This window comes from Vigna unguiculata, chromosome 2 (assembly GCF_037176805.1).
Source record: "Vigna unguiculata cultivar grain cowpea cultivar isolate G323 ecotype 2 chromosome 2, ASM3717680v1, whole genome shotgun sequence".
Taxonomy (NCBI): Eukaryota; Viridiplantae; Streptophyta; class Magnoliopsida; order Fabales; family Fabaceae; genus Vigna; species Vigna unguiculata.
Window position 1 is genome coordinate 31,573,668 of NC_140793.1, and position 108,089 is coordinate 31,681,756.

Genomic DNA, 108,089 nt, shown 5'->3' on the forward strand with positions numbered 1-108,089 from the left:
TCATGAGACTTAAATGTTATCTTACTCCAACTTGAGAATCTCTTGGATGGATACTCTTCCGCTTGATTTGAATTACATGCAGAAATGACTTCAACGATCAAGTCAGCCAGAGTTCTCAAACTCAAATCACACTTTTTAGTATTAATGAATTGTGTTCCTTTACTTTCTGACATCCATATATATTTATAGGATATTAATCACATATTATATGGTTTATGGGCTGGGTCTTTATTGGATTTGTTGGGTCTCCTTTAGACTTGTGTGAGCCTTATTAGGAACCTAGGTATCAGATCTATGACTTGAGTATGTGATTTTAGCTGTTATTTTCTAAATTTGGAGTAGACAATCTTTACTAATATATAACTTTAGAGTCGGGTATTAAGTTTTGTCGGTCCTATCTACCTAGTATAGTACTATTATTATGCTTTGACGTTTTCTTAGTATGCATTTACAATTTTTTTATTGTGAGCTTACAAATAGTAGAAACAGCTTAACCCCTTCACTTTCTCATCTCTCTCAAAACATTACTTTCTACCTTCTATCTAGTTCTCTGTTTGTTTGAAAACCTCTTCCTTTCATAATTTGATCACACCGAGAGTTAAAATCAATTTCAACCATTTATATTTTCAAATAAAGGAAGTTGATTTTACTTCTGGAGGATTTTTATCTTTTTCTTGCTACTAGAATTAGTTTTCATTTTTCTCATCTCCATCTCTAAAATATAATTATTTATACTTTCTTTCTAATTTCTTTCATCCAAACCTCATTTCTTTCATAATTTTATCACACCTCAATGTAATTGTTAGCTAGAAATCAATTTCAACTTATTAGATTTTTAAACGAAATAAGTTCTTATTATTCCAAAGATTATTTAATTTCTTTCTTTTCTTTTTTGAATTTGTCATCAATCTTGACGTGATTAGTTGAAAAAAAGTGATATTCTCAATTTGATCAAGTTTATAATGATATTTTGTTAAGTTTAAATATTTTACTTTAGGTCTATAAATGTTTAGTAATTCTTTTTTTACTTGGGCTGGAACAATTTTTAAAATAAGAAAATATAGGTTAGAAAAACTATTATGATTTTTATAATATCTTATGATAGATGATCTAAATGAAAAGGTAACATGTTAAAATTATCTTAATTTTATGTAGAGTTGTGCATTGTTTAAAAATACCTTAAATGTTTTCGTTTGAGATGAATATTAATTAACATGAAATGCAAATTTATCCAATTTGTGTTAGAATAGTGCATCAGGACAAATTGGTTTAAGTTGAAGAAAAATACAATTTAGACACAAGAGTGTTATCAAAGCTTTTGATTAATAGATTATTGTTAAATGCTCTACATGTAATACTTTTGTTACGATGTTAATAGTGGGTAGATTATGCATAGTATAATGTATAAGGTCTCTTAAATAGAGTTTTGAATATTGTTTTCATGAACAAAATTAATTTTATATAGTTTTTCACATATTATTTTGAGTTTGAAGTCCATGAAAATATATATTAAGTGAGTTTAAATGATCAAGGTTAAATTAAAATGAATGAAGATAGATATTTGAACAATCTTCTTAGTGCTTCTGTTACTCTTGATTATGTTTTCTCTTAGAGGAAGTTACCCTCTTGTTTTCTTCATTACTTAACTTCTGTAGCTTAGTCCTTCTAGACTTCTATGGTCGAATTAATCGATCAAAATATAAGAAAATGTTATATTGTTTACATCTTGTTTTTATAAACATTAATATGATATCAGATTTGTAACATTTTCCTGTCTCTTCTTTCTTTAGCCTTTTGATCAACAATGACTTCCTCTAATCAAAATAACCCACCACGGATCATATTAATTTGTATAATACTTTCATATTAATATTGTAAATTAATATTATTTAATTTACAGAATAAATTAAACAATGATTCTGTCTGAGTTTTTTAACAACCACAAGAATTTTATTAATAAACCTAACCAAATCACAAGAAGTGTCAAGCTTATATAGAATTAAAAAATAAACAATGCAAAATTATTTTATAAAGTTTTAGAGTAAATTTTTATGTATAGTGATTAAATTTATGTTTATTGTATGACTGAAAAGTTTAAATAAACAATTCATTATATATTATTGATGCAACAAAAAACAGGTAATCTGATTAATATAATTTATTATATTTTGATTAAAAATTATTAATTAAGAATATTTTAGGTAAAATAACGAATACGATAAATAGTTTTTAAAAAATCTTATAAAATAGAACAAATAATTTTGAAAAAAAGACCTTATAAATACACAGTGACGGCGATATTAAAAATGACATGCTTTAAACAATTTTTATTTGGAGAATTTTCGACGAAGTAGAGTAAACCTGATTACAAAATATTATATGAATATTATAAAAGAAAAAATTATAATAAATTATATGTGAAGTATTGGACTGGGGAGGCGGTTCTCTTTTCTTGTCCTCTTCATTTATTCATTATATTATTATTACTGATATTATTTTAATAATGATAATTGAGTTGCTTACGTAGGGAGAGGTATTATTTTTCCCGTTCAAACTTGACTTTGATTTGGTGCAGTAAAAAATAACCTCAATTATTCCCTTTGGAAAGAAAAAACAATAAATTTATAATAAAGTTAGGTCTTTCTCTTTTCAATAAGAATATTTCAAAACATTGTGGTAAACTTTATTTGAAAATTTTAGGTTAAAAATTTCATTTATAATTTACTTAGTCAAAATAAACTCTTTTGATGTACTTAATAGTTTTTCTTTGAAACATCTGCTCATTATGTTCTTAATAGTTTCAAGAAAACCATAAAAAAAAAAAAAGTATGAAATATATCATACATTGATACACGACATGTATTTGATATGACATTTACATAATACATTAATATTTTATTTTAAAAATAATAAAATATAATAAGTGATATACACATATTAAAAAATATATAATAATTTTTAAAAATATAATAAATATATAATTATTATTGTAAAAATTAAAATTATAATATATATATATATATTAAAATAATTAACATAAAAAATTATAAATTAGTGTGATCATAATATTATTACTTTATATATAAAATATTAAATACGGATTAGATAAGTGTTAGATACCTAACCTAAATTTAAATATACATTCTTTATAGGTATGATTAATGCAAAACTTTTAACCTGTCATCTTCTGATGGTTTAAAAAATTGTTGGCTCTATATTGTTGGAGTTTAACCTCTGTGTATATTGGTATAATTTTTTTTAGTCTGTTAATTAATCAGAAATAAATTTTATAATAAATTACAACTTAACAAATTCATCATGATATTCTTCTATTAGAAAACGGGTAATAATTATTTAAAATATTCAACACATAAATTATTTTCTTTGCTTATATCCTCTTCAAACTGCAAAGTTTGTAATCTATAACAACCAACAATCCCTCTCACTAATTAGTTGTATTTTTCTTTACTTTATTTCTAATGATAAAATAATTAATTATTCGAATGTAAAAAATAATAATTAATTAAGTATGTGAGATACAGGTACCCGTGAGTTACATAAGTGGACAATTATGAGTTGCTTAATTAATGAGTTTTTCTTATGTTAGAATAAATTATAGATATCAATTAACAAATTTTATTAAAAATTAGTCTGATTAAAATATTGAAATTTATCTAAAGGATTTTAATTGACTATATGATTATAAAAAGAAAAGTGACTTTATATGTAGTTATTCCATTCATATGTGGAGAAGGGAATTGTTTAATTGGGAAAGGGAGTTGGTAGAAGATGAAAGATAGATGGGTGAATTAATCCTGTATATAAAATTTTAATGAATACTTAGATGCATGACTGGTGAATTTAATAGGATGTGGTTGATGAAGAAAGTACCAGCAAAAGTTTTTTTTTTTTTGTCATAAGGGGCGCATCTTAGTTTAGTCTCAGGAATGGCCCTCCAAATTTTTTAAAAATATATCTTAAAATATTTAAAATTATAATATATATTATGGAAATTAAATTAGATAGATTTTTATTTTTTATAAAGTATAATATTTAATATTAATAAATAATAAAATATAAAATTAAATATAATAAAAAATATATTTATTGAGATAATTTTTATGTTATATATTTTTCATTCTTACGATTTTTTGTTTTTGTTTTTCTTAAAAAAATTTAGGGCACGAATTTATTTATTCTTGTTATTAATTTAAAAAAGAAAGTTACACACAGACACAATATAAAATTTGACTGAAATATTTTTTTCTTTATAGATATAACCTCTCAAGGTAAAATGGAAGTATTATTAATTTAAATGATTGATGATGTATAAAGATGTATTAATATTTTAATGTTGTTTATGGAATTACTTATGTATTAAAATGTATTAATATTTGATTTTTGTGTAATGAAGTATTAGGCCTGTGATGATGGTTCTGTTGGAAAATGGATGGCTTTGCTTATCTTTAATATGATTCTTGAAATACAAATTTTGTTCATGTTGTATAAGATCTTGTAGTTTCCTAAGCAATTTCAAAGTTTGGTTAAAAAATAGTACAATTTTAGTTTAAAAATAATGCATTTTATTTCAAATTTAGTATAATTCGATTCAAAAATAATACAGTTTGATTCAAAATTAGTATGATTTGGTTCAAAAATAATGCAATTCAGAAAACAGTTCAGTTCATATTATAGTGCAATTCAGTTTTTAGAATAGAAAACAGTTCATTCAATTCGTTTGAACTATTAACTATTTTTTTAATTCAATTTAGACGAACTAGTTTTTAGATCATTGCAATTTTTAACAGTGTAGTTGAGTCAATTATGCCCAACCCTGCTTTCTGCTCTCATTTCTTGATTGTTCTCTTTCATTCTTTGAAAAATAAAAGACAATTCTCATTTATCTCCTAATAGTGAAATATTTAGTTTAATAGTTAACATTTTTTTCATTTCATAAGTTTTTCGTATGTTTATTTTTTATGAATATATAAGAAAAATTTATATACTATATATTTTTTCATAATCATTTTTTAGTTTTGACTTGATTATCATATATATTTCTTTTAGTAATTATGTTTCTCAATTTTCGATTAAATTTTGATAAATTATTTTTAGTCTTAAACTTTTTTTTAAATAAATATATTGATGAAAAATAAAATAATAAATTCATTTATTTATTTATTTGTTTTAAAGTGATAGAATGGAAAGATGTTCTCAAATAGGAGGATATTCGATAAGGAGTAGGAGGATATTCGATAAGGAGAAGAGATAAAATTAAAAAAACTTATTTAAAATATATTATATATCAAATACAACTTCAAAACTATCATGTTTCTAACAAAGAAATTTCAATACCAAATTTTATATATTTTTGTTATATTAGTAAGAATAATTAATATAAATTTTAAATATATTATTTTGACCTTTAAAATATTTTGGTCAAGATTCATTACTAGTCATCATATTATATATATATATATATATATATATGGAATATTCTTAATATTTCCTTTGTCGTAAGGTTTGTGGGAAGGGATAGGATTAGGGATGGCAACGGGGCGGGGCGGGGACGGGTTTCGTTATCCCATACCCATTCGCGCATCAAAAATTCATCCCCATCCCCATACCCAAACCCAACGGTTATCAAACTTTTGTCTCATTCCCATCCCCACCGGGTAACGGATATAATCTCGTACCCATACCCGTACCCGTGTTCTAACTAATATTAATTTTTATAAAAGAAAAAAAATTATGGTAAAGAAAACATAATATTATCAAATATTTAATATTAGGAAAATGATTGTTTCTTCCATATCAAATAGTTTAAAATAAATTATAATTGTTTACATTTTAAATTAGAATACCAAATAAAATTTTATGAGAATCAAAACATTTATTAAATTTGTAAACTACAACATTGATGAACTTAGTTGATAAAATTAAAAAATATTTCAAAAAAATATAAAAGGAAAACCAATATTCAAATTAAAATATATTTTAAATGTTTGTTTACTTCAATTATTTAAATTCTAATGAATCTCTTTTTTATACACTAATAAAAGTTATAATTCACCACTTGATCAAAATGACACAAAGAACAAATAATAAATATAATAATAAAATTTTGACATAGATTTTGTATCTTTTGAACTTCAATATATGTTGGATAGTGACAAAAAAATATTCATAGCAATTACATTAAATTTTTATATTGTAGTAAATAAAAGTTATTTATACAATTAAAGTGAAAAAATTACAGTATGATTAATAATGAGTTATAAAATAACAAATAATTAGATAAAATATATCGAAATATTATTCTACATGATGAAAATAAACAATAAATAAAAATATTAAAAAACTAACAAATGTGTGTTTATGAAATAATTTGAGAGACTATTGAAAAAAATCGCACAAAAGAAATCAAATGTATAATTAAGATATGATAAGATGAAAAATACCTTAGAGAACTAATTATTAAATTATGTTTGAAGTGGTTAAAATTAAATAGAAATATCATTAGTGACCAAAAAAATTGTCATCAAATTACAAATAAATTAATAATTAAATTGGTCACTAAATCAAGTACCGATTCGATCATTGAATATGTCACTAATTTAATCACTAATTCAGACAATAAATCAACTACTATCACCAATGACGAAAAATAGTGACTGATATGGGTTAATGAATAAATTAGTCACTATTTCATGTTTTTCTTGTAGTGAATTGTCATATACTATTCCTAAATATCATTATATATATATACACATATATAATTTTAACCACTTCAAACATAATTTAAAGTGAAAAAATTACAGTATGATTAATAATGAGTTATAAAATAAAAATAATTATATAGAATATATCGAAATATTATTCTACATGATGAAAATAAACAATAAATAAAAACATTAAAAAACTAACAAATGTGTTTTAGAAATAATTTGAGAGACTATCGAAAGAAATCGCACAAAGGAAATCAAATGTATAATTAAGATGTGATAAGATGAAAAATACCTTAGAGAACTAATTATTAAATTATGTTTGAAGTGGTTAAAATTAAATAGAAATATCATTAGTGACAAAAAAAGTTGTCATCAAATTACAAATAAATTAGTAATTAAATTGGTTACTAAATCAAGTACCGATTCGATCATTGAATCGGTCACTAATTTAATCACTAATTCAGACAATAAATCAACTACTACCACCAATGACGAAAAATAGTGACTGATATGGGTTAATAACTAAATCAGTCACTATTTCATGTTTTTCTTATAGTGAATTATCGTATACTATTCCTAAATATCATTATATATATATATATATATATATATATATTTTTTTATTTTGTAATTTTAACCAATTCAAACATAATTTAAAGTGAAAAAATTACAGTATGATTAATAATGAGTTATAAAATAAAAAATAATTAGATAGAATATATCGAAATATTATTCTACATGATAAAAATAATAAACAATAAATAAAAATATTAAAAAACTAACAAATGTGTGTTTTAGAAATAATTTTAGAGACTATCGAAAGAAATTGCACAAAGGAAATCAAATGTATAATTAAGGTATGATAAGATGAAAAATATTTTAGAGAACTAAGAAAACTTTTCAAATATCAACATATATACTCAGTGGTTGAAAAATAACGAAAATTATTTTAATGAAACAAACGAGTTATTCAAATTAAACAAAAATTAATAATAATAATAATAGTAAGTAAAAAAAAAAATTTATATTACCTTAAATTGAGAGTATAAACATTCTCATGTGAAAGGAAAATATATAATAAATAAACATATTAAAAAAATAATAGAAATATTGTGAGCATAATTTTTTTTAATTAATATACATCATTTTAACATAATTACATAAAGGTTATGATAAGATAAAAATTATTTTGGAAATGTGAATAAGTTTCATGACAAACCAAATAATTAAAAGAAATAAAAAATAGAATATATATATATATATATATATATATATATATATATATATATATATATATGGTTACTTAATTAATTGTAGATATTTTAATAATTTAAACGAGAATAGAGATATGGCGGGGACGAATATTATGGCGGGGATATGTACATCCCCATACCCAACTGAAAAAGTCGGGGATTCCCCATACCCATACCCATACCCGGTCAATGCGGGGATTCCCGTCAAAACGGGGACGAGTTCGGACAATACCCACGGGGACGAGTTTATTTGCCATCTCTAAATAGGATAACAGTCATATTTTATTTCATATAAAACTTTAATAAGATTCTACAAATATATAATAATAGTCTTAGTACATTTAAATAAGTGATTATATAAGTCTGACAATAGCTTATACTCTGTTTCTACTAAACCCGCTAAATTTGACTTAGTGGGAGGTTACAATAGCTTGCACAAACTTCTAACCTCTACTTATTTATTTATTTATTTTTTATTTATTATTTATGTTCAGAGTGAAAAAGAAAACATAAAGCCTTAAGAGAATAAAATAAAACTAGAATAATATCAGGTTTTTTCTTCAGTTTAGTTTTATGTTTATGTTTGGAAGTTTAGGAAATTGCGTTATTAATTTTGGATTTCAAAAATACTTTTCTTTTTTGAAGTAATGTAAATCAAATAAAAACTACAGCCGTTGAGAATAGAGTTGTCATCAAATAAAAATGCAGGAACAAAATGAGATTAATTAAAGGATTGATCGATCATTGTTAAAATCTTAGACGACCAATATTAAAGAAAGAACTAACTTGATTTAATATTATGAAAAATATGTGTATATTTTTTTGTGTAAGTAAATAGTGCATATTAGTATTTTTAAATAAGGTTGTGATATTATTATGATTTTTTCTTTACATTTCAGCTATGTTATAACTTTTGATATCTCAAATAATACCTAAAAATCCATTTATTATTTATTATTAAATAAAAATTTATTTAAAAAAAAATATAAAACATAAAAAAATCAAATCAAATTCATGATAAAAATTATACTTCATAATATATAAATAAATTATATCTATTATGAAAGATTTTAATAAATATAAGAAAGTAAAACATTATACAAATACATATTAATATTTAAGCATCATTCAATTTCAATATTATAATTATATGTAATAATTATAACTATTGTAATCCTTAATCAACTCAAAATTGTGAAACTTATATTTGGATTTGTGTATAGTCATGTAGCATGAAATATATCATGTCCATGTAATTTTTAGTTAAGGAATCATCGAATTATCAATATTATTACTATCTGATAAATACGACAATTTCGTTTTCTATTTTACTAAAATTGACACGATTGATTCACTTGTTGAGAGAATTTATCACTATTCTATAAGATTTTATGCTGTATTAAGTCATATATATATATAGTTATGGAACATAAAGATAACCAAGAGACTATATACAATAACTTGGAGAAAAAATTTAGGGGTGCCAAATTAAATTTGTTATATATAATTTTTTTTATTTAGAAAAAAAGCTTTTCATTTTTTCTCCTCATTTTCTCTGCTTAAAACAAACATACATAATAGTATAATTCAAAAAAATATGACTATTCGCTATTATATCATGATATCAAACCATAAATATCATTTTAGATCAACCATTTGTACCTCGTCAATTTGATTTGGTGGGTATTGTCAAATTTGAAGACGTTTTTCTGGATTGCGTTCTATAAATTTTTAAATTCATTATATATAACTCTGAAAATTTTAGAGATTTGATTTTCATTGTCTTGAATTCTTGATTCTCATGAAAAGTTTAGTTCACATATATGCATTTTTTTCATCTTTATCACAAACCTTCTTCTTTAAATAAAGAATCAATTTTTTTAATCTTTATCATAATCTTTCTAATATAAATTTATCACATCTCACCTATTTAGAAAAAGATAAAATTTATATTCAGAAATCACAATTATCACAATGCAAGACATAACAAAACTCATATCACTTTAATTAAATAAGCAACACATTATAAATTCAAAACTTTAAAAAAGATTTACCATAGGTAGTAGAAAACACAAAATCCTTAAATTTCATAATTAAGGGTTATAATAATTTGGGAAAAAGTATAATTAGGATTTATACCAATTTCATAAAAAAATCCCTAAAATCATAATTAGGTTTATACTAATTTAGGATAAACTTACTTTGGAGAAACATCTAAAAAGAATCATAAATCTAACATACATAAATCATAATAAGATACTAATCCTTGATCTGTGAGAGATCATGCCATAATTACTTCAATCTCAATCTATGTGTTTCCAACCTCTGTTTTCCAACCTATCTCTTTTGTATTTATTTTCCTTCACACTTTCATGATAATTTATACAGTGAAAAAATCTTATAGCTAAAAAAAATCTTAATCTCTTTTATAAATCAATGTCTCTATTAAATTTTTTATTTTATCTTTAATTATAATTTCCATAATATAAATTTAACATAAATATAATTATATATATATATATATATATATAATAAATTTTAAAAAAAATTTGGGGGAGCCGTGGCTCCCCTTGGTCAATGCATAGTTCGCCTCTGCTATACAGTAATACGTATTTTTATAATTTTTTAAAATTAGTTCTACATTTTGGAATATTATATTTGTATTTGAAAATTGTCAAATTACACAATAGTCTGTCTTTTATGTTTCTAGATAAACTTTCTCAATTGTTTAAAAAGTATTTTATCATATATCCATTCAAAAGTATAATTTATTTGTAGTTGACACGATATCAAGTTTAAGGTATTATTAAATGGCCAGTGGAAAATTGTTTGTACGCAACCACTATGTGACCTATTTTTTCATAATTTTAGTAGAGTATTGTCTTCCAAGGTGTTTTTTGGGGGAAAAGTTGAGTAATGCAAATTTGTTCCTTTTTTAAAAATGAAAACGAAACTACTACCAAATCACAATATAATATTAGAAATGAAATACGTACAATGTTTATCCTTAAAAACTTATTGACAAAAAAAATGGTGACCGACGAAACCTAGTCTTGTATTGAGACCGAAACTGTCCTACAAATAGGAGGCAAATTCATCCCTAAACTCATCACATCCTCAAACTCAGTGCTTCTTATATCTATCAGAACTTTAAAGTTGAGTTATTATTTTTGAATGGCAGCGAAGAGCAAAATCCTGGTTATTGGAGGAACAGGATACATAGGAAAATTCATAATTAAGGCTAGCACAGAAGCAGGACATCCCACGTTTGTGTTGGTGAGAGAGAAGACTGTTTCAGATCCTCAAAAGTCTATACTTATTGAGACCTTCAAGACCTCTGGAGCCACTCTGCTTTATGTATGTTCTTTTCTTTTCTTTTAAGTACAAAATTAGGTTAGTGTTTCAAATTTTGATAAAAATCCCTGTGGGTGATTGTGCAGGGTGATCTAAATGATCACGAAAGCCTTGTGAAGGCATTGAAGGAAGTTGATGTTGTAATATCTACAGTAGGTGGACAACAGATAGATGATCAAGTGAAGCTGATTGCAGCAATTAAAGAAGTTGGAAACATTAAGGTACATCCATAATGTCTTGTTTTACAAAACCTTAAATCAGACATATTATTATTAATCTCTGTTTCTTCTGTCATCAGAGGTTCCTCCCATCGGAATTCGGGCTTGATGTGGACCGTCACAATGCAGTTGAGCCACTGATTAGCTTTTTTGATAAAAAAGTGAAAATCAGAAGAACAATTGAAGCTGAAGAAATCCCCTACACCTATGTCAGCTCAAATGCCTTTGCTGGTTACTTCTTGCCTACACTGGGACAACAAGATGTCACAGCCCCTCCTCGGGACAAGGTTACCATTCTGGGAGATGGAAACGTCGCAGGTCATAACAATGAGCCAAATTATCTGTTACTGTTTTTGTACAAGTAAAACACAACAGATATGCAGTGGAATTGTTTGAATTTTGTATTTGTAATGTTTGTTTCAGGTGTTTATGTGTCGGAGGAAGACGTTGGGACTTACACCATAAAAGCAGTGGACGACCAGAGAACCTTGAACAAAAGTCTATACCTCAGACCCCCTGAAAATGTTTTGACCTTCAACCAGCTGGTGTCGTTGTGGGAGAACAAGATTAAGAGTACCCTCGAGAAAGTCTACATCCCAGAAGATCAAATTCTTAAGTACATCCAGGGTCAGTTTGTTATAACTCAATCAATTTTATGTGAAGATAGTTAAATATACCAAGTTTTTGTGTTATGATTTTGTTTATTGCTCTGCAGAGTCTCCTTTCCCTACTAATTTCAACTTAGCATTGGGCCATTCACTGCTGGTAAAGGGAGATTGTACAAACTTTGAGATCGACCCTTCTTTCGGGGTGGAAGGTTCTCAACTTTATCCCGAGGTCAAATACACTACGGTGGACGATTATTTGAACGCGTTTGTCTGAAATCCAGGAAATAAAATCATAACATTCTGTGAATTGTTCAAGAGTTTGTACTTTGTCTTTCAAGTAATTAGTTACTTATGTTTGTGTTGTTGTCACAAGAGTCCCTCTGTTCTGACTCTGTTGTTGTTCGCTTAGCTTGGTGCTTTTTTGAACTTCTCATCAAGTTTTATCTATTACGATTTGTTTTTCAATGTGATCTTATTGTATCCTCTACTACTATTTCTACTAATTTTATTTACAATTTAATGCATTTTATAATTCTAAAACGTTAAATTATTTATCTTTTCATTTATAAAACGGTGGAAATTTCTATTAAAAGACATGTAGGAAGATGTATTACTCTTCCACCCACTACAGGTAAGTTAACCCAAACTGAACATATGATATATCAGTTGATTTTAAGTTGAAATATGAATAAATAATACTGTGGTTAATGTCTAATAAAAAAATATTATTATATGGAGCATATGAAGTATAGTTTTAAAAAATAATTTCATTGGCTAAAATTGTAATTAAATTACTTTAGATAGAAGAAAAAGCTATAAATTGTTAAAAAAGACAACAATTGACTGATGTATGTTAACATAATACATATGACTTTAGTTTTATTTATGTTATAACGTCGTTGAATTATGCACATTCACTTTGGACAAAAGAAACAAGTTAAAAAAAAATTATAAAGACAGATGATGGAAATTTTGACTGATTTTACTGTCATAAAAAACTTATAAGGATAAAGTATGAAAGGAAGATCTGTATTAACTCATGTCACGGTGCAAATACATATGTATTTAGTAATCTTACTTTATTCTTTTAGCAGTTAAATAAAAAAATTTTAGATGATAATGTCATTGCCTTATTATGACTTCAATATTTAGCAGTTAAATAAAACTAATTATACTATGTAAATATTTTCACAAGTCTCTATCATGTCTTCTCTAATCTGAAAAGGGTTGTGTACATAGAAAACATCTCAGCTCCAAATCCGCAAATTGCGTTAGATATTAATAAATGTTATAATGATAAACACAATTAATTTGTTTTGTGAAATGTGTTATTACTTGTATTATAATTATGGATTCTCACCTGGATGGAACTTGGTCTATCTGATTAATTATTTCATTTATTTGAGTAGTCTAATGATATTTTAAATATTTTTTAGTTCAGTTCTTTATAACAAAAAAATAATTCAGTTCAATTTGTCTGAACTATTTTTTAGTTTTGTTCAAATAAACTAGTTTTCAGTTCATTGTAGTTTTTAACAGTATAGTTCAGTAAATTATGTCTAATCCTACTTTTTGCTCTCATGTTCTCTTCCATTCTTTAAGAAAGAAAATACAACTCTCATTTATCTCTTGATAGTGAAATATTAGTTTGATAATTAATATTTTTTTCATCTTATAAGTTTATTGTATATTTATTTTTTATGAATATAGAAGAAAAATTTGTATACTAGATGTTTTTTCATAATCATTTTTTTAGTTTTGACTTGATTATCATATACATTTCTTTTAGTAATTATGTTTCTTAATTTTCGATTAAATTTTGATAAATTATTCTTAGTCTTAATTTTTTTTAAAATAGATATATTGATGAAAAATAAATTAATAGATTTATTTGTTTTAAAGTGATAGAAGGAAATATATGCTTGAATATGAAAATAAAAGAGATTTACTTCTTTACATATTATGATATTAAGAATCCAACAGTTGAATGAGAGTATTAGAAAAACCACCTTTTAAGATTGAAAAAAACACTCTTAAATATGAGGGTTGAAAAGGTAAAATTTTTAAAAAATTATTTAAAATATATTATATATCAAATACAATTTCAAAATTGTCATATTTCTAACAAAATTAGATATTTCAATATTAAATTTTATATATATATATATATTTGTTATATTAATAATAATAATTAAATATATAAATTTTAAATATATTATTTTGATCTTTCAAATATTTTGATTAAGATCCATTCCCATAAACCATTAATTATTGTTCTTGCCAAAATTGTTCCGATCGTATGCCGAACTCAATCCAGCAAGAGCCACTCAAAAAACAGTATATGCCCTTCTTCCCCCCGCTACCAGTCTTATATCGTTTTTCCCCTCACATGCCTTGAGATATGTCCACTAACCGAGTTTATTCCGCATCGTGGGGGATTTAACTGACCACATGGCCGACTTCCGTGCTGGTATCGGGGGGAGTCCTATCATTACGGCTTGACTACATCAATAGGTGAAAAGTGAGCCATTCGGTTTTGGGCCAACCTATTTCTCATTTAGGCCCACAACTCGAATCAGGTCGGACGTGCCAGGATATCACAATTATATATATATATATATATATATATATATATATATAAGGAATATTCTTAATATTTCTGTGTCGTAAGGTTTGTGGGAAAGAATAGGATAACAATCGTATTTTATTTCATATAAAATTTTAATCAGATTCTACAAATATATACTAATAGTCTTAAACAATTAATTAAGTAATTATATAAGTCTGACAATAGCTTATAATATGTTTCTATTAAAACCGCTAAATTTGACTTAGTGGGAGGTTATGATAGCTTGCACAAACTTCTAACCTCTACTCTCTTTTTTTTTTTATTATTATTTATGTTCAGGCCTTGCTTTAGTGAAAAAAAAAAAATACAAACATAAAGCCTTAAGAGAATAAAATAAAACTAGAATAATATAAGGTTTTTTCTTCAGTTTAGTTTTATGTTTATGTTTGGAAGTTTAGGAAATTGCGTTATTAATTTTGGATTTCAAATATTATTGAAAAATACTTTTCTTTTTTGAAGTAATGTAAATCAAATAAAAACTACAGCCGTTGAGAATATAGTTGTCATCAAATAAAAATGCAGGAATAAAATGAGACTAATTAAAGGACTGATCGACTATTGTTAAAATCTTAGATGACCAAGATCAAAGAATTAGCTTGATTTAATATTATGAAAAATATGTGTATATTTATTCGTGTAAGTAAATAGTGCACATTAGTATTTTTAAATAAGGTCGTGACATCGTTATGATTTGTTGACATTTTAGTTATGTTATAACTTTTGATATCTCAACGCTGATACCTAAAAATTTATTAATCATTTATTATTATATAAAAATTTATTTTAAAAACAATACAAAACATGAAAAGATTGAATCAAATTCATAATAAAAATTATGCTTCACAATATATAAATAAATTATATATTAAGAAAGAGTTTAAAATTATCACACTCCAAAATGAAAAATTAGACACCACAAAAATAAAAATAAAAAATTTAATTTATCTAATGACAAGATTTTCATGTTCCTGCAATTCGAAACAAAGGATTGGCCACAACATTTTTTAGGAGTTCTTAATCCATTTTCAAATTTCTTGACAATACGATATATGATATAAGAGATTATACTATTCGTCTCATCGCTTCCTATAAAAATAACTCCATAATTAATTCATGAATAAAATACAAACTCAAAAAACAAATAGTTAAAAATGAAAGAAACCCACCATAAAAAACTACGATTGCAAAAGTCTTGACAATTTGAACATATTCAATCAGCCAACTGTGCCACCTCTTCGACATTCTACCTATACCTAATTTTCCACAAGAAAATAATACATACATCACTTTTCAATGAATAATATATCACTGTACATCTACCTAGTTAAAAATACAACCATAATAGTAATTAAATTAAAAAAATAATTTCATTTCGTATTCCACTAAAAGAAAATACAAAAAATGTATATACAATGATCACAATAATTAAGGTCCCCTGTATCCAAAAACAAATGAGGAACGACCACCATATAGAGATATCCACCAAAATCTACAAAAAGAAGAAATGTATATCATGTTAAAAATAATGTTGGCAACATATTATTATTAGATAAATTTACAAGAGTCTCATAGATACAATACCATGATGCAGTGAGTGTTTTGGCAAGCGTCATGCTATTAAGCGTCCTACAAACTTGTTTGAGAGCTCTTACATCTGCAACCAAGGTATAAAGGAAGCATGCAATTCAATAGTTGTGGCTTAGTCTACAAATATAATGTACCAAAATGTAACATCCGACATTACAAATTCACCATCATGTTCATTGACATAATATAAAAAATGCAAACTTTCAAATATCATGTAAAATATCTGAAACCACAATAACAATCCACTTAACTTTAAGAAAATAACTCACCTTGAAGAAATATATTTATCAACTTCATCCTTCTTTACAGGACTATAAACGAACCAACTTTCTTCAGGAGATGTAACAACTTCATCTTGTATTTTTATATCCTTCTCATTCTGCAACCTCTGCACAAGACACTTTACCTGTATATATCATGCACAATAATTTGTTATGAACACACTATAACAGCAAGGATAATCCATGTACAAAGAGCAACATAACACCTTGCTTTATATTACCTTTTCCTTAGCTGCAACAATCATAAGTTTTGCTTCTTTTATTGCTTTTGCTTGTCTTGAATTTTACTCCTTCCAACCACTTTAGATTATATTAAGAAAACAAAAAGTAAGAATTTATTTAGTTTCCAACCGTGGAAAACCAATAAAACAAAAGTGTTATCATCCAAATACATCACAACATCACAACATCAAGAAACAAACTGAACACACTCCAAAATGTAAAATTAGACATCACACAAGTAAAAACAAAAAAGAAATTAATAAACTACCTGATGACAAGATTTTCCAATTCCTCCATTCGAATTGGAGGACTGGCCTTAACATCTTTGGAGTTCTTATTTTGATCCAAAATTCCTTGACAATACAATATGTGAGATTGATACGGTTCACCTTGTTGCTTCCTATAAACATAACAAATTCATGACTACAATACAAACTCAAAAAACAAATTGATAAAAATGAAAAGAAACCTACTAGAAGAAACTATGGTTGCAAAAGTCTCGACACTTCGAACATGTTCAATCAGCCAACTGTGCCACCTCTTCGACATTCTCCCCATACCTATTTTTCCACAGGAAAATCCTCTTTAGACAAAACATGTACACACACACACACACACACACACACACACACACACACACACACACACACACACACACACACACACACACACACACACACACACACACACACACACACACACACACACACACACACACACACACATATATATATATATATATATACTTTTTAGGCAAATCCAATTTATAGTATTTAATTCTTTCTTAAAGCTAATACAAAGAAAAAATATTTAGAATATGATGTGATTGCATCATTAAACTCTCCAAATATTTCAATTATAGCACTTACAAATACAAAAGTGAATGCTTAAACCATAAAATAAATAAAAATAACGTCTTTACAAATTTATAATTGCCATGCATTAGACCAAAACTAATTTTCTGTCAAACTTTCTTCCACTTGTTACTGTGATTTCTCAAATTTTCTCCAAGGAAAAGGAGGAGAAAAAAAAGGAAGAAACAAGAGAAAAAGAAAAGTGAAACATATTATGCAATAACTAATTAATAAGATAAGTTATTAAGAAGAACACGCGCGGCAAACTATTGTTTCTGCTCTTCTTCTTCTCCTTTCTAGCTAGGTTAGAAATTTCTTTTTCTTCCTCTGAATAAATTAGGTATCTTAAAGGAACAAACTTAATCTATGAAGAAGTGAAGAAATGAGTTAAGTCTTTTAAAGGGAAGAAAACCAACTTTCTCATTTTGGGACTTTGAAAGAAAAAAAATAATACACTATTGTCACGACCAATATGAATGCTTTGGCTTTGAAAGAAAAAAACAATGCACTGTTGCCACTATCCATGCAAATACTTGCATCACAGGTTTCAAAGAACAATCTCACATGAATTATTTTTGTTTTATTTATTATTTTTTTTATATTTTATGTTATTGTTGAATTTTAAAATTCAATTTTTTTTATCTCATTATTTTATTTTCATTCTTTTCTAAATTGCATGTTTTAGTTTGTTTATATTTTACTGTTTATAGAGAAAGTTTATGAATAAATATCTTATATTTTATTTTCTTATATAATTGATTAATTTAATTTAAATTATTTTTATCTAGCTGTTAAATTTAATTTAACTTCTTTCTAATGTTTTAGATTTTTTTTTTAAAAAACTCATGAAATAGATAAATTCTAATATAATTGTAAACATAATTTATATTTTAAGACTTTATTTTTAAAATTCTTTAAATATTAAAGTTTGCTTAACTAACATATTCTAGTAAAAAAGAAAATATGAGGAGACTTATCGTGTAATTTATAACAATATGTCTAAATACTGTAATGAAAATAAATACGATAGAGAATAAGACATTTAAGTTAAATTTTAAATATGAATTTTCAAAAATTTGAAATCTTCATTATAAGTTTATGTGATGATGCGTTCTTCAATATCTCTATTTTTCAATCTTCATTCGAAATTTATCTCATTACTTTCTTTTTACTCTCATATTTTCTTAATGATTTATTGGAGGTTGAAAAATAATCTTAAACAAAACTATGATTCCTTCTATTAACCAACATCTATCAAATTACTTTTTATTTTATTTTATAAACAATAAATATATAAATAAAATTACAATTTTTTTCTAAATTTAATATAAATAGTTTAATAATATATAAAAAAAAATTAAAAAATATATAAAAAGTAAAATTAAAATATTTTGGGGGAGTCGTGACTCACAGAAGACTCCCCAAAAGGACCGTCACTACTTCCCACTCCAACTCTTGTATAGCTTTTTTACACATAAAAGATACATTATGTATTATTCGTTGAATGAATTGAGATATTTAATTTGGAGTCCACAACCAAAACTAGATTGTTAATTTTGATTCTAAACACGTTACCACTTAGTCGACCATTTGCCCAATAAAATTATAAGTGGTTCAATATTTTAATTTATCTCAATAAACGCGAGATCATTCAAGATGTAACAATCACGATATTAAAAAATAAAAGAAAATAAAATAAACATGAGGTTCGTATCTTTAATTATTATTCACACTTCACTTAGATAAGAAACCTATATTGAGACCGAAACTGTCCTAAAAATAGGAGGCAAATTCATCCCTAAACTCATCACGTCCTCAAACTCAGTGCTTCTTATATTTATCAGAACTTTAAAGTTGAGTTATTATTTTTGAATGGCAGCGAAGAGCAAAATCCTGGTTATTGGAGGAACAGGATACATAGGAAAATTCATAGTTAAGGCTAGCACAGAAGCAGGACATCCCACGTTTGTGTTGGTGAGAGAGAAGACTGTTTCAGATCCTCAAAAGTCTATACTTATTGAGACCTTCAAGACCTCTGGAGCCACTCTGCTTTATGTATGTTCTTTTCTTTTCATTTAAGTAGAAAATTAGGTCAGTGTTTCAAATTTTGATAAAAATCCCTGTGGGTGATTTTGCAGGGTGATCTAAATGATCACGAAAGCCTTGTGAAGGCATTGAAGGAAGTTGATGTTGTAATATCTGCAGTTGGTGGACAACAGACAGATGATCAAGTGAAGCTGATTGCAGCAATTAAGGAAGCCGGAAACATCAAGGTACATCCATAATGTCTTGTTTTACAAAACTTGTATTGAGCCCCTGGTGACATGAGAGAGAGTGCGAGAAACATGAGAGAGAGAGCGTGAGAGAAAAGCTCTTCCTTCTCTCTTCGAACCGAGCAACCCTAGCAGTAGGATTTGGGGTCAAAAATGATGGAAAAGATGAAGATGGATGAGCGTGGAAGAAGGGAAGAAAGCGTAGACGAAAGGTAAGGAAAAAACACTCTTTTGATAACAGTGAATCTGTTTTTCTACATCTGAATACAGAGGATTCTATCTTATATAAATCCCAATACTTCATATAACAGAAAGGGAAAAACTAACTTTAACAGACTAGGAAAACGGAAACCCTCAGTAGTAGGGTTTCAATATCCTTCCCTCAAGCTGGATGCTGTATATTCATCATACTGAGCTGAGCTTAGGAAGAAGAGTTTTGAACGACGTGCGATGAAGCCCTTTGGTGAAGATGTCAACTGGTTGCTCGGAGGAACGAATCGGAAGCAAGTGGAAGAGTTTGCTTTGAAGTTTTTCGCGAACAATATGGCAGTCCAGATCGATGTGTTTCGTGTGCTTGTGGAAAGTTGGATTACGGGCAATCTGACGTGCCGACTGGCTATCGCAGTAAAGGGTGGCTTGATCAATGGTTTGAACTTGTAAATCACGAAGGAGGTGACTTAGCCATTGTAGCTCGTAGGTGGTAGTGGCAAGGGCCCTATATTCGGCTTGTGAGGAAGATCTAGATACTGTGTTTTGCTTCTTTGATTTCCAGGAAATCAAAGATGTGCCTAGGAATACATAGTAGCCTGTAACACTCCGTCTTGTATCTGGGCATGCAGCCCAGTCAGAGTCACTAAAAGCCTTGATATGGAGTTTGTTGGATGCAGCAAAGAAAAGTCCATTAGCAGGACTTATTTTGATATATCTTAGGATATGTTGGGCTGCTTGATGATGATGGATAGTAGGGGCCTGCAAAAATTGACTAAGTAAGTGTACAAAATAACAGATATCAGGTCTAGAATTGGTTAGGTATAACAACTTCCCAATTAGTCGTCTGTATGAATCTGAATCTTTGATGTGATCAGCTTTCTCAAAGAGAATTTTAGTGTTAGTAATGAGAGGACTTTGGCTAGGCTTACAATCCAGCATCCCTGTTTCGGATAAAATGTATAGAGCATATTTTCATTGACATAAATGTATTCCTTTGCTAGATCTAGCCACCTCGAAGCCCAAGAAGTATTTCAAGGATCCTAAATCTTTAATTCTGAAAGCTTTGTGTAAGGAAGTCTTCACTTTCTCAATCTCTGTTATAGAATTTCCTGCTAAAATCACATCATCCACATACACAAGAAGCACTGTAAAAGAACTTAAGCTATTTTTATTAAACAGGGAGTGGTCAGATTGGGATTGTATGAAACCAATAGAAGTAAGAAAAGAAGACAGTTTAGCAAACCATTGTCAGCTGGCTTGTTTCAGCCCATAAAGAGATTTGGTTAACTTGCATACTTGACCTGGTTTAGGGATTTGGAGCCCTGGAGGGGGATCCATGTATACCTCTTCATGAAGTCCAAAATCTAGAGATTTTTATCTTGAGGAATCTTGTCAGTGGAATTTGTGTGTTTCTGTATTTGGTTGACGTTGTGTCTAGACTCGTCAGAGTCATTTATGAGTTTTAACAGTTTCTGCATCTGCTCTGATGGCAGCCCTTTCACAACTTCACCCTTCATGTTCTGTTTGTCAATAGACTCCTCCCTCATATTCAGATTGCAAACCTATTGCTCTCTTTTATCTTGATTCTTGTTTTCTTGGGGATTGTTGCTGTATTCATTTCAAGGGGGATAACCATGCTTAGAGTAACATTCTTCTATAGTGTGATTCATTTTATGGCAATAAGAGCACTGTTGCCATAGTTTGGATTCTGACCTCTCCCCCTTCCTTGAGACCGAGAACCAGAACCATAACCTCTGCCTTGACCTTTCCAGCCATTCTGTTCTTGAGACTTGACATGTCTTTCAAAGGTATTAAAGAGGATCTTGCTTTCAGAATTTGCGCCAACTGCACCATTGTTCTGCCTTTCTTGTTGCATGATGAGAGAGAGTCCGTTAATGGATTTTACTTCTCTAGGTATATATTTATACCTATAATTTTTTGTTTTGACCATATCGCACTATGTATCATTTGATAATCCAATGAATCTTTGATTCTTTGTTTGACCAAATAGATTGTTTTAATGGAGAATTATCAAGCATATTTAGAACTTCGTAGATCTCGATACCAGGACATCCTATAAGACCGAATCCTTTCGAGGAATCCTTCATCAGTGGTTGTGAATGATCTATTTTTCTCAATCTCTATGACTTGTTCCTACGGAACCGAGATCGAAAACATTAAGAATAAGAAATAGAACTATCTGATTTGATTCGTTCTCAATAGCCACGAGATGATCATCTTATGGTGATCCTTTTGTTGACGAATGCTCCTATTATACCTGTAGTCTTTAAAGGATGAGAACCAACTATATAGCATTTACATCGAGAATTAGAGTATTGTAAACTTTATTCATGTTAGGCAGGGTTCTAACAACAGAATTTGAGTCTTGATAGTGTTATAACTATCGTTCAAACCTTTTAGGAAACATATCACATATTCCACTTCCCTTTGTTTGATGAAAATTCTTGAAAGATTGCATTCATAAGGCTTACCACAAGTACAGTTAGGAACATGCCTTAGAAACTTTAATTCTTCCCAAATGATCTCCAGATCAGTAAAGAACTGAGTAATACTTCTTTCTCCTTGTCTAGTAGATTGCATTTGTTGAAGGAGGTCTGAAATGCGAAAATAATCCCCTTTTGTGAATCTCTCCTTTAGGTCATCCAAAATGTCTTTGGCAGAATCAATGTAAGGAATTCGGCAAAATGACCCCGTAACTTCGGGAGAAGGGGTGCTCTCCTATCTTTCGATTAGGAAAGCAGCACATACCAGGGGGTAGCGACTGTTTATTAAAAACACAGGACTCTGCTAAGTGGTAACACGATGTATAGAGTTTGACACCTGCCCGGTGCTGGAAGGTCGGAAGGAGAAGTGTTATAAGCTTTGAATGGAAGCCCCGGTAAACAGTAACTCTAACTGTCCTAAGGTAACGAAATTCCTTGTCGCATAAGTGGCGACCTGCACGAATGGTGTAACGACTGCCCCACTGTCTCCGACATGGACCCGGTGAAATTGAATTCTCCGTGAAGATGCGGAGTACCAACGGCTGATAACGCTACAATTTGAGGAGAAAGAGTCCTAAAGATCCAAGACAAAATCATGACATTGGCCCTTTCCCAAGCTTCATAAATGGTCATTTCTAGTAGGAACTCTGATACTGCCATCCACAAACTTTAATTTGTTTTTGGACATGAGAGCTCTTCTCATGTTTCTGCTCCATGAACTGTTGTAGTTAGTTTCATTAAGAGAAGGTGATACTAGAACTTGTCCTGGGTTCTCTCTGGGATGTATGTAGTATAGGCGGGTAGGGATGAGAGATTGATCAAGATCCAATCTTTGGAGATGTTGACTTGCGTTGCTAACCTCTGACTTAATTTCTTTGCTGTTGTTGGTGTCTTCCATGGTGCAAGAACCTTTCTTGCAAGGTATTGACTATTGGGGCAGGAGATCAGAGTGGGCAAACGGAAACAGAACAGGCTATGAACTTGCTCTGATACCATATTGAGTCCCTGGTGACATGAGAGAGAGAGAGCGTGAGAGAAAAGCTCTTCCTTCTCTCTTCAAACAGAGCAACCCTAACAGCAGGATTTGGGGGTAAAAATGATGGAAAAGATGAAGATGGATGAGCGTGGAAGAAGGGAAGAAAGCATAGTCGAAAGGTAAGGAATAAACACTCTTTTGATAACAATGAATCCGTTTTTCTACAGAAAAAACACTCTTTTGATAACAATGAATCCGTTTTTCTACATCTGAATACAGAGGGATTCTATCTTATATAGATCCCGATACTTCATATAACAAAAAAGGAAAAACTAACTTTAACAGACTAGGAAAAGGGAGACCCTCAGCAGTAGGGTTTCAATACCTTGAATCAGACATATTATTATTAATCTCTGTTTCTTCTGTCATCAGAGGTTCCTCCCATCGGAATTCGGGATTGATGTGGACCGTCACAATGCAGTTGAGCCACTGATTAACTTTTTTGATAAAAAAGTGAAAATCAGAAGAACAATTGAAGCTGAAGAAATCCCCTACACCTATGTCAGCTCAAATGCCTTTGCTGGTTGGTTCTTGCCTACACTGGGACAACAAGATGTCACAGCCCCTCCTCGGGACAAGGTTACCGTTCTAGGAGATGGAAACGTCGCAGGTCATAACAATGAGCCAAATTATCTGTTACTGTTTTTGTACAAGTAAAACACAACGGATAGGCAGTAGAATTGTCTGAATTTTGTATTTGTAATGTTTGTTTCAGGTGTTTATGTGTCGGAGGAAGACGTTGGGACTTACACCATTAAAGCAGTGGACGACCAGAGAACCTTGAACAAAAGTCTATACCTCAGACCCCCTGAAAATGTTTTGACCTTCAACCAGCTGGTGTCGTTGTGGGAGAACAAGATTAAGAGTACCCTCGAGAAAGTCTACATCCCAGAAGACCAACTTCTTAAGAACATCCAGGGTCAGTTTATTACAACTCAATCAATTTTATGTGAAGATAGTTAAATATACCAAGTTTTTGTGTTATGATTTTGTTTATTGCTCTGCAGAGTCTCCTTTCCCTACTACTTTCAACTTAGCATTGGGCCATTCACTGCTGGTAAAGGGAGATTGTACAAACTTTGAGATCGACCCTTCTTTCGGGGTGGAAGGTTCTCAACTTTATCCCGAGGTCAAATACACTACGGTGGACGATTATTTGAACGCTTTTGTCTGAAATCCAGGGAATAAAATCATAACATTCTGTGAATTGTTCAAGAGTTTGTACTTTTGTCATTCAAGTAATTAGTTACTTATGTTTGTGTTGTTGTCACAAGAGTCCCTCTGTTCTGACTCTGTTGTTGATCGCTTAGCTTGGTGCTGTTTTAAACTTCTCATCAAGTTCTATCTATTACGATTTATTTTTCAATGTGATATTGCTTGCAATAATTCTAGATCCTCTTATTGTATCCTCTACTACTATTTCTACTAATTTTATTTACAACTGAATGCATTTTATAATTCTAAAACGTTAAATTATTTATCTTTTCATTTATAAAACAGTAGAAATTTCTATTAAAAGGCATGTAGGAAGATGTATTACTCTTCCACCCACTACAGGTGAGTTAACCTAAACTGAACATATGATATATCAGTTGATTTTAAGTTGAAATATGAATAAATAATACTGTGGTTAATGTCTAATAAAAAAATATTATTATATGGAGCATATGAAGTATAGTTTTAAAAAATAATTTCATTGGCTAAAATTGTAATTAAATTACTTTAGATAGAAGAAAAAGCTATAAATTGTTAAAAAAGACAACAATTGACTGATGTATGTTAACATAATACATATGACTTTAGTTTTATTTATGTTATAACGTCGTTGAATTATGCACATTCACTTTGGACAAAAGAAACAAGTTAAAAAAAAATTATAAAGACAGATGATGGAAATTTTGACTGATTTTACTGTCATAAAAAACTTATAAGGATAAAGTATGAAAGGAAGATCTGTATTAACTCATGTCACGGTGCAAATACATATGTATTTAGTAATCTTACTTTATTCTTTTAGCAGTTAAATAAAACAATTTTAGATGATAATGTCATTGCCTTATTATGACTTCAATATTGTTGTTTGTAAAACTAATTATAGTATGTAAATATTTTTCACAAGTCTCTGTCCTCTCTTCTCTAAGGGTTGTGTACATAGAAAACATCTCAACATTCAAGTCAGCAAACTATTAATAAATGTTATAATAATAAATATAATTTATATAATACATCCGTTTCTTTCACTATTTTTTAATATTAAAGTATCAGTCGGACAATTGTTATTTATATATCTCAAATTTATTAAAATATCTCTTTATTTATATACGATCCTTTTAAAATATTTTTCATAAACTATTTTCAGAAATAGATTTCCATCAATATTTTTCGTGTAAAGTGTTTTTTTTAGAATTAGATATTAGATAAATATAACATTAAGATTTATTTATGTTTTGAGTCTAATGATAAACGAACAACAACAGAGTCAGAACAGAGGGACTCTTGTGACAACAACACAAACATAAGTAACTAATTACTTGAAAGACATAAGTAACACTTGAACAATTCACAGAATGTTATGATTTTATTTCCTGGATTTCAGACAAACGCGTTCAAATAATCGTCTACCGTAGTGTAGTTGACCTCAGGATAAAGTTGAGAACCTTCCACCCCGAAAGAAGGCTCAATCTCAAAGTTTGTACAATCTCCCTTTATCAGCAGTGAATAGCGCAATGCTAAGTTGAAATTAGTAGGGAAAGGAGACTCTGCAGAGAGATAAACAAAATCATAACACAAAAACTTGGTATATTTAACTATCTTCACATAAAATTGATTGAGTTATAGCAAACTGACCCTGGATGTACTTAAGAACTTGACCTTCTGGGATGTAGACTTTCTCAAGCGTACTCTTAATCTTCTTCTCCCACAACGCAACAGCTGGTTGTAGGTCAAAACATTTGCGGGGGGTCTGAGGTATAGAATTTTGTTCAATGTTCTTGGATCCTCCACTGCTTTAATGGTGTAAGTCCCAACGTCTTCCTCCGACACATAAACACCTGAAACAAACATTACAAATGCACAATTCAGACAATTCTATTGTTGTGTTTTACTTGTACAAAAACTGTAACAGATAATTAGGGTCATTGTTGTGACCTGCGACGTTTCCATCTCCTAGAATGGTAACCTTGTCCCGAGGAGGGGCTGTGACATCTTGTTGTACTAGTGTAGGCAAGAAGTAACCAGCGAAGGCATTTGAGCTGACATAGGTGTAAGGGATTTCTTCAGCTTCAATTGTTCTTCTGATTTTTACCTTTTTATCAAAAAAGCTAATCACTGGCTCAACTGTATTGTGACGGTCCACATCAATCCCGAATTCCGATGGGAGGAACCTCTGATGACAGAAGAAACAGAGATTAATAATAATATGTCTGATTCAAGGTTTTGTAAAAGACATTATGGATGTACCTTGATGTTTCCAGCTTCTTTAATTGCTGCAATCAGCTTCACTTGATCATCTATCTGTTGTCCACCTACTGTAGATATTACAACATCAACCTCCTTCAATGCCTTCACAAGGCTTTCGTGATCATTTAGATCACCCTGCACAATCACCCACAGGGATTTTTATCAAAATTTGAAACACTAACCTAATTTTCTACTTAAATGAAGAGAAAAGAACATACATATAGCAGAGTGGCTCCAGAGGTCTTGAAGGTCTCAATAAGTATAGACTTTTGAGGATCTGAAACAGTCTTCTCTCTCACCAACACAAACGTGGGATGTCCTGCTTCTGTGCTAGCCTTAATTATGAATTTTCCTATGTATCCTGTTCCTCCAATAACCAGGATTTTGCTCTTCGCTGCCATTCAACAATAATAACTCAATTTCAAAGTTCAGATCAAAATAAGAAGCACCGAGTTTGAGGATGTGATGAATTTAGGGATGAATTGGCCTCCTCTTTGTAGAACGGTTTCGGTCTCAATATAAGACAAGGTTTCTAGTGAGGTGTGAATAACAATGAAAGGTATGTTTATTTTATTTAATTCTATTTTTATTGCCCTTATCATTGTGATGTTACATCCTGAATTTTTTTGGCAGTGGACTCCAAATTAACTATCTCAATTCATTCAAAGAATATTACATAATGTATCTTTTATGTGTAGAAAAACTATACAAGTGTTGGAGTGGGGTGATGGAGGTTTGATTTTGTTGCCTTCGATTTTGTTTTTTACATACCTATTTTACGATATATAATTTTCCATCCTTATAAAACTTTTAAAATAATAATATGTCTCCCATAAAAAAATAAAATTCATAATACTTTTAGTTTTTTAATTTAAATACAATTTTTATTTTATTAAAATGTAAAATATTTTTGAAGTCTTCCTCGTTGATAATTATAAATGTAAAACTTTCGTGATACATATGAACATAATATTAATTATAAATCTAATTAAATGTACTCGATTCAGATGTTTAAACTGTTATCCACGTCAAAAAATGTTAATAACAACTAAAAATATATTTAAATTTTGAATTTTTTTTAAAACTTGTTTAATATATTTAAAATTTAATAGAAAGGAAATCATATTTTACTACTTTTTAGTATTGTTTAATAATTATAGTTAGGCGGCTTGCAGCAATATTTTATTTTACTTGTTCAAGTTTGACTTTGTTTTGTTCCTGCAAATAATAACGTCAAACGTCAAGTATATCATATATATATATATATATATATATAAGAGGTAAGTGATATGAGATAAGAGATAAAAGATAAGAGACAAAAGATAAAAGATAAGAGATAATAAGAAATAAGAGATAAGAGATAAGAGATAAGAGATACGAGATAAGAGATAAGAGATAAGAGATAAGAGATAAGAGATAAGAGATAAGAGATAAGTGATAATTGATAATTGATAAGTGATAAAAGATAAGAGATAAGAGATAAAAGATAAGTGATCTGAGATAACCGATAAGACATAAAATATAAGGAATAATATATGAGATAAAAGATAAAGGATAATAGAAAAAAAAGACAAGTGATAAGAGATATGAGATAGGAGATAAGAATTAACTGATAAAAGATTTTTGATGAGAGACAACTGATAAGAGATACTGATGAGAGATAAAAGATAAGACATGAGACGTGAGACGTGAGACCTGAGGCGTTAGCCGTGAGACGTGAGACAAGAGACGTGAGACGTGAGGCATGAGACATGAGACGTATAGGGATAAGAGATAAAGAGATAAGAGGTAAGTGATAATAGATAAGATATAAGAAATAATAGATAAAAGATAACAGATAACATATAAGTGATAAGGGATAATAGATAAGATATAAGAAATAATATATTAGAGATAAGAGATAAGAGATAAGAGATAAGAGATAAGAGATAAGAGATAAGAGATAAGAGATAAGAGATAAGAGATAAGAGATAAGAGATAAGAGATAAGAGATAAGAGATAAGAGATAAGAGATAAGAGATAAGAGATAAGAGATAATAGATAAGAGGTAAAAGATAACATATAAGAAATAAGAGATAAGAGATAATGGGTAAGAGATAAGAAATAAGTGATAAGTGATAAGACGTGAGACGTGAGACGTTTAGGAATAAGAGGTAAGGGATAAGAAATAAGATATAAGAGATAAGAGATAAGAGATAAGAGATAAGATATAAGAGATAAGAGATAAGAGGTAAGAGATAAGAGGTAAGAGATAAGAGGTAAGAGATAAGAGGTAAGAGATAAGAGATAAGTGATAAGTGATAAGAGATAAGTGATATGAGATAACCAATAAGACATAAATGATAAGGAATAATAGATAATAGATAAGGGATAATAGATAATAGATAATAGATAAGAGATAAGAGATAAGAGATAAGAGATAAGTGATAAGTGATAAGTGATAAGTGATAAGTGATAAATGATAAGTGATAAGTGATAAGTGATAAGAGATAACAAAAAAAAGATAAGTGATAAGAGAGAACAAGAAAAAGATAAGTGATAAGAGATATAAGATAGGAGATAAGAATTAATTGATAAGAGATTATTGATAAGAGACAACTGATGAGAGATAAAATATAAGACATATGACGTGAAACGTGAGACGTGAGACATAAGAGTTAAGAGATAAAATATATTCTATTGGATTTTTTTTTACATAGTACAATAATAACACGTCTTTGTTGCATTATTTTCTAAAATTTAACATAGCATTATTATATCATAAATACATTTTTTATTGTGTATTTTAGATGAAATATGAAAAAAAAAATCTATAAAATAAATTTATATTTAACTAATATTTTTCATAAAAAAACTAACAACGAAAATGCTTTCCCATTTGATATTGTGATTAAAAAAATGCTTTATTGTTTTTTTTATTTTGACATGATGAAAACATGTTGCTACCGTGTTTATTGTATAATGAAAATGTATTTGTCAAGAGAATTTTCTTCCAAAAAATATTACATGTAACTAGTGTAAACACAGGCGCTATCGCGCCTGTGTGTAAGCATTTTTTGAATTATATTAATAATTGATGATATTGTAATGTTATTAATTTAATAAACAAAATAAAAGTATATTTATAAAAAATAAAATAAAATGTACGGAGAAAATAAAAGAAAAATAACTGTTGATGAATAGTAAGAGAAAAAAAGAAAAAGGAGATAAGTAAATAATTTTATAAAGACTTGTAAAAGTAACCGTTAATTTTTAAAAATTTAATAAATAATTAAATTATAAAGGGTAAAGTTGGAATTATGAAATGTGGACACAAAAGAGGGAATCCCCTTTATATATAGTTATAGATAATGTAGGTGAACTTAGTAAATCACCCGGGGTGGAATAGCTTAGGACTGGCCAGCCTTATCCGTTTAACTGGGCCGGCGCTTGATTCATCGTGTTCTCTCATTTTTGTTTGAAATTAACTAACCCACAATGTGTGTCTCTTTCTTGGTCTGTAGCATCATCAAGTTTCGTAACAATTTTTGATTCAAAATATCTCCATACTCATTCATTATCAAATAATTAATAAAAACACGAAACTTTGAATCGAATGCTATCGTAGAAGTAATACATCCTCAAAATAAAACTCACTATAAAATTAAAATTGAGGTTTTGTAATTGAGTCGTGCTTGTTGAGAAACTATATTGGAAACAAACAAAATATACATGATTAAAAAATGTAGTTTTTATAGTTAGTTGCAGGTAATGTGGGGATAAAGAGAGTAAGAATCTGAAAGTATGAAATTTGAAAAATTGAGAGGTAAAACATGTAAAAAAGAATAGATGATAAAATTTAGAGAATAATGGAAATTAAGAGAGAAAATATAGATGTTATTGGTAAGGAATGATTGAATGCTACCTTAGCGCACTTTGGAGAAGAAAACAAAGCCTCAGGAATTGGCATTGGATCTGAATTCTGATAATCCTATTGTGTTTGTGTTGTTTTGTACGATGATGATGGTCACCCAAGTTGAACTCATGTTGAGACCCTCCACTCTGGGTCGTCACTTTTTCTGCAAATCGAACTCGTTCTCACGCTCTACCACTTGGCTTTCCTTACAACGCGCCGTTCCCACCACAGCAATCTCCTCCTCTCTCACGCGCCGCCCCATTCCTCCAGATTCCAATCCCCGTAACTTCTTCTTCTCCTCTCTCACCTCTTTCCAATCCCTAAACACTTCCACCCACCTCCCCAATGCTCCCAACAACCCCTTCCTCTCTCAATCACAAAGTGGTGGTGCCTTCGTCTGGAATCCCGCTTCCGACACTCCAAGCGCCGCGCTTTACGGAGGCAAAGACCGCGTGGCCACGGTGGTCCTGCTGGGGTGGCTCGGAGCGAGGACCAAGCACCTCAAGAGGTACGTGGAGTGGTACAATTCGCTAGGCTTTAACGCGGTTACCTTCGTCGTCGATGTCAAGGAGCTACTTCGAATAGACCTCGGCCACGTCCTCGAGACCCGAATCTCTCACCTTGCCGACCACCTCGTTTCTTGGTTGTCTCGCGAGGAACAAGACGGAAGGGAACGATGGTTGGTTTTTCACACTTTCAGCAACACGGGTTGGTTTGTGTAGGTGCACTTTTTAATCGTTCTCCTATTTCCAAACGACCCCTCCTAGTGACTAGTCCCTGTTTCACATTTGTGTATGCATTTTTCTTTGCAGTTATGGATACATTCTGGCACGAATGCTGGGTAGCGAGGATCTCATGGAGAAGATTAAGGGTTGCATTATTGATTCGGGAGGAGGAGAACCTTTCAATCCACAGGTTTTTAAACACAAACTTTCTAATTTATTAGTGTTTACTGGGAGTATCCACTGCTTAGGCCTTGAATAGGATGCACCATTTGTTTAAAAAAAATTGCCATTTCCAAACTCATCTATTACTGCATTTCTTTGGATGAGTATATTTGTGAACTTGGCTGGCGAAACTGTGTTTTACTTTGCTTTGTTTTCTCTTGATTTTGTTACCTCCCCTTACTCTCTGGTCTCCCCTGCACCTTTTTGATTGAAAAGAAAACTGTGACGTTGTATGCTGTGTTTAAATAATGTGGAGGTCAGCATTCACCCCCTTTCAGTTTAGAATCTGGTATTCAAGGCTTACATTTCTTATGTTACTTTTGAATTGATAGAATAGAATGGAGTGGATTGGAATGAAATGATATTTTGATGGTAATATTACTATTTGAATTGTTAAAACAAGGTGGAATTGAAGTGGAGTATGATGGAATGCATTTCATTCAATTCTATCAAATACTCCTCTTTATCTTTTCTCTTCAGATCAATCAATTAGTAGGTAATCAAGTATTCATGGTCCCAATCAATGCCTGCGTAACCAGAGTTAAATTTTACAGTTTACAAGAAATAATCACTAATGCTCAATTACATGTCATGTAAAAATTAATGGGTAACATGTAATCCTGCAATCCTATACTTAAATATCCCTCTAAATATCCAAACATAGCCTCTTTAATCCTTTTCTTAAACTACCATGATTTGTTGTTCATTCTTCTTGGCTGGTAATTCCTGTGATTATACTGTAGGTCTGGGCTGCTGGCTTTTCTGCTGCTATATTTAAGAAGCGCAGCTCTTTAGTCGAGGTAGAGGGCAAGCAGAAATCAGAAACTGAGGATAGCTTGTCAAATATTCAGCAAAACCAACCTTCCAAGTTTGAAACAGCGGTCTTGTCACTGTTAGAGAAGCTTTTCTCATTTGTTTTGCAGTTGCCAGATGTGAATCAGTAATTTTCTTCCCTGCAATCTTATATGGATCACACCCTTATCTAAGTTTGGCCCTCACATATTTAATATACTTGACAATGCTAGGTGGTAACTGATAAGCGCATTTTTTTTTTTGTGTATTGAAAACAGGAGGTTAACAAGGATTGTGAATGTGCTCAAGAAACACCAGCCTTGCCCTCAGCTTTACCTGTATAGTACAGCTGACAAATTAATTCCATTTGAATCAGTAGAAGCGTTAATTGAGGAACAGAGAAAGATGGGAAAGAGGGTAAGGTCCTTTAACTTTGGATTATCTCCCCACGTAGATCATTATAGGACATTTCCAGACCTATACTTATCACAGGTTACTGAATTTTTGAAAGAATGTTTTACTGCCACCACACAAACAGCTTACAAGAGTTAAGTTGCCTTTCAAAGTGTAAATTTTTTGCATAGCATTAGTCCGTACTGGAATTTCGTTCCTTTAGTTTTTCCAAACGGAATGGTGCTCATTATCACAAGGGCAATGAGAGAAATTAGAAGTGGTATTCACATAATACATTGACCTGCAAACAGTGCCAGCCAATTACACATTAGAGTAATTCTTTTGAGGATTGTTCACAAAGCTCGAGTGACAAAAATTGAACATGGCCAACTGATGAGATTAGATAATTTGTGATCTTGTTGGATTGATCAAGTAGTTTACTTGAAGCTGAAGTGGCGTGTTTTTACTTGAAAGAATAATGGTATTTTGACCCAATTTTAACCTATCACTCCAATCCCCCTTCAATAATTTATTTTGATTTTTTTTAATAATGTGATATGATGATATAAGGATGATTGAAGTGATGCATTAAAAGTAGGTCAAAAAAAAGTGTGTCAAAATATTATTATCTTATTTCAAATGAATTGATTTAAATACTTCACTTCTAGTTCTATTATGCATTAATCAGTATCAATTACTAACTGCAGCTGCCACTGAAGAGGGCAAGATATAAGGTTGTCACTAGTTGAAATCTTGTAGAAAAGTGTTCAATATCTGTTGGATTAATTGATTTAAGAATCAATTTAGTGTTCTTGATCCACAGCTCTGACATGTAGTGACTACACTTAGCGGGCATTTGATAAAGAGAAATCTTTTTTTAGTGATGTTCTATGTTTGATTTACAGTTAAAGTTAACATTTTTGGGATGGTTTTGTTTTGTAGAAGCATTTCACCAAAACATTACCACAAAGAGATTAAAATCTTTTTTTTTTAATTTTTAAATACATTCTTTATGAATGTTAATACTGTGACGAATTAAATGTTTTAGATAAAATGATACATTTTTTTTCTAGTGCTAAGTTTGTTACAATAACGTTTTGGTAACTACTTTATATTGTGTACTATAGGTGTAATCTATGTTTCAACTAATTATAATTGTTAGCATTAGTAATTCTTATAAATTGTAAAATTTCTATAATAACAAATGTCAATTTAAAGGATTAGTAATTTGGTTATTAGTTTTAAGACAAAGATTATGTCGATGACAAAATTTAAGCTGAAATCTAATTACAAACTTCAACCGAAAGAATTATAACGATTGCCTTTTTATATATTTGTCAGATGATTTAACTATTTTTCCCTATACGTAAATTTGTGTTTTCTTTACCGTTTACTATATTTTGAGTTTGTTGTTTCTTTTACGTTGTTTTTAGTTTTTAATGCAATTTTAATATTTACTTTTTCAAAACAGTTTTAATTTTATTTTTTTATTAACAATTTATGTCTCTTTATTACCACCTTAACAAATGTTATTATAATAACGTAGATTCGCATTATCAATTAATTTATCATGATACTTATTCATAATTTTATTTTATGTTTAGCTTTTTAGTTTTTTATATTTGCTGTTCTCTTCTCGCACTATCTTTTGCCTATGTTTGTCATTATTTTTAATATCTTCTTTCAAATACAATTGACAGGATTTGTTTAAATGAGTTTTTTCATAAAAATTTACAGCAAAGAAAAGTACCTAGAAAAAAAAAAGAAAACTATCTCTTTATAAATTGAAATTAGTTTATACATGAATTAAAAACAAAACACAAGAAAATTAATGTAAGAAAAGTTAGTTAAGTTTTAATTTTTAAAGATAATTAAAGTTAGAGTTTGAATTTAGGTAGAGTTAACTGCACTTGAAACAGAATTTTACAAAGTTGTTGGATTATTCTGATTTTGAAAGATATTTGTTAGATATGCGTACAGAGGTTCGAATTTGAATTGAACTCGTGACTCTCAAATATTTTTAGTCTAAAACTTTAAAATAATAAATTTAGGGATCCTTATTTTTTGTATAGTTATTAATTTTTTTATTTTTAGTTAATATAACACTTAGATTTACATTTTCATATTGGTATTTTTTTATCAAACTAATTAACGAGTATCCTTTCTTATACTACCATTTTTCAAGCTGGAAAAATTTTTATGGTAAGATAATTAGTTAATTATAGCATGAACAATTTGATGATCAAACATTTAAATTATTAGTCTAATTATTATTTTTTATTCTTAAATTACGTTGAAATAAATGTTATTATTTAAAATAATATGTTAAAAGTACAATTATACGAAAACTATTTTGTTTGATGTGTATTTTTCTACAACTCACTGTTTACCTAATTATATTTTTAAGAAACCAAACATGCCATTAATATGTCACATTCCCTGCCTAACACTTCATCATTGCCCTCTCAATCACTGTCTAATCTCTATTATGTTATCCTTTTTTTGCCAAACAACTTAGTCGGTTTATTATGGTAATTAATATTCTGCTACTAATTTTAATTATTGTGCCAGTTATTTCATTTGATAAAAATAGGAGAAAAATAAATAACGTCTTTTAAATAAATTTTATTCAAATATATTTATATTAAACTAAAAATATATGTGTTTTTCATAATTTGAAACAAATAAAAATATTAAAGTTTATAGTTATCCCAAAATATACAAATTTTAAAATTAAAGTTATAATCAAATAATCAGATGTCACTTTTATTATTTTCATTTTTCAATCGGTTAAATAGCTACTTGTGCTAAACAATTACATTTTTCAATATTAGCTTATCAAAACTTTCAACAGTTTCAGCAAGGTTTTTAACTTTTAATTACTTTATCCATTAATTTCGCTAAGTACATCCTAAATGAAGAGTAAACAAATACAGAAACGAAATTAAAATACATTGTAAAATATAATATACATTAAATTAATAAATTTTATTATTAATATATACATACTAAAAATATAAATTTAATAAAATATGAATAATTAAATTAATTTAAAATAACTAGACACAATACTATCGATTATTCAAATTAAAATAGTAATGTACCTAGACTACTATGCGGCCAAATTTGAAAGACAAAATCAAATGTTCCTACTTTGGTGTGATTGGGTCCATGTTTGGTAGGTAAAGTAAGAAAACAAATCCAATTTGAACATTTCTTTATTTGTCTGCATATGTCATTTATTTACTTCTTTTCTTTAGTTATTCTCTTAACTTTTCAAAGTTTTCACAGTTCATCATGGTTCCATATTAATGGATGCAAGTTTTATTTACGTAAGTAGTATATTCTTGTTGTGTTAGTAATCGAATTTTGAACTTATTTTTGGTATATCTAATAAGAAATAAATTCAAATATGTTAATCTATAAAGGTAATCAGAATTCAGTTTATCGAAAATACATTTCAAATTAACACGATAAAGATACTATTTGCGTAAATAAAGTTTATAGGATACTGTTTGGAGAAAAAAAATAAAACAATATATTATTTAGGTGAAAATTTTCAAAATTTCCAACAAATGAATAAAGTACGGTGATTAAAAAAAAATCAAAATACTAATTCTTATAAAGTAGTATTTGTACAAACTTTTATTTTCTTGAATAATTAAAAAACATATTTATTAATTCTTATCTTCTATTTTGATCATAAAATAAATGAAAAAATCATAAACTTTTCTTTCTATGTATTTATTGTTTATTTAAATTTATATGATAGTGGTTTCTAACTCCGACCAAGATTGGTTTCTATATCAAATTTTAATATTTTTTTTTCAAATTTTAAAAATAAATGATATAAATCAACAAATTTTAAACGGTTTGATTAATAAGATTATATTTATTTATTGTTTAAAATTTGAAATTAAATTGTATTAAAATTAAATAAAAAACGAGTTATAATTTTACTTTAAAATTTAAAACATGAAAACATATTTAACTAATTATATCCATATATATATATTATCATTTGTTAACATATTATTATTATTATTATAATTAATTTTATACTATGAAAATAAATAAATTATTAATGAATTTCGTATAAATTAACTAAAATTTAACAAGACCAATTTAAAAGACAAGAGGCATTGTGAATTGATTACAGTTTAAAAAATTAACATAAAACTTTCCCCTCAGACTGTTAGATACACCAAGAAAGGCGCAACTACCGAAAAGTATAAATATACTTTTTATAATAACGGACCACAAACACCTGAATTGTTTAATTAAAAAATATGTTAAAAAATGTATTATTGGCATTAATCTATAAAGTAATAACTATGACGATGTAATAAATGTTATACCCATCTGACACCTACCCAATACCACTCCTTTCTCGAGCTTAGAGCGAAAGCAATTTGAGCGCACTGAATGGAGGTTCAAGATGAGCATGACCCTATGCTCATGGTGCTTCCTTCTCTCTCTCCGCCCAACACCTACCAAGCCGTCGTCATCGGTGGCACCTTTGACCGATTGCATGACGGCCACCGTCTCTTCCTCACCGTCTGTCTCTTTCTCTTCCTCTATTCTTTCAATTTTTATTACCATTTCTTATATTTAACGCAAAAATCGTCAAAGTTTGAACCTTGTACGCAGGCTGCAGCCGAGGTGGCAAAGGGCCGGATTGTAATTGGAGTTTGCGACGGTCCTATGCTGGCAAAGAAACAGGTTACTTTTTACATTTTTTCACGTTTAATTGCTTTTTTTTTTTATTTAATTTATATTTAGACACTGTAATTATACTGCATCCACACTTTTAGGTTTTCAACTGAAACGGAAAAATGCAGTTTCTTTTACAGTCTAACCAATTCGGTAGTCCGTTGCTTTGATTATAAGCGTACCAGTAGAGTTGTTTGGCTTTCTCCTTTTTTTTTTCTTGAATTGTTGAATTCTGTCGAATTCTATTTAAATTAATTTCAATTTTGACTGGTTCTGCTTTGAAATACAGTGTTCAAAGTTTCATCTTTATAAAAAGCATGGTACGAGCTTGCTAAATTAAGGTGTTGTGCTATTTGATTTTGACCATTGAGAATTTTAAGCGTATGGTGTTGTGCTATTTGATTAACGTGGCTTGTGGATTTTACATACAAAGGAGTCTGTTCATGTTCTGCTTTTGCAGTTTGCTGAACTGATACAGCCAGTTGAAGAAAGGATAAATAATGTCAAAAATTTCATAAAGGTACGAGTATGTGTTCAAGCAACTACGGTTTTCCTTATTATTTATTCATGAATTGAGTTTCCTGTGTTTTGTTCTTTAAAGAAGGAAAAACGAATTTGACACACATTATTGTTGGTCAGAATACATTAAGCTTTTGATTTTGCATGTTAATGTAGAAACAACATGAGGGGATGGATCATCTTTACATCTGTTTCGCAGTAACAAATCTTTTTCAGGTTTCATATAAGAGTTTGCATGGTTTTGTACTGTTGGTTGTATGTCTTAACTAATATAATATAGAAGTTTTCACGTTTCTTCATCTAACAGTTGATGTCTTTTGGAATAGTTAGTTCGTGGGCTGTGTGTGTGAATGTGACAAAAATGATATACGAATCTTCATCTCTACATCTGTAAAACTAGTGTTGCATCAAAAGCTTAGTGTTTCTTCTATCATAATTTATATGAAAAGTGCATTTTCTTAATAAATCTTAATTAATATTCGTTTGAACTAACATGCAGTCTATCAAGCCAGATTTAGAAGTGCAAGCTGTACCAATCACAGATCCCTTCGGTCCTTCCATTGTAGATGAAAATTTGGAAGTTGTGATTGTGAGGTTAGTATTAAGACTGGTTCCTGTGTGGCCATATTAATTTTCTGGTTAAGGTAGTGTGTATTCGTTTATATATCCATAGAAAGCTTATAAAAAGTATCTTCCATGTTCTAATCAAGTATCTCATTCCTAGTGTCTGGTTTCTGATCTCAATGATCATGGTTAATTCAAGCCTTGCTTTGGTAGAAAACTTATCCCATGATCCATTGTTGTCATGATTTTGTGATTTCTCTCTTCAATTCTGATTGCGTTGCTGTAAAAACAATTGAACACAACTTTATGCACATTCGCTTTTAAGAGTGTGATGGAGTTATTTGATTGCTAACTGGATTTGGCTATTTTACAGCAAAGAGACATTACCGGGAGGATTGGCAATAAACAGAAAAAGAGCTGAAAGAGGCCTTTCACTGTTGAAGGTCTCAAATTATTGTTTGTGGTTTGGTTATTATTTCTGATATAAAAATAATTAAGAAAAAAAATCTTTAGTTTTCAAAATATTTTGTGACATATTAGGAATTATTTTCTTGGATCATATGCAGATCGAAGTTGTGGATTTGCTTTCTGGAGAATCAGGTGAAATTAAGCTGAGTTCAACGATGCTACGTAAGATTGAGGCTGAAAAGGCTAAACAACAAAACACGACATCACAGACGTAGTTACAAGAAAATGCTTTAATTTTTTTTTTCTTTTTTTTAAGATGTCTATTACAGCAACTGATATGTTGTTGCATGTTATGGCACTCTTTCTAAGTTTAAAAGGCGGAAAGTCGCATTCTTTCAGAAAAAAATATTGTCTTTATGAATCTTTTTTCTTTAACTGACAGCAACAAAAACACTACTGTTTTGTTCAGAGAAATGTGTTGTATTTATATTTATATTTTCTCTAATAAAAATAAATGTTTTATTTTACTGCGACCAGTGTTATTCATTGGATACCATGAATATATTATATAGTAAATTTAAATAAAAAAGATAATATCAAATCAAATTCAAAGAACACTTTCTTGAAGTTTAGAGAGAAAGATGGCCAAAAAATAGGCCAAAAGATAATATCAAATCAAATTTAAAGAGCACTAATAGAGCACTAGCCTTTAAGATTTATAATTAAGGATCTTTAAGATTTATAATTCTCACTCGATAAAACATAATAGAGTATTAACTTTGATCCATGAGAGATCTCTTTCCTTTGATAGAGTATTATCTTGATCCTGTGAATATGCGTTCTTCAATTTATAATATTGTGTGCTCTTCAACCACCGTTTCCCAATCTATCTCTTTCCTTTCTTTCTCTTCTCACACGTTCTTGATGGGTTACCGTGAAAAGAACCTTATGCACCAGAGACAAAACCCTTGTCCTTTTATAAACCAACGTCCATCAAGTTGGTTTTTATTTTATCTTTATCTTTATTTTATTTTATTATCACTTCCCATAATAATAACCAATAAGTCTTTATATTTTATTAAATCACAATTGGGCCCATCATAATATTTCAAATGAGTCACTAATAGAATTAATTCGTCAATTAATTCTAACATTCTCCCACTTGACTCATATGATGTCATAACATTATGTGATTTAATACATAAACATAATGCGCAATAAAAGACCTTGCATAAATTGGTTCCATCATTATTCATAATTAAAGATACAAAAATAATAAGAGTCATGGCGGTCACACATCATTTGATCGACATGATCCCTTCCATGTACTACTATATCATCCTTTTCTCCTTAATATGACCTTAAAAAACGAGAAGTCCATAATGGGTTCAAACATAATGTCATTTTACAAAGCAATAACATAACATAATTTGTTTTCTTCATCATAATTTGCATGCATAAACATAAAGAAGAAAACACAGATTTCAGAAATTTATACATTAGGGAGCTCAAAGTGTCACATAAACATTCAAAACATTAACATTTAACATTCACTAGTAGACATAATGCCCATATTCTTTACATGACCAGCATACAATTTGGGCGGTAACCCTTTTGTTAAAGGGTCAGCAATCATAAGATCTGTGCTAATATGTTCTATTGACACTTTACGTTTCTGAACTTCTTCTTTAACGGCAAAGTATTTCAACTCCATATGTTTAGCACCTTTAGAATACTCGTCGTTTTTAGAAAAGAAGACTGCTGCGGAATTATCACAATAAATTTTCAGCGGCTTGGAAATACTGTCGACTACTCCAAGTCCTGAAATAAAGTTCTGCAACCAATTAGCCTGAAATGTGGCCTCAAAGCATGCCACAAATTCAGCTTCCATGGTGGATGCAGCAATGACAGACTGCTTCGCACTTTTCCATGAAATCGCTCCTCCGACTAAAAGATACACATAACCAAATGTAGACTTTCTTGTATCCACACAGCCGGCAAAGTCTGAATCTGTATAACCTATCACCTCAAGGTGATCAGATTTTCTATAAGTAAGCATGTGATTCTTTGTTCCTTGTAGGTATCTTAAAACTTTCTTTGCAGCTTTCCAATGCTCCATACCTGGATTACTTTGGTATCTACCAAGCATACCAACTGCAAAGCTAATATCTGGTCTCGTACAGGTTTGAGCATACATCAAACTCCCAACAACAGATGCATAAGGGATATTTTCCATCTGTTTCCGTTCCAAATCATTCTTTGGACATTGCATGAGACTAAACTTGTCTCCTTTCTGTATTGGAACAGGAGATGTTGAACATGTATCCATTTTGAATCTCTCTAAAACTTTATTAATATATGCATTCTGAGACAAACCTAACCGTCCTTGTGATCTGTCACAGAATATTTCTATCCCTATCACATAGTATGCCTCACCCATATCTTTCATTTCAAAGTTATTAGAGAGAAACCTCTTAGTCTCACTTAATAGACCAAGATCATTAGTCGCAAGCAAGATATCATCAACATACAGAATCAGAAATATAAACTTACTCCCACTGACCTTCAGATATATACACCGATCAACGGTGTTTTCCTTAAATCCAAAGGACACAATAGTATCATTGAACTTAAGATACCATTGCCGAGAAGCTTGTTTAAGTCCATATATCGATCTCTTAAGTTTACACACCATGTGCTCCTTTCCTTCTTCAGCGAACCCCACCGGTTGGTCCATATAGACATCCTCTTCTAAATCCCCATTCAGAAAAGCAGTTTTAACATCCATTTGATGCAACTCAAGATCATAATGAGCTACTAATGCCATGATAATTCTAAAAGAATCTTTCTTAGAAACAGGCGAAAATGTTTCCTTATAGTCAATGCCATCTTTCTGAGTAAAACCTTTGGCAGCAAGACGGGCCTTGTATCGTTCAATATTGCCTTGAGAGTCACGCTTAGTCTTAAAGACCCATTTACACCCAACTCTCTTGCATCCTTCTGGCAATTCCACAAGGTCCCATACGTCATTATGTGCCATTGATTTAAGCTCATCTTTCATGGCATCTAACCACTTATCAGAATTATCACCATTAATGGCTTCTGAAAAAGAAATTGGATCATTATCAATGCTTAAGTCATTTTCTGACTCTTGTAGATAAACCACATAATCATTCGAAATAGCAAACTTTCTATCTCTGTGAGATCTTCTTAATACTATTTCTTGTGGTTGTTTTACTATCGGTTCATTATTAACCTCGAGATCATTAATTTGTTGTTCTTCTTGATTGTTATGAGTTTCTACAACATGTGGAACAACAACTCTTGATAAAGAAGTACTAGTTATAGGAACTTGTACTCTAACTTCCTTAATCTCCACATTTCGTGAAGCTTCACTCCCACTGGTTTCACCATTTTCAATGAACCGAGCATTTCCAGTTTCAACGATTCTTATACTATGGGTAGGACAGTAAAACATATACCCCTTTGATTTTTCTGGATAACCAATGAAAAATTCACTGATTGTTCTTTCATCCAGTTTCTTTTCTTGAGGATTGTATATTCTTACTTTTGCCTGACAACCCCAAACATGCAGGTGTCTCAAACTGGGTTTCCTATTCGTCCATAACTCAAAAGGAGTCTTTTGAACAACTTTACTAGGAACCCTGTTCAACAAATACATGGCAGTCTTTAAAGCATACATCCACAATGATACAGGTAAACATGAATTACTTAACATACTCCTAACCATATCCATTAAGGTTCGATTACGCCTTTCTGATACACCATTTTGTTGTGGTGTGCTTGGCATTGTGTATTGAGCACAAATACCACGTTTCTCAAGGAACTTAGCGAACGGACCAGGGTGTTGTCCACTTTCATCATATCTTCCATAATACTCACCACCTCTATCAGACCTTACGATTTTCACCTTTCTGTCTAATTGTCTTTCCACTTCATTTATATAAACTTCCAAGGCATTTACTGACTGAGATTTCTCATGCAGTAGATAGACATGTCCATAACGCGAAAAATCATCAATAAAGGTGATGAAGTACTTCTCTTTATTGAAAGAATTTACATCAAACAGACCACATATATCGGTGTGTATGATTTCAAGAAGCTGAGTGCTTCTCATGGCTCATTTCTTTGTGTGTTTAGTTTGTTTGCCTTTAATACAATCCACACACACATTCAGATCAGTAAAATCTAAATCCGGAAGGATTTCATTCTTTACTAATCTTTGCATTCTTTCTTTGGAAATATGTCCCAAACGTTTATGCCACAAGTAAGCAGATCGTTCATCCACTAAACTACGTTTAGTGCCAACATTGTGATGCAAAGTCATAAGAGTTTCAGCATATAAATTATCCAAATTCAATTTATATAAACCATCATAAAGTGTACCAGATCCAATCATAAAAGTACGCTTAAACAAACTGAAACAATCATTCCCAAACTTAAAAGAATATCCAGCAATATCAAGCTTAGACAAAAAAATTAAATTCCTAGTGATACTAGGTACATAAAAAGTATCCATAAGGTCTAAGTGATATCCAGTGTCGAGGATTAAACGATAAGTCCCGACCGCTTCCACTGGAACTTTCTCTTTATTGCCCATGAAGACAAACTTCTCATTTGGGTTTATGGTTCGGGTTGTAAGAAATCCCTGCATCACATTAGAAACATGAGTCGTACATCCAGAATCAATCCACCACGTATTATGGGGAACTTCAGTTAAGTTTGATTCAAAACATACGTAAGCATTATGCTCACCTTTCTTTTCGAACCAAGCCTTACGCTTTATGCAATCCTTCTGGAAATGTCCAGACTTCCCGCAGAAATGACATTTGTCATTTTTCTTCTGAATTTTGGTTGAGGACTCGTCAATCTTTAGTGGTCCTTTACCCTTTCCATGTTTCTTAGCAACTTTCTTTCCAACAGCTCCTTGATTCTTCACATACTGAATAGAGTGGCTTCCTAAGTTCTTCAGTCGGGTCTCCTCCTGAACTAGCATACTGTGCAACTCATGCACATTCCACTTGTCTTTCATGGTGTTGTAGTTCATCTGGAACGGACCATACTCAGACGGTAATGAGTTCAAAATGAACTGCACGAGAAAACCTTCATCCATTGTCATTCCTAAAGACTTAAGTCTTGCTGTAATATTTGTCATCTCGATCACATGCTCATGCATAGTACGCGAACCGTCAAACTTCATAGTGGTCAACGTACTCATCAGTGTCCCAGTGAGAGACTTATCAGCAGTTTGGGAGCGCTCTTCCACAAATTTCATAAATTCTTTTGCGTCATCAGTTTTGGGAAGAGCTGACTTTATATTACTTGCTATGCTCATTCTCATAAACATTAAGCTAAGTCTGTTTGATCTTACCCAGACTTTGTAATGGGCTTTCTCTTCATTGCTACTAGTATCCGTGATAGTAGCCGGCTTTTCAACTAGAAGAGCTAGATCAAGATCCAACACACCTAAGTGAAATTAGACTTGCTCACTCCAGTCAGGAAAATTCAACCCATTAAAGACTGGAACAGACGAAGCATGCGAGTATAAAGATACCGGAACAGAGACTGCAATTAACACATGCCTAACATTAATGTTTTGAGTCATAAAACTAAACGTAAAAACAGATTCAGATATAAACAATCATTCTATGCATACTAATGTTCTCCTTTGGGAGATCCACTAATACACAAACATAAACATAATGATGCTAATCACATTATAACATTATTGATAATTAAAATATGCATCAACTAGAATCACCTACTACCTTTGGGCATATAAATAAAACTAGTGACGCATACAAAATTATCTACAATCATGTTCATTAATTATGAGAATAATTAATCAACCTTTGGGCGATCCTTAAATGTCTTATAATTAATGAATTTTAATTAACCCATAAATTTAATTATTCATAATTTAGCATCCATACTATGGGTAATTAAAATAAAAAACATTAATAATTTGAAATCATATAAACTTTAGAATTTTGACCACTTTGGTAACTAACAAAATTTATCATACTTAATTTCAAATACATAAATATACATACATTTAATTGCTATAAACTTTATATAGCATCCTCATTAATTTTAATTTAACAATAACAAACATAAATATTATTGCAAATTAAAATAAAATTATTAATTATTTATATAAATAAAATAATTAATATTAATTTATTGGTGACATAAACCAATAAAAACATTAAATTTTAATTTTAACAAACCACGTAATCTCACGGTTCCCTCATTATAAAATTGGAAAACTTCCAATTTTCACACGTTCACGGTAGTTTGCAAACAACATTAAAACCAACTTATACATGTATAGTAAAGCATGCACACAATACGATGCAATCCAACCCATACATTAATTCCAAACAAAAGTTCATGCCTTACGTGAATTTCATTCAGGGATGCACAAAAGGCTTTTCTAATTCAATTAGGCACGTGAACATATTTTACCAAAACCAATTCATGCCATGGTTTTTAACACACGGCTTGCAGATCAAAAAACAATGATGAAAAGCCATTATACTTGATCCATATATATACACGCAGCGGAAAAATTTTATAACGAGATACATCACATAATAGGAGAATCATAAATCCTACAATCTTGCTCTGATACCACATGTAAAATTAATTAAGGATCTTTAAGATTTATAATTCTCACTCGATAAAACATAATAGAGCACTAACCTTGATCCATGAGAGATCATGTGAATATGCGTTCTTCAATTTATAATATTGTGTGCTCTTCAACTACCGTTTCCCAATCTATCTCTTTGCCTTTCTTTCTCTTCTCACACGTTCTTGATGGGTTACCGTGAAAAGAACCTTATGACCAGAGACAGAACCCTTATTCCTTTTATAAACCAACATCCATCAAGTTGGTTTTTATTTTATCTTTATCTTTATTTTATTTTATTATCACTTCCCATAATAATAACCAATAAGTCTTTATATTTTATTAAATCACAATTGGGCCCATCATGATATTTCAAATGAGTCACTAATAGAATTAATTCGTCAATTAATTCTAACAATTTAAAGAGCACTTTCTTGGCTTTTCAAAATTAGTTTTGTGAAGATTCTTTTGGAGTTTTAAGGTGAATAGAAATATAATTATTTTTATTCGAAAGTGAGTTGTATTTATCTTACAAACAAATTTTATGTGCGCAAAGTCTATAACCTTTTCTAGCCATTTTAAAATATATGGAAAGCCTTGGTAAATAAACTCTTTGAAAAAAAAAAATTAAAGAATATGAAACTAGGTATCTTTTGAAATACTTAGAAATACTACATATTAAAAGTGCCTTTTGAAATTCTAAAAAGTATAACATATTAAAAGCTATTATTAAGATAGATTTATAATTGATTAATAGAATAAAACTTTCCCCAAAATAAATATCAAATTTTAATTCTGATAACATTAGTTAGTTTGAAAATAATTATATTAAAATGTACAAACACATGAAGCTTAAGATATATAAACAATTAAATCCTTGGATTCGGAACAATATAGAAAATATTATTACATAGACCAATAAAATAAAATAAAAACAAGTGAGATATTTTTTTTTACTATATTACGATGGATCTACACAAGTTTTTTTTTTTTTAAAATAAACAACCATGATAACTATATTATCAAAGAGCTCTAGAATGTAGTTTTTTTTTTTTTTTTAATGTTAAACCATAGAAATTACGCATGAGAGTAAGTAAGCACTTTTATTGATCTTTTCTCTTATCCTATTTTATTTTAATCTCACATTTATATGCACAATACATTATTGTTTTGACTAAAATGATGTTCTTTAAAGCAATTAATTTGAACTCCTTCCATTTTTAAAAAAATAAAAAACTTAACCATGAAAATTAAACCAAACCAACTCGTTAATAATTTGAGTAACTCAAATTATAAAGGATACTAACTATTTGAATTGATTTAGATTCTTTTTTTTTTTCTTTCCTAAAATAAAACAAACTAACCGAGGAATAATCTTAATTATGATTCGCCTTTAGTCAAAATCACTGTTTTTGAGAAAATTTGTCTAAGGTAATGTTTTTTAATGTTTTGTTTTTCATTCAAGTTTCAACTTTTTACTCAAATATTGACAGTTTAACAAATGAATAAATGACAAATTTGTCTCTGAAATTATATCTTATCAGACTGAAAATTAAAAGAAAATTTGAATTTTATTTAAAATCATAAAATTAACTAAGTTATATATTATAATCGTTTTTTAAAACTAAAATAATTATCTAATCATTTTTATGTTTAAGTGATCATTTATTTAATTTAAATATTTTTTTAAATTAAAAAGGGTATTTTTACCATTTTATCATTTTAAGTGATTGATTACTTAAATTTAATTATTTTTCAAATTAAATTCATTATTTATAATAAAAAAGTAAATATACATAAACGTAACACATGTTTTTATTAATAAATTCAGAAACTAACGTAATAACGAATTACCATTATAAAGATAAAATCCACAATTTTCCGTTTAATAAATTAATCATATGGATTGAGATCCGCTTTATTGATGAGTTCAGTTCATGTTCTTCTTTTTTAAGGTTTCGTTCATTTCATTGAAACTTTTTAAGAAAAAACAAATACCAACAAATGATAATACGTGAAAATAATAACATTTTGAACTAAAATAATTATTTCAGTGTGTTATTTTTTTTTTTAAAATATATCAATGTTGCTTTCCTGTCACTTGTATTCCTAATTTTCTTTTCATGTGTTTCTTAAATATTTTAGCAATAATATGTATACTTTCGTCTTAACCCACCGTATTTCCTAGAGTTTAATTTCATTTTATAAGCAATTAATATCCAATCAAGGATTAATGCAGTGTTTGTTTCACTTGGTGTTGGAGGGTTGAAGTTCAACAGTTACCGTTTTTCTTCCTTCATCATATCCAACGGATGTTTTTCCGAACAAAAAAAAAATTCAAATTCAAATTTTAGTTTTTTTTTTTATTTTTTATTTTATTGGCATTCAAATTTTAGTTGAGAGAAAATATCTCACATTCTTCACTAAACTGATTAAAAATCTTCAATTTTCATCTTCTTCTCACTAATTTGTTTAACGAGGGATCATTAGCACTCAAGAAAAAGGTAACAACACTAGTTTCCTCAGGGTTCAATCTTTCAAAGTTTTAATCACTCTGAAACTGCACGAGTAGTTCTTTTGCCACTCTAAAATTGCATGGGTGGATTTTCTGATCATACTTTTCCTTTTTAAGTAAAGTAAAACCTCTCCCGAACCACGTTTCTCTATGCGTCGCACAATAAAGAATCAATTTTGATGTTCCATTCTTTCCTTTTCTTTTGTGCTTTGGTTCTCATCTCTTGCTTCGGTTCGTTAACTGTGTTTTCTTTCATGTAGGTCACTTGCAGCGTGACAAAATCTTGCGTCCATTGAGAAATTTCACTCATTTCTTGAATTTGTCCAAAAGGGTATGCTTCGTTTTCTTCTCATGAAATACCATTAACGTTCCGTTTTCTTGCTTTATACCTGATCAGTTCTCTTTGCTTTGGATCTTGTTTTGTGGGTTTTGCAGGTGGGATTTTGCAAAACTTTGCAAAGATGAATGATTTGATGACAAAATCGTTCCTAAGTTATGTGGAACTTAAGAAACAGGCACAGAAGGATCGTGAAGGCGATCTTGACATTGAGGCAGGGAAACTCAACCCCAGGGAAGACCCAAACCTCTCTCAGTTCTTTCAAGAAGTTGAAGCAATCAAGGTTGAAATGGAAGAGATCACCAATCTCTTATTTGATCTTCAGCAACTGAATGAAGAGGCAAAGTGCACCCACAGTGCCAAAGTGCTTCGTGGCCTAAGGGACCGGATGGAGTCTGACATGGTTGCCGTGCTTCGCAAGGCACGGATTATCAAGACAAAGCTTGAGGTTCTTGACAAATCCAACATAGTCAACCATGGTTTGTCAGAATACTACAAAGAGGGGAGCCCAATTTACAGGACCAGAATGTCTGTCACAAATGGTTTGAGGGTCAAGCTTAGGGTCATGATGAATGATTTTCAGTCATTGAGAGACCAAATTCTATCTGATCACAAGGAAGATTTGAAGAGAAGGTACTACACAGCAACGGGTGAGGTTCCCACCGAAGAGGTGATGGAGAAGATGGTTTCTGGGAGTCTGAAAGTGGAGTTTTTTGCTGGGAAAACGGATGCAGAATTGGACACTCAAGTTAGGCATGAGGCAGTGATGGATATCCAGAGGAGTTTGAATAAGCTTCACCAGGTTTTTCTTGATATGGCTGTTCTGGTTGAGACACAGGGAGAAAGCGTGGATAACATTGAGGAGAATGTGGCTAATGCGGGTAACTTCATCCATGGTGGAACTAATAGTCTCTACTATGCCAGCCAGATGAAGAAGAAGAACAGAAAGTGGGTGTGTTGGGTTTTTGCTGTGGGGCTGATTATACTACTCGTATGCATCGTTGCAATGTTGTCTTCTTGACTAGAGCAATTGGCAAGGAGAGTGGTTTGGAGTTTTGAGACTGTAAAGCTACTTTCATTTTACAGTTCAGTGGTTCTTGTGTTGTTGGGAACAGTTATGTTGATTGATTCAAACTTGTTCATGAGAACAAAATTTTACCGAATAGAATTGATTGGTAATATTCGAGTTACTTTTTTTTTTGTCTTTGGTTAAACATTAGCGAAGTTAGTTTGTTCTTCATTTGTGTTTCAGTGATTCTCCTCTCAGTATACCTACCTTAAAGTAAGAGGCCTAAAAATAAAAATAGCATCGCCAAATAGCTAGATCCATTCGTAATTTTCAAAACCTGTCTAGTAAAAACTGGTCAATATTGAAACCACACTACGTAGGTGGAAAAAGCCAAAGAAAGGCCATTTTATTTCTTTCTATCTAAAACAGGATATTATACATTCACTTAAATATCTTATCCCAAACTAGTGAGAATAAATTATAGCCACTCATTTTGCGCAATGTCTGTCCACTACTTTTTTCTCCAAATTACTCGCAATGTCCACTTCTTTTTTCTCTAAATTACTTCAACTTCTCTTCGGAGGATAATTCGACTTCTTTGCACTTCGACGGTGCTATGCTGCTCCTTTCACCAAACGTGGAGCACACCCAGGTCTTATTGGAGAGATGTTCAAATATAAAAGAACTAATGCAGATTCATGGCCAATTGTTGAAAAAAGGCACCATCAAGAATCATTTAACAGTAAACAAGCTCTTGGCTTCGTATGCCAGAATAGAGTTGGGTGACTTAGTCTACACTCGTATGGTTTTTGACAGAATAAGTTTACCTAATACTGTCATATGGAACGCCATGATCAGAGCATACTCAAATAGTAATGACCCAGAAGCAGCGCTTCTTTTGTACCATCAAATGCTTCACCATTCGGTACCTCACAATTCTTACACTTTCCCTTTCCTTCTGAAAGCATGTTCTGCCCTTTCAGCCTATGAAGAAATCATGCAAATCCACGCTCACATTATCAAAAGGGGTTTTGGTTCGGAGGTTTATGCCGCAAACTCTCTCCTTCGTGTGTATGCAATTTCGGGCAACATCCATTCTGCACACGTTCTATTCAATCAGCTTCCCTCACCGGATATTGTTTCTTGGAACACAATGATTGATGGGTACGTAAAATTTGGAAACGTAGATATGGCCTACAAGATTTTTAATGCGATGCCTGCGAAAAATGTCATCTCTTGGACAACCATGATTGTTGGGTTTGTTAGGGCGAGCATGCACAAAGAAGCTTTGTCACTTCTTCAGCAAATGCTGGCTGCCGGCATCAAACCTGATAATATAACTCTCAGTTGCTCCCTTTCAGCATGTGCAGGCCTAGGTGCATTGGAGCAAGGCGAGTGGATTCACACCTATATTGAAAAGAATGAAATAAAAATAGATCAAATTTTGGGTTGTGTTCTTGTAGATATGTATGTTAAATGTGGTGAAATGGAAAAAGCCCTGCTAGTGTTCAGTAAGTTGGATAAGAAATGTGTCTGTGCTTGGACGGCAATAATCGGTGGCTTTGCAATCCATGGAAAGGGTAGAGAAGCTCTAGATTGGTTTACCCAAATGCAGTTAGAAGGAACTAAGCCAAACTCGATCACTTTTACCGCAATTCTGACTGCATGTAGTCATGCAGGACTAACTAAAGAAGGAAAGTCCCTGTTTGAGAGCATGAGTTCTGTTTACAATATTAAACCGACTGCCGAGCATTATGGATGCATGGTGGATCTTTTGGGTCGTGCAGGGTTGTTGAAAGAAGCAAGGAAGTTCATAGAGTCCATGCCCATAAAGCCAACTGCTGCATTATGGGGAGCACTGCTCAGTGCTTGCCAACAGCACAAACATTTTGAGCTTGGTAAAGAGATTGGCGAAATTCTGATCAAGTTGGACCCTGATCATAGTGGTCGGTATATTCATTTGGCAAGCATATATGCTGCCGCCGGAGAATGGAACCAAGCAGTCAGAGTGAGAAGCCAGATCAAACATAGGGGACTGCTAAATCATCCAGGATGCAGTAGCATCACCCTGAATGGGGTTGTCCACGAGTTCTTTGCTGGGGATGGATCCCACCCACGTATCCAAGAGATATATGACATGCCTAATCATCTTGCAAATAAATGTTAACTGTTGATGAAAAGATTGAAAGGAGAATGAAATGGAAAATGGTTTTCAACGCCTGTTGAGATGAATGAAAATGAGAAAAATATAGTTTTCCCACGTCTATAGAAGGAAGAGAAAATTATTATTTCCTTTTTGTTGTTACAATAATAATAATGTTATGCATGTAATGAGGTTTAGACAGGGTTTACCTCTTATACATTATGCTTACTATTAGTGCCATAGAAAATTATTTATACAGCAGATACATACTTTTGGCCTATCAAATTAAAAAAAAAAAAAAAATCGATGATGTAGAAGTACATTTACAATTCAAGCTGCGGTAAGGTGCTGCACAGCTGTCCAAGTCTGTTCTGGCTCTAGTTGGACACTTCCAATCTGAAGCAATTAGTAGTAGTAAATATCAGTTTCAGAAGAATCAATAGAGAAGGCTTTAATACTATTTCAGCAATTAGAATACTGTGTTACTACAGGATGCTCAGGAGGATGTCAAAAAGCCACAAGTGTCTACTTAAATTCAATAGCCATCATGTCAAAATTGTTATCATGAAAACATGCTCCACCAAGCAGAGAAAATCTTTAATATTTTGTAAAATGTTTTGTAAAGTCATTACCTTAGCATTTTCGACACAAACAAAATCTTTATAACATGCCTCCATTTGAAGATAAGGATTCCACAGCACAGCATCTGACCAACTGCATGTGTACGAGGCAAAAGAAGTAAAGCAAGTGAATTGGGCAAACCAAATAATTAATGGAAGTTTAAAATTTCATACTTTGTGTTCTTGATAGATATTAGATCACCCAAACCATTGTCAAGTTGCAACTCACTGGAAGCATCGAGGTAAACACAATCTACAAATCCAGGGAAAGTAACCACATCCCTGCATTATAAAAATTCCACATTATTCAATGAAATTTTGGTTTACACGAATTAGATTGACTCAAAATATACCTGTGCAATAGATAAAAACGAAGAATGAGAAAAAAATAAAAACTCAAATGCACGGGGCATATGTTGGCCACCAAATGAATGCAATGTTTCGGACTTCTAGTTTAAATTTAGGCAAAATCAATAAAGGTGGATTTTGAGTAATAGTTGACATATAAAGAACAAAGCGTACGCACAACAAGAAAATGCATGTCAACATATGTATAGCATGGTAAAGTTCAATGGAAATGCTTAAAAGTTACTTAGCATAGTTTGTTATCTAACCCTTGGACTAAAAGAAAGCAAACTTCAGTAACTGCCATTTTCTTTATCCATCACAATTAATTATTGTTTTATTTTATCTATTTAAGAATCCCCTGATAAAAGTATGATACATACCTCTCTTCCCTACCCTCCACCGGATTTTTAGGATCTGGATCTTTGTTCAAAGTTTTGCAACCTTTCAACCCCTTTACTGCTGCATCGCTAGCAGAAGCCTGCAAGACAACACAAAATGATTACTTCTACAAGTTCAAGCAGCAAGTGTAAGCAATGGAGTCGAGTTAAAAAAGTGTGCATTAGATTAGATCAAAATGATTTAAATAACACTAAAAGGTAAATGTTTGTTAACGGATTGGATGTTTAGTTTCAGTTCAGATCTTCAGTAAACCCAATACCAAATGTCAAAGAACAGAAAAACACTATTTAGGTTATTCCATGGTGTGATTATTCAAAATTCCAACCACTATCACTTACTCGAAAATATGTATGCAAGGCGGTACTAAATGAGAATGCTTTACTGTCTGTATTTTTAACTGTTAGTTCGGTTGAAAGACTTTTAGCATTTAGTGTGACCTGCACAAAAGGAAGCAAACAATTGCATCATCATTAGGTAGCAGAACATGACAAACATTAGCGCAAGTAGCGTAGTACTATTTTAATGGCTCTTCTATACTTGTTCACTGAAAAAACAACAGTTGGAATTGCAGTAAAACACATGTATATGCATAATAAACTATGAAGTTACAATCTCAACTCTACAGTTTATCCTCTAAAGTGAAAACCTCATTTTGGAGAACATAATACGTAGTATTGCAAAGATGAATTGTGGTTGAAAAAAAAAAAAGCGCTTAACCTTGAATAAAGCATGGAAGCTGAAATCCCACATAGCACGACTGTAAGGAGCATCCTTCAGTTCCAGAGTTACAACAGGACTTCCTTCTGCGTTCTCAGAATCAACAAGAGTCCAATCCATATTCCGTGCAAACCCATGCTGTTGAGTACTCAACGAAGCAAATGTTTTAAATGAAAGCATTGGTATACAATGGAAAAGAAGAACATTACAATCATAAACCACTCATGAATTGAAAATTTACTAAGGGGAAGCAAGTTCTATTAGCTAAAAGAAGAAAAAATGAACAGAGTAACATAGCAGTCAACGATTCACACTGTGACCTATAACCCAGGATCGAGAGGTAGATTACCTTCCCAGCCTTTTAGTATTTCAATGTAGCAGATATAACATAAAAAAATATATGAACTGCAGAAAATGGATGGTATTGACTAATTGACTAATTAAGTACGCATACCTGCTGAATTGGACCGGGACCAAACTGTGGAAAACAATGTGGAACGCCTCCACTGCCCAAATATAAAATTCATCAGTGCTGGGATCCAAAATGAGTGTAAATTAGAACAGCAAAGAACTTCAAACTATATGATTGGCACAATCTCTGGAGAGATTCTTAAGAGAGTAATTGAGCACATGAAGTAAAGAAGAAATGAACTTGTAGGAGAAGAACCTAACCTTATTGGTTTGTTCCCGTTGAAAACAGCGTCAGGGCGAACAAAGAGGAGGTCCTTGCCACTGGGAACTTTCCAAGAGGTAATGCACCCTCCGTAGAGATATATCTCAGCCTCACTGCACACACACCACAGATTGACTCAACGCTGCATTAAAGCTTGTGAAAACGCCGAGCGAGAAGCGAAAATCGGTTGTAGAAAACTACGCACCTACCAGCCGGTGAAGAGAGCACAAGCTTGGGTAAATTCCCCTCTCCTTCTGTCACTCGCACACCCAAAGATGCACTTGCTTTATTGCTCAAGCTTGCAAACGCCATTCCACCACGCCTGTTACCAGATGCAAAGTTTATCAATTTGAAACCACCGAAGAATTTCTACATTAGCATAGAAATTTAAATTTAGATTAACCTGTTAATTTGGCAACGGTTGGGGAAGGTGGGATTGTTGACGCTCAATGCCATGGAAACCATCGCCATTTGTTTTCCAGCTTTCACTCTCGCTCACTCTCACAAATATTATTATTCTACTTTCATTTTAGTTCACGAATATTGATTTATAGCCCGAACCGGCCCAAACCCAATGGTGGGCCGAACATATTGAGCCCAGGAAGGAATAGGAAAATCCAGTGGAGTTGTGTTTGGGACAAGAAATGCGAAGAGAAAGAAATGTGGCGATCACTGGAATTGTTGGGGAAGGTGAAAGCGAAAGCGGTTAGTGGGGTCCAGTTGAAATGGATGAGCACGGTGATGTGTTTGGGTGATGGTAGCCAAGGAGCCGTTGGATCTCCGGTGGGTCTGGGACTCCACGCACATGAACCCACCCCTGTTGCTACTCTTCCTTCCGACATCGTCAGCGTCCACGCCGGACACTACCACTCCCTTGCCCTCACTTCCCATGGCCAACTCTGGGCCTGGGGCCGAAACAACGAGGCCCAACTCGGCCGCGGCCCATCCTCCAGGTAAGTAAAGTAAATTAGAGTAAAGTGAGTTCAATGTTGTTGGTCATTTTGAGAAGCAGTTTTTTTGTGGTATTTGCGTAGAGAATCATGGCATGAGGCAGAGAGAGTGAAGGGGTTAGAGAGCGTGAAGGTGTGTGCTGCTTTTGCTTCGGGTGTTGTTTCCGCCGCCGTTGGTGATGACGGTTCGGTGTGGGTGTGGGGGAAGTCCAAACGCGGTCAACTTGGGCTTGGTGAAAATATCACCGAGGCTCTTGTGCCTACCAAAGTTGAAGCACTTTCTGGAGAAAACGTCTCAAAGGTATTATTTTTCCACTTCATTCCCTGATTCAGTTCGTAACCAGCTTAACTTGTCTCTTCAATTGTTTCTTTGGTTGATTCTGCACAGGTCTCGTTTGGATGGGGGCATGCTCTCGCTCGTACTGCGGATGGAAAGTTGTTTGGATGGGGTTATTCTGCGGACGGTAGGATAGGCAAAATGGGTAATCGCCTTGAGACATCTCCGTTGGAATCCACGTTTCAGAATAACTCACAACTCTCTAGTTCTGATCTCGAAGATGCTAAAAACAGAGTCTTGCAAGGAATGGAACAGGAGAATAACATGCCAATAGTGTGGGAGCCCCGCTTGGTAGAAGAATTACGCGCTGTTCATGTTGTCGACATTGCGTGTGGCCTTGATCATTCTCTTGTTCTTTGCCGTATGTAACACACAACACTCCATGCACACATCATTCAATTCTCGTAACAATTTATAAGATACATGTGCTTTGTCCTTGAGTTTTAATTGTGTTATATCAGGTGATGGTGTGCTCTTGAGCTGTGGGAGCAACGTGTATGGCCAGTTGGGTCGAGCTGAAGCAGATTTGGGAATTTTGCCCGTTGACATGAGCTTCACTCCCATTTTTATTGCAGCAGGGCTAGGACATTCATTGGCAATATGTCAGCTAGGTGAATCAGATGGTGGTGTGGGGACTACAAACATTGCTTCGTGGGGATGGAACCTTAGTTCTCAGCTTGGGAGGCTCGGCGATGGCAAAGTACCCTCTTTCATTGATGCATTGAATGGTGAAAACCCTGTCTCGGTTTCAGCTGGGCGTGCACATTCCCTTGCTCTAACGTCCAAAGGGGAATTGTGGTTATGGGGCTCTGGTAAAAGTGGCAGACTTGGATTACCTAGTTCAGCTGACCAAGTGGAGCCATTTTGCCTTGATTCTTTGGAGGGTTTTCAAATTTTACAGGCCGTGGCGGGGTTTGATCATAATCTGATTTTAGTTGCTGGCTGATTTGGCTTCAGCATATACCTTGATGTTAGTCCCAGGCCCAGAAAATTTAATTCGGGGAAAAAGGAAAAACAGCGAATAGTCTTCTATGCTGCAACTTAAAGATGGACTGATGAGTGTATAGTCTATAAATAAATCTAAGCACTCTGTTGCTCCAATGTCAAATGTACTTTTTTTTTCTTTTGGAGTTGTTTTATGTCCTGTAAGCTTAAACTTCATTGTGCAGTTTCATGGAAACACGCGAGACTGGCATAATTTTCTTGACGGTAGTTTATCTGTATGAAGTGCATTAAATCATGTATAAAGGTGAGGACAGGAAGATTATGACGAGATTAATTTAATAGGGGTCTTTGTTTTTCAGAGGTCTAGATCGTGAGGTCAATTGTTGCAGACAGTTTTGGTACAAATAGCCGAAGGAAATTTTAACTTCTAAGAGATGCGAGAAATGAAGAAGCAATACTCATTGAATAACGAAAGAGTACACATTTATTCTTTTTTTGAAATTTAATTGAAAGAATTCCTAAAAATCACTCCTCACTATTGTTCCTGCTCTTTTTATAGCACACAGTTAAAAACCTTCTGCATTTTTCACAGCAAGGTTGAGCAGAAAGACACAATAAAGTAAAAATATTTAAAAGTTTTTTATTGAATTTAACTTTGGGTATATCTTCGTGGATGGTTAGCATGTTGGTAGATCCTTCGGTGGAGGCCGAACAGATTGATCTTGTCCTGGTCCATTTTCCACAACAAAAGCCGTTTTCAACCCCCAACCAGTGTGCAGCTCCAAATGACAATGCATGAACCAAACACCTACAGTACAGAAGAACATAACATCAATCGTACATAATATACCTGTTAAATATCAGACAACATCAGAAATGCTTAGATTGTTCAACACTTGAACGTTACAGAAGTTTAGGACTACTTCACGAGACAGACATACCTGGATTATCTGCCCGAAAACGAATTGCAGTCCAACCGCCCGTAGGAACCCCAACTGTGTTCCTCTCAATAGGATCTACCAAGTTGTACTTGGCAGGGTCTTTGGCAGGATCAAAGTTACCAACCCCAGTTCCAACAACAAAGAAGTTATACCCGTGAAGATGGAATGGATGTGACTCAACACTGAGAAGATTGGTGTCCTGCAAAACTAGCTCCACCGTGGAATTGAAAGCAATCTTACTAACTCTTGTGCCAGTTAAAGTGGCAAGATTGGCGGTTAGTGGCGCACCAGTATAGTTGAAAGGGGTTGGAGGGTGGTCAGGGAAATCAGTTCTGAAAACCCCCTTGATATTGAAGTAGTGAGCTTGGAGAAGCGCAGTTTTGGGCATCACAAAAGATACATTGTTTAATGAAGCAAGAATCCGAGTCCCATTGAGGCATGTGGGACAAGAATTCTGGCCTAAACCGATAGTGTAGAAAAGATTTCTATCAACTTTGAGAGGAACATTAGCAGGATACTGAGCAGAGTTCAGGCTCCTTAGTTTCTTGTTATAACTCAAAGCAAAACTTGTGTCATTGCTAACTGGCAATTGTGGAAGGATGGGGAGGACAGTGTTTGGGATGCCTTTGTATTGGAGTATAGCTGTGGCAGTTTTGTTGTCAACTGGAATTGGAGCATCCATAAAGGCCTTGGTGGCCATGAAATATCTACCTGCAACTTGGTTGGCTTGGACAAGAACGTTTGTGGTTTGACCAGGTGCAATTAGTATAGCTTGAGTGGAGAAGGGTTTGGTATAAACAGCGTCAACCTCCACCACCGTCAAAGTGTGACCAGCAATGGCAAAGAAAAGCTCGTCATTGAGGGCAGCATTGATGATTCTCAAAAGATAAGTCTTCCCTTGTTCTACTTCCATTGCAAATGTGTCTAAAAAATTGAAACAAACTGCAGTTAGTACAAAGTTTTTCACTCTCTCCAAACCTCAACCAAGTAGCTAAATATTTTCTTACGCTTCTCAGAACACGGGAATAGTGGTCCTGGCTTCCCATTGATCGTATGTGCATCTGACATATTTGGTGGCAACCCCATTCGGTTCCCTTGATTTTCAATCTCTTCCACGTCATTGTTCCACCATTCACCTATTGCATGCAGACCCAGTTAGTTACAGCAAATTTCTTACCCTGTTACTCTTCCAATATTAAGATATAATGACATTCAAACTGACCCAGGAGAATTTCAAACTCTCTGTCTGGCTGTGGGAAAGGAAATGGTGTTCCAGGTGCAGGCATAATCACTATTGCACCATACACAGTAGCCCTCAGCCATAGAATGTGTGCATGCCACCATAGTGTTCCTCTTTGACCAGTAACATTGAAATCGTAAGTATAGCTTCTTCCTGACTGAATTGGGCACTGTGTGATATAAGCTGGTCCATCCGCCCAACCATTACGATATTGTTTAAGTCCATGCCTACAATAAGCAATAAGGTTGTGACTTGTGAGAGAAATAAGAAATTAACGTATACACATAAACATGCTTGTATTGTATCAAAAGCTTCACTTATGTTTCTTATATAGCACAATTGTCTTACCAGTGAATCGACATGTTGTATTGTGCATGATTGGTAACATTGATCAGCACTCTATCTCCTTCATTGACATATATAGTTGGCCCTGGGAACCTCCCATTTACCGTTACAATGGGCTTTGCATGACATAATCTACTCACATTCGCCACTTGAATCTGTAGAAAACACAAAATGCTATTAAGCGAACCTTGCATCATGTTGATTATGATATCAATATAACTTAACTCACATCAAACTGGTATTTCTTTACGGAAGCTTCAGATGAAGAAGACATTAAGCCAACAAATACAAAGAAGAAAAAGGTTAAGACAGACATAGAACACCCCAAGCTCGCCATTTCGTCTTTTGTGTCCAAGTTCTGTTCGATATCTTGGCTTGTTGAGATGCAGGAAGTGTTGCATGTGCTGGGGTATTTATGAACGGGGAGAAGGTAAGATATGGGCTATCAGTTTGTTGCATTAAGAATTATCAACACCATAGTCTGATTAGGTAGTACTTTTAAGTTTCTATGAGCTGTGAGTAAAAACTTGTAAACCAAATATGACAGAAATTGTAAAGGCCTTGGCTTCAGTATATAGAGATGATATAATTTTATACTACACGTTTTCAAAATTTGAACCGAAAATGATAGGTAGATGAAATCCAACCCAGTAATCTACCTCAATATACTCTGCCTACAGGCTTTATCGTTAAGGAGAAGTAATGGCTTAAAGCCAAAGGGTGAATTTTAATGCTAGAAATTAATTCCTTGTGTCACCCTAGTGGAAGAAAGTTCCTTTGCCACTTATTTTAGTTATTGCTGCGATTCCATTATGGTTAAATCTCACTATTTTAAGATGTAGCAACTTTAAAGAAAAGAAATGTAACGACCATGGACTATATCAGTTTATCTTCTGCTTCGTATAATAGTTTAACTCAGTTTCTTCTGTAAGAACCTATTGAACCCACGAGGCTGTTTGAGAAGCTTTAAAAGCGGTGGATGAGTTTTGAAGGTCACGACATAACAATACCACTATGTTTTGAATAATCAAAATACCTTATATTTGATTTGAACTAATCCAGATTTTGACCATGGGAGTAACAACCAAAGTATTTTTTTGTCACGTCAATGTTAGACCTTTATTTATCTTTTTCCATCGTTTTATTCATCATTTTTTTCTCCATCGTCTGGTCTCTTTCTTTCTGAAGTATATCAGGCTGTTCGAGAAAACATCTTTTTGGAGACAAGTCATATGTAGCTTTATGCTTCAGCTACCAAACGGAAAACAATTTATTTATTTAGGCTTATAATTAAGAGATAAATAATTACATGTTTCAAGGTAGTTCTGACAATATAACATCAAGTTCTCAAATTATAGTGGTATGTAATGTTTTTTTATTCATAAGTGAATTAAATTTTTCATATTAGTCATAAATTATTATATAATTAACCTGCCATCAACCTATTTTTTTTTATTGCTTGGAAAATGCAGTTGAATGGTCGAGCGTTTTCCACCAACTTGGTTCGTTTGCTAGCTGTTTATGTTTTTCCACCAACTTATATTCTTTTGATGAATAGCCCTTTTTCTTAATTCTTGTATATTTTTTAGTTAACAAGTGCATGGAGTTCAAGCATTTCATGGACTAGAGCTTTCCCTGGCACATACCTTGTTTTGTCACCGTATTCATTGAATCGAAGAAAATGTACATTACTTTCCTTCTTACAAAAGGGTCTTAGGAACCGTTAAGAATAATAGTTTTTTTTTTTTTTTTTTGTTAAGTTATAAAACAAACGAAGCACCATATATGCTACTGCTTTCATGTTTTACTGAATATTATAAATACTTTTAAATACATGTAAATTTAGAATAAAAGCGGATGAGTAAACAGTTATATAAAATTTTATCAACTGATATTCCAACATCATATTATAATTCAACACGTTACGAAACGTTCAAGATAAAGTGACTATTTTGATGAAGCCATATTGTGACTTCGATATCACAACTATTTTTGGCAAAAACTATAGGCAGAGCATCACATCAGCCATGATATATGACTAAACTTTACTGGGTACATGTAGCAGCTGGGAAGTCTCAAACATGTGTGAAATAGCTGAATATTTGATTACGAATGCATGAACGAACCTATAGAAACCATGCGAGTGTTTGAATCTCGAACCATAAAAAACTGTCCATCATTTTATATATTTAATTTTAATAAGCATTCTAATTTTAAAGTCTGAAGCTTCAATCAAACTTCATGAACATAGCAAGTTGAGTTTCAAAGAAACTAGCAAGCAACAAGGAAGTAGGTATCTTGCTTTCAAAGCTCTACTATTTGGATGCATCGATCAGTTCCGTCTTTGGGTGAAAGAAATGACAATAATATAAGTTTCCCTTGTAAAATTTTCGTTGTTCTTTAAACTTCCCCTTGCTTCAACATAACTCTCAAATCGCAATACATATCAACAACACTGGGATAAAAAAAGAACTAGTAAATCTTATATATGCGTGCTCCAAACTTGGCTTTTACACTTGTTAGCTCTTAATTAAAACTCTGCATCTTTTTGCAGGAAGTATTAACAGATAATAAATGCTGAATACAACACAATCCAAGGTTGTTGACAATTCATTTTACACTTGTCTAGCATGTCGGAAGGTCCTTTGGTGGGGGCACAACAGATTGATCTTGTCCTGGTCCATCTTCTACGAGGAACGCTGTTTTCAATCCCCAACCCGTGTGCAGCTCCAAATGACAATGCATGAACCAAACACCTACACAGCCATACATGGAAAATTAAACAACATGTCATCATATCACAAATAAGACAATCCTTATATTACTGAATGTTTAAGATTTTCTGAGTTTTCTAAGGTCGCAGATGCACTTCATCGTTTGGAAATTATTAAGTAGTCTCAGATCATCACTTGTTCACAGTCCTCACTAATCTTTATATGATAGCTAAATTTTCTAAGTTATGAATAAGATAATTTCTTGTAGAACATACATACCTGGATTATCAGCTCTGAAACGAATTGCGGTCCAACCACCGGTGGGAACCCCAACAGTGTTCCTCTCAATAGGATCTACCAAGTTATATTTAAGTGGGTCTTTTGCAAGATCGAAATTACCGATCCCAGTTCCAACAACAAAGAAGTTATAGCCATGAAGATGGAAAGGGTGCGACTCAACAGTGAGGAGGTTGGTGTCTTGCAAAACTAGCTCCACTGTAGAATTAAAAGGAACCTTGCTAATTCTTGTGCCCGTTAAAGTACCAAGATTAGCCGTTAATGGAGCACCCGTGTAGTTAAAAGTGGTTGCAGGCTTATCAGGAAAATCAGTTCTGTAAACCCCCTTGATATTGAAGTAGTGAGCTTGCAGAAGCGCGGTTCGGGGCATCACAAAAGAGACATTGTTTAAGGAAGCAAGAAGCCGCGTTCCATTGACGCAAGTGGGGCAAGAATTCTTGGCCAAACCGATGGTGTAAAAGAGGTTTCGATCAACTCGGAGTGGAACATTAGCAGGGTACTGAGGAGAGTTTAGGCTTCTTAGTTTCTTGTTGTAACTCAGAGCAAAACGCGTGTCGTTGGCAGCAGGAAGAGGAGGAAGCAAAGGGAGGACAGTGTTTGGAATGCCTTTGTATTGGAATATAGCTGTGGCGGATTTGTTGTCAACAGGGATGGGTGCATCCATAAAGGTCCTTGTAGCCATGAAATATCTTCCTGCAACTTGGTTGGCCCTGACAAGAACATTTGTGGTTTGACCAGGTGCAATGAGAATGGCTTGAGTGGTGAATGGTTTTGTGTAAACAGCGTCAACCTCCACCACTGTCATGTTGTGACCCGCAATGGCAAAGAAAAGCTCGTCATCCAGGGCAGCGTTGATGATTCTTAGTAGGTAAGTCTTCCCTTGTTCAACCTCCATTGCATATGTGTCTGAAACATAAACGAAAATTTTGTTTTTATCCATGTTTAGCCATGCGGTAGACTTTTCCTTTACATAATCACAAAGTTGCGCAAATTCTGCTTACGTTTCTCCGAGCAAGGAAAGAGTGGTCCTGGCTTTCCATTGATTGTATGTGCATCTGACATGTTTGGTGGCAAACCCATTTGGTTCCCTTGCGTTTCAACAGCTTCCACGTCATTGTGCCACCATTCTCCTGTTAACAAATTTGAAAAAAATCCATTGAAAAGCCAAAAAACACTATAGAAACCATAATTAGCATCTACAACGTAAAACCAAACATCATATGTATGATGTATTTCAGAAACTAACCTAGCAGAATTTCAAATTCTCTAGCTGGCTGTGGGAAAGGAAATGGGGTTCCTGGTTTTGGCATGATGACAATAGCACCATACACTGTGGCCCTCAACCAAAGAATATGAGCATGCCACCACAACGTTCCTCTTTGTTCTGTGACGTTGAAATCATAAGTGTAGCTGCTACCAGTTTGAATTGGACATTGTGTAATGTAAGCTGGTCCATCAGCCCAACCATTGCGATATTGTTTAATTCCATGCCTGTAGTATATAGCCAATAATCCACATAATGCTATAAGAATCCCACATTATGAGCAAACATAATATAATTAATGTCACTTTTGTGTCTGGAAAACACAAATTGGATTACCAGTGAATTGACATGTTATATTTTGCATGGTTGGTTACGTTGACTTGTACTCTATCTCCTTCTCTGACATAAATCGTTGGCCCTGGGAACCTCCCATTTACTGTTACAATGGGTTTTGCATGACAAAGTCTACTCACATTCTTTACTTGAATCTGTAGGGAGAATATAATTAACCAGCGTGATCAAATTCAAAAATTAATGATTAGCATGCTGATTATGACCATAAATGCATACACTATATATATAACTCACATCAAATTGGTATTTCTTTGTGGCTGCTTCTACTGTGAAGGAGAATAAGCCGAGAAATCCGAAAAGAATCATTAACAAAGATTTGTGACTGCTGAAGTCCATGCCAGCAGCCATTTTTTCTGCTCCTCTTAGACAAATTCAGTTTAGTATATGCCTATATATGATTCAGTGTTTGATGAGATAGTGGTGGTGAAGAAATGTGAACATATATAGTATTTATACAAATTGCTGCAAAGGTATAGGTTGGACTAATTAAGCAGTTTATTGAATAGAACTTGATTAGGTAACGAAATTGTTTTACATCAAGGCTTGCAAGCGATATGTTGACAAGGACTTCAACGTCTTTGGAATGCCTTAGAGGCTGAGATTCCTAAGCCAATAAAGATATTCACAAAGCACTATTCTTTTTCTTTTTTTAGTTTTTAATGACAGTGTGGACTGAAAGTGAGGATATGGGGACCAAACAAGCCTTACACATTGTGCTAATCTATTTCTTTAGAGAGAAGCAATGTGTTAAATGGTAGAATGTAACTGTAGGGAGGGATTGAGCAGAATTCACTTGTATTATCAGTAGTAATTAGTATTTTGAGTTAGTAAACAATCTAACTCGTTTTTATTTGTTAATAATAATTGACTTGGCTATTGTAGGATATTCAGCAAACAGAAATGGTTGCTTGCTTTAGAACATGCATTCTTTCTGTAAATCCTTCGTTGGTGGAGTTTCTATTACTTGGGACCAGACTAGATTGGCGTTGCAGATAAATAGCAGAACTTTTAAGATACTGCTACGTCATATCCAAGTTAAGAAATGTGAGCCTGTGTCACTGTGTGATTAACTAGTCATTAGTCATTGGTCATTCTTTCATAAGATAAGAGTACTAATAAACCAAAAATGCGTTGGGTTATATATATATATATATATATATATTTTATATATGATAGGATTATGATTATAGTCGTCGAGAGATTGTGATCGGCGTATATATGATATTGATCTTACACATATAAAATATTTGACACCATTTTTACACCAAAATCTTAAGACAATTTGTAATTAAATTATAATGTTCTTAAATAATAGTTTAAAGCTTGTTATTGTTGTGTGGGAATATAAACAAACAGGTAGGGGACAAAGTGTTGGGTTACTGGGACACAGTTGTGAAGAAAGATTACAGATAAGGGTTTTTCTTCCTTCACCCCAATCAAATTTCTTCTTGTATCCCTTTATACTTCTAGAAATTTTGATCCGGAACAGGAGTGGATAAGTGTATTCCGAAAAAAAATAAATCGAAATTGGTCTGGTTTGTTTCAGAAAGCAAAATCTGATTTGACAGAGGGTGCAGAGAGATATTTGGTGGGGTACAGAAACAAATGCCCATAAATAAAATGTGTAGCAACCCAATCCACGAACTTGGGTCCGACGCAACGTGAAACTGCCGGGTTTCAGTACGAAAGAAACCGAATACAAATATGTCCAAGCCGAAGCATCAAAAACACTAAAAGGAAATTATAGTATTCATTCATTCCTTTAAACTTTTATTCATTAATATCTCATTATCATGATCTTAAAATTACTCAAATTAATCTATACGTTATTGGAGTTTTATTGCTAGATCTTTATTTATTTTCCTTAAAGTAAAGGCTTAAATATCTTTTTTATTCTCATTTTTGTAGTGTTTGTTGTGGATGATCCTTATTTTGATATAATGTTTAAAATGGTCCTCATTTGGACCGAATATTTAAAATGATCCTCATTTACGCAATTCGTGTTTTATTTGGTCATTTTCTGTAATGTCGTTTAAATCAATAACAGAGTATTGTACAGGTGGCACGGTTTGTATTACGTTGTATTGGGGTGTGTTACGTATACTTTACAAATGGCTAATTAACGTTAATTTTTTCAATTTGAGGGACATTTTGCAATTAGGGCTTGAGTTTGATTGCAATCGCGCTCTTCATCGTTGGTGGCGATTTCTTCATCTTTCTTGAGCTCGGATTTGCAGAGGAAGCAGCTAATACTTGTCATATCATTGTTGGATTGCAGTCGTGCTCTTCATTTCAATTTTCCAGTTAATCATCACTAATGGGTTTAGGATTTTCTGGGTTGTGTTTGCTCGTGGGTTAAGGTTTTCGTAATTCTATGTTGGGGTTTGTTTGTGCTTGGATTGTTGTGATGTTTTGCATGGTTTCTAAATTAATGATGACTATTTTAAACATTCTATCAAATTGAGGATCATCCATAACAAATACTACCAAAATGAGGACGAAAAAGGTATTTAAGTCAAAATATAAAAAAAATGTATCCAAATTTAAATTTTCATTATAATCTCCTATCAAATGGCCAATTGAGATTAAATATTGAAAGAAAAAAATATGGGTATTTATAAAACTTAATACAAGATGAGAAAGGTGATTTCAATCCTTTTTACTCACAACTTTGAAAAATAAATACGTCAACTTTCATAAAAGAAAACATAATATTACCGGTAATTCAATACTAGTAATTTTTTTCTAGTGTCAAATATAAAAAAAGAAATCGTATTGAATCAAAGCATCGAATAATAATTAAATAAAAATGAAATAATTATAGAAAAAAATAATAAAAATAATTAAATGAATCTGAAATAACAAAATTAAAAATCATAATAAAAGTTAATATAATTTTTTTAAACTATCAAATCAAATAAAGTAAAATTGTTCTAACAATTTAATTTAAAACAATAAATATTAAATGTGAGGAGAGAAATGAGAAAATATACGTCCTCACCGTATATTACTAACCCATAGTAATTGAACTATTTCCACATAGAATAGATTCATTTCTGATCACTAATTCCATCACATTAGTTAATGAATTAATTTACTAAAATTTAATATCCTTTATAATATCTAAACTATTCATCTTTATGTTTATATTGAATGAGTTAGGCATAATATTTAATTCAATCATAATAACTAGAAGGAGTGCCAAGACATTTAAGAACATTTTAGTATAATATATTTTTGCAAGAAAATTATCAGATATACAGATATTAAAAAATAAATATATCTTTTAAAATATTATCAAAATATACTTTTTGATATTATGTTAATTTTTTGTTCATGAAAAGCCACTGAACAGAATCAAAGTAGTCTCTTCAATACATACAATCATCAAACTAAGTTTAAAAATTAATCACTCAGATTATAACAGCTGAAATTAATTTTCTCAACAGACATGTAAGGGCTTATGGAAGCAGGACAGGAGTGGATAACATTTGCTTCACAATAGAAAGACAAATATTAATGTGTAGGTATTAAAACACAATGCAGAAACTTCAACCAAAAATAATCAATTTTATCCCTTGTTTTTGTCTTTAAACTAATATATATATATATATATATATATATATATATATATATATATATATATATATATATATATATATATATATATATATATATATATATATATAATAGAGTTGTCAAAACGGATAATTCGGTCAAATCCGTCTCGATCCATCACAGGTTGATCACTTAGTGAGTCAACCTAACTAGACTCACTTATTAGCGAGCCAAACAAATTCGAATTCAGTCCGGCCCAGCATGGGTTGGTGAGTTAAACGGGTTGGCTCACGTGTTCACTTAATTAAAAAAATACAATTTTTAATTTTTTTTCAGTCAAAAATAAATTATAATTCTAATTAAATTCTAAATAAACTTTAATACAATTCAAATACAAACCAAAATCACAACAATACATATTATCTATGTGTTGGCTAAAAAAAACAATCTAACATAAAATTATTCCATATTAAAATTTGTAAAAAAATTTAACCCAACCCAGCTCGAACTCGTGATGAGCCAGATTAACTCACGTGTTCCAACCTATTTTGATAATTTTATATATATATATATATATATATATTAATTTTGATGTGTTAGATTTTAATACTTAACAAATACATGAATGCAAGTCTCATAATGTGATAATTGTTTTTTATGTGACAAATGACAAATTATACTCACCTTTTAGAATGTTGAGTCATATTCAAGATGGTTTGTTGTGTATGTTTGATTTCAATTGGAAACATCCGAAATCAATTTTCAAAATTAATTCATTTTAATAAGTTGTTTGGAAATATCCAAAATCAATTTTTAAAATTAATTAAAAATAAAATATTTACATCAAACTGAAACAACTCTTTCTAATTTTTCCATTAATCAAAATTATTTTTTTCTCCTCGAGTAAAATCATTTCTTCCAAAAACATTCTCAAACACACTATGTCAAAAAATAATTAATAAGTATCGGACGAAAAGATTATATCCATGAATTTCTTAAATACAAAAATTTGAGATAAAGACAATAACTAGAATATACAGTTAACATTTTTTTTATTATTAAGATTACTGAGAAAAGAAAAAAAAAAGACGATGCCAGCTATTTCATTCGAAGTACAATTTGAAACACTGAGTACTGAATTTGAGGAAGCCCCACCACTAGAACGAAGCTTCCATTTGAGCACCATGATTCATATTCAAGTGATGATAATTCATGAACACAGGCAAAGCCATCGTTTCAAAGAAAAATAAAATGTTGCAGAGGCCCACGGCCATGTTTGTTCACTGGAGCAATGGATAGAAGCTAAATGTTGAAGAAAGGACATTGAAAACGCAGCACGTGCAAGTGTGAGATGTGTTCTTCTGTTCCGTTTAACCATTAGCCCCACCCTCCTTCAACCTCTTCACGTCATATAAAAACCATTTTTTTTTATTTTTAAATTAAATTTATTATTAAGTTCAACACAAGTCATTAATGTATCAATTTTACATTATTTGGATATAATCTGAACAAGATTATTATAGAAAATCAAAATAATCTTTGACTAAATTTCTGTTTTTTTCATTTCTGATCCAACTAGATTAGTTTAAGTTTTTTTTTTTTTTTTTTATCGGAAACTATATTAGTTTAAGGTAAACGTTTAAATTAAAACCCTTCCAAGTTGGGCTAATTAAAACATTACTCAATTGTGACGTGGCAATGTAGTTGCCATTAAGGAACGTGCGTTCCTTCAATGTCGTATTTAATACTCCCGCTCCTTTATTTGTCCCACTCTTCTTCCAATTTAGATTATGTGTAATTTCGTTTTTTTTTTCAATTTAATTGTTTTTAACTAAATGAATTTGAATTTTATCAAATTTTACAAATTTATCGTTTTTTTTATTAAAACCTATGAATATTTATGATAAACTTGAGATGTACAAGTAAAATATTTAGTGAAACTTTAATAAAATTTAGAGAATTGAGTGATGTAAAATTAGGAATTGAGGAAGAAAATTCTGAACTTTTAATATTAAGCACAATTTCTCAACTAATGCTAATAAACCCTGTTTTACGTAATTCAAACTGTATACTCCGATATAATTAAACCTCACAAAATTCATTTTATTTCATGATTAATCGTGTTCAACACTATCCCCTCTCAATCGGCTCAACTCTCTCATTATTATTTATTTATTTGAAATATCTTATACCAAAAAAACATCATTAAAGCTTTCTTTGCATATTCTTATCTGTGAATGCAAGCCACTAATATCCAGCTGTATTTCGTACAGATAATAATTTAACGTAGCTGGGGCTAACACTGAATTCTCTGTTTTTTCATATTTATTCTTTTGTGTTTTCATAAACAAAAGAGTTGTTCGAAAATTTCAGTTTTTCATTTTTAATAATTTTAAAGGATTTTAAATTAAATTTGACGGTTGGTTTGAATTCTCTTAATTTTGAATTATTTGAAGAAATTTATTTTTGACACAGTATTGATATGACACTTTTTATATTTTAAACAGTTGAACCTTTGTATATCATTAATCGTCAGCACTAAAAAATTTCTTGACGCTAAAGTATAGTATATAACATCACATTTTTGACATTTTATCGTAACGTATGGATACAATCAACATAATGAATTTCGATGGAATATTGAAATTTGAAAACTAATTTCCTTTGTACCGTGTTTGAAAAGGAGAATTTTACCTTCATGAATATGAAACACTGATACATAAAAACGACTTTTCAGTTGATATTTATTTGATAATTGAGACAGCTTTTATGGGATACATTTCAAAACTAAATGTCAGCGCTTTTATCCCGTTATCGTTAAAATTATTTAACAGAAATATCATGATTTAATAAAATTGAAATTTAATAATTTAATTTTCTGTTAATATAATTTAGTTTTATATTCTTAATAACGGGTGTGCGATGACCTTCGTTGTTATTTGCACACAAAATTAGCAGAAACGTTGATTGGATGACCTAAAATCCAAGTTGTGATGAACGATTTGATCACCATTTTTGTGTTACGAGTAAGATGATGAACAAAAAGAAACAGATTGCCACGTGTCGCGGTGTAGAAAACAGGGAGTAGCGTGGGTGGAGCGCACTGGATTGCCCGAATAAACTACGCTTCGCTTTCTGCAACAACATTGCTAAAATAAGATTTAAGATAAAAGGGTGGTGGATCCGATTCATGTCACAGCATTCCGGTTCAGATTACCTTTTTCACGGCGGTGCTGGTGGCGGAGACTTGGCGCCGGAATATTCCTTCTTTACGCTTCCTCCTTCTTCCTGACCTAACCTAACCTTCTTCGCTTCAAAACCACTTCATCTCCTCACTCGTATCTCTCCTTTGCCTTCTCCGATTCGCTTCTTCTCCTCGCTTATCGATCTGTCTTCTACAACCTTTCTATAGACAAACCTCAATTTCTGAGCTGATTTGGTGCGATTCGACTTTCACTCGCTTCAATTTTTCAGGTTGTTTTTTTCTTTCTTCTTTTGCCCCTTATTTAGTGTTTAAAAAACCAAAAAATGTGCTTAGGCATTCTGCATTTCGGTTTGTCATCAGAATTTATAGATCGATGAGGACACGGTGTCTGCTATAAAGTCTTTGATTTTTTATACTTTTAGGAGGGAGAAGAAAAATTAGTTTATTCCTTAGTTTTGTTACTTTATGTATTAAACTTGTCAGGAGTTGGGGAAAGACTTGTTATTCGCGAGGTATGATTTGTTAATGTGTTTTGAGCTTGAATTGGATTAGTAATGGTTTCAAGAACCGTTGTTGTCGGTATCTTAGAAATAGAAAGAGGTGACTTTGTGATACATAGGAGTATTTTTTCACTGTGTAGAGTGGAGATTTATTTGGGTTTTAATTGGGTGGTTGCAGTTTTTTTGGCGGAAGGAAAATTGGTATGCTCTTGTGACAATGTCGTTGAAAAGCATAGTAAGAGAACTGAAGGAGATGAGAGATGGAATTGGTAGCATGTCAAAGCGAGGTGTGGAGAGCAGGCGTTGGAATGGTCGGACAAAGTCATATGTTGCTCCAGATATCACTCTAACTTCACTTGAACCCATTCAGCAAGGGCAGTGGGCGAATTTACCCCCTGAGTTGCTTCTGGACATAATAAGTAGGGTGGAAGAGAGCGAGACTACGTGGCCCGCACGTGCCGTTGTTGTTCATTGTGGTTCAGTTTGTAAATCTTGGAGAGATGTTACCAAAGAAATTGCGAAGACTCCTGAACAATGTGGAAGGATCACATTTCCTATTTCGTTGAAACAGGTGATAAATTCTTCTCCCTTGCGTTGCTCAATCAGTTCTTAATCTTTCCTTTTTCTCTGTTTCTTATCTTTCTCTTATGTGTATAAATAGCCCGGGCCTCGTGATTCTCCAATACAGTGCTTTATCAGGAGGAACAGAGAAACTTCTACATATCTATTGTACATTGGCCTGGTGCCATGTGAGTTTGTTACTTTGTTCATTGCTGATGTGTGCCATTTCTTTTTCCATACGAACAGGGATGCTATGTTTCTCATTTTAAGTTACTTATCAAAATTCTGAGTGAACAACTTTTAATATTGAACTGCAAGTTTCTTAAACTAAAATTCATGATTCATGTATTATTAAACTCATTTATTTATGCACAATGTTCAACATCGTCATCTTTGGAACTCTTCTCAAATGGATCACTTAGTATTCACCCACATATATTGTGAACCAGAATGTATTAGAGCTATTTGAAAAAGAGGAAAATCGGATAATTGGATTTACCAAAAGCCAAGCCAACTTTTGTTCTTGAACTGATAACTGATAAGTTGTGTTGTTTTTTATGTTAATTGTGCAGCGGAGAACGAGACTGATAAGTTGCTACTAGCTGCCAAAAAGGTAAGAAGGGCAACAGGAACAGACTTTATTGTGTCTTTGGTTGCAGATGATTTTTCTCGCTCCAGCAACACATATGTCGGAAAACTCAAGTAAGTTTTGGTTTGATAGAAACATGCCTTTATTATTTTTCATCTTGCTCCATACCATATCTTTGACATGACAATAAACTTTGACAGGTCTAATTTTTTGGGTACCAAGTTCACTGTTTATGACAGCCAACCGCCACAGGGAGCTGCAATTCAACAAGATAGTGGGTCTAGTAGGAGATTTCATTCTAAGCAGTCATCTCCTAAAGTTTCAGCATTTAACTATGTTGTTGGCACCATTGCCTACGAGTTGAATGTTCTCCGTGCAAGAGGGCCAAGGAGAATGCATTGTACCATGAACTCCATACCTATCTCAGCTATTCAGGAAGGGGGCACTGCTCCAACACCTACATCCTTCCCTCAAATCATTGACAGGCCCTTTTCTCCCTCACCAGCACTAAAAGGAAAAGGTTCAAGTACAGATTTAAATAATGTAAACCTCCCTAAGCTAGCAGTACCTGGTCAAGGGTCATCTGAGCCCATGGTACTAAAAAATAAGGCTCCTAGATGGCACGAGCAACTGCAATGCTGGTGCCTAAACTTCAAGGGTCGTGTCACAGTGGCTTCTGTTAAAAACTTTCAACTTGTGGCCGCTGTTGATCCATCTCATAATGTTTCTGCTGCAGAACAAGAAAAAGTAATCTTGCAGTTTGGAAAGATTGGAAAAGACATATTTACCATGGATTACCGTTATCCGCTCTCTGCCTTCCAAGCCTTTGCCATATGTCTGAGCAGCTTTGACACGAAACCAGCCTGTGAATGAAATCAATGGCACTGGTTCATCTGCTGGAGCAGCTTTCATACCAAACCAGCCTGTGAATGAAACCAATGACACTGGATCGTCTGCTGATTTGTATCATACATGTAATATGCAAGGCACAGTTCCCTCAGGCTTGGTGGGGCATGCAACTGAGGTCTTGGCTGTGCAGTCTTTAATATTTCCCATTGTGTTGTTAGTTCATTCTGGAATTTAACTTTGTGCTGTTTCATAGCCCTGCAATTAAAAGCAAGCTTAGTGAATCTTCACTTTTATAATATAAAGTCGCATTTTATTTCTCACAAGTAAATTTGCTTTTTCTTTTCCAATAGTTGTATGTAGTTCCGAACTGTAATTTTCCTTCAATGGTCTTTAGTTATACAGATGACTTTATATACACGCGTTTGGCTTGAGCTAAAAATATTTTTTACTTTATCAACCGGTGTGTTCCTGGTAGTTATAGCTAATAAATTGAATCCGATGCTTGATACAAAAATAATTTTAGGACGCCATTTTTGAATGAGTTTATGAATAATAATACTTGGCAAGAGTAAACCCACCTGAACCAGAAAAACATAATTATACACTTGGTTGGCTGGAGCTTAGACCATGCCTTGGGAAGCCAATTTTTTATTATTAGTTTACTAAATTTATAAATGTTTCATTATGAAATGTTACTTGGGTTTTTCTTATTAAGAAAATGTTTCTTTTTAATTTCATTAACATGTCAAAATTTGAAACGAGTCCTTGAAAATGAGATTAGTAGAATAATTTTGAATTTTGATATATTTAGAAACTAATCAGGAAGAACTATATATTTTTAAAGACCAAAAGATATTTCGTCCAATATTAAAAAATGAATTTATTTGTCTGCATGTTAAAATTGTTATTTTTTTAATATATATATATATATATATATATATATATATATAAGTCAATACGAATTAGAGGAATTAACTAAGCGTGATTTAGGAATAGTGGACAGATGTACTCAAGAGTCTATTTTCAAGATTTGAACAGCCCAAGCCAACAATTGACCATTGTGCAAAGATAGTCTTAAATGAAATAATGAATAAAATAGTAATACAAAGGATAATAATATTTTGATTTTTTTTTTAATCTACCATTTTGATAATCACCTTTTAGATAATCACATCATTAGAAAAAGACCAAAATAAATAATTAAAAAAATTGATTAAAAATTAGTCAAAAAAAAATGACTCAAAATATTATTTTCTCCACGTAAAATTGGTTGCAAAAGAAGGTAAAGAGTTGGAAGCTACCCTCCTTTGTCACCAAGACCATACAATTAAACAGAAAGTGTTTAATATATGCAAACACCTTCATTGCAATAATATCTATTTTACAGCAGTATCCAAAGTACTGAAGTGTTTAATAATAATATATACATATATATACAATAAGAATAGACAAGAAATGTGTAATTGGTCTACCTAGTATATTGACATTAAGGGAAAGAGAAATCAGAAAACTGTCTACTGTCGTAACAATTCACATGTCCTGAATTGGAATGTCAATACTGAAAGGAATATATCATCATCAAAAACACAACTGTACATCATCTTACTACCTGTTGTTACAGTGCAAAATTAAGTAGCAGATGCTTTGCGAATGAATCTTCAAAGCTAAAAATTCCGCAAGTGCTAGAAATTCATTGTATTCTTTTGGATTTTGATCCATGTGAACTGGACTTTGAGAATGGTGATAGTTTCTTCAGAAACGTGGATTTCTTCGGTGGTCTATTTTCTTCAGGTGGGTGAGTCTTAGAATCTCCACAAGAGTTGCTGATATTTGGCTCAGAGCAACCTTTATTGTCACCAATCTTGACATCATCCAAAAGATGGATCAATTCCAATGCACTTTTCTTTCCCTTGTCGTTTCCATTCTGGGAGATCAGGCAAAGAGAAATTATGATATTGTCATGCTCACTCATTACTAACTTCAAGTAATCCACATGAGAGCATAGAGAGACTAGAACTGCCAGTGCATGTTCTTGTTCTTCATTATTGCCGGTATTAAGTATTTCAGTAACCGAACTTACGCACCCCTTTGTTTCAGCAACAGAAATCCTACCCTCTTCAGTATCACAAAGATTTTTCAGTATACGTATGCAGTATCTCAAAAGGTTTCTGTCACTGAAAAATGGCAGCAATTTTGGGATGCACTTGAGCGATAGCATGCGGGAACAGACTTCACCAATGAAAGACAAATTGTACATTATTCTAATAGCTTGCTGTTGGAAACCTTTGTTTTCGGAATCAAGAATGTTTAAAATAGAATTGAGAGCACTGGATGCTGCAATTTTAGGTGCATTATACCAACATCCTGACAGTTCTTCCAGTATGGCAAGAATTTCTTCTGTCGCTTCTGAATCAAGAAAACTTGCCAACATAATGAACGTCTCTTCATTCAAATTAGTATTACCATTTCTGCAACAAATGATATGCAAATAACAAAAAAGTCATTCTACTATCAAAAGGCAAGTGCAAAGATAAAAAGATCAAACAATTTTAAGTCTGGAAGAAGATTACAAGAAAAAAAGAGAATAAAATATGATTTATATTCCTTGAAAATTTTAAAACTTTCTCATGATTTCATTTTTGAAGGATAGTAAACATGTTTCAACAAATGAACTGTGCTTTGAAGGATAAATATGAATTAATTTAGATCAAACTTAGCCGAAAAATGACATGAGGAAATATAATAAGCAAAGCACAATAGTTAGCAATATAGAAATAATAAAATTAAGAAAGGGGAAAAGAAATCATGCCTGCAGTTGTTCACAAACTCCAACAGAAGCTGAGTTCCAGCTTTCAATGCTTGAAAATCACGCAGATCATATGCATTGTTGAGAAATCTGAGGAGTGGTTCAACGAAATTCTCTGCAGATACAGAAACAAAAGCTTGGCTATTGCTTTTCAAGTGATCTTTGAGGTCTTGAATGACCTTGCATTGAGAATCCCATTGAAGATTACCGAGTTGAGGCAAGAGCATCAAATCAGTATCATGTATCTCTGTATGAACTTGATGTCTTTCAGAATTGTCACTGTTCCTGATCAGCATAGAGCCACGAGTGGCCCTACCATGCGAGGCATCTGAACTAAAACTAGCATCAAGTGACCCAATTGACATGTTACTAAGATCCACTGGCGGGTTGAAATCATTGAAATAACTTCCTATACTATTAATGGAAGTGCTTGAAGCTTCCCAAGTGGAAATATCTTCTGCATGCCTACTAGGATCTGGAATGGAGACTCCATTTTCTCTGCACCACTTTGATATTAAGTCCTTCATGACCACATTTGGAGTTAAAGCCGTATGGATTAGTGCCTTTCTGGTTTTGGGGCATATATCATTACCCCCATCAAACCACTTTTTTATCCACATCCTTTCATATGTTACTCCTGATTCAATGATAACAGGATCATACATCAACCTTGAGGATATTGGGCATTTATATTCCTCAGGGAGGTCAACTCCACCTAACTCACTGCTGTGAGTTATATACTGATCATAGTTTAAGCTTTGGTCTGATTCCACATGATGGCTTCGTAGAGAATGGCGAGAGTTATCAGTTTCAACATGTTCTTCGGGAGAATAGACCCTCTCCTCATGTTCTTCCACCAGGAGCTTTGCATGCTTTTTCAGTAGATGCAGAAGATATCTCAGTATCTCTTTCTTTGTCAGGTCATGCGGTCCAAGTTTATCCAACAACTTCCTAATAGATCGTTGCTCTGTTACGATGGCTTTCGGGGATGTTATTTTCAGCCGCGATGCTACAGACTGGAGAGCATTAACTTCAGAATCTTCGACTGAATCTGAAGTTGAAGTGAGCAACTCCTCTTTCACAACCCTCCCAGCCTCTTCTTCATCGGGGTCCAGAACAAATCTCGTACACTCAAGATCATGAATTATTCTAGAAACCTGAAAGTTATATTTCATTGTCAACTATATTATTGGAATGAAGTTCCATTTGGGTAGGCTTAAAAAGAAAAATCAGACGAATCTAGTTAATATGCCTGATTGTAATAAACAAATGAGTTTAATGATCCGGTTAAAAGAATCGTAGTAATCCAATAGCATTACAAAGAAAAATTAATAGAGAATACAAGTTTACGGACCTTCACAGCCAACATAACAGGAACCATGTTCTGAATTTGGATTAAGCTTTTCTCCAATAATCGTGTTGTCTTTAGGCATCTTGAGAGTACTGTATCCCCTGTCATAACCTGAAAGTAATATTGAAATTGTTTACTTGAAGGGATCATTTAGGTTAGTAGTATGAAATTGAGTATGCTTTCAAGAAGAAATGGCGTGTGGTAAAGATGAAGAACTACACACCAGGTAGAGTTTGCTGCATTCAGAGCAATGCTGCATAAGTACTCTGGCTTTTTCAATTGTGTTGTTCAGCAAACACAGAGACTCTATTCCTGATGAGAATCCTGGCCGTGCCGCCTCTATGTCTGGAACTATTCTTGAGATTCTATCCACTAATTTTGCAAGTTCTGTGCACATTTTACCATGCACCTGTTAACATAAATTCCATTAATAGATTGGTTAGTTCTAATATCACAGTGCAGTTGAAGAAGGCAACGTCATATCCTGTTGAAGAAAACTGGATAGTAGAAAGTACCACTAACTTCATAGATGACTTTTCTATTTTCCAAGAAAAATCAATATAAGGAGAAGCTCTGGAAAACATTCACAATAAACATAACAGCGAAATTCAATTATAGTCATGTACCTTAAAGGAGCGGGGATTTAGTAAGGCCTCCCCTTCACCAATATCCATTCTCATTAGGAGAGTGTCCTAGACCTGCACATTAAACAAAATTATTCATATTGTTTGAAATAATACTAATACAGTAATATCTAAATGAAACCATATTTACTAGAACTGAAAACATATTTGCATCTAAACTAAAATGCTACAAATACTTTTTTTCCTTTATTTATCTTTTTGCTATTTTACTAACCTATACTGTAAATACATGATTTTTGTTGTAATTCTTTAAATAATGTAGAGATTTTATATTTTGTCTTTTGATTGAGATCAAAAGAGTTGTGATAAATATAAACTTCGACGTGAAATTTGGTTCTATTCACCCTATCAGAGACACATGGCTTCTTGGACTCATATGGATTGTCCCGATGCAAACTGAGATATAGTGAGTTGGGAAAAAATTATATTCAATTCGAATTTTTAAACCTAGATTGGTATACGGTTAAAAAATCAATATTTAATTCAGACTAAAGTTAAAAAGGAAATCCCAGAACACTGTAAGAAACAATAATTCACGTAGAGTTAAGATGATGAGTAAGAAGCAACTTACAAGAACTGTAACAGAAGCAATTCTTTATAATCTCCCTTTATCCGCACCAAAATTCAGATTAATTACTACAGAATTCAAATACTGGTTTCGTTCTCAACGCAGAAAACTCAACAGGGGTATGAATTTAACATGAAGCAGTGTCTTCGGAGGCAGCTCTAAAGTGAACAAAGGAACAGTTGAATGGAATCATAATCTATTCTGGGAACAACGGTTGACCCTCTCTAGAGAGAGAGAGAGACATACGATGAACTGAATTGATTAAACAACAAAATCTGATACTTAACCAGAAATATTAATCAGAAACAGAAAGCAATAAAAAGGAGAAGATGATATTGTTCGGTGAAAGCAAAGCAAAGGAAGCGTGGATTCGAAAAGGTTGACGAATCATATAACTACTACCCATGAAAGCAAAAACAACAAAAGTCTCCTCTTTAGGATGAGTAGTATCTGGTAATGAGTTATTGTGCAGAGAGTTACGAGGAAGGAGTGAGAGAGAGAGAGAAAAGAGCAAGAACAAGAGGAAGAGAGACCCGTCAACGTGATTATAGTTCTCGAATAACAGCATGACCAAGTCAACTAAACCCAACAATTTCTCTCCCTTTCTCTATTACCCAGCAGTGGGAATGGAATTTTCGATTCTTTCACTTCTACTCTCAAATTATGATCTCACTTCACGTAAAATATTAAACAAGGAACAAACTAATTCATTACAAATATCTAACAATTATTATATATATATATATATATGACGTATTATATGTGCACATAGTCTTTTTTTATTTTATTTTAGGATCTCTTACCATAAAATTATAAAATAAAATCAGTTAATTTTTTTTTAAATTGAATTAAGTCGTCATGATGGAGAACAATATTAAAGATGAAGTCATCATTCACTCGATCGATTTCTCTTTTTTATTTTTTAAAAGGTAATGTCATCTTTAGAGATGATGATTTATTTTAATTGAAAGGTGAAGTAATCCTTTATTATCACCACTTCACTTTTCACACTTTTCAGGTTTTTTATTTTCCTTTTTTCAAAATTTTAGTTTTTACTGTTTTTTTTCAAAATGATATTGTCTTTAAAAAAAAAGAAATTTATGAAAGAATGATTTCATCTATAATATTATCTCTATCCTAATGATTTAACTTTGATAAAAAAAAATTAATGAACTCCTATTTATAAAATTCACTTCAAAGGGAACCTAAAATAAAAACTCCAAAAAAAAAACCGCACATTTAATACAAACAAGTCAAATAGTAATATGTTTCATTCATAAAAGATCACAGTTTAGAAATTAGGAATTTATTTATTGTGCTACATAAATATATATATATATATATATATATATATATATTATGTAATTTATAATAGTTTGTTGATGAGAAAATAAATGATGATGATTGTGGGAAAGTGTGTGATGGAAGAAAGAGGTGGTGGTGGCTATGAATGACGTGTATGTGTTGACTGAGACAAAAAGCTGATGTTTCAACCGCAGACTCCGTTGAATTGAATGCTGCAATGCAATACCCATTATTAAATTAATTATATACAATGCAATTAATACAAGTCAGTAATATTTTATAAGTCAAAACCCCAATTCTTAGTGCTGCTACTACCAACGTCTTCCCAAGTTTCTTTCACCCCCTTTTACTTAGACCTGGTATTTATTTATTTATTTATTTACAAAAGAAAAATATTATATACATTTTCATTCATTTTACAAAATGTAAAAATACCCTCTTAAAAACCAAAGTTCATTACGAGAACAGGTCAAATATTACCTATTAAAGATAAGGGGCAAACGATTCTCCCATCCTTGAATTCAAATTATTGTCTAATATGAAAAAAATCATGGAAGTTTTCAACGATATAGTCGGTGACAGTTTTTAACGATAGTGTAACTGTCAATTAATTGATCTAATTTACCTACATCTTTTAATATTTACTATCAAACGAGACAATATCAGGACAAGGGAAACATAGTAATTAATAAAGAATTTGTGATCATGCAAAAAATTTGTTTCTATTTTTTTTTGTTATTTTAGTGATGATACGTTAAGCATAGGAATGACAACTAAATTGTTTTATATGAATATTGTCCAAATTTGCTAAAAAATGAAAACTATTAAATGGATATAAATGTTATATATAACTAATATTCAATTTGTTAAATTTAATATAAGAACAAGATAAATATGTATATTTATCTTGTTCTCTTGTTTTAAATTATTCAATACATGTAGTTTATAAGGTGATTTAAAAAATTCTATTGTCAAACCAATCTTATATCTCTCGGTGTTTGAGGAGGAATTGAAACATTAATTTTTTACATTTTTTTTAATTTTACTACTAAGTCAATCTTATAATTATTATTATGATTAATTAGTTAAAAAAATCTTTCATTATTACATGTCTCTATTGTGTTATTGTTTTGTGTGTTTCACATGAAAGCCCACTTGTTAACTTTAGTAATGATAATAATTGGAGTAGAAGGAAGGAAAATGATAGGAAAGTGAGAGCATTACTTGTGTGGATTTGTTTGAGTTTATTTAAGTTACCCTCTTTTGTTGGCATTATTACTCTCCATTGATTTGTTGGTTGGTGACACCAAATATGAAAGACTACGGAAAAAGAATATGTTTTTTTTAAATGACTCGTGAGCCCCACCCTACCTATCACGTTATTTAATTATGCTAAATTTCATTTTTGTTGAAAAAAATATTAATTTAATTCGTCATCTTTTGTCTTGTTAACACACTCACTATGTAAAGAAACATATTTCGAAAATTATGAAAAATCATTTTTGATAGAAAGAAACGTAGAAGATTATGATATTTAGCTTCGCGTGGTTGATACTGGGAGAGAGAAAACAGACGTTTGATGAAAAAAATGTATTGAAAAATGGATAATTGATTATGTTGTAAGTATAATAAAGTATGTTTTTAAAAATATATATTTGTAAGTGTGTTTTTTTATATTTAATTAATTATTGAACACTTATAGTTAATAGTGAGTTTATTATTATTATAAAAAAATAAAAAGAGAATAGTGAGAAAATTATTAATAAAAAGTAAATTTTTTATTTTATTTTGTTGCTCGTAAACGGGATAAAAAAAACCATTTTTTCACTTTTATTTTATTTTATTTATTGCTGACATCACTACCAAAGCAGTGTTAAAGATGTCTGATATTTCTTTGTGGGCCAATACATAAATACTATTTACAAATAAGACTTTGTATACACGTGACTTGTTGTATGGTTTAATTAAAAATAGCATTCACCACTATTATCCATTTAATACAAGGAACTTCAATTCTCAATTAATAGATTAATAATATAAGTTTTACTTTTATCATAAATTTAACTATTTTCAACTGTTTTTATTAAAATTGGTTTTGTATTAAAAAAAGGTAGTTACTGATGAAATTTTTTAATAAATTACTTGATCATGGAAAAAGAACTTTGTTGACATTATTTAATACAAAATGTTAATTACAATAGTCGAGTTGATGGTAGTCAAGTATTTGGCTAGCCGGTAAAGTTTCGGTATCAATAAAAAGAAAAATGATATTTTAACTCACTTTTTTTGACTCACTTTTAATTAATTACTTCAATCACCATTAAATAATTTTTTTTTATTCTTTTTAGTGATGTGATGTAATGATCTAATGGTGATTAAAGTGATGGGTTAAAAGTGGGTCAAAAAAAGTTAGTTAAAGTATCATTATCCCAATAAAAATTATAATATACTAGAGTAAACACAAGCACGATAACATATGTGTGTACACATTTTTTTAATATGCATGATATTATATTAGTAGTTGATGATATTGATGTATGAAAAAATAAAGTGAAATGTATGGAGAAAATATGAAAAAAATAAGTATTGATGAATAGGAGAAAAAAAGAAGAAAGAGATAAATAAATAGTTTTATAAAAACTTATAAAAGTAACAGTTAATTTTTAAAAATTTAACAAATAATTATATTGTAAAGGGTAAAGTTGAAATTATGAAAAGTTCACACAAAAGAGAGAATCTCTTTATATATAAATATAGATTATCTGGATTTTAATTCAAGATGATTGAAAATGAAAATTTTTATTTCTTTTAGCAGGGTAAAATATAATTAAAATATTTTTTACAAAAGAAATTATTTTTTAATTCTTTTATTCATACAATAAAAGTCAATGCATAAAAAGAAAATATGAAAAGAAAAAATTAGATCGTAAAGAAAAATAATAAAACGTAAAATTTGGAACAAAGGACATTAATAATTTTGTTGTCAAATATATTTTGAACCACAAATTTGAGTTTAGATTCTCTACTAAAACTTTTTTATACAAGTATAATAAAGGCACAACAAAAAATTTGAATAAAGAATCCAAATTTCATATATATTATATAAAATGAGTACTATTAAACTCTCATTATTGTTCTCATGATAATTTTAAAAACCTTCAAAACAAATATAATTTTAAAATTTTCAAATATTCTTTTATAAATATATTAGATATTTATCTACTAAATAGATGAATTAGATTACATTTTATGGAATTCTTAACTTTTATATCAATTTTTTCATCTTTATATTCTCTCTATATATATATATTAGTGAGGTAAAAATTATACGGTTGTACTGTTTGTTTAAAACAGGTAATAGGAAAATAATCTTTTTATTATTAATTTTTGACAACTTTCTCTTATAATTTATTAATTTTTTATTTTTTTAAATATTTCAAAACTATTAAAAAATGACATATTGTAAAAAAATGATTAAAATTGAATAGATAAAATATCATTATTTGCATGAATAAGATGGTTTTGGAAAGTTTGTTACTGACACACCAGATTCCGTGCAGAAGTTTTGACCATCACTTCATATGCCACTAGAAGAGGCTCAGAGAACGCAACATATCAATTTATGTGTGAAAGCTACCAAGCTAAAATCCGAAGGAAAAATCACGTTTCTGAAAAATTGCCTTCTTCTCACTTGTGTTCATCATTGCTCAAATTTTTTATGACACCTTTACTTTAATATTCAAAAAGCTTTTAGATACACCTTATATTTGTTATTTTATTATTTAATTTCCTCTTTTATAAATACAAAAAGTTATTTTTTTAATGATTAAAATACCTCTAAAAATAAATTATCAAGTGGTCCATATACAGTGTTAAAAATCATTTTTCTTTATCTTTGTCAACTCTATTAGTAGGAATATAAATATGCTATTTTCTATTGCTGAAATTTACTAAAATTACATTTGTTGGGAGTATAATTTTTAGATAATGATATTTTGAAAAAAAAAATTATCCAATTTTAACCTATTATTTTAATATTTTTAAATTATTACATCGCATCATTAAAAAAAATTAAAATAAATAATTGAATGGTAATTAAAATGATAAATTAAAAGTGAATAAAAAAATGAGTCAAAATATCATTATTTATCATTAGATCCTCTCATAATTTTATAAATTTTAATCAATAAAAAATGTGTTTTTTTATTTCTACTTGACAGCGGAGGTGATTAAACATTGTGCTAATTAAGATGGATGACCAAAAAATAGTTCAACATGTGCTAATTTAAACATCACTCTTTTGTGTGGTGCAAAAAAAGTTCTAAAATTATAGATAAAAATTATATTTAGTATAGTTTCTTAAATTGTATTTTATATTTTTTTTGCCAACTTAAACTTCACTCACACCCAAGTCACACGATGTGCAATTTTGAGTGTTGCAAGAGTGACGTAGTTTGATTGCAACAGTGTAATACCCAACTCATATTAAAATTATATTTAAATATGGCTTTGGTTACTTAAACTTGAGTTTGTTTAAAATTTAAATTAATTTTCGGTCTCATAATTTAAAAACAATTGTCAAAATAAATAAGAAATATAAATATACAATTGAGTATATAATTATAAGTTATTGTTTGTCAAAATTATATTTGAATATGACTTTAGTTACTTAAAATTGAGTTTGTTTTAAAAACTAAAATCAATTTTAGGTCTCTTAATTTAAAAGAAATTGTCAAAATAAATAAGACAAATATGTGATTAAGTATATGGTTATAAGATATTCTTGAGAGATGAATTTTAAATTTAATTAAACCTTATAAAATCGGTTTATAAGATAAAATTTACAATTATAAAATAAAAATAAATTGTGATATATATATATATATATATATATATATATATATATATATATATATATATATTTACAAGGAGGTGATACTAACTATTTAACAAGGTTTCTATATACACTGTTTTTTATTTTTGGTCACGTTCTAACTTAAATGTATAAAATTGTTATCTATACATAGAAATTGGCACAATTATATAATTGTGATTTAAAAATTACTAAACGTCACATTTTATCAACTTAAGATTTAGGCAACATTTTGTAAATGTTGCTTTCAGAAAATGTAAGCTAAACAATAAAATGGTAGTTTCTTCTATGTGCTATTTCTCTCTCGATTACACTTTACACTATGAATCTACTTTACATTTAAAGATTAGACTACGTCTCAACAAATAACTAAAATGTTATCATTTTATTTTAAGTTTAGTGCAAGTAAACATTGATATTTATAGACAACTATTATTAAAATGTGAATAATTTATACCACATTTGTAGTAAACATTGATACTTATAGACAACTATATTAAAATGTGAATAATTTATACCACATTTGTTAAATTATGGATAATTTAACTTTAAATACTTCATAACGTGACTTAATAATAATTAAATTGTTGTATGGTGAATCAATTGTCCCGTAATGGAGGTTAAATAAACTGAGTCATAATCGAATCGTTGCATTTTTACGACTTTGAAGGATTGCACCCTAACTATTATTTATAACTTTAGTGATAAACGCTCAATCCAACAATTAACATCACAACCAGGATCACATGTTCAATTGACAATGAAATAATTATTTATAAGGGAGATTGAAAAAAACATATGTCTAGCCTCTAAGCTTAAGATAACCTTAATCACTTATTAGCAAACTAAAAATATTCAAACCTAGCCTAGCCCATCACGAGTTGGTGGGTTAAACAAATTGGCTCACTAACTCACTTAATTAAAAAAATACAACTTTTATTTCTTCAGTCTCAAAAAACTAAATTATAATTGTGATTAAAATCTAAATACACTTCAATACAATCCAAAATAATGTTTAACCTCAAATACAAACCAAAATCACAATTATTACGTTTGCATTTGTCAACCCAATATGTTGACTAAAAAAAACAGCTCAACTCAACCCAACTATAAAAAAAGTGGTTGGGTTGGTGAGTCAATCTGGCTCACCACGGGTTCAATCCAGGTAGTCTGAATTCTTAGTGGACGAAGCCAAAATTAATCCGTACTAAAATTTGTAAAAAAATTTCAATCCAACCCAACTCGAACCCATGATAAGTCAGGTTGGTCCACAGGTTTTGACCCACTTTGACGGCTCTACTTGAGAGCTTGAGACTCTATGTTAGGACTCATGTCCGATCATACCTTCCAATCCCATCTTATTCATGTGGTATTAATGTGCAATTAGTTAAACAATCATGATAATGTCATTAAGACATTTAAGTTACTCTTAATAATATTAAAAAGAGTGTTTGTACTTACAAATACATTGGATTTAAACTCTAAACAATAGATTAAACAGGGGTGACAATAATAATAAAAAAAAAACCATTAAATGTTCTGGCTTAGAGTTCTCGATATACTTCTGAGCTAAAACAACAAAAAATTTTATGGAAGGTTGGCGAATTTGTAAGCATTACTTTTATGGAAGTGGACTTCAAGTGATGAGAATATTATTCCATGTTTGGACAATATTATACAAGAACAAGGGCCACTAAATGCAGATTCCCCACACTACATATCTTCCCAGTTGCTCATACCCCCATCAAATGCTCTCAAAGTATCTACCTTCAATATACTCTAACTTTCCACTCCAAACACTAATTCTTTCTTTAACCAAATTCATCCCTTGTCGTTATTCCCACCTTTAACAAACAAATACTTAGTGGCAGAATCAAAAACATACTGATGAAAAGAAAATTCAAGATTAATGCATAAGGAAAAACACTACTGAAAATGGTAACACCACAGTTACGGATTATAAACACTTTTTATTACTGCTTTTTTTTAGTTTAATTCATTGCCAATTGAGAGCATAAGTATAACAGAAATAGGGTTTTATGATTTTATCAAGTTACAGTAAAAAACAATGAATAACAAAGATATTGTAACTGTTGGTCTGTTTTATATACGACAAAAAAAAAATGTGTGCATTGTGTGTGGATATAGACTTCTTATCTTCAATATAGAAATTATTCAAAAAAGTCCATATTCTGAAACTGACTTGTCACTTTCAGCTTGATATTCCACAAAACTGACGTCACCCATTTTTTTAATGCAATCACTAATTTTATTCCTGCCGCAAATATTAAACATTGGGAATATCTTTTAACTCATCATAAGGTTCTTAAAAGCTAGTGACATCTTTTTTAAATTTGAAATTTAATATCAGGTTCTGAAAATGAGATATATTATTCACATTAGTTATTTAAATAGATTGCTTTATCTTAAAGATTAATTTGTTTGTCAAATATCAGGTTAAATGGTACCTCTTCCAAAGTCTCTTTCACTGTACACAAATATAAATTTGAAATGAAAAATAATATTTAATGTTCAAATTAAACTTTTGTTTTTTTCCCGTCATCTTATCCGTGTCTTTTTCTTTTCTTTATTCTTCTTTTCTCTCTCTTTCATTTTAACGTCTCTTTTTCCTCTTACTTCTTTATTTTCTTTAATTTTTTTCTTCTTTAAATTTCAGTAAATCACATCTGTTATAGTAAATTATAAAGTTTGAGACTCCAGTTCAAGACCACTGCGTTGTTTACTGTTTCTATTAAAAATTTTATTAAAAAATTAATATAATTATTATTGTATTTAAATAAATAATTTATTAACACAATTATATTTAATTTTTATAGTGAAATAAATGGTTAATTGTTTTATTGTCTTATGGCTTCCAGGTTTATAAATGACCTATTAAGTTTTTTTTTAAATAAAACAATAGATTCAAAATTTTGTTTGGATTAGAAATACACAAAAACGATAATTGCTTATTATTAAATGATCTATCTTATATGGTTCTAAGGTAAATGGTAGTTTGTAAGGTATTAATATTCAGCCGAAGAACAAAACCTATCTGATACATCTAACTTAAGTTTATTTATGGCAAAATAACTTAAACTCATCTCATGCGTATTTGATTTCTAAAGTCTAAATATCATAAATATATGTTATTTAAATCATCATTAATTTGGCATGGTATAAAGGATGTTCTTGAAAATACTTTTTGGACACTAGGTAAGGATAATTGTATTAATCTTTGGAATGATTGTTGGTGTTCTGACATTTGCCTATCTAAATTAGCTAAAATTCCTTATTTTGATAGAGTAAGGTTATTCTTTGTTGTTAGTTCGACATGGATAGGTACTCACTAAACTTTCATTCTTTTGTTGTTAATTTATGTAATTTTTCTTCTTTAACGGTTAATGAAAATGAGGATGTACCTAATTGGATTCTGGATGATACTAGTGTGATTTCTCCAAAAGTTGTAAAAAGGTTTTACTCTTCTGCTATGGAATGTGTGGATTGAGAAAAGTTGATTTGGTTAGATGAGATGTCACCAACTAAAAGTTTAGTTCTTTAGAAGTTGTTGTATGATTGTTTACCTATTGATTTGGAGGTTAAAAAAAAATGAGTGATTTTATCATCTATATGTTTGTTTTCTGTGTGATAATAATGTTGAATATTTCTCTCATTTATTCTTTCATTGTTCTATTATTATACTGCATTCAGTTGTGATTATAATATGAATTTATCAATTTTCAATTGTAGTGCATTATTCAATATATCCGGAATATATCATCCAGCAAAATAATATTCATTTTCGGTAGAATTCTTAGTCACAAGAAAAATAGGCAGATGCCGACAAACCAACCATTACCTTTACAGAAAAAATCCCTTTAGCATGCTTGTGGATATGCAGTAATCATGCACAGTTGAATAAGATTTAAAAAGTATGATTGGCAGTACAAATCCGTAAATAAACATAGTCTAAATATACATGGAAGAAAGACACAATTTGGCTGGCTAATCACGCAAACAGCAAAATCAAATCACCAAAAAAGAGTATCTTAAGCAGGAAGAAGATATATATGATAGCAAGTTGAAAGAAATTATTCAATAACCTAACCGAACTATATGAAGTGAAATCTTATTGGAACAAACATTTCCTAGATAAAGATTCTTTAAAAATCAACTACCATTAAGTTCACTAAAATCCGGTCCTAATTCACGTCTGGGCAAAAAAGTCTGCAATCTATTTTGTAGGTTGCACCGCTCTAACCAGAAATGGTTCAGAATCACCAGTTGATCAATGGTTTCAACTACTTTCTATGAGACACATTGACAGTACATATGTTTGTCTTAACATTTTAATAATAGTTCACGATAAATTGAACTGTAAGTAGAGGTTTTAATCAGTTCTAGAATCAATGAGCTCAGGGCATTTAAATACCAAATCTATTTTTTCTCACATTGACCTTTTTGTACTATTTTTTTCTCATAAATATATAACTTTTATTATAAATGTGAGAAGGAGATTATTTAAATGTCCCTAGGAAGCTAAAGAAAAATATATACAATTTTGCCTCTTATAACACAAACTTTATCATCTATGTTGCCAAATCAAACTTACCTGAGTGACATCAATGTCAATAATCCTGTATAGAAGCTTCATCATCTATGTTGTAAATTTCAAACTTTATGATTTTATACTTTGACCCAACTTTGGTGTCCACAAATCATAATCTTATTAATTATTAAGAAAACTAAATAATGTTTTACTCTTCTCTCTTATCCTTTTCTATTTTGGAGCTGTGAAATGTTTACGAAGAAATCTCTATCGAAGACTAAATTATTACGCTAATCTAATATTCTAAAAATTGTGCACATTTTCTGATTTTTATTTCGTTCATCATTAAATTTGAGTCTATTTTTTTTTCTTTTGATGACTTAAATATGTGAAATTTGTATAGGTTAAATATATTTTTATTTTTTAAACTTTGAATCTAAATTAAAAATCATCTGGGTTCTAAATTTTGATATAATTTAATCTTTAAACTTAAAAAATGAGCAGAAATAATCCTCCAAACTCAATTGTTTTCAAAAATTTTAACATATCAGATGACATTTCAAGGTTAACGTCTCAATTATTTACACATTCAGCTCAAATGTTAATTTAAACGATGTTTAACACATTAATTTTTTTTAATGTTGTTAAATAAAGAAAAATTATATTTTAAAGTTTGAATCAAAACATATCAAAGTTTAAAACATAAACAAATTCTAATTCCAAGTTGTAGTAATAACATATTTAACTCAATCATTATTATGATTCAGACCTATGTAAGCTATAATTTAAATTAGGCAATAGATCATAACTTTATTTTACGATTACTTATGGATTAAATCAAATGATATTTTAATTTAGTTTGGTTTGTTATTATATTATTTGATTGAATATTTTAATTACACTTTTTGTTTTTCAATATCCAGATTCATAACATAAGTTACCGTGGTAATATAGATTGCATGTCTATGATCTTGTGAATCGATAATTTATATTACATTTCATGCATTTACATTTCAATTTATTTTATTAAACCTCCTAAACTACATCTTGCACTCCTAGAAATTTGTGTACTTAAGAATGGACCTAAATGTAACCTTATGTAGATAAATTTAAGGAAAATATAGTTCTTATGACATTAAATCGTTACCACGCATTAAATTTTATTAATTGTTTTCTTTTAACCTTAAAAGCTCATATACTAGTAAAGGATAAATTGGTTGGAATCGCGAATATGGACATTATCACACTTGGCTCATTGTTATTATCTCGGGTATAAACTAATCATCAATATGTGTTTTGTCATATGCATAGACTATCAACTAATGTATAACAAGAAAATTATTAAATAGGACTAAATTTAAAGAAAAAATAATGTGTCATTATATTATTAAATTAGAAGTCACTTTATAAAGATTATTGGCATTTAAAATAATCTTTATTATTATAAAAAATTATAATTGATTTATAAAATAGAGTCTAAATTGATTTTTAATATTAGCTATCAAAATTTTAACAAATTACTATCATTGATTCTAAATTAATCTTTATTTATAAATTAGAGACTACTTTAGAATTAATAACAAGTAACTATAAAATCCTAATAACTAATGTCTAATGTTAAAGATCAATTTAGACTCTAATTTATAATTATTATTTTTTATTTATAATAGAGACTATATTATATACTAATAACTTTTAGTTTGTAAAATATTTTCTAATTTAGTCAATACAATAACTAATTATTTGTTGTCTGTAAGTTTAATTACTATTTAATTTTTTTCTTACAGTAATATATCAAACCTGACATACTATATTCCACGGACAAAATTGAGGAATATCTTGGTTAAAAGGCTTGAGTATTAGGTGGTGGCCCATGAATAACTTTACTTTTAACTAAAACTGTTGATGAGTGAGTGACCTTGATCACATTTCTCATATTCCACTTGTCCTTTGTCCTGGTTCGTATTGTGGTTCCTATGGGGAAAAGTTGTACTTCATGTTCGCTTCCTTTTGAAAATCCTACAGTCTCAAGGAATAAACCCTCCACCATCGTTCTTCCTGCTTATGTGGAGCTAGCTTCACCATTTCTTTACCATGTCAACACCCCTCCTTCACTAAAACGACCATCATTTTCCTATCATTATTATTGATGGTGAAATTCAATGAAGTCACTTTTCAATTCTCTATAAATCTTTCCCTGCCATCCTTTCTGCCTGTTAAAATAGCTATTGCTTTTGAGTACTAAAAACCTTCAACTTCTTATCTTCAGATTCATGGAAACAATGGCAAAGAAAAACGACAAGGGAACAACATATAGGTGACACAAACCCTGTAAGGAGGGTAAAAGACACAATGAGATCCTCAAGGAAGATGTCTGACGCATTGAACATGGTCAAGTATCGGATCCCTCTTAAACAAACAGTATGGTTGACACCTCAGGCATTGGTAATAATGAATAGATCTGATATGATACACCACCTTTTTCCTGTTAAATGAGCGAACAGAAGTGCAGATATTCCTAAATTCCATTTTGTACAAAATACGTAATCCATTAAATCTACAAGTGAACAAGAAAAGTCACAATAATATGTTTCCTTTTTGAAAATGACTTGACATTTTTTTTGTTGGCTCTTTATAGGCCATACTATACATTTTGCGCATCAAACTTCTAGTCATACATAATGCCAAATTCTATCCCGGAGCATCCCTTTCAAGTTAATATTCCGGAGTGCTGGTGAAATTAATAACCAACTCTTCAAAAATGTAATCATTGGCTCATAAATACTATTTCAAGGTTGAACCATCCCATAAAGCTTGATCCATTAAGTGTCTGATGGGATACAAGCTATAGAAATTTTCTTTTGTTGAGAAGAAGCTCTCTAGCTTCTTAACTGTCACAGGGTCCACTGAAAGGCCTAGCAACGGTTTCATTGGTCTAATAGTATATAGGAGACTCAATGGTAGACTTATCTGAACCACGTATTATCATCATAACCATCATAATCATGTGGTCTAGTATCCATATTTGATGCTTCAGACTGTATCTATCTTCAGTTTAAAACTCAGAAATCAATTTCCTAAATTAGATCCACAGATGCATCACTTGATTGCTAACTTTCATCTCATGTGACATGAATGAAGCCTCTAACGAAGAATTGCATATCGAGTAACCCGGTTTTTAAACTATACCGTCATCATTGAAGAAATTCTTTAATAAAAAAACACATTTAGATGGCCAAAATAGCTGGGGACAGTATGTTTCGAGGGAAATTTGTGTGGAAGAACAGAATCAAGTCAATTAGAACGAAAAAATAGCGTAAAGCAGCAAAGAGGGGAAAAGACAAGTGGAAGCGCAGAGAGCGAATAATTATATTTGATGCAAATAAAAACAAATTAAGAAATGGCAACACTGGGAAACAGAACAAGTATAGATGGAGATAAAGGCTTACGTAACGTAGCACGAACACCTTTTCCATAGATTATTGATGCGCATTAAGCAAATGGTGCAGAGTATTAAACGATTGCCTTACTCCAGTTATTCTTGATTCTGACTAAGCGTGCGACAAAACCATATGGCGCATCTGAAACCAAAGACAAAATAATTTCTTCTAGTTTTAGGGCATTTGAAGGAAGTGAATGATAAATTAAGAGCATCGTATACATACCTGAACTCTGAAAAAACGGTGCAACGGAAATTGTATCCCAGAACGACGCAAATTCTAGGGTGGGAAGGTTCATAAAGGCATGGAGTTCTATTCTTATCAGACAAGAAAGAGAGAGCGAAAAGAAGAAAAAAAAAAAAAAAAAAAAAAAAAAAAAAAAAAAAAAAAACTAGTCCGTGAAACGAAAACTATAACGTGAGGTCGTGGATCTTCTCTAATTGAGAAAAACGGAGTGTTCAGTTTTAAAATTGCGCAATTCGTTTATACTTTTAGCATAAACTTTATATTTTAGTATAAATTTTATATTAATTGTATATAAACATTACTAAATACCAGCCGGCAACGAAATTATTATATTATTTTATTTCTCCACTCTTCTCGTATTAGAGACTACACTAAGTAAAAGAAAAACTAGCTATTATGAAGGAAAAATAATCTCCATCCACAGAATAGGATATTCCCTTATAAACATGTTGCTTTATAAAAAATTAGAAGAATATATCTTATTATAATAGATATGGTTTTAAAAACTATAGATCTAATAAGGGGATATTGTTTAACTTCAATATATTTCAACAAAAATATTAAAACAGTAAATTTATTGATTTCCTTTCTTATATGTCATTTTACTTTTTCACTTTACTTCATATGAAATTCAGGTTCGTACTTAAATTTTCATTGTACATATATGTAAGTAATGATTAAGAATTAAACACATTATTTAAAATTATGTATACAATTATATAATCTAATAAGTATTTTAACTTTTCATTGATAAAAATAGTAATGACAAGAACAAATATCATTAATAAAGATTATAGGAGAATTCATAAATATTGTTTGTCGAATAACATTGTTAGAATCACTCACTCCTCATCTAATATATTGTCCTTCTTAAAATGTTCTATTACAATTTTATCTTTAAAAAATAGAAAAAGGAAAGGTATTTAAAACTATTTTAAATCTTTGACTTTTAGAGTGTTTAGACTATTAAATTTGTGGTACGAACAAACATAAAGGTTAAATTATTTCATATTTGTTAGAAGTCCACATCAACTAAACATAAGATCAATTCACAGTATATAAGTGAGTGTACAGTGGCGGAACTTAGAGAAAAAATTTAGGAGTGCCAAATTAAATTTGTTATATATAATTTTCTTTTAGTTACAAAAAAAAAGTTTTTTATTTTTTCTCCTCATTTCCTCTTCTTAAAACAAACACACATAATAGTAGAATTCAAATATATATGACTATTATTCGCTATTATATCATGCTATTATATCATGATACCAAACCATGAATATCATTTTAGATTAGTCCTTTGTACCTCATCAATTTGATTCGATGAGTATTGTCAAATTTGAAGATGTTTTTTCCGAATCGTGTTCTAATGAATTTTTAAATTCATTATATACAGTTTTAAGAACTTTAAAGATTTGATTTTCATTGTCTAGAATTCTTGGTTCTCATGAAATTTCTCATGAAAAATTTAGTTAACATATATACATTTTTTTCATCTTTATGACAAACCTTCTTTAAATAAAGAATCAGTTTTTTACTCTTTATCATAATCTTTCTAATATAAATTTATCACATCTCACCTATTTAGAAAAAAATAAAATTTATATTCAGAAATCATTTATCACATCTCACCTATTTAGAAAAAGATACAATTTATATTCAGAGATCACAATTATCACAATGCAAGACATAACAAAACTCATACCACTTTAATTAAATAAGCAACACGGTATAAATTCAAAACTGAAAAAAAAAATTACCATAGGCAGCAGAAAACACAAAATTCCTAAATATCATTTATAATAATTTGAGAAAAAGTATAATTAGGATTCATACCAATTTTATAAAAGAATATCTAAAATCATAATTAGGTTTATACTAATTTGTGATAAACTTAATTTGGAGAAACATCCTAAAAAGAATGATAAATTTATCTCTCATTGTATTTATTTCTCTTCACACACTTTCACAATAATTTACACTGTACAAAAATCTTATAACAAAAAAAATCTTAATCTCTTTTATAAATCAATGTCTCAATTAAATTTTTTATTTTATCTTTTATTATAATTTTCATAATATAAATTTAATATAAAAAATATATAAATATAATTGAATATATATATATATATATATATATATATATAAAATAAATTCCAAAAAAAACAATATTTGCAGGAGTCGTGGCTCTTCTCGGTCAAAGCATAGTTTCGCCCCTGTGAGTGCAATTCTCATCTTACAAGCTAGTTTTATGAAATTGAGTTAGGCTTAAAACACACTTCTAAGATGATATCACAACTAATTAAAGTTTATCAAATATCATTATTTTCAGTGATAGCTCAAAGTTTTGTTTTCATCCACGTATGCATGTGTGTACACAATCTTAGTTCTCACTTGAAATTTCTTTCACGATACATTATTAACTATTACCTGAACTTTTCAGGGGAGAGTGTTTGAATGAAAAGGCAAAGATTCTCGAACCATAACCCATATCTAATGTCTGTACGAAAAGGACTGCACTGCCACAACCAAACAATGTCATTGGTGCATTATGAATGAGCCTACAGAAACATAAGCTTCCTTTCACTCAACTTTTATGCATTCAGTTTATGGTATTTCTTTCTCTTACGTGCTGCTAACTGTTACAATATATTCATAGTATCATCTATATGCTTTTATTGAGGGTATCAAAACCACAATTATTGGAAATAAAAATTATTTAAAGTATTATTCTCTCTTAAATCTAGGATAAAGTGTATTTTGATTCTTAAAAACTTATACAACTTGATTTTAAACTTTTTGTTCTTCGACTCTCTAAAAGTAAAAAAAGTGGGTAACATTAAAAAAATATTGTAAAAAAATGCACTCTGGTCATAATTTACAATAGAGCAGCATTTAGAAAAAGTACGCATGCTTTCTATAGACATGGTTATCGAACTCTGTTCCACAAAGTTTTCTATAAAAAAAAAAGGGTTAAGTATATTTTTAGTCTTTGAACTTTGGCCCAAAATTGGAATTTATCTCTGGTTGAAACTTTGATAAATTTTGGTCCCTAAACTTTAAAAATGAATGAATATAGTCCTTTTAACCCAATTTTGTTAACTTTTTTTTAGGTTTCAAACGCATTTCTCAGTAAATATTGGAGTTGTTTATGCTGTTTGACACATTCTCGACTTAATATTCACTCTGAAATGCGTTCGAAACCTAAAAAAAAGTTAACAAAATTGGGTTAAAAGGACTATATTCATTCGTTTTTAAAGTTTAGGGACCAAAATTTATCAAAGTTTCGACCAGGGATGAATTCCAATTTTGAGTCAAATTTCAGGGACTAAAAACATACTTAACCCAAAAAAAAATGTTGATCAACTTGCACAACAGAAAACTGAGTAATTAGAGAATTAAAAATTTCTGAGTCTTTGTCCCTTTCTAAGCCCAGAAGACAATTGAATATGACCTTTATATAGACAAGAAGGTGAAACTTTCTTTATTACTTTATCATAATACATATTCTTCTACTAATTCTTTACCATGTTTATTATGGATATTCTAATAATTGATATTAAGTATTATATAATACTTTATAATGAAACAATTAACTCTAGTAGTGAGGTAACTTATATAACTAAAGTTTTTGTTAAGTCGAAATATACTTATAATCACACATGTTTGTTTGTCTTTTTATTTTTCAAGTCGATGTATTCTATATTAGTGATATGTCCTATTTTCTTATGACTTGGATATCTTCAACGAAGAGTATGTGAAGATATTCTTTCGTTCAAGTCCATATGTCATTGTAATAATTGAATTTAGTGGCAAATCGTGAATAATATGTCTTGTTTCTTGGGTTTAAGGTTTATAAATTTACTTTATTTTATGAGTTATAACTTATTTAATTACCTTAATCCTTTATTACTTAACTGTGTCCATCATATTGCTTACATAGATATTTGAGCAGCTCGTCCCATACTGTAGTGTTGATTAAGATGTTTTCGATCCTTTAATTTATAGGAACCTTTAGGTCGAGGTGTCCTCCTTTCAGTCTACTAATACAAGTAATATTATATATTTTTTCTTCAACATTTTACTTTCTAGAAAACATCTATATCACAAACAACTGAAATTTTAAAAAAAAGCTTAATCTATATATAATAAGATAATTAAATTTTAAGATAAACACTTTTTCTTGCATTACGAATGCGTAATATTCTAATATTTACACCGAGATTACATGGATTCAAAGGTTCATATCATAACCTTATATAACAAATTAAGTACACAAAATCATAGACTAAACAAAAGAAAAGTCTTAAATGATCCTAAAATATCATAGTTAGTAATCTATTGGATTATTCTCAATATATATAACATTATTAACTTTATGTCTACTTTATTCCAAAATGTTTGCTTTAACTTTCACATTTATGATTTGTGAAAAAGATACTTATTTGTTTTTCAACAAGTAAAACCCTAAAGATCTAACCACTAGCTACACTATTTAACATTCCGATGCTATGCCGCGTAGAAGTAGCGTGTATATATAGTGAACAATAAGTACCATAAACATTAAAATATCAAAATAATTGAGTTTTGAAGACCAATTGCGAAAGGTTAAAACGACGAATTATTTATTTAACTAAACACATAAATGGAAATTTAAAATTGCGCGCGGTGACATAATAATGAAAGAGTATATTTGCTAAAAATTATAAGTGAAAGAGTGTTGTTAATTAGAACTTATTCTTCTTTTTCTTCCACTTGTTGTCATGATTTGCTATCTTTTGGCTCCGAAGAGAATGGTCACAACAATATCTTTTGTCCTTTGGAGAAGATATGTTCGAGCAACACCCTAAACTAAACCCCACCAAGAGTACTTTTCCTTGTATTTATAAAGACCAATCTTGGTTATCTCTTTCTCATACCATCCCTTGATTTAGAATAGAACCATCCTTTTTTTTCTCTTCATTTTTGTACTTGGAAGCCTATAATAACATAGTGTTTTACCTTCTTCAGCATCAATTGCTTTGTAACTTAACCTTTCTTTAGATGGCATCATCTTGGACTCCAAGGCAAAACAAACTATTTGAAGATGCTCTTGCTATATATGATAGGGACACCCCCGACAAATGGCAGAATGTGGCAAGAGTAGTTGGAAAATCCGTTGAGGAAGTTAAGACTCACTTTGAGATCCTCAAAGAAGATGTCAAACGCATTGAACGTGGACAAATCCCATTGCCTAATTATACAGGTATAATTATACAGGTATGTAACGGAATTTGGATTTTCTGCTAATTTTTTTGTCTTTATAATATACTGATTACCATTAATTTTGATGTTTTAAAATATATTAAAAAGATATTAAATATTTAAAATATCAACATAGTGTATTTTTAATTTCAGCCAATGACAGCACACAAAAAGAAAAAAAGTAAAAAATATAGACTCAATATGGCGTTACTATTACATAAAATGGTATATATTATAATAGTTGTTTTTGTATATTATAATATATGGTTGTTTTAAAAATTATTCATAAAATTTGTCGTATAATATATTAATTTATAATAATATGTCATAATAACCGTCATTTATTGTCACGACAAAGAATTATATATGTGAATTAAGTATAAATTTTCTTATACGAATGAATGGTGTGTAACGCCTTTTCAAAATAAAATATATTTTGTATTCAATATTTAAATTAAAGAAGTATAGTATCATTATATTCTTATAATTCAAATTTTATTAGTTAAGTTGTTTTTTAATTCAATGATTTTAATTACATACCTTGCATTTTTTTAATATCATCGTTTTTGAAAACTTAAGATCCTTTCTTTAAATGTTTGGGCTCATTTATAACTTTATTCGAAGGCTATATGGACTTGGAATAATTTGTTCTGCCCGGTTTTAGTGTGTGATAGATTTAAAATCAAAATATAGTTATGGAAAGTTGTTTCCATCTTTTAATTCCTATTTTTCATTAAAAGATTATTTAACTCTGATTATATTTATTAAATTGTCTTTTTAAAGTTCTTCTAGATTATTTATTTATTTTAACTTCATCGGAATCATTTTATATTTATAAGAGATTCATATACTCTAATTTATATATTGATATAAGTATTTTATTATTAATAGTTAATTCTAAGCGAAAAGATTAATTGATAATAGATTGGAATTGTATAGTAAAAAATTGTTGAAAAAAACAAATGATCACATCTTTCATTCTACATGCCCACGAATTGTCAAGCACATTTCTCTCTTCTTGTTCTCAAAACTTGTTTTTGGATTGACTTCTATTTTATATTTAAAAATAAAAAACTACTTTAGCATCATATATTTTTATAATTTTTTATCACATTTTTTCCTTTTTTATTATACTATCAAAAAAAATCAATACGATCCTTGTAATATACCATTTTTCTAAACAATCAGACATTCTTCTTCTGAAAATTATAACCTTTTATTTTAATTATCCTGAATAAGATACTTTCTCAATTTAATTCAATAAATATAAAACTTTTTTTTTCGGAGTGGCTTCATCGAATTTACCCCTCTTTGATTACATCGCAATAATTACTTTAACGAAAAAAATTGATGAAAATACTATAAAGAAGATAAACCGTAACAAAATATTATAATTCATTACAGTTTTATATCTATATGATAATTCTAGGAAGTGAAGGATGTACAAAAAGATAAATTATGTTTGCGTAAAAATGTTGGCTTCATGAAAATAAACAAATCCATCAAATATTACGAATTGTGTAAATTTTATGCCTGTATTAAGAATTCCTTTGATATATTACAAATTACATACTGTTAGAAAGTTCTACAATAACTACAAATAAAACTAATTTACAATATATAAATTAGTGTAATCCTTATCTTACAAGTTGATTTCGTAGAATTAAATTAAATTTAAAACTCGTCTCTAATACAAACTCATGCTGTGATCCTATTTTAAAATTTTGTTTTCATGTGACAGGTTCTCAATGATCCAGAGAAACCAGAATGAATAGAGGATTAGCAAACTCAATATTGTGGTGTGTTCCTCATAAGTAAATGTATTAGCAACAGCAAGTCCTAAAGGACCTTGCTTCTGTGTAAAATATAAGTTATTTTCTAGGTCATGTTGTTGAACAATAAGTGACGGTTTCTCAAATAAGGAGTTTGCACTGTAAATTACCATGTTTCACTCTTTGTCATCTTTTTTTAAACATTTACATTAAATAAAAAAATTTTAGAATAAGTAAAAACAATTAAATTTATAACCAGATAAAGGTAATTTTAAGTGTGAGATTATTAATGAAAATTTGAAAACCTAAACAAATTCATATTTTAAAGTAATGTTTAATACAAAAATATTTTTTGAAATAATGCTTTTAATATCAATAGACTGAACACTGACATTATTGGAAGAAAAGAAAGAGAGATTAAAATATGATAGAAAAAGTATACATTGAACCTGCACTTCAAATAAATTTTTTCGTCTAGACATTTTTAAGATTTGCATTAAAAGTTATACAACTGATTTTTGCTTTCGGTTTCATAAAAACAAATGATGAAAAACAAGAGCATAATTACAACGGATGAAATTATATTAGGGTGTTAATATTATTACCATATTATTCAAATTTAAATATATTTTTATTGGAATTTATTAATAAAAGACATTAAAATCATGAAAAGTTTTCGTATTGTGTTTTAGTAAATATAACCATAGAAGCCATTAAAATTTTAAGAAAATGGACACACTTAATTTTAATAAATTATCTTCTTATATAGTTTTAAATCTTAAAAATATGATCATTTTATCTTGCGAAAAAACTGTTATCAAAAAGCATTAGAAAAGAAAAAAAAAAAGGCACATAAAACGTGTACACATAATTATTTAATTTGGATTTGTTTTTTATAAGTTTACCGATTACACAATAAATAATATACATTCACCATAAATTTATTGTATTGTTTCACAACTCCTTGTAACTGTGTAAAACATTTAATAATCATTTATGTTTTATTGATTCTCTTAGCGTTAAATATATTTTTTTTCTTAAATTTTTAATGAAAATTAAAATTAGTAATTTTTAAATACTTAATCTTGTATGTAAATTTAATTTTTTTAATAAAATTTAATTAAGTTTATTTATTTTTATAAATATATTCCATAGAATTTTAGAATTTAGTGAAGATGTGTTATAAATAACTCAAATATTATCAAAAACATAATTTAAATATTAAATAAATATAATAAAATTTGAATAAAATTATTAAATTTATATACTTTTAAAGTTTAGAGACTAATTCAACTAAGATTTTAATGAAAAACCAAATCCAATTTTTTGTTTTTTTATAATCCACCACATACAATCATGTAGTCTTATCTACAAATATATATATATATATATAAAATATAAAGTTTAGTGTTTATACTTTTTTTATCTATTTCATTCATATCATTTCTGTATTATTTATTATTTTATCCATTTAACTATGTTTTCAAACCATTTATTCTCCTAACTAGATTTTGAACACGACTCCTATTATTTAAATTTTATTAATTACTTTATTTAGAAAAAAATACAGAATCACAGAATTATCTTTTTTCTTTTCTTCAAAAGTGCATTATAACAACTTTTTTACATTTATAAAAATAGGATTATTCACCTTTTTGTCATTATCATTACTAAAAAGAAAATCTAAAGTTAAGTAATAATACATTCTTTATGTTTTTTTTTCAATATACTAATATAATTTATTAAAACAGAGAAAATTTTAATAAATTAAGCGATTTAATAAAAATGTATAATTTCGAATAAATTTCAAATAATATAATAGAAGAGAGTATCTTAAAAGTATAGCGGATGAAAAAATGCATTCTGACACTTGAGGTTCCCTGTTACAAGGTCGTATAACACAACCACCCGGGTCAAACAATTGTTACCTGCACCCATCAAATACTATGCAGCCCTCTACTTATTACAGCTACAAATAAAACAAAGAATGGTAGAAATAGAATTCAAAAAATTAGGAGGTGCAGGAAGTAATTGATGGGAGTGGATAAAGCAATTTCATCCGGGTCATTATTAAACAAAGAGGATCCACTAGGCTAAAAGCCCACCGCCATTCCCCCTGAATCTGTTATCGTGTTCGGGTGAAAAACGACATCCGTTTAAGCGTTTTAATTGCACAACAAGCAACGCCCTACCGAGACTTTTCCAGTTTAAACCCTAGCGAAGGGTTTAAGCTCGCGCTAAACCAAGCTTCTTCATGATCTATTCGGAAGGTGCATGCTAAGCTATGGCCGCTGCAAGGTTAACCTCATACGTGGCGGTAACATCCGCTGCGGTGGTTTCCATGTCCACGTTCTCCGATCGTGCCTACGCCGACTCTTCCTTCCGATTCCCTTTCTTCTCTTCTTCACCTTCCAATGCGCCGTCGCCGCCGAACCAGTCTTCCGACAACAATTCAGAGCCTCCGGCGCCTGAGGAACCTAACAAGTCGGGTTTCGACCCGGAATCGTTAGAAAGAGGAGCCAAAGCTCTCCGTGAAATCAACAGTTCTTCCTACTCAAAGCAGGTTATTTTATTTGTGGTTCTGGAATTCAGTCGGCATCATTTGTTCTGGTTTCAATGAGGAGTGACGAATGTTCTTTGTATGGGGAAGGATTGTAGTTTTCTGATTTTGTTTTTTGTTTGCTTTGTAGGTGTTTGATTTAATGCGAAAGCAGGAGCAAACTCGCCTCGCTGAATTAGACGCTGAGAGAGTTCACTACGAACTTATTCAGTCTCAAGGAGATATTGTAAGTGGAGTTTTTGAATAACTTCCACATTCTTTGTAGCTCATGATCATTTCAGTTTTGCCGTATATTTTGTGCTTGACAAAATAGATCACACTACCCTATCAAATACTTGGTTCAGTCTTCCATAAAGCTTGGCATACTTGCGATATGCAACTAAAACTTGGCTGACTGGTTGGGAATTTTGTCAACATTTTATTTTGTCTGCAATTTTATTGTTTTATACGAATTTACCCATATTTTGTATTATTATAGATTTTCATCATAATGCTCACCTCAGTAGGTTAACAGTGTGATAACAATTATTAGAGGTTTCTGCAAATCTATGTTCTTCTTAGGATTTATCATCACGGGGAATCATTTTTGTGTACATTTTTGAAATATTATCATGCTCTGATCTGCCAAAGAAATTTTATTGCAGGAAAGACAGCGGAAAATGGCTGAAGAACAACGTAATTTAATACAAGAGCAAGCCCAGAGACAGGCCCAGGTGCTGCGATTCGAGGATGAATTGGCAAGGAAAAGAATGCAGGTACAGACTAAACAAACAATGTACACTGTTGTGTAAAATGTGAATTTGGAAACCTTTGGTATTTATATACCCATCTAGAAATGGTTTTCTGGCAGAGCAGAAGAAGGTTTTGGCTTTGAGAATTAATGTAATTAGAAAAAGTATGTAAAAGCAACTGAGCTTGAACTTAAACTTATGGTCAGTGAATCATTTTTGCTCTTTGGTCCTTGCCACTAGATATGCTTTTGGTAACAAACTTATCTTCTGTTAGTCGTTCAAATCTTATTTTAACGAATTGTATGATCTTATAGCTAATGATTTTCTGGAGAACTTTTGATATTTGGCCTCCTACCAATGTTGGTGTTTAAAACTCTGGAGCAATAGGATTTGTGATGAAAATTCCATGAAGTTGTCTAACTGTTAGTGATATTTGAATGTTTGAGCCTCTTGCAAATCAAACTTTTTCAGATTTGAAGTTTTGTAAGATTAAAATGTTTTACACGGAATAGTTATCCATAAGTTGCCATTCTCAGACAGATCATGAAGCCCAGAGGCTACGTAATGTTGAATTGGTCAAGATGCAAGAGGAGTCTTCTGTAAGAAAGGAGCGGGCAAGACAGGCTACTGAAGAACAGATTCAATCTCAGCAGCGTCAGACTGAGAGAGAGAGAGCTGAAATAGAAAGAGAAACTATTAGAGTTAAGGCAATGGCTGAGGCTGAAGGCCGAGCTCATGAAGCTAAGTTGACCGAGGAGCATAATAGGAGAATGCTTATAGAACGACTGCAAGGTGAAAGGGATAAATGGCTTGCTGCAATTAACACAACTTTCAGTCACATTGAAGGTATGCAGCTGATAAGCTTTTGGCCTTTATGGGGGATCATAGATCTTGACTGTCTTGTCTGTGCTGTGCTACTTATTCCTATTTGTAAATGTGATAAATCTCACTATCAATATACCAATTTTTGGTTGGTAAGTTCATAGTAATGCAATGTGCAACAGTACCTCTTGTTTACTGAAGGAGTTTCAACTTGTTGCTATTGATAATTATGCCAAAGTAAAATCCATATACAAGAATAAACTGGCATATTGAATGTCTGAAACGGAAGGCAATGACGTAACATAGTGTCTGCATCCACAGTATATTTTCTGTAGTTTTCCATGACGGAGAATGGATATCAACTTGTAGTAATATTGCATTCCTTCTGCAAGAATGTGAAAATTCTTGGCAGTAAAAGTTCATGGGATTGTTAATCCTTTCACTTTGATAAACTTACAAGCTTCTTTCCAGTTCTCATCTAATACAGTAGCACTCATGTTTGCATGATATTACATAACTGCTGACAAAATGTACTGTTCTGACTGTAATCAAATATATTTTTGCATAATTGTAGAACATTGTGGTTTTTGAGTCTGTTTCTTGGATTGCCAAGGTGTGTGACAGCCAAAGTGTAAATAGCTTGTGTTATTCCATCTTACTATACTGTTCATGGTAACCTTGTTTTTGTCAACTGTTTTCATTGGTAGATGATAAGTTGATCTTTCCTTTGAAAATTATCTCAGCTCGGCTTTTACAATACGCAGGTGGTCTAAGGGCCTTGTTGACTGATAGGGACAAATTGATTATGACTGTTGGAGGAGCTACTGCACTAGCTGCAGGAGTATATACAACTAGGTAGATGTGCTGTTTCTTCATGATGCATTTGATACTAAGTAACTTTACTCAGTTTCAGGGTCTGTTAGATATGTATACACATTGATGTCACCATAATATTGTTTGTCAATGTACTTTTATCCATAAAAAGACTTTGTGAAAGTAGTGAGACTGATTCTGTAATAGATTACTCTTGGTGATAGGTTACTATAAACCACTTACAACTTGATTAGTAGACAGGTTCAGTGGGTAGGGCCAACTATCCTAATTCGTTTTTTGCTGGATAAAATACGTACTGTGTTCTATCCTAATTTTTCTAATCCATCTTCATGACAATTCTGTCTTTTTCTTTATTTCCTTTTTAAATGATATCTGATTATATTGTATTGTGCTTCCTTTTTTTACAGAGAAGGTGCTAAAGTCACCTGGGGCTATATTAATCGAATTTTAGGGCAGCCATCATTGATCCGGGAATCATCAATGGCAAAATTCCCTGGATCAAAGATAATTTCTCAAGCTAAAAATAAACTTCTACATAGTAGTACTTTGGCTGGGGCAGAAAAACCTATTGGGAGTAAAAATGGTCTTGGAAATGTAATCCTCCATCCATCGTTGCAGAGAAGAATAGAGCATCTTGCACGTGCAACATCAAATACCAAAGCCCATCAGGCACCATTTCGTAATATGCTTTTTTATGGGCCCCCAGGCACTGGTAAAACGATGGTTGCAAGGGAAATAGCGAGGAGATCGGTATGATGATGATTAGTTCTTTAATAAAAAGTTCTGATTTATATTTGACTTCTCTCCTTTTACATCATCTGTTAAGCTGTTTTTACTGACAATCTGAAATAAGTGTCGAGTGTAGTGTTTATGATGAATGATCAAACGAAGTAAAATGTAGTGTGTTTATCTTGCTAGTCATGGAATTTTCTTTGAATATTATTTTAAGGCTCATTATTAGTGCTATATGCAAAATTTGTTTAGAAAGCTATCCTTAACTACTGTTGACATTCCTTTTTTACGTGAAGGGTTTGGACTATGCCATGATGACCGGAGGAGATGTTGCACCTCTTGGTGCCCAGGCTGTTACCAAAATTCATGATATATTTGATTGGGCCAAGAAATCTAGGAAAGGCCTATTGCTTTTTATTGATGAGGCAGATGCTTTCCTTTGCGAGTAAGTTAGAGTTTGAAATTCATTTTTAAGACTTCTGCTATAACAGATATCTATGTAAATTACTATCATGCAGCAGGGTAGCAAAAATTATTTGGTTTTTGCATAACATGTGAAAATATAAGTGTTATATTGCTACAGTCTACATTGATTATCTTTGTACTTTTATAACGGTTTATCTTGAATTTATATAAATCACGAAGTGTCTTTAACTTGTTCGGAGAATTTTTTTTTTTATCATTAATAAAATTCACTTATTTATTCGAAGATTAAATACATGAGGAACCAACAACAGCATTTTATGGATTTTTGTGTCTGTATTTCTTTTCACCTTATTGGCTGTAACTATTATAATATTCACCCTCTATACTGTAGAAGCAATTGGTGTGATAAGTTGGTAAGTGATGATCTCGTTTTTATAGCAATTGCTTAGTGATTTTATTGTATTCAATGCAGGCGTAATAGCTCACTCATGAGTGAAGCTCAGCGAAGTGCTTTAAACGCATTGCTCTTCAGAACTGGTGATCAGTCTCGAGACATAGTACTTGTTCTTGCGACAAACAGACCGGGTGATCTTGACAGTGCAGTTACTGATCGCATTGATGAAGTGATTGAATTTCCGCTTCCAGGAGAGGAGGAGCGTCTGAAGTTATTGAAGCTGTATTTAGACAAATATTTATGTGATGACAATAATGGCTCTAAGGGAGGCTTCTTGCTGAAGAAGCAGGCTCAGAAGATTACTATAAAAGATTTATCAGAGGATGACTTGAGAGAAGCTGCGAAGAAAACGGAGGGATTTTCTGGGCGTGAGATCGCCAAACTCATGGCTAGTGTCCAAGCTGCTGTCTATGGGCGCCCAGACTGCATATTGGATTCGCAGTTGTTTAAAGAGATTGTAGATTACAAAGTGGTGGAACATCACCAACGACTAAAACTAGCAGCTGAAGGTGGCCAGCCCGGCCAAATATAATTTCAGCATTATTTTAAATCCCCATTGACCTGTTATGTTAGATTTTTGTTCATGATGTTATGTGTGCCATTATTTGTGCGGCAGATGAAGCAGATTTAGAAGAATCTTCCCGGCTTTATTAAAATCATTAGGAGTAGGAGGCTTTAATGAGTTGGAAGCAGCATTCCAGCATAACCTTTCCACTTCATGCCAAGGAGAAAGAAGCCATGTTTTTGAGAGCAGAGAAATCAACATTACATTCATTAATAAATTTTTAGTATACGCTCGAAGTTGTAATTTAAATTGCAATTTTTATGAATGTGATTCCCATTCGAATTCCAGTGAAGATTCTTCAAAAGTGAGTATGCGATTTTTTTTTTTTTTGCCTCAATATAATAATAATTTTGCTTAACTAGTAAAAATCTAGGCTCCATGTACATTAGGTTTAGCTGTATTTGTATTTCATAATATTAGAACTTCCAATATGCATGTGATTTAAACGAAGTTAAAGAATAATATATAATACTTTCTTTTTCGTTCTAAGTAGTCCTAGTTTCTATCTTTAAACTATGTAATATATTTCATTCCAGAATATTCTATTTGGAAAGGTCCGGATAGTTTTAGGCAATCAAGGTTCAACATTTCTTTAGTTCCTTGCTGATTTATTTTGACAAACAGGAAAAAGGTTGCCTTTTATAACGGTCTTTCCAGG

General features: G+C 31.0%; 14 protein-coding genes, 1 long non-coding RNA gene and 1 pseudogene across 18 annotated transcripts; 10 read left to right on the plus strand and 6 right to left on the minus strand.

Moving 5' to 3' along the window:
• Nucleotides 1-11,035: 11,035 nt before the first annotated feature.
• Nucleotides 11,036-12,626, plus strand: LOC114173121 (eugenol synthase 1-like). Its single transcript, XM_028057350.2, has 5 exons — nt 11,036-11,338; nt 11,422-11,556; nt 11,634-11,871; nt 11,977-12,180; nt 12,269-12,626. The coding sequence occupies exons 1-5, from the start codon at nt 11,156-11,158 to the stop codon at nt 12,433-12,435; spliced, it is 927 nt and encodes a 308-aa protein (XP_027913151.1). The 5' UTR covers nt 11,036-11,155; the 3' UTR covers nt 12,436-12,626.
• Nucleotides 12,627-19,483: 6,857 nt separating this feature from the next.
• On the plus strand, nt 19,484-25,128 carry LOC114173122 (eugenol synthase 1-like). Its single transcript, XM_028057351.2, has 5 exons — nt 19,484-19,789; nt 19,873-20,007; nt 24,130-24,367; nt 24,473-24,676; nt 24,765-25,128. Exons 1-5 carry the CDS (start codon nt 19,607-19,609, stop codon nt 24,929-24,931), a joined length of 927 nt encoding a protein of 308 aa, XP_027913152.1. The 5' UTR covers nt 19,484-19,606; the 3' UTR covers nt 24,932-25,128.
• A 1,042-nt stretch (nt 25,129-26,170) lies between these two features.
• On the minus strand, nt 26,171-27,765 carry LOC114173124 (eugenol synthase 1-like; annotated as a pseudogene). Its single transcript, XR_003602454.2, has 5 exons — nt 27,435-27,765; nt 27,217-27,351; nt 26,905-27,142; nt 26,605-26,807; nt 26,171-26,516 (listed from the first exon to the last, which is right to left on the minus strand). The product of XR_003602454.2 is annotated as a eugenol synthase 1-like (transcript).
• A 3,254-nt stretch (nt 27,766-31,019) lies between these two features.
• On the plus strand, nt 31,020-33,757 carry LOC114170580 (alpha/beta-Hydrolases superfamily protein). The gene is made up of 4 exons (XM_028056093.2): nt 31,020-31,829; nt 31,924-32,026; nt 32,802-32,998; nt 33,129-33,757. The coding sequence occupies exons 1-4, from the start codon at nt 31,213-31,215 to the stop codon at nt 33,400-33,402; spliced, it is 1,191 nt and encodes a 396-aa protein (XP_027911894.1). The 5' UTR covers nt 31,020-31,212; the 3' UTR covers nt 33,403-33,757.
• A 3,833-nt stretch (nt 33,758-37,590) lies between these two features.
• Nucleotides 37,591-39,974, plus strand: COAD (4-phosphopantetheine adenylyltransferase). The gene is made up of 6 exons (XM_028055779.2): nt 37,591-37,800; nt 37,894-37,965; nt 38,417-38,476; nt 38,975-39,069; nt 39,413-39,482; nt 39,606-39,974. The coding sequence occupies exons 1-6, from the start codon at nt 37,669-37,671 to the stop codon at nt 39,720-39,722; spliced, it is 546 nt and encodes a 181-aa protein (XP_027911580.1). The 5' UTR covers nt 37,591-37,668; the 3' UTR covers nt 39,723-39,974.
• Nucleotides 39,975-48,704: 8,730 nt separating this feature from the next.
• On the plus strand, nt 48,705-50,144 carry SYP112 (syntaxin of plants 112). Of its 2 annotated transcripts, XM_028055773.2 has the most exons (3): nt 48,705-48,798; nt 48,878-48,948; nt 49,053-50,144. In XM_028055773.2, the coding sequence occupies exon 3, from the start codon at nt 49,079-49,081 to the stop codon at nt 49,973-49,975; it is 897 nt and encodes a 298-aa protein (XP_027911574.1). In that variant the 5' UTR covers nt 48,705-48,798; nt 48,878-48,948; nt 49,053-49,078; the 3' UTR covers nt 49,976-50,144. The 2 variants fall into 2 exon arrangements, with proteins under 2 accessions (XP_027911574.1, XP_085526296.1); XM_085670170.1 differs by lacking the exon at nt 48,705-48,798 and having other exon boundaries at nt 48,817-48,948.
• Nucleotides 50,145-50,557: 413 nt separating this feature from the next.
• On the plus strand, nt 50,558-52,371 carry LOC114171778 (Tetratricopeptide repeat (TPR)-like superfamily protein). Its single transcript, XM_028056641.2, has one exon. The coding sequence runs from the start codon at nt 50,580-50,582 to the stop codon at nt 52,128-52,130; it is 1,551 nt and encodes a 516-aa protein (XP_027912442.1). The 5' UTR covers nt 50,558-50,579; the 3' UTR covers nt 52,131-52,371.
• On the minus strand, nt 52,230-55,426 carry LOC114171804 (Galactose mutarotase-like superfamily protein). Its single transcript, XM_028056649.2, has 10 exons — nt 55,267-55,426; nt 55,069-55,185; nt 54,863-54,976; nt 54,645-54,696; nt 54,191-54,328; nt 53,812-53,910; nt 53,455-53,552; nt 52,901-53,008; nt 52,739-52,820; nt 52,230-52,502 (listed from the first exon to the last, which is right to left on the minus strand). The coding sequence occupies exons 1-10, from the start codon at nt 55,332-55,334 to the stop codon at nt 52,437-52,439; spliced, it is 942 nt and encodes a 313-aa protein (XP_027912450.1). The 5' UTR covers nt 55,335-55,426; the 3' UTR covers nt 52,230-52,436.
• Nucleotides 55,427-55,453: 27 nt separating this feature from the next.
• On the plus strand, nt 55,454-57,453 carry RUG2 (Regulator of chromosome condensation (RCC1) family protein). The gene is made up of 4 exons (XM_028056647.2): nt 55,454-55,816; nt 55,898-56,114; nt 56,202-56,511; nt 56,612-57,453. The coding sequence occupies exons 1-4, from the start codon at nt 55,524-55,526 to the stop codon at nt 57,094-57,096; spliced, it is 1,305 nt and encodes a 434-aa protein (XP_027912448.1). The 5' UTR covers nt 55,454-55,523; the 3' UTR covers nt 57,097-57,453.
• Nucleotides 57,454-57,534: 81 nt separating this feature from the next.
• On the minus strand, nt 57,535-60,132 carry LOC114171768 (laccase-11-like). Its single transcript, XM_028056632.2, has 6 exons — nt 59,851-60,132; nt 59,625-59,776; nt 59,259-59,503; nt 59,044-59,172; nt 58,037-58,960; nt 57,535-57,903 (listed from the first exon to the last, which is right to left on the minus strand). The coding sequence occupies exons 1-6, from the start codon at nt 59,956-59,958 to the stop codon at nt 57,773-57,775; spliced, it is 1,689 nt and encodes a 562-aa protein (XP_027912433.1). The 5' UTR covers nt 59,959-60,132; the 3' UTR covers nt 57,535-57,772.
• Nucleotides 60,133-62,082: 1,950 nt separating this feature from the next.
• LOC114172153 (laccase-11-like) lies at nt 62,083-64,683 on the minus strand. Its single transcript, XM_028056801.2, has 6 exons — nt 64,485-64,683; nt 64,233-64,384; nt 63,879-64,123; nt 63,634-63,762; nt 62,615-63,538; nt 62,083-62,377 (listed from the first exon to the last, which is right to left on the minus strand). The coding sequence occupies exons 1-6, from the start codon at nt 64,596-64,598 to the stop codon at nt 62,247-62,249; spliced, it is 1,695 nt and encodes a 564-aa protein (XP_027912602.1). The 5' UTR covers nt 64,599-64,683; the 3' UTR covers nt 62,083-62,246.
• A 6,100-nt stretch (nt 64,684-70,783) lies between these two features.
• TLP2 (tubby like protein 2) lies at nt 70,784-73,840 on the plus strand. 2 transcript variants are annotated; one of them, XM_085670171.1, is made up of 5 exons: nt 70,784-71,247; nt 71,692-72,084; nt 72,175-72,262; nt 72,647-72,776; nt 72,864-73,840. In XM_085670171.1, exons 2-5 carry the CDS (start codon nt 71,731-71,733, stop codon nt 73,534-73,536), a joined length of 1,245 nt encoding a protein of 414 aa, XP_085526297.1. In that variant the 5' UTR covers nt 70,784-71,247; nt 71,692-71,730; the 3' UTR covers nt 73,537-73,840. The 2 variants fall into 2 exon arrangements, with proteins under 2 accessions (XP_085526297.1, XP_027914128.1); XM_028058327.2 differs by having other exon boundaries at nt 70,788-71,282.
• Nucleotides 73,841-74,919: 1,079 nt separating this feature from the next.
• On the minus strand, nt 74,920-79,527 carry LOC114173730 (ARM repeat superfamily protein). The gene is made up of 6 exons (XM_028058300.2): nt 78,885-79,527; nt 78,296-78,367; nt 77,893-78,078; nt 77,673-77,780; nt 76,322-77,475; nt 74,920-75,980 (listed from the first exon to the last, which is right to left on the minus strand). Exons 2-6 carry the CDS (start codon nt 78,347-78,349, stop codon nt 75,203-75,205), a joined length of 2,280 nt encoding a protein of 759 aa, XP_027914101.1. The 5' UTR covers nt 78,350-78,367; nt 78,885-79,527; the 3' UTR covers nt 74,920-75,202.
• Nucleotides 79,528-86,459: 6,932 nt separating this feature from the next.
• On the minus strand, nt 86,460-93,440 carry LOC114167699 (uncharacterized). The gene is made up of 3 exons (XR_003600317.2): nt 93,274-93,440; nt 93,058-93,189; nt 86,460-86,903 (listed from the first exon to the last, which is right to left on the minus strand). It is a non-coding gene; the product is annotated as an uncharacterized LOC114167699 (long non-coding RNA).
• Nucleotides 93,441-98,131: 4,691 nt separating this feature from the next.
• On the plus strand, nt 98,132-100,484 carry LOC114174274 (protein RADIALIS-like 5). Its single transcript, XM_028059085.1, has 2 exons — nt 98,132-98,550; nt 100,277-100,484. Exons 1-2 carry the CDS (start codon nt 98,335-98,337, stop codon nt 100,304-100,306), a joined length of 246 nt encoding a protein of 81 aa, XP_027914886.1. The 5' UTR covers nt 98,132-98,334; the 3' UTR covers nt 100,307-100,484.
• Nucleotides 100,485-102,475: 1,991 nt separating this feature from the next.
• On the plus strand, nt 102,476-107,718 carry LOC114172585 (AAA-type ATPase family protein). Its single transcript, XM_085670172.1, has 8 exons — nt 102,476-102,870; nt 102,998-103,093; nt 103,512-103,622; nt 104,135-104,444; nt 105,185-105,275; nt 105,662-106,004; nt 106,283-106,431; nt 106,885-107,718. The coding sequence occupies exons 1-8, from the start codon at nt 102,592-102,594 to the stop codon at nt 107,396-107,398; spliced, it is 1,893 nt and encodes a 630-aa protein (XP_085526298.1). The 5' UTR covers nt 102,476-102,591; the 3' UTR covers nt 107,399-107,718.
• Nucleotides 107,719-108,089: the final 371 nt, after the last annotated feature.

What these genes read in the sequence shown, in the direction of transcription:
- LOC114173121 (XM_028057350.2), top strand. Translation starts at nt 11,156, where the DNA reads ATGGCAGCGAAGAGCAAAATCCTGGTTATTGGAGGAACAGGATACATA. An exon ending in GGGAGATGGAAACGTCGCAG is followed by an intron (nt 11,872 to 11,976) that starts GTCATAACAATG and finishes TGTTTGTTTCAG; the next exon opens with GTGTTTATGTGTCGGAGGAA. An exon ending in AATTCTTAAGTACATCCAGG is followed by an intron (nt 12,181 to 12,268) that starts GTCAGTTTGTTA and finishes ATTGCTCTGCAG; the next exon opens with AGTCTCCTTTCCCTACTAAT.
- LOC114173122 (XM_028057351.2), top strand. Translation starts at nt 19,607, where the DNA reads ATGGCAGCGAAGAGCAAAATCCTGGTTATTGGAGGAACAGGATACATA. An exon ending in AGGAAGCCGGAAACATCAAG is followed by an intron (nt 20,008 to 24,129) that starts GTACATCCATAA and finishes TTCTGTCATCAG; the next exon opens with AGGTTCCTCCCATCGGAATT. An exon ending in ACTTCTTAAGAACATCCAGG is followed by an intron (nt 24,677 to 24,764) that starts GTCAGTTTATTA and finishes ATTGCTCTGCAG; the next exon opens with AGTCTCCTTTCCCTACTACT.
- LOC114170580 (XM_028056093.2), top strand. Translation starts at nt 31,213, where the DNA reads ATGATGATGGTCACCCAAGTTGAACTCATGTTGAGACCCTCCACTCTG. An exon ending in AGCAACACGGGTTGGTTTGT is followed by an intron (nt 31,830 to 31,923) that starts GTAGGTGCACTT and finishes TTTTCTTTGCAG; the next exon opens with TTATGGATACATTCTGGCAC. An exon ending in CAGTTGCCAGATGTGAATCA is followed by an intron (nt 32,999 to 33,128) that starts GTAATTTTCTTC and finishes TATTGAAAACAG; the next exon opens with GAGGTTAACAAGGATTGTGA.
- COAD (XM_028055779.2), top strand. Translation starts at nt 37,669, where the DNA reads ATGGAGGTTCAAGATGAGCATGACCCTATGCTCATGGTGCTTCCTTCT. An exon ending in TTGGAAGTTGTGATTGTGAG is followed by an intron (nt 39,070 to 39,412) that starts GTTAGTATTAAG and finishes GCTATTTTACAG; the next exon opens with CAAAGAGACATTACCGGGAG. An exon ending in GAGGCCTTTCACTGTTGAAG is followed by an intron (nt 39,483 to 39,605) that starts GTCTCAAATTAT and finishes GATCATATGCAG; the next exon opens with ATCGAAGTTGTGGATTTGCT.
- SYP112 (XM_028055773.2), top strand. Translation starts at nt 49,079, where the DNA reads ATGAATGATTTGATGACAAAATCGTTCCTAAGTTATGTGGAACTTAAG.
- LOC114171778 (XM_028056641.2), top strand. Translation starts at nt 50,580, where the DNA reads ATGCTGCTCCTTTCACCAAACGTGGAGCACACCCAGGTCTTATTGGAG.
- LOC114171804 (XM_028056649.2), bottom strand. Translation starts at nt 55,334, where the DNA reads ATGGCGATGGTTTCCATGGCATTGAGCGTCAACAATCCCACCTTCCCC. An exon ending in CTCTCTTCACCGGCTGGTAG is followed by an intron (nt 54,977 to 55,068) that starts GTGCGTAGTTTT and finishes GTGTGTGTGCAG; the next exon opens with TGAGGCTGAGATATATCTCT. An exon ending in GTCCCGGTCCAATTCAGCAG is followed by an intron (nt 54,329 to 54,644) that starts GTATGCGTACTT and finishes AGTACTCAACAG; the next exon opens with CATGGGTTTGCACGGAATAT.
- RUG2 (XM_028056647.2), top strand. Translation starts at nt 55,524, where the DNA reads ATGTGGCGATCACTGGAATTGTTGGGGAAGGTGAAAGCGAAAGCGGTT. An exon ending in GGCCGCGGCCCATCCTCCAG is followed by an intron (nt 55,817 to 55,897) that starts GTAAGTAAAGTA and finishes GTATTTGCGTAG; the next exon opens with AGAATCATGGCATGAGGCAG. An exon ending in CTGGAGAAAACGTCTCAAAG is followed by an intron (nt 56,115 to 56,201) that starts GTATTATTTTTC and finishes GATTCTGCACAG; the next exon opens with GTCTCGTTTGGATGGGGGCA.
- LOC114171768 (XM_028056632.2), bottom strand. Translation starts at nt 59,958, where the DNA reads ATGGCGAGCTTGGGGTGTTCTATGTCTGTCTTAACCTTTTTCTTCTTT. An exon ending in TACAACATGTCGATTCACTG is followed by an intron (nt 59,504 to 59,624) that starts GTAAGACAATTG and finishes TGCTTATTGTAG; the next exon opens with GCATGGACTTAAACAATATC. An exon ending in TTTTCGGGCAGATAATCCAG is followed by an intron (nt 57,904 to 58,036) that starts GTATGTCTGTCT and finishes TCTGTACTGTAG; the next exon opens with GTGTTTGGTTCATGCATTGT.
- LOC114172153 (XM_028056801.2), bottom strand. Translation starts at nt 64,598, where the DNA reads ATGGCTGCTGGCATGGACTTCAGCAGTCACAAATCTTTGTTAATGATT. An exon ending in TATAACATGTCAATTCACTG is followed by an intron (nt 64,124 to 64,232) that starts GTAATCCAATTT and finishes TATATACTACAG; the next exon opens with GCATGGAATTAAACAATATC. An exon ending in AGAATTTGAAATTCTGCTAG is followed by an intron (nt 63,763 to 63,878) that starts GTTAGTTTCTGA and finishes ATTTGTTAACAG; the next exon opens with GAGAATGGTGGCACAATGAC.
- TLP2 (XM_085670171.1), top strand. Translation starts at nt 71,731, where the DNA reads ATGTCGTTGAAAAGCATAGTAAGAGAACTGAAGGAGATGAGAGATGGA. An exon ending in TTCCTATTTCGTTGAAACAG is followed by an intron (nt 72,085 to 72,174) that starts GTGATAAATTCT and finishes GTGTATAAATAG; the next exon opens with CCCGGGCCTCGTGATTCTCC. An exon ending in GTACATTGGCCTGGTGCCAT is followed by an intron (nt 72,263 to 72,646) that starts GTGAGTTTGTTA and finishes TTAATTGTGCAG; the next exon opens with CGGAGAACGAGACTGATAAG.
- LOC114173730 (XM_028058300.2), bottom strand. Translation starts at nt 78,349, where the DNA reads ATGAGAATGGATATTGGTGAAGGGGAGGCCTTACTAAATCCCCGCTCC. An exon ending in CTGTTATGTTGGCTGTGAAG is followed by an intron (nt 77,476 to 77,672) that starts GTCCGTAAACTT and finishes TATAACTTTCAG; the next exon opens with GTTTCTAGAATAATTCATGA. An exon ending in GAGTTTGTGAACAACTGCAG is followed by an intron (nt 75,981 to 76,321) that starts GCATGATTTCTT and finishes CATTTGTTGCAG; the next exon opens with AAATGGTAATACTAATTTGA.
- LOC114174274 (XM_028059085.1), top strand. Translation starts at nt 98,335, where the DNA reads ATGGCATCATCTTGGACTCCAAGGCAAAACAAACTATTTGAAGATGCT. An exon ending in ATACAGGTATAATTATACAG is followed by an intron (nt 98,551 to 100,276) that starts GTATGTAACGGA and finishes TTCATGTGACAG; the next exon opens with GTTCTCAATGATCCAGAGAA.
- LOC114172585 (XM_085670172.1), top strand. Translation starts at nt 102,592, where the DNA reads ATGGCCGCTGCAAGGTTAACCTCATACGTGGCGGTAACATCCGCTGCG. An exon ending in TTCAGTCTCAAGGAGATATT is followed by an intron (nt 103,094 to 103,511) that starts GTAAGTGGAGTT and finishes ATTTTATTGCAG; the next exon opens with GAAAGACAGCGGAAAATGGC. An exon ending in TGGCAAGGAAAAGAATGCAG is followed by an intron (nt 103,623 to 104,134) that starts GTACAGACTAAA and finishes TGCCATTCTCAG; the next exon opens with ACAGATCATGAAGCCCAGAG.